Source organism: Tachyglossus aculeatus, chromosome Y4 (genome assembly GCF_015852505.1).
Source record: "Tachyglossus aculeatus isolate mTacAcu1 chromosome Y4, mTacAcu1.pri, whole genome shotgun sequence".
NCBI classification, from domain to species: domain Eukaryota; kingdom Metazoa; phylum Chordata; class Mammalia; order Monotremata; family Tachyglossidae; genus Tachyglossus; species Tachyglossus aculeatus.
Genome location: NC_052096.1, coordinates 7,660,994 through 7,777,689, shown reverse-complemented (window position 1 = coordinate 7,777,689; position 116,696 = coordinate 7,660,994). Strand labels below are relative to the sequence as shown.

At 46.6% G+C, this 116,696-nt stretch overlaps 17 protein-coding genes and 16 non-coding genes across 35 annotated transcripts; 17 read left to right on the top strand and 16 right to left on the bottom strand.

Annotated features, from left to right (window-relative positions):
* The first annotated feature begins 1,279 nt into the window (after window positions 1-1,279).
* TRNAG-CCC lies at window positions 1,280-1,350 on the top strand. Its single transcript has one exon. It is a non-coding gene; the product is annotated as a tRNA-Gly (tRNA).
* Window positions 1,351-3,607: 2,257 nt separating this feature from the next.
* Window positions 3,608-3,690, top strand: TRNAL-CAG. The gene has a single exon. It is a non-coding gene; the product is annotated as a tRNA-Leu (tRNA).
* A 1,631-nt stretch (window positions 3,691-5,321) lies between these two features.
* Window positions 5,322-5,393, top strand: TRNAA-CGC. Its single transcript has one exon. It is a non-coding gene; the product is annotated as a tRNA-Ala (tRNA).
* Window positions 5,394-7,946: 2,553 nt separating this feature from the next.
* TRNAL-AAG lies at window positions 7,947-8,028 on the top strand. The gene has a single exon. It is a non-coding gene; the product is annotated as a tRNA-Leu (tRNA).
* A 961-nt stretch (window positions 8,029-8,989) lies between these two features.
* TRNAV-CAC lies at window positions 8,990-9,062 on the bottom strand. The gene has a single exon. It is a non-coding gene; the product is annotated as a tRNA-Val (tRNA).
* A 3,162-nt stretch (window positions 9,063-12,224) lies between these two features.
* On the bottom strand, window positions 12,225-12,295 carry TRNAG-CCC. The gene has a single exon. It is a non-coding gene; the product is annotated as a tRNA-Gly (tRNA).
* A 2,357-nt stretch (window positions 12,296-14,652) lies between these two features.
* TRNAE-CUC lies at window positions 14,653-14,724 on the top strand. The gene has a single exon. It is a non-coding gene; the product is annotated as a tRNA-Glu (tRNA).
* A 3,988-nt stretch (window positions 14,725-18,712) lies between these two features.
* LOC119946877 (high affinity immunoglobulin gamma Fc receptor I-like) lies at window positions 18,713-26,112 on the bottom strand. Its single transcript, XM_038768356.1, is given in 7 exon segments — window positions 18,713-18,906; window positions 19,852-20,136; window positions 20,632-20,886; window positions 23,003-23,048; window positions 23,050-23,258; window positions 24,262-24,282; window positions 25,684-26,112. Coding segments are annotated over 7 exon segments (1,041 nt in total). The 5' UTR covers window positions 25,715-26,112.
* A 6,769-nt stretch (window positions 26,113-32,881) lies between these two features.
* On the bottom strand, window positions 32,882-37,901 carry LOC119946880 (40S ribosomal protein S3a-like). The gene is made up of 6 exons (XM_038768359.1): window positions 37,811-37,901; window positions 36,696-36,799; window positions 34,756-34,943; window positions 33,955-34,163; window positions 33,613-33,722; window positions 32,882-33,283 (listed from the first exon to the last, which is right to left on the bottom strand). The coding sequence occupies exons 1-6, from the start codon at window positions 37,870-37,872 to the stop codon at window positions 33,162-33,164; spliced, it is 795 nt and encodes a 264-aa protein (XP_038624287.1). The 5' UTR covers window positions 37,873-37,901; the 3' UTR covers window positions 32,882-33,161.
* On the bottom strand, window positions 33,821-33,891 carry LOC119947412. Its single transcript, XR_005456486.1, has one exon. It is a non-coding gene; the product is annotated as a small nucleolar RNA SNORD73 (small nucleolar RNA).
* On the bottom strand, window positions 34,544-34,614 carry LOC119947413. Its single transcript, XR_005456487.1, has one exon. It is a non-coding gene; the product is annotated as a small nucleolar RNA SNORD73 (small nucleolar RNA).
* Window positions 37,902-40,557: 2,656 nt separating the features above from the next.
* On the bottom strand, window positions 40,558-40,640 carry TRNAL-CAG. The gene has a single exon. It is a non-coding gene; the product is annotated as a tRNA-Leu (tRNA).
* Window positions 40,641-40,987: 347 nt separating this feature from the next.
* TRNAD-GUC lies at window positions 40,988-41,059 on the top strand. The gene has a single exon. It is a non-coding gene; the product is annotated as a tRNA-Asp (tRNA).
* Window positions 41,060-44,591: 3,532 nt separating this feature from the next.
* TRNAG-GCC lies at window positions 44,592-44,662 on the bottom strand. Its single transcript has one exon. It is a non-coding gene; the product is annotated as a tRNA-Gly (tRNA).
* A 484-nt stretch (window positions 44,663-45,146) lies between these two features.
* Window positions 45,147-45,220, top strand: TRNAN-GUU. The gene has a single exon. It is a non-coding gene; the product is annotated as a tRNA-Asn (tRNA).
* Window positions 45,221-46,152: 932 nt separating this feature from the next.
* Window positions 46,153-46,224, top strand: TRNAE-CUC. The gene has a single exon. It is a non-coding gene; the product is annotated as a tRNA-Glu (tRNA).
* Window positions 46,225-46,689: 465 nt separating this feature from the next.
* TRNAD-GUC lies at window positions 46,690-46,761 on the top strand. Its single transcript has one exon. It is a non-coding gene; the product is annotated as a tRNA-Asp (tRNA).
* A 787-nt stretch (window positions 46,762-47,548) lies between these two features.
* On the bottom strand, window positions 47,549-47,619 carry TRNAG-GCC. The gene has a single exon. It is a non-coding gene; the product is annotated as a tRNA-Gly (tRNA).
* Window positions 47,620-53,134: 5,515 nt separating this feature from the next.
* Window positions 53,135-53,515, bottom strand: LOC119946925 (histone H2B type 1-O). Its single transcript, XM_038768405.1, has one exon. The coding sequence runs from the start codon at window positions 53,513-53,515 to the stop codon at window positions 53,135-53,137; it is 381 nt and encodes a 126-aa protein (XP_038624333.1).
* Window positions 53,516-53,828: 313 nt separating this feature from the next.
* Window positions 53,829-64,082, top strand: LOC119946955. The gene is made up of 6 exons (XM_038768435.1): window positions 53,829-53,844; window positions 55,793-56,199; window positions 57,749-57,854; window positions 58,043-58,154; window positions 59,415-59,878; window positions 63,639-64,082. Exons 2-6 carry the CDS (start codon window positions 55,795-55,797, stop codon window positions 64,049-64,051), a joined length of 1,500 nt encoding a protein of 499 aa, XP_038624363.1. The 5' UTR covers window positions 53,829-53,844; window positions 55,793-55,794; the 3' UTR covers window positions 64,052-64,082.
* On the top strand, window positions 54,052-54,390 carry LOC119946929 (histone H2A.J-like). Its single transcript, XM_038768407.1, has one exon. The coding sequence runs from the start codon at window positions 54,052-54,054 to the stop codon at window positions 54,388-54,390; it is 339 nt and encodes a 112-aa protein (XP_038624335.1).
* On the top strand, window positions 59,494-59,910 carry LOC119946905 (histone H2A type 1-like). 2 transcript variants are annotated; one of them, XM_038768385.1, is made up of 2 exons: window positions 59,494-59,574; window positions 59,680-59,910. In XM_038768385.1, the coding sequence occupies exons 1-2, from the start codon at window positions 59,494-59,496 to the stop codon at window positions 59,884-59,886; spliced, it is 288 nt and encodes a 95-aa protein (XP_038624313.1). In that variant the 3' UTR covers window positions 59,887-59,910. The 2 variants fall into 2 exon arrangements, with proteins under 2 accessions (XP_038624313.1, XP_038624312.1); XM_038768384.1 differs by having other exon boundaries at window positions 59,494-59,910.
* Window positions 64,083-65,775: 1,693 nt separating the features above from the next.
* LOC119946889 (histone H1.4-like) lies at window positions 65,776-66,444 on the bottom strand. Its single transcript, XM_038768368.1, has one exon. The coding sequence runs from the start codon at window positions 66,442-66,444 to the stop codon at window positions 65,776-65,778; it is 669 nt and encodes a 222-aa protein (XP_038624296.1).
* A 6,555-nt stretch (window positions 66,445-72,999) lies between these two features.
* LOC119946954 (histone H4-like) lies at window positions 73,000-73,311 on the top strand. Its single transcript, XM_038768434.1, has one exon. The coding sequence runs from the start codon at window positions 73,000-73,002 to the stop codon at window positions 73,309-73,311; it is 312 nt and encodes a 103-aa protein (XP_038624362.1).
* A 5,409-nt stretch (window positions 73,312-78,720) lies between these two features.
* LOC119946953 lies at window positions 78,721-95,519 on the top strand. The gene is made up of 7 exons (XM_038768433.1): window positions 78,721-79,024; window positions 80,349-80,464; window positions 80,522-80,572; window positions 80,700-80,794; window positions 82,110-82,194; window positions 82,294-82,397; window positions 95,192-95,519. Exons 1-7 carry the CDS (start codon window positions 78,721-78,723, stop codon window positions 95,502-95,504), a joined length of 1,068 nt encoding a protein of 355 aa, XP_038624361.1. The 3' UTR covers window positions 95,505-95,519.
* Window positions 80,350-80,730, bottom strand: LOC119946922 (histone H2B type 1-P-like). Its single transcript, XM_038768402.1, has one exon. The coding sequence runs from the start codon at window positions 80,728-80,730 to the stop codon at window positions 80,350-80,352; it is 381 nt and encodes a 126-aa protein (XP_038624330.1).
* LOC119946890 (histone H1.4-like) lies at window positions 85,144-85,803 on the bottom strand. The gene has a single exon (XM_038768369.1). It carries the CDS (start codon window positions 85,801-85,803, stop codon window positions 85,144-85,146), a length of 660 nt encoding a protein of 219 aa, XP_038624297.1.
* A 1,674-nt stretch (window positions 95,520-97,193) lies between the features above and the next one.
* LOC119947104 (histone H2B type 1-O-like) lies at window positions 97,194-97,574 on the bottom strand. Its single transcript, XM_038768636.1, has one exon. The coding sequence runs from the start codon at window positions 97,572-97,574 to the stop codon at window positions 97,194-97,196; it is 381 nt and encodes a 126-aa protein (XP_038624564.1).
* A 275-nt stretch (window positions 97,575-97,849) lies between these two features.
* Window positions 97,850-98,281, top strand: LOC119947039 (histone H2A type 1-like). Of its 2 annotated transcripts, XM_038768516.1 has the most exons (2): window positions 97,862-97,942; window positions 98,048-98,281. In XM_038768516.1, the coding sequence occupies exons 1-2, from the start codon at window positions 97,862-97,864 to the stop codon at window positions 98,252-98,254; spliced, it is 288 nt and encodes a 95-aa protein (XP_038624444.1). In that variant the 3' UTR covers window positions 98,255-98,281. The 2 variants fall into 2 exon arrangements, with proteins under 2 accessions (XP_038624445.1, XP_038624444.1); XM_038768517.1 differs by having other exon boundaries at window positions 97,850-98,281.
* A 4,650-nt stretch (window positions 98,282-102,931) lies between these two features.
* Window positions 102,932-103,246, top strand: LOC119947051 (histone H4). The gene has a single exon (XM_038768542.1). The coding sequence runs from the start codon at window positions 102,935-102,937 to the stop codon at window positions 103,244-103,246; it is 312 nt and encodes a 103-aa protein (XP_038624470.1). The 5' UTR covers window positions 102,932-102,934.
* Window positions 103,247-104,164: 918 nt separating this feature from the next.
* LOC119947050 (histone H2B type 2-E) lies at window positions 104,165-104,545 on the bottom strand. Its single transcript, XM_038768541.1, has one exon. It carries the CDS (start codon window positions 104,543-104,545, stop codon window positions 104,165-104,167), a length of 381 nt encoding a protein of 126 aa, XP_038624469.1.
* A 319-nt stretch (window positions 104,546-104,864) lies between these two features.
* Window positions 104,865-105,257, top strand: LOC119947047 (histone H2A type 1). The gene has a single exon (XM_038768537.1). It carries the CDS (start codon window positions 104,865-104,867, stop codon window positions 105,255-105,257), a length of 393 nt encoding a protein of 130 aa, XP_038624465.1.
* A 2,424-nt stretch (window positions 105,258-107,681) lies between these two features.
* On the bottom strand, window positions 107,682-108,366 carry LOC119947045 (histone H1.4-like). Its single transcript, XM_038768534.1, has one exon. The coding sequence runs from the start codon at window positions 108,364-108,366 to the stop codon at window positions 107,692-107,694; it is 675 nt and encodes a 224-aa protein (XP_038624462.1). The 3' UTR covers window positions 107,682-107,691.
* Between the last annotated feature and the right edge of the window lie 8,330 nt (window positions 108,367-116,696).

Genomic DNA, 116,696 nt, shown 5'->3' with positions numbered 1-116,696 from the left:
ACTACTACTAATAATAATAATAATAATAATAATAATGGTATTTGTTAAGCGCTTACTATGTGCCAAGCAGTGTTCTAAACGCTGAGCCGTCCCCATTCTCCGACCTGGGACCGGGGCTCCATCTGGCAGGTATAGTAGATGCTAGGGTGGCCTTAGAACAGAGTATCTGTGGCTCCTTGGAAATAGCATGGGGTTGGGAGTCAGAGGTCATGGGTTCTAACCCCATCTGCACCCTTCATCAGCCGTGTGACTTTGGGCGAATCACTTTACTTCTCTGTGCCTCAGTTACCTCATCCGTAAAATGGGGAAGAAGACTGTGAGCCCTACGTGGGACAACCTGATCACACCTTGTATCCCCCCCATCGCTTAGAACAGTGTTTTGCACATAGTAAGCGCTTAACAAATATCATTATTATTAATGACGATATGATTGCCGGAGAGGCAATATCAGAGAGAAAATGACCCTCTTTCAACGTTTCTCACACTCACCCTCTGTCATATCAGAAGCGGCGAGGCCTTGACCTTGGGCAAGTCATTTAACTTCTCTGTGCCTCAGTTACCTCTTTAAATGGAGATTAAGACTGTGAGCCCCTTGTGCGACAACCTGATTACCTGGTATCTACCACAGTGCTTAGACAGTGTTTGGCACATAGTAAGTTCTTAACAAATACCATAATGATTATTATTAGTGGAGAGAGCTCGGGCCCGGGAGTCAGAGGTCCAGCATTCTAATCCTGACTCTGCCATTTGTTTGCTGTGTGACCTTGGGCAGGTCCCTTAACTTTTCTGTTAAAACAAGGACGCACAAGACCCCCAAATCTCCGGTGTCATTGGCTTATTTCCAGAGAATCGCAAAGGTCACTTCCTTGTGCTTCAGTTACCTCATCTGTAAAATGGGGATTAAGACTGGGGACAGGAACTGTGTCCAACCCGATATGCTCGTATTCACCCCAGGGCTTAGTACAGTGCCTTGCACGCAGTAAGCGCTTAACAAATGCTATTATTATTATCCTGGGGCTTCCAAGAGCTGTGCAATCAGGGGAATGCTGGGAGGAGAGGAAATTGTTGAGGGAATAGAGAAGACGAGGCGAGGGGCGGGGGGAGGGGAAGGGGAGGAGGAATCGGCTGAGTACCTGGGAAAAGAGGAGGAGGGGAGGGAATAGCGGGTAGGAGGGGGAAGAAGAGGCTGAGTAACTGGGGAAAGAGAAGAAGGGAGGAAGAGAAGAGCCAAAATTGCTCAGTTAGGTGATGGAATAAGAAAAACAAAGGGAGACGGGGAGCATTGGTGGTTCAGTGGTAGAATTCTCGCCTCCCACGCGGGAGACCCGGGTTCGATTCCCGGCCAATGCAACTAGGATTTTATTTTTGCACCCAATTCCTCAGGGCTTCTGAGAAACCACCTAAATTCTCCACATTAAAGTAGATTTTGGACCCACTTTTGTGGTTAAGAGTTACTGCGTTCACTCATTCATTCGATCGTATTTATCAAGCGCTTACTGTGTGCAAAGCACTATACTAAACGCTTGGGAGAGCCCACTACAACAACAAAGAGGCACATTTCCTGCGGAATTGAATTGTGGTAAAGGGACTAACCTGAAAAGGAAAGGCATTGGAGGCACTGAGCCATTCTGTTTTGTCCCTCCATTCCCCTTCCCTTACCCCCATCCTAAAGACCCATGCAAATCTTAAAATGTTAATTCCGTCAGATTAATTTCCTGGGGCCAGTGACCTGTCTGCCTCTTTAGCCTCCCAGGCCCTTAAGTACAGTGCTCTACACAGTAGGCCCTCAATGAAGATTGACTCATTCACTCATTTATTGTGTCCAGAACTCTCCTTCGATAGCACCCCCACTTTCTCCTCCTGTTGCTGCTGTAGGACTGGAGCATCCTTGCACTCCCTGTTCTCCCAAGAGCTTAAATTGTACTCTCCCAAGCACTTAGTACAGTGCTTTTCACACAGTAGGTGCTCAATCAATACGATTGATTGATTGCTCCCCGTCACCCACCTTCTTCCCATTAAAGATCTCCTCCATCCCCCCTGCACGGCACCCCTCTCCCTTCGTCATACATTGTCTCGGGCCAGGAGGCAACCTCCCTGGGAGGTGGGGAAGTACAGTGGTCAGAGCCTTGCATTCTCCCCCTTCTCTCTCCAGGCTTCCCCTTTGAGTGGTTTCTCTTCTAGGCCTATTTTGATCCTCTCATCACCACAAAACCAAGTATTGCCGAGTATGCTACTCAAAACATCACACAACCGCCTGCTTTTGTTTATCCCACTGGTCTTATCAGAGAGATTGGCATATTAAAGATCTCAAAGTAGGATGAAACTCTTCCTCCTTTGTCAAGGCAAGAAACCTCTGGCCCATCGATCAGACCAACTTGTACTTCCCAAGTGCTTAGTACAGTGCTCTGCACACAGTAAGCGCTCAATAAATATGATTGATGATGATGATGATGATGATACGATTGATGATGATCAGAAGCCAGAGATATCTGCCTGCTTGGCCTCTATCATAAGAGAACAAAGTAAGGCTGGGCGATTGTCCCAGAGAAAAATTTACTGCTGCCTTTCTTAAAATTTGGATCTTGTGTTATGCTCTCAGCTTGGTTGTCGTTCCAACTGTATATAAATAAACTCTACTGCGTGGAGCTGAGCTGGCCTTGACTAGAAGAAACCCTGCCCATCAACCACCACTCGCTACTAATGTCAGTAGAAGTGCTAGTAGAAATAAACTTGTCTCTGCCATACCCAATTGAACACAACGCAGAGTCTGTGAAGTTTTCTTTGGACGAGGTAATAATAGTAATAATAAAAAATGGCATTTGTTAAGCGCTTACTATGTGCCAAGCTCTGGGGTAGACACAAGATCTGGGGCTCACTGTCTAAGAGGGAAGACAGGTATTAAATCTCCATTTTGCAAATGAGGGAACTGAGGCACAGAGAAGTTAAATGATCTACCCAAGATCACACAGCAGGTAAATGTCATAATAGGGATTAGAACACAGGTCTCTTACCACTAGACCACACTTCCATTTCCTCCTAAGTGCAAGCTGCTCATGGCCATTCCCCAACGCTGATCTTACCCGTCTTAACCTTGATACAGCACTTATGCACATATTCTTATGCACACTACCATTTCCTCCAACTGTAATTTATTTAAATGTCTGTTTCCACCTCTGGATTATAAACTTCCTGTGGGCAGGGAGTTTCCTGCCCACCTTCTATACTTCTAGACTGTGAGCCCGTTTGGGGGTGGGGACCGTCTTTATATGTTGCCGACTTGTACTTCCCAAGTGTTTAGTACAGTGCTCTGCAAACAGTAAGCGCTCAATAAATACGATTGAATGAATGAATTTACCAACTCTGTTGAGCTGTACTCTCCCAAGAGCTTAGTACAGTACCCTGCACGCAGTAAGTTTTCAATAAATACCATTAATTGATTGATCCTTCCTCTGAAAAAGTTTTGATCCGGGGATGTCTGGAGAGGGAAGAGAGGAGAGGGAGGGAGAAACGGAGAAGGCGAGGAGCAGGAACAGAAGGGAAAAGAACTATGGAAAGGACAGGTAGGAAAAGGGTGTGTTGAGAGACGCTGAAAAACCTTAGTGGAAGGGTCAGGATGGCTGAGCGGTTTAAGGCGCTGCGTTCAGGTCGCAGTCTCTCCTGGAGGCGTGGGTTCGAATCCCACTTCTGACAGCTTCGCTTTTTCTCGCAGCACTGGAGATCAGTATCACCAGATTTTTCCGTGGAAGCAGCTGTATTTTCGCGATATTGGATGGGATAAGGTCCTCTCGCTCTCAGCCCATCTCCACCCATTCCCTACCCTCCGGAGAAGACCCTCAACTCTCTCCCCATACCACTTCCCATTTCACTTGGTCTTCCTTCATTCCCACTCTTGACCTCCCACATGGTTCCAGCTGCCAAAACTAGACAGAATTTCTGGAATAGTAGGTAAGGCAGACTAGTACTTGTATTGGCGCACATATGCTAAAATTGGAACGATACAGAGAAGAATCTTACACTGTGAGCACTCATGAGAGAAAAGGACTGTCCGACCTAATTAACTGGTATCTACCCCAGTACTTAGAACAGTGGTTGACACATAGTGAGCACTTAAAAAATACCATAAAAGAGGGAGAGAGCTCAAAGAGATGAGAACCCATTGGACATAGCCAAAAGGAGAGAAAGGGGTGGCAACCACATTGCAGAGAATTGAGAATGTTGGTGGAGGGGAGTGAAGTTTGGTCAGAAATCATTCAATCGATCAATGGTATTTACTAATAATTATGGTCTTATTGCATCCTTACTGTGTACAGAGTCCTACACTAAGCGCTTGGAACAGGACAATACAACGGAATGGAATGGAAGTGATATGGGGTGATATGGGGTGATATAGGGTGATAGCTGGAGGGTGTGGGAGGGTCCAGAGAAGGCTTTTTAGGCCTTAGCACGTTTAAAAGATCCAGAGGAGAGTGAGACATTCAAGAGAGTCAGTGAGGAGAGGAGGGTGGGATAATTTATTCATTTGTTTATTTTAGAAGTTAGAGGGGACCCCAAAGAAGGCTGAAAGCAGGGAAGGAGGAGAAAGTGGAACTGGAGGCAGGAGAGCTTTGAGGAGGTGAGAGTGGCCTTTGGATAGATTCTCACCTAATGGCCACTAGACCTTAAAGAGGACCAAAAGTCAGTAACTGCCTAAAAGTTTCCCTCACAGATGGAATGGAAAGAGCAGGGGCCTGGGAGTCAGAACAAGTCTTCTGTGTGAGCTTGGGCAAGTCACTTCACTTATCTGTGCCTCAGTTACCTCATCAGTAAAAAGGGGATTAAGACTGGGAAGCCCCATGTAGGACATGGGCTCTGCTCATTCCATCGTATTTTTTGAGCGCTCACTATGTTGCAGTGCACTATACTTAGCGCTTGGGAGAGAATAATAATAATAATAATTAACAATGAACAGACACAATCCCTCCTCACAACAAGCTGTGCCCAATGCAATTAGCTTCTATCTACTCCGGCGCTTAGTACAGTGCCTGACACATAGTAAGCGCTTAACAAATACCATTTAAAAAAAAAAGATGGAGAGATCTTCAGGACTCTGACTCTGGAGGGAAATTTCTATATAAATTACTTATTTATTCCTATTAATGTCGGTCTCATTCATTCATTCCCCTCGACTGTAAGCTCGTTAAGGGCAGGGAATGTGTCTGCTAATTCAGCACATAGTAAGGGCTTAAAAAATTACAATTGATTGGAAAAGGTCAACGAAAATCAGCGTAGTATGAGATGTAGTTTAGCACGGGGAGGGCTACGAAAGGGAAAGAAACAGAGTGGGGGATGTAGCTCAGTGGTAGAGCGCATGCTTCGCATGTATGAGGCCCCGGGTTCGATCCCCGGCATCTCCATCTCGTCTTTTTGGATATTTCCCTTTAACCAGCCACGATTGGTTTCCCTGGGATCTCCTGAGCCAGAAACAACTTTCTCCGCGGCGTTATTCCTTCAAATTCCCGGCAAAACCAGACAGCAGAGAGAGCGAGAGACGGATGGGGGAGAAGGGCTTCTATCATGGAATAGGGGCTGGTGGAACGTAGAGCTAAAAGGATGTGTAGGTGTGGGGAGAGGGGAAAAGATAATAACAGTAATAAAAAAAATTATAATTTTTACTGGGGCGCCCTTTGCTTCCTGTAGCCGAGGTCCCGCATTCGCCTTCTCCTATTCATTCTTTCATTCAATCGTATTAATTGAGAGCTTACTGTGTGCAGAGTACTGTACCAAGCGTTTGGAAAGTACAATACAGCAATAGAGACAATCCCTGTCCACAACGGGCTCACAGTCTAGAGGGATAGTCCTATTAGACTATCCGGAGTGTGCGTTGTGTGAAAAAGCTGGGCGCTGTGGGGAATGACCGAGATTTTACCTTTCTCTTCGGGGATCTTAAATACCTTTCAATAATAATGATGGCATTTGTTAAGCGCTTCCTTTGTACAAAGCACTGTTCTAAGCGCTGGGAAGGATATAAGGTGATCAGGTTGCCAACAGTCTTAATCCCCATTTTACAAATGAGGTAACTGAGGCACAGAGAAGTTAAGTGACGTGCTCAAAGTCACACAACTGACAAGCGGCGGAGTCGGAATCAGAACCCATGACCTCTGACTTCCAAGCCCGTGCTCCTTCCACTGAGCCACGCTGCTTCCCTTTTCCCCCTCCTACTTACACAGAGAGGCCCACATGGGAGAGGGACCGTATCCTACCTGATTAACTTGCAACTACCCCAGCACTCAGTACAGTGCTCCTATCATTGTAAGAGCTTAACAAATACCACAGTTATTAGTTTCGTCTTAAATCCCTCGGCACTTATGTACATATCTATATTCATTCCTTCATTCATTCAATCGTATTTATTGGGTGTTTTCTGTGTGCAGAGCACTATACTAAGCGCTTGGGAGAGTAAACTACAACAATAAGCAGACACATTCCCTGTCCACAACGAGCTTACAGTCTAGACTCCCCTTCTAGACTGTAGGCTCGTTTAGGGCAGGGAACATGTCTACCAACTCTGTTATATTTTACTCTCCCAAGATTTTAGTAGAATGTTCTGCACATATTCATTCATTCATTCAATCATATTTATTGAGCGCTTTCTGTGTGCAGAGCACTGTACTAAGCACTTGGGAAGTACTAATCGGCAACATATACAGACGGTACCTACCCAACAACGGGTACTTCTAATCCTATTAAGATATTTGTTCATTTTTCCAAGCACATAGTACAGTGTTCTGCACACAGTGAGAGCTCAATAAATATCGTTGATTAATTCATCAATAGAAGCAGTGTGGCCTAAATGGAAAGAGCATGAGCCTGGGAATAGTCAGAGGACCTGAGTTCTAATTCTAGGTCCACCAATTGTCTGCTATCAGTGGGGTCTGGTGGAAAAAGCAAAGCCCTTGGGTGTCAGAGTATCTAGGTTCTAATCCCAGCTCTGCCCCATGTCTGCTATGTGACCTCGGGCAAGTTCGCCCCGAATCTCAACCCCAACTCATAGCAGCACAAACGGGGCTGGGCCCATGGTACACACTCAACTAATAATCGTATTTATTGAGTGTTTACCGTGTGTAGAGCGCACAGATACTTAATATATATATTAGGTATAAGCTTATGTATAACCCATGCCACAATTCATATCGTAATTCCCCTTATCATTATTATTACTTCCCCTCATCAGTATTCCCAAGAGCTTAGTACAGTGCTCCGCACACGGTAAGGGTTCAGTAAATACGACTGAATGAGTGCATTGTTATTGTTTTGGTCCCTGGCACTCGAGAGGCTGACTATTTAAGGATAAAGCAACGTGGCTCAGTGGAAAGAGCCCAGGCTTGGGAGTCGGAGGTCGTGGGTTCGAATCCCAACTCCACCACTTGTCAGCTGTGTGACCTTGGGCAAGTTACTTAACTTCTCTGTGCCTCAGTTACCTCATCTGGAAAATGGGGATGAAGACAACCTGATCACCTTGTATCCTCTCCAGCGCTCAGAACAGTGCTTTGCACATAGTAAGTGCTTAACAAATACCATTATTATTATTATTATTCTCTGGGCCTCAAGAACCTCATCTATAAAATGGAGATTAAGACTAGGAGCCCTATGTGGGACAAGGGACTGTGTCCATCCTGATTATCTCGTATCCTCCATTAGTGCCTGGCACATAGTAAGCACTTAACAAATGCCACAATTATTATTATCTGTAAAATGGGGATTGAGACTGTGAGTCTCATGTGTGACATGGACTATGTCCAACCTGATTACCTTACATCCACCCCAGCGCCTGCTATAATGCTTGGCATACGGTAAGGGTTTAACAGATGCCAATTTAAAATGAAACAGTTACCATAAAAAAAAAATTTGATTTTCCATAGGAGATTCTGTTAGTATGAATAGTGGCAAGAAGATGGCATTTTCCAGTGGGTAGCGTGGCCGAGCGGTCTAAGGCGCTGGATTAAGGCTCCAGTCTCTTCGGGGGCGTGGGTTCGAATCCCACCGCTGCCATAGCATTTTTGCTCCCCGTGGGCTTTTATTTTTTGGCCATTTCTCGCCGCGCTTGCGGGTAAAGAGCGCCATTTAGGAAGCGAGCACAGGGCACCACATCTAAAATGAAGGATCAGAAATTCTGCCAAGAGAATCTAAGTGACTTATTACTGTACTGTATATGCCGAGAAGAGTGTTTTACTGTGGTCCTGTGTGGTACCGAATGCATAATATTTTCAATCTGACTAATCTGATTATATTACCTATTGCTCCCAAGACATTTATTATATCAGAACACTAGGCCACGCTGCTTCAAGATCTTATTATGTGCCAGCACTATCCTAAACAGTGGTGTAGATACAAATTAAAGAGGTTGGGCATAGTGCCTGTCCAAAGAAGATGCAATCAGGGCAGATTCCCACCTACAGTTTACAGGCAAAGCAGGACGGAGAATAGGTATTGAATCCCCATTTCTACAGTTGCGGAAACTGAGGAACAGAGAAGTTATGTGACTTGCCCGAGGTCACTCAGCATACTCGTGGCAGAGCTGGGAGCGGGAAGGGCTTGGAGATAGCCGACTCCCCTATTTTCCCAGAAGCGGAGGCTGGTCCCGAGAACCGGGGAGGCGGGGATGGAAATTTGATCAGGGTGGTATCAGGTCCGATCAGGCGCTTCCGTGCGAGCTGCGGGCTGCCAATCAATCAAAGGTATTTATTGGGCGCTTACTGCGTACAGTGCACTGTACCAAGCGATTGGGAGCGGACAACAGAACGATAGAATGGGTACATTCCCTGCCCACAAGTACCTAGCCAAGCGCCTCCTTCTAGGCCTGCCCCCAACGAACGACTCCTTCGCCCATAACCCGCCCCTCACCTTTGCTCTCCGCCCTCTGGGCCCCACGGAGCTTCTGAGGACCTGCCGAGAAAATATCATTAAGTCGAGCTGGTTTCCATGAGAATGGGGTGGAAAAAAAAAAACAAACTGTTTCCGCCCGGTTTCGAACCGGGGACCTTTCGCGTGTGAGGCGAACGTGATAACCACTACACTACGGAAACCGCCTACTTGCACCGCCCTTTTTATTGCTTATGTTCCTGTGCTGAAGCCCATTGACTTTCTCCTCTGTTACCAAGACCTGGCTTTTTAGTGCCCCCTTTTTGCCCTCCTTCCTTTTACCCTTTTTTCTCCAGTAACCAGGAACAGAACTCGCCCTCCTCCCCCTCTCCTCTTCATTTATTGGGCAAATAACTTTAGCGGGAAGAAAATGCAAAATAATTCCATTATTTTTTTACAGTGGTCCTGTGTGGTATAGCATGCATAATATTTTAACAATCAGTCAATCAATCAATCGTATTTACTGAGCGCTTACTGTGTGCAGAGCACTGTACTAAGCGCTTGGGAAGTACAAGTTGGCAACACATAGAGACAGTCCCTACCCAACAGTGGGCTCACAGTCTAAAAGACTAACAGGCTCACAGTCTAAAACACAAGCAATCTGACTGATCTGATTATATTACCTATTACTCTCAAGATATTTATTATATCAGGTTACTTTTAACTATGTTTTAATTATAACTCTGGGTAATGATATAATCATGACAAAACCAAGCTATTGGTAAAATAATAATAAATGTGAGAGGACTGTAATAAAAACTCTTGGGAGCAATAGGTAATATAATCAGGTCAGATTGCTTGTTAAAATATTGTGCATTCTATACCACACAGGACCACAGTAAAACCCTCTTCTCGGGACACACAATACGGCAATAGGTCACAAATTCTCTAGGAAGAATTTCACCACAATAGGGCCACTAACTCTGTTTTAATCAATCATATTTATTGGACAGAGCTCTGTACTAAGTGCTTGGGGGAGTACACTATAACAGAGTTGGTAGACACATTCCCTGCTCACAATCAGCTTTACTGACAAGGGGAATGAGACTGTCATTTTCTTCCTGGAGATTTCTCTCTTTTCTGCTATGGGAATTTTCTCCAAAAATTTGGAAAGCCACAACTTTATTAATTTAGTTTTATATTGGACAATTTAAAGGTGTGAGGCCCGTGTGGCTCAGAGACTGTGTCCCGTAATCTTGTCTCTACCCCATACTTAGCATAGTGCCTGGCACACTGGAAGCCCTTAATAAATACCATTATCAATATTAGTAATGTCGCTTATTGAGCACCCACTTGGTGCAGTGCACTGTACTAGATGCTTTGAAATGTAAACAAAGAGGTGACACAAATACGATTGACTGACATTCCCCGCCCACAATAAGTTTCCGTTTTCAGCAGGTCTGTCTCCTCTCCTGGACTAAGGCACTGGATGCCTTTATATTCGTTATACTTATTTTTAGAGTTCCAGAAACTGTAACTTATGAATGACACCAGGAAAGGGCAGAAATACAAACATTAGTCAGTTCCACCAGATAAGTATACACTTTTTTAAAAAAATCAGTGGTATTTTTCATTTCCCCCTCTAGACTGTAAACTCACTGTGGGCAGAGAATGTGTTTGTTATATTGTTATATTGTACTCTCGCAAGCGCTTAGTACGGCCCTCTTTAAATAGTAAGTGCTCAGTAAATACGATTGTCTGACTGACTGATGTATTATTTTAGCCACAGGAGACCAATCAGTCGACCAGTGATATTTATTGAGTGCTGTGTGCAGAGCCCTGTTCTAAGTACTTGGGGAATGAAATAGATCATTCACTTGTATTTATTGAATGCGTACTGTGTGCAGAGTACTGTACTAAATGCTTGCAGAAGTACGATACAATAGTTTCGTACAATAGAGTTACATTATTTGTCAAATGGATATTAAGACAGCAAGCCCCATGTGGGACAGGGACTGTCCAACCCAATTTATTTGTATTGATCCCCGTGCTTAGTACAGTGTCTGGCACATAGTATGTGTTTAACAAATGCCACCATTATTTTTATTATTAGAATTGATAAACAGGATCTCTACCCTCAAAGAGCTTACAATCCAGAATTCTCTAGTGCTGTCAGTGACCACCCTAGCCACAGTTGCTCAGAATTTTTTTTTAATCGAGGAGTTATATCTGAACACTAACAGAGCATACCGCTAGACTGTAAGCTCGTTGTGGACAGGGAATGTGTCTGTTTATTGTTGCACTGTACTCTCCCGAGCACTCAGTACAGTGCTCTGCACACAGTAGGCTTTCAATAAATACGGTTGAATGAATCTCTGCATTCACGGAGAGTGGTCTCGGTCACTGAGGATAGTGCTTGCTTTCACAGTTATCTTTCATTTTCCCTCCATTCATTCATTCATTCAATCAATCGTATTTATCTACCCCTAGATACAACCCCAGCTGAGCCTCATGCCAACCAAAATATTCACACACTTTCGTGTTTCATGTCCTTCCTAGATCTTGTGAGTTGAGAGAAAGTGCTGAATTTGCCTGGGTTAATGCCCTGCTGCTTTCTTTGGGTCTAAGGCCCATTTCACAAGCACAGTGTGCAAGTATCAAAGAGATTCTCTCTCTCAAGAAACTCACATTCATGGGTGCAATCTCACCATTATCTTCACACTGAAGGACGACTCTTCTAGAGGCTCTTAATTTTGTCTCAGGCCTTTAGCTCTTCCAATCTCACTGGTGCTAAATCCCCTTGCTCAACTTTTGTAACAGATTGCTCTCCCAGAGAGTGCACTTTACTAGATGCTTGGGTACCGACAGCGAAAGTTAATAATAATAATAATAATAATAATAATAATAATAATAATAATAATAACTGTGGTATTTGTTAAGGGCTTACTGTGTGCTAGGCACTGTACTAAGCACTGGGGTGGATACATGCAAATCGTCTTGAACAAGACCCTGGCCCACATCGGGCTCACAGTATCATTCCTCATTTTACAGATAATAATAATAATAATAATGATATTTGTTAAGCCCATACTATGTCTGAGGAACTGTTCTAAACGCTGGAATAGATACAAGATACACGGCTTGGACACAATCCCTTTCCCACATAGGGCTCACAGTCTTAATCCCCATTTTACAGATGAGGGAACTGAGGCACAGAGAAGTGAAGCTATTTGCCCCAGGTCATAGAGCAAAGAGTCCCTTCCTTCGAGGATTCTACATTCTCAATGTCCTGAGCCCAAGATTCTCCCCTCTACCTTGCAAGGCCCAAAAGGGCGATTCCCTTTATCCGATTAGGAATTGAAATTCACGCCCCAAAATGCAAATCCTGCATTGGCCGGGAATCGAACCCGGGTCTCCCGCGTGGGAGGCGAGAATTCTACCACTGAACCACCAATGCCCCTTCATTACCCAGGCTGCCCCCTCCCCTAGTGATATCTTAATCATTCATTTTTCTCTTTGTATTTATTATTGTATATATTGTATTATTGTATTGTATTGTATTTGTTGCTTCATTGAGTTCATATATAATGATAGCATTTATTAAGCGCTTACTATGTGCAAAGCACTGTTCTAAGCGCTGGGGCGGTTAACAAGGTGATCAGGTTGTCCCACGGGGGGCTTACAGTCTACATCCCCATTTTACAGATGAGGTAACTGAGGCACACAGTTACCTTGCCCAAAGTCACACAGCTGATAAATGGTGGAGCTGGGATTTGAACCCATAACCTCTGACTCCAAAGCCCGGGCTCTTTCCACTGAGCCACGCTGCTTCTCCATGTATATGTATATGTATATGTACAGCATTATCATTCACTAAGTATAGACACCATCCCTAACACAGAACAGTTTGTCTACCTTCTCCCCCACCCTTTCTTGTCCTGAACGCCCTCCCTCCTCATACCTGACAATGACTCTCCCCGACTTCAAAGCCTTATTGAAGGCACATCTCCTCCAAGAGGCCTTCCCTGACTAAAGCCTCTTTTCCTTTTCTTCCACTCCCTCCTACGTCGCTCTGTAATAAATGCTGGGGTGGATACAAGCAAATCAAGTACTTGGGCTAATGCTGAAATGTTGAGGTGGCAGTTGTGAAATAAATTACAGATATGTATATAAATGTTGTGGGGATGGGAGGGGGGATGAATAAAAGGAGCAAGTCAGAGCAACGTAGAAGGGAGTAGGAGAAGAGAAAAGGAGAGGGCTTAGTCAGGGAAGTCCTCTTGGAGGAGATATGCCTTCTACAGTGCTCTGTATCAATCAGTAATATGTATTGAGCACTCAGTGCTTCGGAGAGTATATCACAGAGTTGGTAGACACCTCTCCAACCTGCAATGAGCTTACAGTCTAGAAGGGGAGGCAGACAATAATCTAACCTAATGTTCTTACTGTGGTATTTGTTACTATGTGCCAGGCACTGTACTAAGCGCTGGGGTGGATACAAACAAGATCATCGGGTTGGACACAGTCCCTGTCCCACATGGAGCTCACAGTGTGAATCCCCGTTTTACAGATGAGGAAACTGAGGCCCAGAGAAGTGAAGTAATTTGCCCAAGATCACACAGCAGACAAGTGATGGAGTCAGGAATAGAACACAGGTCTCTGACTCCCAGGCCTGGGCTCTGTCCACTAGGCCATGCTGCTTCTCACAATAATATACATACATTAATTACAGATATGTACATAAGTGCTGTGGTTCTGAAGGAAGGGTAAATAAAAGGAGCAAATCCAAGTTCAAGGATGACGCAGAAGCGAGTGGAAAGAGAGGAAACAAGGGCTTAGGTCGGGCAAGGCCTCTTGGAGAAGATGTGCCTTCAATAAGGCTTTGAAGGTGGAGAAAGCTATCATCTGTCCGATTGGAAGAGGGAGGAAATGCCGGACCAGTGGCAGGATGTGGGAGAAGGGTTGGTGGTGAGTACATTCATTCATTCAGTCAGTCAGTCATATTTATTAAGCATTTACTGTATGCAGGGCACTGTACTAAGCACTTGGGAAAGTACAATACAGCAATAAAGAGTGACAATCCCTGCCCACAACCAGCTCACAGTCCAGAGGGGAGGTGCAAGGGGAGAACAGACATCAATACAAATAAATAAAATTACAGATATATTACATAAGTGCTATGGGGCTGGGAGACGGGGGAAGAGCTAAGGGAGCCAGTCTGGGTGATGCAGAAGGAAGTGGGAGATGAGGAAAAATGGGGCTTAGTCTGGGAAGGCCTCTTGGAGGAGATGTGCCTTCAGTAAGACTTTGAAGTGGGGGAGAGTAGTTGTCTGGTGGAATTAAAGAGGGAAAGGGTTCCAGGCCAGAGGCAGGACGTGGGCCAAGGGACGGCAGCGGGACAGGTGAGATGGAGGCCCAGTGATAAGGTTAGCACCAGAGGAGCCAATATGCAGGCTGGGTTGGAGAAGGAGAGAAACGAGGTGACGTAGGAGGGGGCAAAGTGATGGAGGAGGTTGGCATTAGAGGAGCAAAGTGTGCGGGCTGGGTTGGAACAGGAAATCTGAGAGGTTAGTTAGGGTTAGGCAGCTGCCTCACACCTCTCCAACTCTTTGCTTTACCTCCTCTAGCTCCACTCTGACTCTTCTCTAGCATGCTGGATGGGATGGATTCCTGGTGTGGCAGCTCCTGGGAATAGCTGCTGCTGATGGGGATGCTGCCCTGGTTTTCCAAAACTCAGGATTCCATTTAAAATCGCCAGATTGGGCCACAAAGCTGACTCGTGTTTGCTTTCTATTTAGGGAGAGGGAGTACGTAGCATCCCTGGTGGTCTAGTGGTTAGGATTCGGCGCTCTCACCGCCGCGGCCCGGGTTCGATTCCCGGTCAGGGAAATTGGTTTTGCTTTTCGGTTCTCTTAAGAACTAGGGTCGTTTGCTCTTTCTTCTGACATTCCCCTTTCAGCTCTATTATAATAATAATGGTATTTGTTAAAAGCTTGTTATGTGCCAAGCACTGTTCTAAACGCTGGGATAGAAACAAAGTAATCGCGTTGTCCCACGTGGGGCTCACAGTTTCAATCCCCGTTTTAAAGATGAGGGAACTGAGGCACACAGAAGTGAAGTGACTTGCCCAAGGTCACACAGCAGACACGTGGTGGAGTAGGGATTAGAACCCACCTCCTCTGACTCCAAAACCCGTGCTCTTTCCTCTAAGCCACGCTGCTTAATATCTTGAGCATTATTACTGACAGGGGGCAGGGGGAGGAATTGAGATTCAGTTTCAATCGTATTTATTGAGCGTTTTCTGTGTGCATAGCATTGACTAAACGCCGGGGAGAGTACAGTGCAACAATAAGCAGACACGTTCCCTGCCCACAAAGAGCTTACAGTCTAGAGGAAAATATCCTGTCGAGCAAAATAGGCTGTTAATTACCTGTGAGGAGATTTCCCCACTGGATAATTTTGACTCCCCACTCCCTCCCGCAAAAAATGGGTGAGAGCCACCACCACAATCAACCTGCAATGCTTCATGAACGGTGATATTTGCCTAGTTGGTTTCGAGATGGCTCAATCCTTGGAATGATGCCCGCCCTCCTCCTTGGAAGTCCAGTCCGGAGCTGGAGTGGACAGGATTGTGTTTCGAGTCCATAGCTTGTCTGAGACGTTCACCTCAAATTATTGCAAATTACCCTTTTTACCCCAACAGGGACCACGTCTCAACGGGCGTCATGGGGTCGTGGATAGAGCACGGGCCTGGTACTCTGCCATTCATCTGCTGTGTAACCTTGGGCAAATCACTTAGCTTCTCTGGGCCTCAGATACCTCATCTGTAAAAGGGGGATTGAGACTGCGAGCCCCACATGGGACAGGGACTGTGTCCACCCCGATTGGCTTGTATTGACCCCAGTGCTAAGTACAGTGCCTTGCACATAGTAAGTGCTTAGTAAATACTATAATTATTATCTCCCCCCCACCCCGCCCAGACTATGAGGTTGTTGTGGGCAGGGATTATCACTCTTTATTGTTGTATCATACTTTCCCAAAGGCCTGGGGGGCAAAGGATTTGGGTCCTAATCCCGGCTCTGCCATAGTCACTCATCCTGTTTCACCTGGATTACTGCAACAGGCTGCTTGCTGACCTCCAGCTTCCCATCTCTCCCCACTCCAGTCCATGCTTCACTTTGCTGCCCGGATCATTTTCCTATAAAAACATCCAGGTTATGTCACCCTGCTCCTCAAAACACTCAGTGGTTACCCATCTACCTACGCATCGAACAAAAACTCCTCACCATTGGCTTCAAAGCAGTCCGCCACATTGCCCTCTCCTATCTCACCTCACTACTCTTCTTCTACAGCCCAGCCCACAGGATGGCGGTGGCGGTTCTGGATGGCTACCAAGGTCACCGGGCGACTAAAGAATTAGTCGAAACGGCATATGACTATTGAAAGTTTTAATGAAGTTTTATTGGTAAGATCGAATAGGGGGTAACACACACGATTATCTCCCTACCTTAAGGGAAAAGGCGCCAAGTGCCCATGTAACGAACTTATATACTGCTGTTGCTCATCACAGTAATTGGTGCAGATTTGGCACAGTGGGGACTGAATTGGTGCAGATTTGGTGAAGAGCTGGACGGAGTCTATATACTTATTTGATTTGGTTGCCGGGACCCAGCCAATGGGCCACAGGGTCTAAGGCCCATACCAAATATGGCAAAAGGACGGCATACGTTCAAACAATGTCTGCAACCTTTCCATGGTGCATGGGGCCCCATCACCACACACTTCCCTCTTCTCACCGGGTCTCCATCTCACCTATCTCGCCACTGACCCCTAGCCCACGTCTGGAATTCCCTCCTTCCTCAAATCTGACAGACAATGGCACTCCCCGCCTTCAGAGCCTTATTGACAGCACATCACCTCCAAGAGGCCTTACCAGACTAATCATCTCCTCATCTCCCACTCCCTTCTGCATCACCTTGCCTTGCTCCCTTTAACTCTTCCCTCTCCCAGCCCCATAGCACTTATGTACATATCTGTAATTTATTTGTATTGATGTCTGTCTTCTCCCACTAGACTGTAAACTCCTAAGGGAATGTGTCTGTTTATTGTTGTACTGTACTCTCTCAAGCGCGTAGTAGTTCTCTGCACACAGTAAGCACTCAATAAATATGAATGAATGAATGAATGAATGAATACTGTGTGACCTTGAGCAAGCCACTTTACTTCTCTGTTCCTCTGTTACCTCATCTGTAAAATGGGGATTCAATCCCCCCCCTCCTACTTAGACTTTACGCACAAGCAGCTAGACATAGCTCCAGACACGTAACAGCGTGGCTCAGTGGAAAGAGCAAAGCTCGGGAGTCGGAGGTCATGGATTCTAATCCCGGATCTGCCACTTGTCTGCTATGTGACCTTGGGCAAGTCACTTAACTTCTCTGAGCATCAGTTACCTCATCTGTAAAATCGGGATTAGGACTGTGAGCCCCACGTGGGACAACCTAACCACCTTGTATCCCCCCTGGCACTTAGAACAATGCTTCGCACATAGTAAGCACTTAACAAATACCATCATTATTATTATGAATGGAAAAGCTCAGAGGGGCAGAGGCTGCATTGCTGTCTTGTTCCAAGAGCTTAGTATAGTGCCCTGCACATAGGAAGCGCTCCATAAATACGATTGAATTAATTAATTAATGGAAGGGCCTGGTTTCCATGCATAGAAGAGATTTTTAAACAGATGTAGTCCTAGGCAGGGAAGCTTTATTGAGCTGCTGACTGCTTTTTTCCATCTCAGTACAATACAGTAGTCACTGCCAAGATAAAAACCCATCCCTAAATGATCAGGATACCCCAAGCCCCTTTCAGTTCTCTCCCTAAACCCCTCATCTGATGTTTCTAGTTCCCCTCCATGAGGAGCAGAGGGCCTAGTGGGAAGAACCTGGGCCTGCTCTGTCATGAAACTTGCTGGATGAATCTGGGTCTGTGCCTCAGTTCCCTCGTCCCCAAAATGGGGGGTTTAATACACTTTCTCCGTCCTACTTAGACCATGAGCCCCATGTAGGACCTGATGATCTTGTATCTAGCCCAGCGTTTAGTGCAGTGATTGGCACATAGTGCAGTGACTGGCACAAATACCGTAGCCAAAAAAAAAAAAAATGTGAGCATCATGATTCCATTAACCTGGTCCAGCCCTAGTCCTCTCCCCTTACCCTACCCCTTCTCCCTGACCCACCCTTCCCACTACTGTGGTGAAAAAGAAAGTTATTCCCGATTCTCTAACCTTGATCCTGAATCTCTTCACCTTGACCCTAACTCCTCTCTTCGTTAAGTGCCGGAAATTCTGGGTCCTGAAGACTGGGGAGGCAAACAGGATTTGGTATTTGGTAAGTACTTACTATGTGCCAAGCACTGTTCTAAGCCCTGGGGTTGATACAAGCTAATCAGGCTAGACACAGTCCCTGTCCCACATGGGGCTCATGGTCTTAATTCCCTTTGAACAGATGAGGGAACTGAGACCCAGAGAAGTGAAGTGACTTGCCATGGTCACACAGCAGATAAGTGGCAGAATTGAGTTTAGAACCCACACCCATCTGACTCCCACGTCTGTGCTCTATCTATTAGGCCACACTGCTTCTTAACCTAGGTTTAATTCACCCGTTTCCACCTGAACAGCCAGAGGGGTGGGGTGAGGGCTAAAACTTTCCCTCCCAAACTCCACATCTCTAAACATTCTCCAGACCTGTCAAGGCCCAACCTGCTGCATTAGTGACTCACTAACAGCCACGGATGAGCTACAGAGAGCTGAGCCGGGGAAGCACACTAAGAAAGGCAGAGGAAAAGTGGGGGGCGGAGGGGGCTGCCGATAACTTGATGGCTCCTACCAATCCTCCTCCTCCCACTGTTCCCCCATGTAGGACTCCACAAAGAACATCTGGTCCATCTTCTTTCTCACGGGGCAGCGCAGCTTTCTTCTCAGTGTGATGTACAGGAATGTGTTCCAAGCCAACAGGATTCCCACCACTGGGTAGAAGAGGGCATGGAACCAGATCGGGGGACAACAGGATGGGGTACCTACAAAGGGGGAGAAAAGAGAGAAGGAAGAGACAGAGAGAAAGACAGAGGGAGGAAAGATAGAGAGATGGACAGAGACTGAGGCTGAAATTCTGCCCTGGAGAGAGGAGGCTGTCCCCTTCCCCGAACTGAGAAACACCAGGCACTCCCAAGCACTTTCCCCCTCCCTACTGATGCTTCACCCTCCTCTCACCCAAATGGTGAGCAAAACAATTGACTAACGGGATTTATTACTATGCGCAGAGCACTGTACTAAGAAGCAGCATGGCTAATGAAGGCCTGGAAGTCAGAAGGAACTAGGTTCTAATCCCAACTCTGCCCCTTGTCTGCTGTGTGACCTTAGGCAAATCACTTCCCTTCTCTGGGACTCAGTTACCTCATCTGGAAAATGGGGGTGAAGACTGTGAGCCCCATGTGGGACAGAAATTGTATCCAACCTGATTTGCTTGTATCCACCCCAGTGCTTAGAACAGAACCTGGCACATAGAAAGCGCTTAACAAATGCCAATACTATTATTATTATTACTAAGCGCTTATCTCCTTGAATAAAGGAGATCATCAGTCTACTTCACCACCCACCCCGCTGCCAGTCAAATTCACGCCCCCTGGCTCAGCACCTCTATACAACTGTGCCACCTTGGGGAAGTAGCAGAAAAGAAGGGGGAGATGGAGCCAGGTCCCATGCTGGGGGATGCCTGAGAGGAGGAGTTCGTCTGTGTCAGAGTGTGGGTGTATGTGATATCTGTTGAGCACTTATGAGGTAAAGTGTTTAACAGTGAAAAATCCATGAGGAAGCCAGGTGTCCCCAAGAGAGCTGGGGACCAATTAGGCTTAGGCCTAGAGTTAGGGTTATGGTTAGGATTAAGCTTAGAGTTGGGTGCAGTCTGACTACTCTTTCCTGCCATCTGTCTCTTCTCCTCCCCACCTAAGCCTCCCCCGACTCACGCTGCACCCAGATCCACATCTCGGGGCTCCGTTTCCAGACGCTCTTGGTGTCCGTGGCCGCCTCACATCTGTAGGAGCCGGAGTCCCCGCTCTGAGCCACTGGGATCCGGTATTCTGGCGAGCCGTCCCAGCCCCTCACCATCCGGTTGTCTCTGTAGAAGGAGAAGCGGAGGCGGGGGTCCGGTCTGCGGGGATTCAACTGCGTGTCACAGGTCAGGTTCAGCGGGCTCCCCTCTCTGGGCTTGGTGGAAGGGGCGGCTCTCAGCATGGGCGGTGGGAACAGCTCTAGAGAGGGGTAGACCGGGGGTTAAGGGGTGCAGAGCCCTAGAGTTGGGAGCAGTGAGGGCAAGGCCCAAAGATGGTGCCCAGCATACCCTCTCCAAACAGCTTCAAGTGCCAAGGACCCCACTTTCCATCCACCCTCCCAACAGGAGGCAATTGCCAGCTTCCCAGGATCTGTTCCCTGCAACCCAAGGATGCCCAGTGTTTGTTTTGAGGGATTTGTTGAGCGCTTACTATATAGGAGACACCGTTCTAAGCACTGGGGTGGATACAAGGTAATCAGGTTGGACGCAGTCCATATCCCACCTGGGGCTCGCAGTTTTCATCCCCATTTTAAAGATGAGGTAACTGAGGCACACGGGTATGATTTGCCCAAGGTCACGCAGCAGACAAGTGGCGGAGCTGGGATTAGAACTCAGGCCCGAGCTCTAGCTACTAGGCCATGCTGCTTCCTGACGGGAGCCCTCATCACCCCAAGCCCGAATCCTGCCTCCTCACCTAGGATGGTGATGCTGAGAGCCGCCGACATATGGAAATGTTTCTTGATGATCCCAGAGCAGTTGTAGGAGCCGCTGTGGCTGCTGTTGGCCCGAGGGATGAAGAAGTCAGTAGAATTCAGGGAATATTTCCTGGCTGTACCATCCTGGTAGAAAGTCACTTTGTAGACCAGTTCGTCCCTCCAGCCCCGACACCTGAGGGTCAGTTGATCACCCTCCAGGAACACCCAGTCGGAGGTCTGCAGGAGCAACCAACCTGGGGGAGACAGGGAGTTGAGCTGAGTCCAAGAAGCCTGGAGAAGCGGCATGGCTTAGTAGATAGAGCATGGGCCTGGGAGTCAGAAGGTCATGGGTTCTAATTCCAGCTCTGCCACCTGTCTGCTGTGTGACCTTAAGCAAGTCACTTCACTTCTCTGGACCTCAGTTCCCTCATCTGTAAAATGGGGATTGAGACTGTGAGCCCCATATGGGACAGGGACTGTGTTCAACCCAATTTGCTTGTAACCACCTCAGCACTTAGTACAGTGCCAGGCATACAGTAAGCTCTTAACAAATACCTCAATTATTACTCCCTGACTAAGCCCTCTTTCCTCTTCTCCCACAGCCTTCTGCGCAGCCCTGATTTGCTCCCCTCATTCAACCCCTGGCCCAGCCCCAAGGCACTTATATATCTACATCCATATCTATATCTATCTATATAGATAGATATGCAATTTCTTCTTTCCTTTACTTTGTTTTTTTCTGTCTTCTTTTCCTTTCCTTCCTTTCCTTTCCTTTCCTTTCCTTTCCTTTCCTTTCCTTTCCTTTCCTTTCTTCACCTATGTATGCATACTAAGGTCTGTCTCCCTCTCTAGAATGTAAGCTTGTTTTGGACAGGGAATGTGTTTATTATTCTATTGTACTCTCTCAGGTGCTTAGTACAGTGTTTTGCACACAGTAAGCACTCCATAAATATGAATGAATGAATGAATGAGTTCCAGGGAAGTAGCAGACTTTCATGCTCTTCTCCTCACTTTCCCACTCCTCCCCTGCCATCCAAAGGAGCAATGCCTTCAACTTGAGGATTGTTCCCTGTTTTTTTTTAAACATTTTTGATGGTATTTGTGAAGTACTTACTGTGTGTCGGGCACTGTACTAAGCACTGAGGTAGATACATGCTAATTAGGTTGGACACAGTTCATGTCCCACATGGGTTCACAGTCTTAATCCGCATTTTGCAGAGGAAGTAACTGGGGCACAGAGAAGTTTAGCGACTTGCCCAAGGTCACACAGCAGACAAGTGGAAGAGACAGGATTAGGGACCAGGTCCTCTGACACCCAAGCCTGTGCTCTTCCCATTAGGACATTCTTCTCCCGTTTCTCCCCTCTTCAATCTTACTTCCACACAGCTGCTTGGATTATCAATTTAAAACACTGAAAACCGCCCCAAGGGACAAGGACCTTGTCTACACCATGTCTAATCCCCACTGTGTATCCTTTCCCAGCACTAAGTATAGTGTTCTGCACACAGTAAACTCTTAATAAATACTATTACTACTATTACTAACAAACCCCACTTTTCCTCTCCTCCAGGGAGCCCTTCCTTATTTACTCCCTTAATTCTAAATTATGCCAGTCACCTCATCGACTCATGGATTTACCAGTTATTCATCGGAGTTTATTATTTCCATCTATTTTCTCATTTCTAACTATGGAATATTAGTCTGTTTAGGTCGGTGTCTTCTCCATCAGAATATAAACTTTTGAAAGGTGTGGTCTCCTCTTTCTATTGTATATGTTCCCAGTACATCCCAAGCAGTTGAATCAGTTAATAAATACTACTATTACAATTATTAATAATAGTAATAATAATAATAATTAAGGTATTTGCTAAGCACTTACTGTGTGCCAAGTACTGCTCTAAGCACTGGGGTATCTACAAGGTTATCAGTTTGGACACAGCCCCTGTCCCACATGGGGCTCACAGTTTAGGTAGGAAAGAGAAGATTTTAATCCCCATTTTTTACAGCTGAGTGAACTGAAGCACAGAGAAGTGAAGTGATTTGCCCAAGGCCACCCAGCAGGCAAGTGGCGGAGCTGGGATTAGAACCCAGGACCTCTGACTGTCAGGCCTGTGCTCTTTCCACTAAGCCATGCTGCTTCTCAAGGTTAATCTTCTTTCTAATTCCTGGTCCTCCTCAGCAGGTGAAGTCAATTTGACAAATTCTCTCCTCAGGACATTCCCAGCATTCATTCATTCATAGTTTTTGAGCGCTTATTGTGTACAGAGGACTGTACTAAGCGCTTAGTACATCCAGGCCACCTGTTACTTCCTGTTTCCTGTGGGCCTTGGGTGGGGCTCTCTGTCACCACACCTTGGCCTCAGCACTCACCGCTGTAGACGACCAGCCTGATGGTGTCACTGAAGGTCGAGCCCCCCCATCCGGCACTGGTAGTCCCCACTGTCGTTGAAGGTGGTGGCCCAGATGCTGTAAGTGGGGGTCCGGGTCTCAGTTTCCATGCCGTTGTGGGACCAGTGGGTGGTGTTCCCCGGGGAGTGGGGGCCGTTACAGCTCAGGGTCACGTGGTCATCCTTAAACACGCTGACCCAACGCGGGTTCAGGGTCAGCGTGGCCTTTGGGGGGTCATCTGAAGGGGTAATTATGGTATTTGTTAAGTGCTTCCTCTGTGCCAGGCACTGTACTAAACGCTGGGGTGGATTCAAGCGAATCGGGTTGGACACGGTCCCTGTACCACATGGGGTTCATGATCTTGATTCCCATTTTCCAGATGAGGGAACTGAGGCCCAGAGAAGTGAAATGACTTGCCCAAGGTCATACACCAGACAAATGGTGGAGTCGAGATTGGAACCCATGACTCTCTGACACCAAGGCCTGTGTTCTATCCATCTGCCATGCTGTTTTACCTTAAGGGTAGAGAGGGATGGGGGTGAATCTCTTGAGGGCAGACGATAGCGGGGTGGGAGGACAGAAGTTTGATCTGACCCAACTGGGTCTCCAAGGAGCACCAGAAGGAGAGGCAGAGGACAATTTGTGGGGATCACAGAGTTGGTTTCTTCAGGGCACTGTGGCCCATGGGACTTTCATTCAATTGTATTTATTGAGCGCTTACTTGTGCAGAGCACTGTACTAACCAACTCCACCTTTCTCACACATTAAGGCCTTATCCCAGGGCCTCTGGGTAGGGAAATGTGAGACTCACCTTGAGCCAAGTATCACTGTGGGCAGGGAATGTGCCTACCTACTCTGTCACAATGTACTCTCCCCAGCGTTTAGTACATGCTCTATGTACAATAAGCGCTGAATAAACATGATTGTTTGGTCGATTATTGCTTTCCCCTGGTCCTGGGCCTCTGAACTTATCACCTCCCCCATTATCCAGTGCTCTGCAGTTCTTCCCCCTCCTCAGGCTCCCTCAGTCACTCAGGAAGAGGAGGGATCAGAGCAGTGGAGGGAGGTGGTCCCTGGCAGGGCATTTCTCAGGCAAGAGACCTGCCTGGGCATGGAAGATCAGTGGGTAGGGGAGGGGGAGTCCAATCCTGTAGACCTAGTTGACCTTCTCACTGGGGAAAAAAGGCAGGGGAGGGAGGAGGGGAACGGGACCAACCGAGGGAGGAGGAGGAGGGACTCACCGGCTCGCCCAAGGCCCAAAGCTGCAAGAGACCAGAGAAAGGAAGTGAGCGCCAAGAGAAGGCTGAGGGATAGGGGTTCTGGTGGGTAGGGGGTGTCCAGATGAACTGAGACCAAGGCTCAGAAGGAGGAGGGTACACGAAATAATAATTATTATTATTTTGCTACCTGTTAAGTGCTTACTATGTTTCAAGCACTGTTCTAAGTGCTGGGGTAGTTAATCAGGTTGGACACTGTCCCTGTCCCATATGGGACTCACAATCTGAATCCCCATTTTACAGATGAGGTAACTGGGGCCCAGAGAAGCAAAGTGACTTATCTAAGGTCACACAGCAGGCATGTGGTGGAGCTGGGATTAGAGCCCAGGTCCTTATCCCAGGGAGATTATTGTACTCAGCTTGGGTGGCTCAGGAGGGCAACAGATCTCAAGGAATAGGATGTGCCAGTCTTCAACCCAGCCCTGTTTTCCTCCTCTACCTTTTAATAATAATTATGGTATTTGTTAAGAGCTTACTATGTATCAAGCACTGTTCTAAGATAATCAGGTCGGACAGAGTCCCTGTTCTAAACGGGGTTCACAGTCTTAATGCCCATTTCACAGATTCACTCATCCAGTCATATTTATTGAGCGCTTACTGTGTGCAGAGCACTGCACTAAATGCTTGAAAAGTACAATTCAGCAGTAGAGACAATCCTTGCCCACACCGGGTTTAGTCTAGAAGGGCAGAGACAGCTATCAAAACAAGTAAGCAGGCATCAATATAAATAAATAGAATTATAGATATATACACATCAAAACAAGTAAACAGGCATCAAAATAAAGTAATAGATATACACATATATACATAAGTGCTTTGGGGCAGGGAGAAGTGGGGAAGGGCAAAGGGAGCAAGTCGAGGTGACGCAGAAGGGAGGAAGAGCTGAGGAAAAGGGGGGCTTAGTCAGGGATGAGGTGACAGATGACAGGTGAGGTGACTGAGGCCCCGAGAAGCAAAGTTACTTGCCCAAGGTCACACGGCAGACAAACGGTGGAGCCAGGATTAAAACCCAGGTCCTCCTGACTCTGAGGCCCTTACTCTATCCACTAAGGCCATGTTGTTCCCGCACTTCCCATGCTGCTTTTAAAAAAGTGATTCCCCAAAACGTCCATCTGGATCCAGCATGGTCATCCAGTCAGGACCCGTGGAGGAGTCAGACCTTCCTCCCTGGCGCAGTGCCAGTTCTTCCTAGCACCCCTTTCCCCCGGGAGCTGAGCCGGGAGAGGAAACCCTACCTGCTCCTGGGTGGGACCGGGGCCTTCCCAGGAGAAGTCAGAGGTCCTGCTGTGAGCTCCAAAAGTGGGCAAAGACTCCCCAGCCTTCTCCCTGTCCACCCCGTGGCTCCGGGCCCATATGAAGTTCAGGTGGAGGCCCGCCCTGACTCACCCAGAACCAGCAGGAAGGACATCACCCACATTTCAGTCGGATGGAGATGCCAAGACCAGTCGGAGGGGGACTGAGATCTAGTGAGGCTGAGGCTTTTGGCTAGATTAAAGAAAAGGGGAAGGAAACGGACTCTTCTCTCCGCATCCTGCTAGCCCTCTAACCGCTCCCAATTCCTGAGAAATGAGGCCCCCCAAGCTGCCGTCTGTGGTCCTCTGAGGCAATACTAAAGTCCACCCAGTCAGATGGGCTGCCTCCCATGATACCAGGGGTGGAGCGTCCCAAAATCTGTCATCATGGTGACTGGGGAAACACACCAAGTGGGGTTGTCACTGGTCGCGTACCCCCCGACTCTCTCAGCAGTAGAATGAGGGCTCTCCACAAGCTGTTAATAATAATAATAATAAAACTGGTATTTGTTAAGCTCTTACTACGAGCCAAACACTGTTCTAAGAGTTGGGGTAGATACAGGGTAATCAGGTTGTCCCACATGGGGCTCACGGTCTTAATCTTAGAACAGAGCTTGGCACATACTAAGTGCTTAACAAATACCATTATTATTATTATTATTATTAATAATAATCTCCATTTTAGGTTGTCCCACCTGGGGCTCACAGTCTTAATCCCATTTTACAGATGAGGTAACTGAGGCACAGAGAAGTTAAGTGGCTTGCCCAAGGTCCCCCTGCAGATAAATGGCAGAGCCGCGATTAGAACCCACATCCTCTGACTCCCAAGCCCAGGCTCTTTCCACTAAGCCACACTGCTTCTCCAGTCTATTGACCACTCGGTGCCATTTGTTGCCCACTTTGGACGTTCAGGTGCCTCTGCTATTGGCAGGAGGAAATTGCGTGATTGGCCATCAAGTGATCAAAGTACTAGTCCCAGCTCTGCTTCCTAGGGTGGTGCCGTTTGCAGTGAAGATATTAGATCAAAGGAAGGGAGAAGGGAAGTTTCGGGAAAAATTGTTTAATTCAGTCCTTGGGTTTATGAAAAGCAACGTGGTCTAATGGAAAAAGTGTAAGCCTGGGAGTCAGACATCCTGGGTCCTGATCCTGGCTCCACCGCCCATCGGCTGGGTGACCTTGGGCAAGTCACCTCACTTCTCTGGGCCTCAGTTTTCTCATCTGCAAAATGGGGATTCACTGCCTGTTCTCCTTCCTGCTTAGAGGGTGAGCTCCATGTGGGACTAGGACTGTGTCCAAACCTCATTAGCTTGTAGCTACCCCAGCACTTAGTACGGCATGTAGTAAGTGCTGAATAAATACCATAATTATTATTATTACATAGTAAGCACTTAAACATCATAATACAGTAAGTGCTTAATAAGTTATATTGTTATTCTAGCTGGCTAATGAGGGCAGAGAAGACTTCAGGGACTAGGTAAGCAACCCCCTGCCACGTCTGGAAGCTCACTGTGGGCAGGGAAAGTGTCTGTTGTATTGTTCTATTGTACTTTCCGAAGTGGTTTGTGCAATGCTCAGCACACGGTAAGTAAATAAATAATAAATCAATAAATCAATAAATATGATTGATACGTCATGGTGCTACAGAATTCATTCATTCATTCAATCGTATTTATTGACTGCTTACTGTGTGCGGAGCACTGTACTAAGCGCTTGGGAGAGTACAATACAACACTAATACACAGAGTCAGCTCTATGCTGCGATCATTTTGGCCATAAGTGGGTCTTGAATATTCATGTTCATTCAGCAATGTGTGGTACCCCTACTTACTTACCCAGTAGGACCACCAATGGCAGTTACCTAAGTGCAAATCACCAGCACTCTAATCAATCCCTTCTCACACATTCTCAGTCGTTAAGACTCGAGAGCCAAACTCACCTATTATAATAGATAATAATAATAATAATGGCATTTATTAAGTGCTTACTACGTGCAAAGCACTGTTCTAAGTGCTGGGGAGGTTACAAGGTGATCAGGTTGTCTCACGGGGGGCTCACAGTCTTAATCCCCATTTTACAGATGAGGTAACTGAGGCACAGAGAAGTTAAGTAACTTGCCTAGTCACACAGCTGACAAGTGGCAGTGCCGGGGTTTGAACTCATGACCTAAGACTCCAAAGCCCGGGCTCTTTCCACTGAGCCACGTTTGGGAGTCTGGTAAGGGGCGTGGCCTAGTGGAAAGAGCACGGGCCTGGGAATCATAGGTCCTGGGTTCTAATCCCAGCAATGCCCCTTGCCTGCCACATAACCTTGGGCAAGTCACATCACTTCTCTGTGCCTCAGTTTCCACATCTGAAAAATGCGGATTCGATACCTGTTCCTCCTCCGACTTAATCACTCAATTGTATTTATTGAGCACTTACTGTGTGTAGAGCACTGTACTAAGCTCTTGGAAGAGGACAATAAAACAATACAACAGAGTTGGCAGACACATTCCCTGCCCAAAATGAGCTTAGTCTGTGGACCCCATCTGGGACAGGGATGGTGTCAAAACTGATTATCTTGTATCTAGTCTAGGGCTTGGCACACGTAAGCACTTGTAAAATACCATAATCATCATCATCATCATCATCACTATGTGCAGAGCACTGTACTAAGCCCTTGGGTGAGGCTACCAGTAAATACCTAATTTATTCTTTGGCTGGTGCGACCATCAAAATCAAGACAAATATTACTCTCTGACAGTGCCAGGAAGCCCCCCACTCCCAGCCCCGCAGAACCTATGTACATATCTATGCTTTATTAATCTATATTGTCCATCTCCCCCTCTAGATTGTAAGCTCGTTGTGGGCAGGGAATGTCAGTGTTTATTGTTTTATTGTACTTTCCCAAGCACTTATACAGTGCTCTGCATGGGTTGGGAGTTAGAGGTCGTGGGTTCTAATCCCAGCTCTGCCGCTGCTCAGCTGTGTGACTTTGGGCAAGTCACTTAACTTAGGTGGGCCTCAGTTACCTCGTCTGTAAAATGGGGGTTAAGACTGTGTGGGACAACCTGATTACCTTGTATCTACCCCGGAGCTTAGAACGGTGCTTGGCACATAGTAAGTGCTTAACAAATACCATCATCATCACAGTAAGCACTCAATAAATACGATTGAATGAATGAATGAACAAATGAAGGAATGAATGAATGAAGTTGGTGGGGGCTGTAGACAAAGTCCTGAGCTTTGGTAGTCAGAGCTTCATCTCCTTGTCAAGTCTGTTATCCTCCTGACAGCTCTATCCAGCTCCATCTCTACTGCCTTGGGGAGGAGATTCAAGGACACTGTAGATTCCTCCTCTTTCTAAACGGTAGCATTTACTGAGGGGCTACTTGGAGTCATAGGAATGACTGTAGGGTGTCCTGGGAGAGATGTGTCTTTGGCGTTGCTATGGGTCAAACACAACTCGACAGCATAAGACAACAACAGCAGTTACCTCATCTGTAAAATGGGATTTAAGGCTGTGAGCCCTACCTGGGACAGGGACTCTGTCCAACCTGATTAGCTTAAACAGCACTTGATACATAGTAAGTGCTTAAATACCACAGTTATTATTTGCACCCTTTATTCACTCCTTCAGCCCCACAGCACTTATGTACAGAGAAGCAGGATGGCTTAGTGGAAAGAGCACAGCCTTGGGAGCCAGAGGTCATGGGTTCTAATCCCAGCTATGCTACTTGTCAGCTATTGGGCAAGTCACATAACTTTAGTTGGCCTCAGTTACCTCATCTGTAAAATGGGGATTAAGACTGTGAGCCCCACATGGGACTAAGAACAGTGCTTAGAACAGTGCTTGGCACATAGTAAGCACTTAACAAATACCATTATTACTATATCCATCTTTCATTTATTATCTCCTTCCTCACACTCCAGCAAGCATTTAATAAATAACATTGATTGTATTTACTAAGCACCGTGGGCAGAGCACTGTCCTAAGCACTTGGGAGTGTTGTACCTCAATCTCATCTGTCTTGCTGCCAACCTCTTCCCAACGTCCAGCCTCTGGCTTGGAACACCCTCCTTCTCCATATCCTGGACAATGACTCCACCTTCAAAGCCTTATTGAAGGCAAATCTTCAAGAAGCCTTCCTCGACTAAGCCTTCCTTTCCTCTTCTCCCACTCCCCTCTGCATCACCCTGACTCGTTCCCTTCCCTTCCACCAGGGTCTGCGATGGCTCTGAGCCAAACCAGACTAACCGGGCCTTCGAGGGCTGAGCCAACAGATGGACAGACCTCATGTGGGAGGCAGAGTGTTCGCTTTGGGAACCAAAGACTGCTTTGCTGAGGCCAAATCTATTTTCCTGTTGCACGAACCTCAGGGTGGGGGAAGTGTTCCAGTTGAGTGCCCCCATGGGAATCGGCCGGGCCCTCCCTGCCTCTAGCTCAGCTGTTCCCCTTTCTCGTGACTGGAATTTCCCAACTCCTACCAGATCTTACTCTGCCTTTAGAATAAGTGTAGACACCTTCTTCTGCTATCCCAACCCCCCTCCATCCCATATGTGATGCTGCCACCTATTTGTATTGTCATTCCCCGGCCCTGCAAACTCACTGTGGTCAAGTGATGTGGCTGCCAACTCTTGTCTGCTGTGACCTTGGGCAAGTCACTTAACTTCTCTGTGCCTGTTACCTCAACTATAAAAAAAAATGGGGATTGAGTATGAGCCCATTCTGGAACAGGGACTGTGTACAACCTGATTAACTTGTAGCTACCCCAGTGCTTACCCCTCTCAGGGTCACACCTGGAGTTTCCAGTACTCTACCAGTTTTGGCTACGCGAAGGCCTACCCATTCCATTCCTAGCTTGGGCAGTGGCCAGTGAGTGGAAGGCAATCTGCTGCAAGTTAAAACTCACCCATGCTGGGCAGCAGCGGCATGGGAGTCAAGGGAGGAGACTCGAGTTTACTGCACGGAAGGCGGCAACGATAAACCACTTCCGGATTTTTACCAAGAAAACTCTATGGATACACTTCGTAATGATTGCAGATGGAGAGCGGGGTGTTCTGGGAGAGATGTGTCCATGGTTGCTATGGGTCAGAAACGACTCAACTGCATAAGACAAGATCCCTGTGCTTAGAACAGTGCTTGGCACATAGTAAGGACTTAAATACATTATTAATTGCAGTACTTGTTAGGCCCTTACTATGTGTCAAGTACTAGGTTTCAGATGATCAGGTCCCCTCATTGAGCTCTCAGTTTTCGTTGAAGGACATGTATTGAATCCCTATTTTGCAGACAAAGGTACTGAGGCACAGGTAGGTGACTTGCCCAAGGTCACACGGCAGGTACGTGGCAGAGCCGGTTTTAGAACCCAAGTCCTCTAGCTCCTGGGCCCATTTTTTCATTCAATCATATTTACTGAGTGCTTACTGTGTGCACAGCACATAGAAGCAGCATGACTTAGTGGGAAGAGCATGGACTTGGGGGTCAGAGTACATAGGTTCTAATCCCGGCTCTGCCACTTGTCTGCTTTGTGACGTTGGGCAAGCCGCTTAACTTCTCTGTGCCCCATTTACCACATCTGTAAAATGGGGTTTAAGACTGGGAGCCCCGCGTGGGACAACCTCATTACCTTGTATCTTCGGGTGCTTAGAGCAGAACAGTGCTTAAGCGCTTAGTACAGTGCTCTGCACACAGTAAGCACTCAATAAATAAATAAATTGAATGAATGAACAGTGCTTGGCACATAGTAAGTGCTTAACAAATGCCATCATCACCACTTGGTAGAGTACAACAATAAGCAGACACATTCCCTGCCGACAACAAACTTACAGTCTAGACTACTTCTCTTCCAAGTGCTTAGGACAGTGCTCTGCACAAAGCAAGTGCTCAATACTACTACTACCATCTTTTCCTACCCACTTACCCGAGGCAGGAGTTTGACCACAAGGAGAGAGAAAATGGGGTCTCCCCTGACTTCCTACCAGAGTCTCTTGACTCCCACACATTCCATCCTGATTATCTCTAGTGACGGGCCAAAGAGATCATCTCCTCTCCCTGCTGTTTCCTGTTCTGACTTCCCCATTTCTGGGCAATGGTCAGTTATCACATGCCAGTAAAGATAAGAGCAAACATGCCCCTGTTGTTTCCTGGTACCAAGAGCTCCTAATAAATACTTGCATTTGTTAAGCCCTTATCTGCCTCGTGCTGATAATCCAGTCAGCCACAGTCCCTGTTCCACACAGGGTGTGGTCTAAAGCAGAGGGAGAACAGGTTTTCCATCACCATTGTACAGATCAGCAAACTGAGGCAGAGAAGTTAAAATGGGGGTTCAGACTGTGAGCCCCATGTGGGACTTTGGTTGTATGCAGCCTGATTAGCTTGTATCTATCTATCCTGGGGCGTAGTACAGTGACTGGCACACAGTAAGCCACCCTACCACTAAAATTTGCCTGTGACCACCCTGTAGAAAAGGGATAGACTTGGATATAGAACCCAGGTCCCGACTCCCAGCCTCTACTCTTTCCACTGGGCCACAATGCATCTCTGGTGGTTTCAAAGGAGTGAGAGGATTGCACTCTAATGTACCCCACAAAAAGGCAATGCCTCCAAAAAGCCCAACACCCATCATTACCACCACCAACTTAACGATGGTCCTTACATCGCTGTGCACGATCTCCCTTCACCCCCAAATTCCAACCCCACAATAGGGATGAAAAAAGCCAGAAGAAGCAGGGAAATGATTGTTAGGGTTGTGCACTCCATGCTGAGAATTTCCGATTAAAAAAACAAAACCCTAAAACTCAGCTCCTGTGGAGGCAGGCTGAAACTGTGGGCTGAGGTGTGCCCTGGTTACTCGGGCCTGCAATGCAAGAGAGCCACTGGCCATGGTCATCAACTCACGGGCTGTCCTCAAGACCCTCGGGGCGGCAGGGAGGGGGGACAGGATGGGACGGGACCGGCAGAAAGGAGACTGGGGACCATGTGAACAGCTCTGCATAAATCACTAGCACTACAATCCCTTCCTCCGCCCAGCTTCCCAGAGTTGTTGGAGTGGACTGATCGCTCTTCACCACTGTTAATCAGTGCCGAAGGGCTCTCCCACTTAATTTCACCTTTGTGCACTTATGCCCTGCCAGCACGAAGATGGGTCACCCCTTTTGCTACCTGTCGGGTAGGGGGCTCCTGACGATGCTGTGCCCAAAACCCCAGGATGACTGTCCAGAGATAGCAGGGCTAAGAGGGGAGAATTCCAACCTCTTGACTTAGAAGGGGAGGAAGCAGGGGAGGGGGGAGAGAGAGAGTGAGACAAGGCCCAACTTTTTTAAAGGCTTGTTTCTTCATAAATATTTTCTGTTCTCCTTGCGGTAAAAGGTCAAGGGCAACTCAAAGGGCAGGGGAAGGGGATCTCCAGTTTGGTTGCCATCTTGGCTATGATGGGAAGTTGGCCGCCAGCTCGGGGAAGACTCCCTGAGCCTAATTCTCAGCCAACTGGGGCTCCACGGAGACCGGCCAGACATGTCGCAGGAATCGGACCAGGCAAGGCAGCCCGGAGCTGTGACACTGTTCCTTCCCTGGCCACTCGAGGTCCCGGCCTCAGACGGACTCCTGGACGGGCGGCTCATAGCCGTCGGCGCGCTCCACCTTGGCTCCCGTCTCGTCCCCAGACGGTTTGCTGGATCCGCTGCCTTCCCCGTGCAACTCCATGAGCTTCCCCACTGGAGAAAGGAGAGATGGGGCAGGGCTCAGGGTTGCCACCATGCCCGGGATAGGCCAACTGGTCACCATGACAGGGAAGGAAACCATGCCAGTAGCCCCCGGCCTAGAGCACCAGTGGTGATACGGTGGCAGTCCAGTGCTCTGCACACAAGTAAGCACTCAATAAATGCCACTGATTGATTGGTAACGTCCCCATACACTGAATGTACAGCAGAAGCACATTTACGGTCTCCACCCAACAAGATCGAGCCCTTTCCACCACCTACAAGACCTGCCCGACACCCACAGGACGTGAATGTTTGTAAGCAGGGACTCCCGCTCCACTCACGCTCGAATTTGGGCTTCTTCAGCATCTTGACTTTGCGCACGAAGACGTCGTGGAGGGGGTAGATGGATTGGCAGGCCTTCTCGATGTCTTTGCCGATGCTGTCCGGGATCCTGCATACCCCAGCCCCCAGTGTTATCTGATGCCCTGGCCCCGCTCGCCTCCCCAGCCCGCCCCCCAGATAGGCGGCACCACAGAGGCCCGCCGTGGGAACGTCAGAAAATCACAACGGTGAAATCACTGGAGGTCATCTGGGACCGAAACATGTTGTCATCACCCATTCCCACACCTTTTCGCCACCCAGCGAGGGTCTGGAGTCCCCCCTCCCTCCGGGCACCCACTCACAGCTTGTTGACGACTTCCTTGAGGTCGTTGGTCTGCACCTCGCGGGTCATGATCTCCGTCATCTTCTTGCGGATCTGGCGTACCTGCTGGTGCTGGGCGTACGACGTCTTGCGGATCTGGTTGTTGCGCTTCTTGGTGAAGCCCACGCAGAAGAGGCGCAGCAGGTAGCCGTCTGTCGTCTTGATGTCCACGTGAGCTTCGATCATTGTCTGTGGGCACGTGAGGTGGGAGATTTCAAATCGGTTACAGCCCATCTAATACCGTCTATCCTACTTAAATTCTCTCCACAATTCGTGAAGACCTCATTGTTTTCTTACCCCGAATGAGGTGTGAATGTATGCACACACACATATACCACACTATTCTTCATCAGCTAGCCCACCTACAGTGACTTCCTCTTTGGATCCTACCTCTGCAATGTCACTCAGTGTTCCACACGCTGTTTGGTCCACGTCAATGAAACCTTCACCTCTACACCCCTTTTCTAGGTCTTGCCCCTGCCCTCTCTCCCATCCACCACTCCACACCCAGCCACCCAACTAATGGATCAAAAGATGGCAGACAAGGACCCTCGGAGGGTCAATACGGGGACATCAGGAAAATGCAGCAGTCATATCACGGAATGTCATTTGGGACCGAAACATTTTGTCATCATGCATCCCTGCCCTTCTCATGCCCTCTTTTGATAACTTGACCTGGTCTGAGGAACACCACGGTCCAGACACCCCACCCCGCATCGCCCCCCAAAACCGGGACGGATTCTCCGGAGGGCTTTCTTTTGCAACCAGGTGCCAGGCCCACCTGCCACTTCTTGACCATGGAGCACATCTTGTCGCGGGTCAGGTCCATCCCGTGGAAGTTGGTCAGGCAGTTCTTGCCCTGGATGTCCTCAGTGATGAGCTTGAACTTGCGGAAGGCCACCTCGTCGTTCTGCAGATCGGCCAGACTCACCTCAAACACCCGGCCCTTGAGGCCGTCGGACGCGATCTCTACAGGGTGGGAGGACAGAGGCAGGGTTACCGCCTTAGCGGGGAAAGCAGCATGGTCTCATGGGTAGTGCCCAGGCCTTGGAGTCAGAAGGACTTGGGGTTTAATCCCGGCTCCAACGTGTCTGCTGAGGGACCTTAGGTAAGTCACTTCACTTCTCTGGGACTCAGTTACCTCAACTATTAAATGTGGATTAAGATTGTGAGCCCCATGCATCCATCGTGATAAATTTGTATCTATCCCACCGCTTAGTACAGTGCCCGGTACATAGTAAACACTTAGCAAATACCATTAAAAAAAAAAAACACGACTTGGGGCAGGCCCCCTGGGGTTCAAGGATTGTCTTGCAATGGTTCTGACAGCTCAGTCGCCAATCACACCTATGCAAGGCTGAACGTTACCCAGGAACACACCTGTCTCTCTGCACCAGAGCAAGGACTAGGTGGCCCAGTAGCTTCCCAACACAACCAGTAGCAAAACCCTCACTCTGGTAGGCAGGCCTACGGCCCGCACTCTCTCTAGCCAGCCATCATCAACTGAACACCTACTGTGTGCCCAGCAATGCATTCACTCCCACTTATATCCACTGTATTTAATGAGCACTTATTAAGTACAGCACTGTACTAAGTACTTGGGGGAGCACACATGAATTTACACTTCTTATTCTTTAAGCATGAACTCACCTACACATCCCTTTCCCTCTTCTTTTCTTCTGTCTGTACACTATGCCTGTCTCCTTTGCTAGACTCCCACCTCTGAAGGCAGAGATCTTATCTAACCATCGTCTCTCCCAAGCTCTTGATACAATACTCTACTCAGAACAAACACTCAATAAATACTACTGACAGAATAACATAGAAAGGAAAGAGATATAAAAGCTATTCAAATTTCCTCCGCTTTGCCAGAACCAAATGAATGTGGTTCACCTTCCCTTCCAATGCTAAAGTGGCTGCATAAGACACTTATACATCACCTATGCACTTAGATCTGTGACCTTTGGGTATTTCCCACTTGCAACCCCACAGAACTTATGTGCATACACGTAAGTTACATATTGTAAATTATTTATTTACAGTCAGGGCTGTCTCCCCCTCTAGACCATAAGCTCCTTGTGGGCAGAAAACGTGTCACCAACTCTGTTGAATTGTACTCTCCCAGGCATTCAGAAAACTCAATAATGCCAAAATCAGAGACTTGGACCAGCATATAAACTTTGCCACGTTTTGGGTCATGAACGTCCAGTCCAAAGCTCTATCCCCCGACCCCTACCCCGCCTCTAAATCCTCCATGATCAAACCAAAGTTGCTGCTTCTCCCCTCTTTCCAGATTATCTTCCAAGTGCACCCGCTGCTGCTGCTGGGGCAGGATAAGAAGCCCACGGGATATCAAAGCGAGACCTCCAGGAGGCCTTCCCAGACTGAGCCCCTTCCTTCCCCTCCCCCTCGTCCCCCCTCCATCCCCATCTTACCTCCTTCCCTTCCCCACAGCACCTGTATATATGTTTGTACATACTTATTACTCTATTTATTTTACTTGTACATATCTATTCTATTTATTTTATTTTGTTAGTACGTTTGGTTTTGTTCTCTGTCTCCCCCTTTTAGACTGTGAGCCCACTGTTGGGTAGGGACTGTCTCTATATGTTGTCAACTTGTACTTCCCAAGCGCTTAGTACAGTGCTCTGCACAAAGTAAGCGCTCAATAAATACGATTGATTGATTGATGGATTGACCTAAATGCGGGAGGGGACTTACTGGTTCCTTGCGTCCTGGTGACCAGGGTCTTCCCGATGTTGCGGATGTTGAACATAGCCGGGGCCTTGACATCGTACCAGTCCTTCTTGGAGAAGGGATCCACCCTGAAGCCACAAGACATTGTTATATGGGGAAACTGTCTCTATATGTTGCCAACTTGTACTTCCCAAGCGCTTAGTACAGTGCTCTGCACACAGTAAGCGCTCAATAAATACGATTGATTGATTGAAACTGAGGACCGTGCCCTGAACTAAGGAGAGCATCGGGGTCGGGATCACCGAACAGGAGATCCAGGAGGAGCTCCCAAGATGATCTGCGCATCAGGCAGAAACTCCTCACCCTGGGCTTCAAGGTTGTCCATCACCTCGCCCCCTCCTACCTCACCTCCCTTTTCTCCTTCTCCAGCCCAGCCCGCACCCTCCGCTCCTCTGCGGCTAACCTCCTCACTGGGCCTCGTTCTCGCCTGTCCCGCCATCGACCCCCGGCCCACGTCCTCCCCCTGGCCTGGAATGCCCTCCCTCTGCCCATCCGCCAAGCTACCTCTCTTCCTCCCTTCAAGGCCCTACTGAGAGCTCACCTCCTCCAGGAGGCCTTCCCAGACTGAGCCCCTTCCTTCCTCTCCCCCTCTCCATCCCCATCTTACCTCCTTCCCTTCCCCACAGCACCTGTATATACGTTTGTACATATTTATTACTCTATTTATTTTACTTGCACATATCTATTCTATTTATTTTATTAGTATGTTTGGTTTTGTTCTCTGTCTCCCCCTTTTAGACTGTGAGCCCACTGTTGGGTAGGGACTGTCTCTATATGTTGCCAATTTGTACTTCCCAAGCGCTTAGTACAGTGCTCTGCACACAGTAAGCGCTCAGTAAATACGATTGATGATGATTTTTGTCCCGGGCTCGGGGACACCCAGTCGTTGCACCCCTAAAGATGTGGTCCCCTGAACTTGGAGGCGCGCGCCAAAGCCCAGACTCCAAGGGAGGTGGGGAGGGGGCGCAGAGCTCCGCCGGGTCCGGGGGCTGCATCCGCCGCCATCCGCAGCCCCCCGTCCCCACCGCGGCAGGGGACCCCCGGGATGGCTGCAGGGGGATCCCCCCGACTCCACTTACACCTTCTTTTTGGCGCCTTTCTTGCCGCCTTTGGTCAGCCGCTTATTTTTGCCCACCGCCATGACGCCGGCCGGGAGCGAAAAGAGAGCGGAAGTGGGGCCCGCGTGGAATTTGACGGGAGGTGAGCAGGGGGGCTGGCGTCATCCCCAACTCTCGCGAGACTTGGAAACGTGACGGATAATCGGGTTCCTCCAGGAATTCATTCATTCATTCAGTCGCATTTATTGAGCGCTTACTGTGTGCAGAGCACTGGACTAAGCGCTTGGGAAGTACAAGTTGGCAACATATAGAGACGGTCATATAGACATGTGTTCCGGAGCGCCCGCTGGGCGTTTTGCGCTGTACTAAGCGCCCGGGAAGCACTGAAGAATAATAATAATAATAAATGATAGCATTTATTAAGCGCTTACCATGTGCAAAGCACTGTTCTAAGCGCTGGGGAGGTTAACAAGGTGATCGGGTTGTCCCAAGGTAGGCTCACAGTCTTCATCCCCATCTTACAGACGAGGGAACTGAGGCCCAGAGAAGTTCAGTGACTTGCTCAAAGTCATCATCATCATCATCAATCGTATTTATTGAGCGCTTACTATGTGCAGAGCACTGTACTAAGCGCTTGGGAAGTACAAATTGGCAACATATAGAGACAGTCCCTACCCAACAGTGGGCTCACAGTCTAAAAGGGGGAGACAGAGAACAAAACCAAACATACTAAATAAAATAAATAGGATAGATATGTACAAGTAAAATAAATAAATAAATAGAGTAATAAATATGTACAACGATATATACATATATACAGGTGCTGTGGGGAAGGGAAGGAGGTAAGATGGGGGATGGAGAGGGGGACGAGGGGGAGAGGAAGGAAGGGGCTCAGTCTGGGAAGGCCTCCTGGAGGAGGTGAGCTCTCAGCAGTGTCGCACAGCTGATAAGTGGTGGACTCCATTTATTTTGTTATTTATTTATTTTACTTGTACATATCAATTCTATTTATTTTATTTTGTTAGTATGTTTGGTTTTGTTCTCTGTCTCCCCCTTTTAGACTGTGAGCCCACTGTTGGGTAGGGACGGTCTCTATATGTTGCCAACTTGTACTTCCCAAGCGCTTAGTACAGTGCTCTGCACACAGTACTAGCTCAATAAATACGATTGATGATGATAGAGCCCCAACAGCGGGCTCACAGTCTAGAAGGGGAATTGGGAAGGGGGGGGTCGTCCTAGGCCACGATTAAGGTCCGTAAATGCCGAATAATAATAACTGTGTCGTTTGTTAAACGCTTGCTTTGCGTCAAGCAGCGTGTCCTAGAGAAAAGAGCACGGGCCCGGAAGTCAGAGGACCTGGGTTCCATTTGTCAGCTGTGTGACTTTGGGCAAGTCACTTAACTTCTCTATGCTTCAGTTACCTCATCTGTAAAATGGGGATTAAGATTGTGAGCCAAGCAGCATGTCCTAGAGAAAAGAGCACGGGCCTAGAAGTCAGAGGACCTGGGTTCCATTTGTCAGCTGTGTGACTTTGGGCAAGTCACTTAACTTCTCTATGCCTCAGTTACCTCATCTGTAAAATGGGGATTAAGACTGTGAGCCCCCCATGGGACAACCTGATTACCTTGTAACCTCCCCAGCGCTTAAAACAGCGTTTTGCACATAGTAAAGCGCTTAATGCCATTATCATTATAGTATATTAATAATAATAATAATAATCACCGCCTCCACCACGTGTCTGCAGTGTGACCTTGGGCAAATCACTTCACTTCTCTGGGCTTCAGTTCCCTCATTTGTCACAGTCTTCTAGACTGGGAGCCCACTGTTGGGTAGGGACTGTCTTTATATATTGCCAACTTGTACTTCCCAAGCGCTTAGTACAGTGCTCTGCACACAATAAGTGCTCAATAAATACGATTGATTGATTGATTTGTAAAGTGGGGATGAAGATTGTGAACCCCACGTGGGACTGATGGGGACCCCATGCACCATGGAAAGGTGATTATCTTGGATCTACCCCAGTGCTTAGAACAGTGCTTGGCACAAAGTGCTTAACAAATACCATCATTATTATTATTATTTGCCCAAGGTCTCACGCCAGGCACCTGGTGGAGCTGGCGTTGGGAACACAGCTCATTTAACTTCCAGGTATGTTCTCTTTCCATTAGGCAATTTCTACCTCTGAGGAAAGTCGTTCCCATCCTTTTCACAACCCCCAGTCAGTGGGCCCAGTGTTGCTCTGCAACGCATTAAACACTGCAAGAGGAAAAGGGGAGGCAAAGTGGGGGTGCCTGCGACTTCAGGAAGCAAGAAATCCTAAAGGGTCTGGGCAGGGCCTTTGTGATTTGGGAGGATGTTCCCCAACTCGATCGTCCATTCCCAGCAGAAGAATCCCAGCAGAAAGTCATGGGCCTTGATGGGTGGCAATAATAAAGTCCTCCTCAGCCCCAGTTCCATCTATAACAAACTCTGCTCCTGCTCTTCTTCCACCTGCCCTCCTACCTCCACTTCCAACATTCTTATTATATGATCTCAAGGAAAATCTGTCTGTTAATTTAAGTGTAACTGAACTCCATCCGCCGCCGGGAGGGGTGAGAGGCAGAAGAATGCTGCCTCAAATTGCATCCTACTAAAGAAAGGCTCCTCCCAACCACACAGTCCAGTCCCGCCTCTATAAATTTTTCTGGGAGCAGAAAGTGCTAGTACAAACGGGGAGCGAAGTGAAAAACAGCCAAAACCGTTCCAGCTAACGCTGGAAAAGGAAGAGCTGTCAGAAGTGGGATTCGAACCCACGCCTCCAGGGGAGACTGCGACCTGAACGCAGCGCCTTAGACCGCTCGGCCATCCTGACTCTCTGGGTTGAAGGTTTTTAAGTTTTTCTCTAATCGCTAATTACATAATAATAGCACCCTTTTATTTTGTTGATGGACCGTTTTGGGGAATTGATATAATCTGCCTCAGTTTCTGTCCAAAAACTACCTCCGCAAGTACACGCAAGACAAAAATCTCCGAATGGCATGCCTTCAAAACATTTTTGTGTGTTTTTAATGGGAGAAACAGCTATCGTGATAACGATTTCCAGGAATAACTTTGGAGATTTTAGGTATTCTTGATCCCGCTAATAACTGATAAAATATCAGCCAATCATCCGGAGCTACGTTCCTGACAAAGTGTTGCTTCAAAAAACTGTTATCGTTTTCCTCGTTAGTATAGTGGTGAGTATCCCCGCCTGTCACGCGGGAGACCGGGGTTCGATTCCCCGACAGGGAGATGGTAATATATTGCTGAAGATTTCTTTATTTCGGGAAATGATTGATCAAGCACTGTACTAAACGCTTGGGAGACCACACTACGACAGAGTTAGCGGACGTAATGTAATGTATGTATTGTAATGTTTGTCGAGAGGGGGAGATATTATAATGTAGAGATTTTACTTTTCAAACCCCCAAAATGTTTTCCAGGGATGTATTTTTCTGTTTTTATTTTCTTTTCTCTGCCCTTCCAGATGGTGTACAACATTTGTTGTTCTCTTGAGTAGTAGTTGGAGTAGTACTAGTAGTAGTAGTAGTGGTAAAAAAAGAATGGTATTTAAGTGCTTACTATGTGCCATGCACTGTTCTAAGCACTGGGGTAGATTCAAGGTCATCAGCTAGTCCCATGTGGGACGCACAGTCTTCACCCCCATTTTACAGATGAGGTAAGTGAGGCTTAAAGAAGTTAATCAATCAATCGTATTTACTGAGCGCTTACTGTGTGCAGAGCACTGTACTAAGCGCTTGGGAAGTACAAGTTGGCAACGTATAGAGCCCCTACCCAACAGTAGGCTCACAGTCTAGACGGGGGAAATAATAATAATTATGATGGCATTTATTAAGCGCTTACTATCCGCAAAGCACTGTTCTAAGCGCTGGGGAGGTTACAAGGTGATCAGGTTGTCCCTCAGGGGGCTCACAGTCTTAATCCCCATTTTACAGATGAGGTAAGTGAAGCACAGAGAAGTGAAGTGACTTGCCGAAAGTCACACAGCTGACAATTGGCAGAGCTGGGGTTTGAACCCATGACCTCTGACTCCAAAGCCCGTGGTCTTTTCACTGAGCTATGCTGCTCAGAGGTTAAGTGAAGTGAAGTTAAATAAATCTATTTGTTCTGACTATCTTGACACCTGTCTACATGTTTTGTTTTGTTATCTGTCTCCTACTTCTAGACTGTGAGCCCGTTGTTGGGTAGGGACCATTTCTATATGTTGCCGACTTGTACTTCCCAAGCGCTTAGTACTGTGCTGTGCACACAGTAAGCGCTCAATAAATACGATTGAATGAATGAAAGTAACTTGCCCAAGGTCACACAGCAGACATGTGGCGGAGCTGGGATTAGAACCCATGACCTCTGACTCCCAAGCCTGTGCTCTTTCCAATAGTAATAATAGTGTTTGTTAAGCACTTAACTATGTGCCAAGAGCTGGAGTTGATTATATTCAAGACAAGCAGAGCAGACACAGTCCCTACCCCGTAAAAGGCTCACAGTCACAGGAAGGGAGGACAGGTATTGAAGCCTCACTTTACCCATAAGGAAACTGGTGCACCCAAAGTTAAGTGACTCGTACAAGGTCACACAACAGGCAAGTGGCAGAGCCAGGATGAGTACCCCTGTCCTCTGACTCCCAAGCCCATGTTCTTTCCCCTCTGCCATGCTGACTCTAATAGTAGTTCTGGGGATGGTATGTAAGCACTTACTATGTGCCAAGTATTCATTCATTCAATCATATTTATTGAGCGCTTACTCTATGCAGAGCACTGTACTAAGCACTTGGAAAGTACAATTCTGCAACAGATAGTGTATTAAGCCTTGGGGAAAAAATACGTGGATGAGAATTAGAGGCTCCTAGAGGCCCTCAATTGAAGAATAAAGGTGTATGGGGGGAGGAAGTGGTGTCCTCTCTACTAGACTGTAAACTCCTTGAGGCAGGGATCACAAATTGATGCCAATTTGTACTTCCCAAGCGCTTAGTACAGTGCTCTGCACATAGTAAGCGCTCAATAAATACGATTGATTGATTGATTGATTGATCACATCCACCAACTGTATTGTATCGTACTCTCCCAAACGCTTATTGTACAATGATCTGCACATTATAATCTCTCAATAAATACAATTAAGAAACAATAAAAATCCAAAAACAATATCTGAGGCGAGGACACGATAAATACAAAAGTAGGGCATTGTGACAGAGTTCCTCAATCACTCAAATACAACTGATTGATTAAGAAACAATAAAAACCCAAAAACAATATCTGAGGCAAGGACACGATAAATACAACAACAGTAGGGCATTGTGACAGAGCTCCTCACAGCTAAATTCAACAGTCCCGGTCTATCAAGAAATCAATCAATGATATTTATTGAGTGCTTACTGTGGGCAGAACCCAGTACTCTTGGAGAGAATCTTCCAAGTACTTGGGAAAGTACAATACAGCACTGCTGGTTGATGTATTCCCTGACCACGAGGAGTTTACAGTCCCAGAAGACATAGCCGCATCCTTCCCAACATTCCAAAAGTTCAGAAGGCTTTGACACAGCAAGAGTTTCCTTTTTCTTCCCAGGCTGGAGGTGAGAGCAGATAGGATGCCTCGTGTTAGGAAACTGAGCAGCCTCTCTGCCATTTAGCAGGCCTCGGTGGTGGTCTGGGGGCTTTGGACTGGTTGTGGACTCTAGCTACAAAAGTTTCCACTCCCTTTCCAGTCTGGTACCCAGGTCTTTTGACTGCCATAAGAACAATAATAGTAACAGTGGCATTTGTTAAGCACTATTGTTATCGACGAACAAGGGTTAACACATGGGTTCGTTTAGTCAATGAAGAGATGAGTGACTCGGAGAGAACGAGTCATAGATCAGAGCAGTAGGAAACTGGCGAGCCCGTTCACCCCGATGGGGTACGACTGATTGCAGCACCTGAACCACCAGTGTAAGTCGGCGGCAGGGTTCAAGAACCCAAGGTGGTGACACAGATAGGAAAAATGACTCCGAGACATGAGTTCAGATAGAGCAGTAAAGGAGGAAGGTGGCTATCTGCCTGTTCACCTCCCAAGAGAGGTACCAGTGACACGCAGCCCCAATCCCATTCTCACTGTTTCTTTTATTGAGTTACAGCAACATGGGCGCGAAGCAATGGGAATTTAAGGGAACCAATTAGGACCAACAGGATGGTTGTAAATTCTCATTAGTCTCTGTTCTCACAGCCTTGTACAGATGGGAGTAACTTGTTATCTACCCTACAACCTTGCATAGACAGGTGTTACTTGTTACTGGCCTGAAGACATTCTGTTGTTGAGCCTTGCATAAAATACAAAAAGAGTTGTTCTCTCGGCCTGCACAAAATGGAGGGTTACTGTCGGTATGCGCAAAATGGAGTCAGTCATGCCAAGTCCGCTAGTGGACAACACTATGCGTCAAGCACAAGGTCCATATAAGCTTAAAGTTTAAAGAGGGAGATAGACATTAAATTGAATTACAGGTAGGGAAAATAGTATGATATAAAGATATGTACATAAATGTTGTGGGTCGTTACATTTATGCATTATGTATGTAATATGAAATGCATTAAATGAATTTATAACTTTTCTCATCTGTTCTATTATACTGTTTGCTCTGTATCATAGGCACCGTGTCAGCTTTCTTTTAATAGTGAAACCCTTGTGTAAAGCTAAGCAATTTGGGGTGGGTCAAAAAAGAAACATTGGTTTTTGAAGGTAAAGAAAAAAAACTGATGGGCCAGAAATCGGATAGTTAACTGCAAAACATCTTTTGCATTGGCCGGGAATCGAACCCGGGCCTCCCGCGTGGCAGGCGAGAATTCTACCACTGAACCACCAATGCTCACGTAGTTGATATTTTCTACAGAATATTCTTGAACGTAGAGAGGAAGGTAAAAGGGTTTTTGTTGCCGTTATATTTCTAGAATCTGGAAGACCAATAAATGAATAATAGAGCACGTTCATAGATAAGTTCAGAAATGCTAAAGATTCCTTAAATCGTATTTACCGAGCTCCTACTGTGTGCACAGCACTGGACAAAACGCTTGGGAGACTACAACAATAAACAGACCCATTCCCTGACCACAGTGACCTTACGGTCTAGCAGGTAGGGGTCTACAAATGTAAGTTTTGGGGAGGAGAGGGGGCGTGCATTGAGAGGGGGTCTTTCCCCAGAGGGGGTGTTTCTCTAAATCTGCAAACGGGCCCAAAGGAATGAACATCGGAATCCCACTCTCGGGCTTGTATAAACTTTCCCGTTAGAATTACTTATTTCTACAAAACGTCCTTCAGCAGGAGGAGGGCCCGAGGAAAGATTTTTCCTGTCTGTCTCTGTGGCGCAATCGGTTAGCGCGTTCGGCTGTTAACCGAAAGGTTGGTGGTTCGAGCCCACCCAGGGACGGCTTTCATTTTTTTGCGAGGAACCAAAAGATTTTTTAATAGTATTTGTTAAGCGCTTACTACGTGACCAACACTGTTCTGAGCCCTCAGGTACGTAATCAGGCCAGATCTTCAAACCGGTCCCTTCCTACGGCCCCCCTCTAGACTGAGCTCGTGGTGGGCAGGGGTTGTCCCTCTTTATTGCTGCATGGTAGTTCCCCAAGCGCTTAGTACAGTATTCTGCACACAGTAAGCGCTCAATAAATACGATTGAGTGAATGAATGACCCTCCAACTGATTCTTCTTTTCATTATCCCTTATTTTTCAGCGGCTATGGGCCTCCAGCAATTTTTATTTCGACTCCAGTTCCTCTACACAGGTCGCAAGCGGCCAATTCAGCATCTAATCCTTACCAGCAGACTCTGTTTTTCCCCATTATCTGCCCCCGGCTCGCTCCCAATCTTTCCTTTCTACTTCTCCTCCCCCTTTTTCTCCTTCCCCATCCTGATCTCGGGTCTCCGAGCACCGCAACCAAGCGCTAAATCCGGCCGGTCTCCCTATGAAGTTAGCGACGGTCGAGCCTCTTTTCCTGGGCCCTGTTGACGGCTTGTCTAATAAGAAAGGCAATCTCATATTTTCTATTAAAATCCCCAATGCAGTTTTCCTCAGTGGAAAACTTGCCCTTTAATGTTTCTGAAGAAACATGGAAGAGAGTAGATTATTCCTCCATAAATGTTTGGAGGTTCGGGGCAGGGAATGCTCATGCTGTTAGGCATTGACAAAGACCCTCCTGGGGCGCGGCTGATGGGTTGCTTCAGACTGTAATCCCAATTTCCCTTCCATTTCAATCATTTTCTAAATAGAAGCTGCACCTTCAGCTTCAAAATTAAAATCTAGAATAGAACTAGCCGTCATACTTCCTCAGAAGATCTTTTGGAGGCAAAAGTCACCAGTTCCCTGGTGGTCTAGTGGTTAGGATTCGGCGCTCTCACCGCCGCGGCCCGGGTTCGATTCCCGGTCAGGGAAATAACCTTTTCACTTCCATTCCTCTAAACTAGTAATTAACCATTCCGACAAACTTCTGTTTTATTCCACTACCCTTCCGACAAACTTCTGTTTTATCCCACGACCCTGCCATCGATTAACTTTCCATTCCCCTCTCTTCTCTTTGGGAAACCTGGAACTCCTCGGGACTAACAGCGTTCATAGGGTATTCTTAAACAGTACCCAGGCCGTTTATCATCGCTTTACACTCTGTGTCCAATGCTAATTCGCTTGTCCATACCGCCCTCCTCCAGCTAGATTGCAATTTTCCCATCATGAAACCCTCATAAAATCCCACCTTCATCAAAGCACGGACTCAATAAATTATTATTGACGATGATTATTTTTGAGTAGCAGAAAGGACCACGAATTTTACTTTGACCACATAAGTAAACATAATTAACATTTCCAACAAGAATGTACGACTAAAAGATGCTCTTATCGCTTTCCTCGTTAGTATAGTGGTAAGTATCCCCGCCTGTCACGCGGGAGACCGGGGTTCGATTCCCCGACGGGGAGAAGTGTTGATTTTTGCTGAAAGCTACTCTTAGCTCTCAAATATATATTTAATCCATCAAACAATCGTATTTATTCAATCAATCATATTTATTGAGCAATTACTATGTGCAGAGCACTGTACTAAGCGCTGAGCGTTTACTATGTGCAGATCACTAACTGGGAGAGTGCAAATTGAGCTATATATCAGGCTTGGTAGACACATTCCGCGGCCACAACGAGCTTACAGTCTAGAGGGAATATTGATATTAGATATTTATTTTAAAGTCTTTCGACATTTTCCCAAATATCCAAGGCTATTAATGTCTATACAGGCCCCCAAACCTTGTCACCTGCTCTACAATTGCAATTCTGGTAAGGGAAGTTGGGGTAGATCAGGCAGCTTGGGCTGGTGCGGTTAACACAGAATGAAATATTACCTTTTAAGGCTGCTGTTTCTGCTTTTGTATCATTTTTACCTGTTAACTTTTTCCCTTGAACACCTGTATTTCTTCTTCAAGATTTTGGCCCCCGCTTGGGACCACGCTTCAATTTATTCATTCATTCAGTCGTATTTATTGAGCGCTTACTGTGTGCAGAGAACTGTACTAAGCGCTTGGGAAGTACAAGTCGGCAACATATAGAAACGGTCCCTACCCAACAACGGGCTCACATTTATCTCTTCCCACCCTCTCCCGTGCTTACAGTAGCGTTTCGTACGTAGTCAGCACCTAAAGAATGGTAGTGTTGAGTGCTTAGGTCTCCATTTGACCAAGAAAGTGTACATCAGGGGCTTCCCTGAAATAAAAGTTGCATTGGCCGGGAATCGAACCCGGGCCTCCCGCGTGGCAGGCGAGAATTCTACCACTGAACCACCAATGCTTCGTATTGGAGAGTTTTATTAAAACCTTAGTTGTCTTTGAACCACCATTGTTTATTAGTGTTAAAAGGTAAGGGAATATTGTTGAGGTAACTGAGGCACAGAAAAGTGAAGTGACTTACACAAGGTCACACAAGAGATAAGTGGCGGATTACAAACCAGCTCCTTCTGACTCACAGGCCTGTGCTTTATCCACTAGGCCACACTACTTATAAATCATTTATAATATATAATTTAAAGATATGGACGCAAATGATGTGGGGTTGGAGGTGGGGCAAATATCAAAAGTCACAGAGCCAAGTGCACAAGAAGACTGAAGGGAGGGTGAGCCAGGGAAAAGAGGGCTTCATCGGGGAAGTCCTCGTGGAGGAGATGTGACCTTAATAATGCTTTGAAAGTGGAGAGAGTGGTGGTTTGGCATATATGGAGGGGAAGGGAGTTCCAGGATAGGGGAAAGATGTAGGAAAGGGGTCGGAGAAGAGATGAACAAGATCAGGGCACAGTGAGTGAATAACCTGACGCTAGAGGTACGGAGAGTGCGGGCTGGGCTGTAATAGGAAATCAGTGAGGTGAGGTAGAATGGGACGAGCTGAGTGAATGTTTCAAAGCCGATGGTAAGGAGTTTCTGTTTGATGCAAAAGCTGCCACTGAAGGTTCGTGAGGAGTGGGGAGACATGGACTGAACGCTTTCGTTGAAAAATGATCCTTGCACAAGAGTGAAGTGTGTGTGGATTGGAGTGGGGAGAGACAGGAGGCTGGGAGGCTTCAAAGGAAGGGAAAGAGGGATAGGAAAGATGGGTTGGCACGAAAGCGTCTTTGGGGAGCGAGAAGGGATGAGTCCTCCCCCATTCCCAGTGAGTGTGAAGGAGTGGGAAGAGATGAGAGCCCCTCGAGAGAAAGCGGCATCAATCTAAACCCCCGTTTTCTTCTGCTCCTCCTCCCCTCCCCATCGCCCCGACTCGCTCCCTCTGCTCTAACCCCCTCGCCACCCAACAGAACTTGTGTATATATGTACATATTTATTATTCCTATTATTTTATTAATGATGTGCATATTTCTGTAATTCTATTTATTACAGCCCACCTTTTCCCTCTCCCCCTTCCCATCGCCCACCCGCCCAACCTCCTTCCCCTCCCCACAGCACTTGTATATATTTGTACATATTTATTACTCTATTTATTTTACTTGCACATATTTACTACTCTATTTTATTAATGATGTGTATATAGCTATAATTCTATTTATTCTAACGGTTTTGACACGGTTAACTGTTTTGGAGGCCTTCCCAGACTGAGCCCCTTCCTTCCTCTCCCCCTCGTCCCCCTCTCCATTCCCCCATCTTACCGCCTTCCCTTCCCCACTGCACCTGCATATATGTATATATGTTTGTACATATTTGTTACTCTATTTATTTATTTATTTATTTTACTTGTACATATCTGTTCTATTTATTTTATTTTGTTAGTATGTTTGGTTTTGTTCTCTGTCTCCCCCTTTTAGACTGTGAGCCCACTGTTGGGTAGGGACTGTCTCTATATGTTGCCAACTTGTACTTCCCAAGCGCTTAGTACAGTGCTCTGCAAACAGTAAGCGCTCAATAAATACGATTGATGATGATGATGATGACACCTGTCTACATGTTTTGTGTTATTGTCTGTCTCCCCCTTCTAGACTGTGAGCCCGTTGTTGGGTAGGGACCGTCTCTATTGTACTTCCCAAGCGCTTAGTACAGTGCTATGCACACAATAAGCTCTCAATAAATACGATTGAACGACTATAGATGCTATTGATACCTGTTTACTTGTTTTGATGTCTGTTTTCCCCCTTCTAGACTGTGAGCCCGTTGTTGGGCGGGGATTGTATATATGTATATATGTTTGTACGTATTTATTACTCTATTTATTTATTTTATTTGTACACACTTATTCTATTTATTTTATTTTGTTAATATGTTCTGTTTTGTTGTCTGTCTCCCCCTTCTAGACTGTGAGCCCGCTGTTGGGTAGGGACCGTCTCTGTGTGTTGCCGACTTGTACTTCCCAAGCGCTTAGTATAGTGCTCTGCACACAGTAAGCGCTCAATAAATACGATTGAATGAATGAATGAATTCTCTATTTGTTGTTGAATTGTACTTTCCAAGCTTAGTATAGTGCTCTGCGCACAGTAAGCTCTCAATAAATACGATTGAGTGAATGAATCTGGGGAGAGCCAGGTTTCAGTGATGGCAGTAATTGGGTCAGGAAGAGATCTAGGGTAAAGGGAAGCTTTCCCATGTTGGAGTGCGGGCTTGGCTGAGGATGCATGGAGGATGCTTGGGGTCGGGACGGTAGGAAGGGGTTGGATGGGTGTAAACTGGCGGGGGCCAGTACGGCGGAAGGGGGATGAGGGGCGGCTCTGGGACAGGGTGATAAGGATGGGACAAGGAAGGGGGCGGTGCAAAGGGTGGGGTGGCGTTGGATGGGAGTAAACTGAGGGGGAGGGCTGGCCTGTGGGGAGGGAGATAAGAATAATAATAATTATTATAGTATTTGTTGATCGGTTACTAAGCGTCAGGCACTGCACTAAGCACTGAATAGATACAAGCAAATCGGGTTGGACGCAGTTCCCTGTCCCACGTGGGACTCACAGTCTCAATCCCCATTTTACAGATGAGGTAACTGAGGCACAGGGAAATGAAGAGTACTGGGTGCGAGGGACAGGGGTGAGGGGATTGGAGGGAGGGGACTGAGGTCACATGGTGGGGCGGCTATGGTGTAAGAGAAAGAAAGTCTGGAGCTGCCGCAGTTGATCTATAAACTCTCTAGACTGTAAACTAGTTGTGGGCAGGGATTGTCACCATTTAATAATAATAATAATAATAATGGCATTTATTAAGCGCTTACTATGTGCAAAGCACTGTTCTAAACGCTGGGGAGGTTACAAGGTGATCAGGTTGCCCCACGGGGGGCTCACAATCTTAATCCCAATTTTACCGATGAGGTAACTGAGGCCCAGAGAAGTGAAGTGATTTGCCCAAAGTCACACAGCTGACAAGTGGCGGAGTCGGGAGTTGAATCCACGACCTCTAACTCCAAAGTCCGTGCTCTTTCCACTGAACCACACTGCTGAGCCACACTGTTTAAGGTTGCATTGTACTTTCCCAAGCCCTTAGTACAGGGCTCTGCATACAATGAACGCTCAATAAATACGAATGAATGAATGAATCTGTAGCCCCCGTGGCCAACACAGGCTCCTCTAGTAGGTGGCGACTCAGCAGCTCCCAGCTGAGAGAAATCTACAAATCCACGGTGATTAGAGAGTCATTAAAAGCTCAAGTCGGGAGTAAATGGGCGAGCCGTTAGCTGTTGATGGGTTGACACGTTGTTATCTCCTTGGTGAGTCGCTGTCCTATTTCTTTGACGGGTCATGGGTCCTGGCGTGCGAGGGGGTGGTGGGGGGGGATTAGCAATTCCTTCCTCATGCAGTCCCAAATCATCATTGCACGGGTGGTGGGAGGAGAGAATAATAATAATAACTGTGGTATTTGTTAAGTGCTTACTATGTGTCAAGCACTGTACTCAGCGCTGGGGTAGATACAAACAAATAGGGTTGGACACAGTTCCTTGTCCCACATGGGGCTCACAGTCTCAATCCCCATTTAACAGATAAGGGAATTGAGGCCCAGAGAAGTGGATTTGCCCAAGGTCAAAAAGCAGACAAGCAGACAAGCGGCCTAATCAGGATTAGGCCCATGACCCATGAGCTTCTGACTCCCATGTCCTTGCTCTAGGCCCTGCTGCTTCTCAGCCTGAGAGTGCCGATGTCCCCTCCCGCTGGGCAGTCCCAGATCTCCGGTGGAGGAACTGGGAGGACTACCCTCCCCTTTGTTCAGTCCTGAAATGTGAGGGGGAGGGACCGGAGAGTTCACACGGATTTGAGAGTCAGAGGGTATGGGTTCTAATCCCGGCTCTGCCACTTGTCCGCTGTGTGACCTTGGGCAAGCCACTTAACTTTTCTGTGCCTCAGTTACCTCTTGTGTAAAATGGGGAATAATAATAATAGTAATAATTATGGTATTTGTTAAGCGCTTACTATGTGCCAAGCATTGTTCTAAACTTTGGGGTATATACGAGGTAATCAGGTTGTCCCATGTGGGCCTTACAGTCTCAATCCCCATTTTACAGATGAGGTAGCTGAGGCACAGAAAAGTTAAGTGACTTCCCAAAGTCACACAGCAGACAGTGGCAGAATCGGGATTAGAACCCACAACCTCTGACTCCCAAACCCATGCTCTTTCCACTAAACCACACTGAAGCCATTAAGACTGTGAGCCCCACGTGGGACAACCTGATTACCTTGTATCTACCCCAGCGTTTAGAACAGTGCTTGGCACATAGTAAGTGCTTAACAAATACCATTACTATGGTTATGATTATTACTCCCAGTTCCTCCGCTGTGGGGAAGGGGTGGAGGCCCTCCCTATTGTTTGAGTTCATAGCCCTTTCCTTGCCAAGTGGGAGCTGCGGTGGTATGTAAACTGTTAATTCCTCAAGGGCAGAGAACGTGTCTACTAACTCTGGCATTGTTCTCTCCCAAACGCTTAGTACAGTGCTCTGCACACAGTAAGCGCTCAATAAATACGATTGAATGAATGATATCTGGATTCCTCTTAGCAGCTCCCCGCCACAGAAAGACCTAAGTGTACTGTGAGCACGGGCTTGGGAGTTGGAGGTTCTAATCCCGACTCCGGCAATTGTCAGTTGTGTGATTTTGGGCAAGTCACTTAACTTCTCTGTACCTCAGTTACCTCATCTGTAAAATGGGGATTAAGACTGTGAGCCCCACCTGGGACAACCTGATAACCTTGTATTCCCCCCAGCGTTTAGAACAGTACTTGGGACATAGTAAGCGCTTAATACCATCATTACTATTACGATTAGAAACCAATCAATGGTATGTGAGCACTTGCTATGCGACAGTACTGTTCTAAGCGTTTGGGGGAGTACAATACAACATACTTAGCTGACACATCCCTTGCCCAGTCTGAGGCAGACATTAATACAAGTATTTTGTAATAATTTAAAAGTGTCTATGTAAGTGCTGTACGGTTGGGGCGAATATCACTTGACCACGCAAGGATTAGTACCATGGTTTCAGGTTACACCCTTGTTAAATGAGTAAAAATAACACATCTTAAGCTATTGACAAAAAGGGAACCTTCTAGGTAATCGAAACATCCAAGTTTTCAGTGCTCTTGATGCATAGCACCCCATAAACCCGTTCTGATCCTCATGGAAAAATAGCCCTTGTGGTTACAGAGACTTTTCCGGACATGGTGGGTGGCTCTGAAAAAAGCCTTTGGTTTTAGGATGCGAGGAGTTGGATATACTTCCCTCTTTAACCTGCCCAAGTCTGTTTTATCCAAAAGTACCGGAGAGATGCCCAACCAATTCTAAGTGATTACAGCTCCTTTCAGAAAATTTGGGTGGCTCTGAAAAGAGCCTTTGGTTTCAGAGTGCCAGAAGTCTGACGATCAGTTTACTTGGAACTGGTGTACTTGGTGACGGCCTTGGTGCCCTCGGACACGGCGTGCTTGGCCAGCTCCCCGGGCAGCAGCAGGCGCACGGCCGTCTGGATCTCCCGGGAAGTGATGGTGGAGCGCTTGTTGTAGTGCGCCAAGCGGGAAGCCTCGCCGGCGATGCGCTCGAAGATGTCGTTGACGAACGAATTCATGATACCCATGGCCTTGGACGAGATACCCGTGTCGGGGTGGACCTGCTTCAGCACCTTGTACACGTAGATGGAATAGCTCTCCTTGCGGCTCCGCTTGCGCTTCTTCCCGTCCTTCTTCTGCGCCTTGGTCACCGCCTTCTTCGAACCCTTCTTGGGAGCGGGAGCGGATTTCGCTGGATCAGGCATGTTGAAGGCCGAATGAAGACAATGCCCTCGTCAGCCTCAGCAGGCTGTATTTATAGAACTTGTATGCAAATGAGGACTCGCGTTCTCATGATCTGATTGGCCCTTTTCAGAGGTTATATGCAAATAATCGGATTAAAAACCCGCTTTTCTACTGGTCAAGTGCACCACGGCGATTCATCATCATCAATCGTATTTATTGAGCGCTTACTATGTGCAGAGCACTGTACTAAGCGCTTGGGAGTACAAATTGGCAACATATAGAGACAGTCCCTTCCCAACAGTGGACTCACAGTCTAAAAGGGGGAGACAGAGAACAAAACCAAACATACTAACAAAATAAAATAAATAGGATAGATATGTACAAGTAAAATAAATAAATAGAGTAATAAATATGTACAAACATATATACATTCGTGCCCATCAAGTAGTTTTGTGAGTCTGCCACCCTGAACAAGCTCTAAAGGGCAGCAGCTGGAGGTATCCTTTCAAATTTTCCTTTTTCCTTTGAAGTTAGTCACGCGCGTGTACTTCTTGCGATGCCTGGGCGTAGGAAACAAAGGGGCAAAGTTCATGTGAAAGCCAAGCTTCGGTCTTCCCGGGCCCGTTTACAATTTCCCGTAGGCCTTGTATGTCGTCTTCTTGGCAAGGGCAACTCTGCTGAGCGAGTCGGGGCTGGTGCGTCCGTCTACCTGGCTGCCGTGCTCCAATACTTGACGCCCAATATCTCAGAATTGAAGGGCAATGAGGCCCGTGACAATAAGAAAACTCGAATTATCCCCCACCACCTGCAGCTGGCCATCCGCAACGATGAAGGGCTCAACAAACTGTTGGGCAAAGTGACCATCACTCAGGGAAGTGTTCCATTTAATATCTAGGCCATGCTGTTGGCCAAGGAAACAGAGAGGCACCACAAGGTTAAAGGCAAGTAAGGCCAAGATAGAATAACCGGCCTCCCTGTGCTACTGTAAAAATGAAACAAGGTTTTTTTCAGAGCTGTCCATCTTCTCAGCAAAAGAAAACTGTTGCTCTTGTGCGCACAAAAGCACTTAGTTCGTAGAAACAGCAGAGTATCATAGAGAGGCAGTGTGGCCTATCGTGGCCTGGGAGTCAGAGGATGTGGCTTCTAGTCCCGGATCTGCCATAGGTCTGCTGTGTGACTCTTGGGTAAGTCATTTAACTTCTCTGTACCTCAGTCACCATGTCTGTTAAAAGGGGATTAAGAGTGAGCCCCATGTAGGATAGGGACTGTATCTAACCGATCATCTTGTATCTACCCCTGCGTTCAACAGTGCTTGGCACATAGAAAGTGCTTAAATACCACTATTATTATCATCATGATTATTATCATAAACTGAATTTCAGAGATAGCTTTCCATATAAGCAATTTTTGCATCCTCTTAGCGACAGCTTTACTTATCTCCAGTAGACTCACTTAAGGAGCAAGAGTCACGTACACTGATATATCCCAAACCCTTGACAGTCACACAGTAGCTGCTCAATAAATCATGATTAAAGACCCGTTTTTCTAATCTCATGCTAGTGCCCCTAAAGTTAGCAGAATGACACCCAACTCACTCTCTCACCATGTGTATGGTGGAATGTAAAGTCATTGCCTTCTTGACCAATCCGGCTGGAGTGTGGGCTTTCTAAAATATACAAAAGAAAAACCCAAGGGAATTGAGATAGATGAGGGATGGCTATGGATTTAGGAGACTAGATTAAAGTACAAAGCTTTCCCCCTTCTAGATTGTGAGCCCGTTGTTGGGTAGGGACCATCTCTATGTGTTGCCAACTTGTACTTCCCAAGCGCTTAGTACAGTGTTCTGCACAGAGCAAGCGCTCAATAAATACGATTGAATGAATGAAAGACGTGTTTCTTCAGCATCGTTAAAACCTGCCTACGTCAGAAATTCAGGGAACTTCTTGCCCGGCATGAAGTGACCAATGATCTGTTGTCCAGGAGGTGAGCATATGTGTACAATGTGAAAACCCGATGAAATACATCGGAGGAAAAGAAAAACAGCGTGGATGTTACTGGGATAGGCGATAGAAAGGACAATTCACTATCCATCCGACTACAGTGCAAAGGCTTGAAATGCTGGCCAATCAAAATGCAGGGAGGGATTAGCCAATCAGAAAGCAGGGAGGGATTTAGCCAATCAGGAAACAGGGAGGGATTTAGCCAATCAACGTAGTTAACATACTATATAATGACAGATTGAACTATCTTTTTCGCTTTCAGTGTACAGAGGGTTTAGGTAGTATTTTTGTGCTCTAGTATGGCTCGTACCAAGCAGACCGCTCGCAAGTCCACCGGCGGCAAGGCGCCCCGCAAGCAGCTGGCCACCAAAGCCGCCCGCAAGAGCGCCCCGGCCACCGGCGGCGTGAAGAAGCCTCACCGCTACCGGCCCGGCACCGTGGCGCTGCGGGAGATCCGCCGCTACCAGAAGTCCACCGAGCTGCTGATCCGCAAACTGCCCTTCCAGCGGCTGGTGCGGGAGATCGCCCAGGACTTCAAGACGGACCTGCGCTTCCAGAGCTCGGCCGTCATGGCCCTGCAAGAGGCGAGCGAGGCCTACCTGGTGGGGCTGTTCGAGGACACCAACCTGTGCGCCATCCACGCCAAAAGGGTCACTATCATGCCCAAAGATATCCAGCTAGCCCGCCGCATCCGTGGCGAGAGAGCTTAGGTTTTTTGCTTTTAACTTTTAAACACCCAAAGGCTCTTTTAAGAGCCACCCACTTTCTCATTAGAGAACTGTAATACTGCCGTTTCCTCTTCCCAAAGCATACTCTGTTGCCGTGGCACATAGTAAACACTAAATAAGTCCAATTAAATGAAGGTAACAGTATTTGTGATTGTCTATTCATTCATTTAATCGTGTTTATTGAGCGCTTATTGTGCAGAGCACTGTACTAAGAGCTTGAAATGTAAAATTCGACAACAGACAATCCCTACCCAACAACAGGCTCAGAAAGGAGAGATGAGACAAAGAAACCAGTAGACAGACATCAATATATAATCCTATATACATATTAATAAAATCAGTTGAACAATAAGTATGTACATATATATACAAGTGTTGTGGGGCGGAGGGAGTAGGGGAGATGGGGAGGAGCAGAGAAAAGGCGGGGGGCTCAGTCTAGGAAGGCCTCTTGGAGGATGTGAGCTTTCAGTAGGGCTTTGAAGGGGGAAGTGTGTTTGGAAGATGTGGGGAGGGAGGGCATTCCAGGCCAGAGGTAGAATGTGTATTCAGTGTCATGTGCTGTATTAACACCTTGGAAAATACAGCAGAGTAATCAGAGTTGAGTATTAACAATCCGGGGAGTTGGAAGGAATGTTCCCTGGCCAGACAATAAAGTAGCTGAATTATTCCTCGTGCTGGGGCCAAAAACCACAGAAAGAGTCCCAGAAACACACCGAAGACTAGGCTCCCTGGTGTTAGTTCGATTCAGGACGGCAGCTTTCTAGACTGTGAGCTTGTTGCGGGCTGGAATGTGTCTGTTGTTAAATTGTACTCTCCCAAGTGCTTACTACAGTGCTTTGCACACAGTAAGTGCTCAATTAACATAATGAATGAATGAATGGAAATGTTTCACCCCGTAGGCTCAGTGGAAAGAGTATGGGCTTGGGAGTCTGAGGTCATGGGTTTGAATCCCGACTCTGCCATTTGTCTGCTGTGTGACTTTGGGCAAGTCACTTAACTTCTCAGTGCCTCAGTGACCTCATCTGTAAAATGGGGAGTAAGACTGTGAGCCCCACGTGGGACAACCTAATCACCTTCTATCCCCCAGTGCTTAGAACAGTGCTTTGCACATAGTAAGCGCTTAACAAATACCATTATTACTATTATTATTAAAACCGGGTATAAGCATACAGATGGGAAAAAACATTTTTCACGCCATTTCGCTTGCCAACAATAGAACAGAGACGAAACAGGGGAAGCTCGCCAGAGCGTGTTCAGTTTTCAAACACATCCACACTATATAAAGTTAGGCGAGCTGGAGTTTTGCAGTATTTATCTCTTCTTTAGCGTTAGGTGTGTTGCAGCTATGTTTGGGCGTGGTAAGGGAAGTAAAGGGCTAGGCGAAGGAGGTGCTAAAAGGCATAGGAAAGTGCTAAGGTTTAATATCCAGGGTATCACTAAGCCTGCTATCCATCCTCTAGCACACCGAGGTGGAGTTAAGCGCATCTCTGGTCTCATTTACGAAGAGACCCGCAGGGTGCTCTAGGTTTTCCTGGAGAATGTGATCCGGGACACCGTCACCTACACTGAACATGCTAAGAGGAAGACAGTCACTGTAATAGACGTGGTCTATGCACTCAAACATCAGGGATGTACCCTTTACAGCTTTGGCGGCTGAGGGCTTTAGCATCTAAAGCAACTTAAAAGTACTTAAGGCCCTTTCCAGGTCCACCTACTTTGTCATAAAAGAGACCACTTTTTTGTATTCCAAATCTACAGTGCGTTGTAGGACAAAGTATTAGGCCTCCCTTGCAAGTTGCATATGTTTCATTTGAAACAGCTTTTAACTGTTTCCATCAGGAAGTGTCTGAGTTGAAACTTTCTGATAGCTGGGGTTTGCCCAAGGGAACTGAGAAGCCGGGTCTGGTTTTAAAGTTCAATGAAAGCTACCAGTTCGGTCACTTACTGTGTGCAGATCATTGTACTAAGCATGTGGGGAAGTAGAATTCAGCAACAGAGTGACAATCCCTACCCACAACGAGCTCAGAGTCTAGAGGGAGGCAAACATCAATACACATATACATCTATATAAATAAATGGAATTAAAGATATATACATAAGTGCCGTGAGGTGGGGAGATGGGGAGCAAGTCAGGGTGATGCAGAAGTGAGAGATAGGAAAAGTGGGGCTAAGTCAGAGAAGGCCTCTTGGACAAGATATACCTTCAGTAAGGCTTTGAAAGTTGGGAGAGTTATCTGGTGAATTTGAGGGAGGTTTGCCAGTCTTGAATTACAAAAAAATGGTTCCTGTAGAGAGTGGCAGGCCTGAAAATGAATGAGGAGGAACTTGGGTGCTAAGACACGCAGGTTGGCTAACAACAGAAACTCTTTTTAAGAATGGGTTCTCTCTTTTTTGTTAAGGTTTTAAGTGCTTACCAGGTGCCAGACACTGTACTAAACACTGGGGTAGATACAAACTAAGCAAGTTAGACACAGATACTGTCCCACATGGGCTCACAGTCTTAATCCCCACTTTGCAGATAAGCAAACTGAAGCAAAGAAATGATTTGCCCAAGGTCACATAGACATGTCACACAGTCGGAATTAGAATCCAGGTCCTTCTGACTCTCAGACCTGTGCTCTCTCCACTAGGTCTCACTACTTTTCTAGACTGTGAGCCCACTGTTGGGTAGGGACCATCTCTATATGTTGCCAACTTGCACTTCCCAAGCGCTTAGTACAGTGCTCTGCACACAGTAAGTGCTTATTAAGTACAATTGATTTATTTTCCAAGGTGGACTTGCTTGAAAATAATTAACACATTATAGTTATATCTGTCTCTATATGTTGCCAACTTGTACTTCCCAAGCGCTTAGTACAGTGCTCTGCACACAGTAAGCGCTCAATAAATACGATTGATTGATTGATTGATTGATTATATCAGTTGTGGTGGGTGACTCTGAAGAGCATTTGGTCTCAAAGTGGACGAGACCTCCAAGGCGACTAAAATTTGGTATGAAGCATTACAATCGCAGAATTCCCGACCCTGGCAATTTCCTAATGCAAATGAGGGTGTTCTAATGCGCCCATGTGATTGGGCTCGGAAGGACTGATGACGTATATGCAAATAAGAGGATTCTATTTCCTGCCGTCTATTGGTCAGAAAGTAAGAGGGCAATGCTGACCAATAGGAAGGCGTCGTTTGGATCCCAGGAGAAACTATAAAAGGTGGTGGCCCGTGGCAGTGGGCGGTTGTATTTGCTTTTTGGGCTTGAGAGTGAGAGCTGCAATCATGTCTGGACGTGGAAAGCAAGGGGGTAAGGTTCGCGCCAAGGCTAAGACTCGCTCGTCCCGAGCCGGTCTGCAGTTCCCGGTGGGGCGCGTGCACCGTCTGCTCCGCAAAGGTAACTACGCCGAGCGGGTTGGAGCCGGCGCTCCCGTGTATTTGGCCGCCGTGCTCGAGTACCTGACGGCCGAGATCCTGGAACTGGCGGGCAACGCGGCCCGCGACAACAAGAAGACCCGCATCATCCCCCGCCACTTGCAGCTGGCCATCCGCAACGACGAGGAGCTCAACAAGCTGCTGGGCAAGGTGACCATCGCCCAGGGCGGCGTCCTGCCCAACATCCAGGCCGTGCTGCTGCCCAAGAAGACCGAGAGCCACCACAAAGCCAAGGGCAAATAAGCCTCACACGGAGTAGCCGAGAAACAATCTAGAAACCCAAAGGCTCTTTTCAGAGCCACCCACACTGTCAAAAACGCGGCTGCTACACACTTTGTATTCTGCTTGTGACTGGCTTCAGGCACGATACCAAATTCTGCCTTTTATAAATAAGCCCTGGATGGTAATGGTGGCAGCTATGATCCTGGAACAACTCTGTCCTGAGCGACAATGGAGGGGGTATTTTGCCACAGTAAAAATTGTAGTTTTTGACCCATGGAGGGGTGGGATTTAATCCCCATTTTACAGCTTAAGAGGCACAGAAAGGTAGTTTCCCCAAGGTCACTCATCGGACTCGTGGCAGAACAGGATTTGCAAAGAATGAAAAAATGGCAAGGGTACCCAGTAGGTACTACTGGGTGCTCCTTCCCCTCCCCACAGCACCTGTATATATGTTTGTATGTATTTATTACTCTATTTTATTTGTACATATTTATTCTATTTATTTTATTTTGTTAATGTTTTGTTCTCTGTCTTCCCCTTCTAGACTGTGAGCCCACTATTGGGTAGGGACCATCTCTATATGTTGCCAACTTGTACTTCCCAAGTGCTTAGTACAGTGCTCTGCGCACAATAAGTGCTCAATCAATACGATTGAATGAATGAATACAGACAAGTATTAGCTCACCAAGATAGCCTCTAAAATACTGCAGGGACTTGCCTTTTCAGCCTCCCATATGCTAGGGTGATTAGCTAAATTGAGAGAGAACGTCAGACGCGATGGAGGGTTATGAAGCACAACTCTTTCTGAACTCCCCTGAAAAGCAGCTGAGTTTTTCTTTTTGCACAAGCCTGTGTGGGTTCATTCACAATACTGAAAACCACACAAATCAGATATAAAATGGCAATTCAGAAGCCGTCCAGTTTTCGCAGCAAGGCTTCTCTGAAACCGTTTTTAGGATGGCTCAATGACGTCACAGCGCGGGCTTTTCGAAAAGAAAAACAATGGAGAGTTCCAACTAGAAGTCCCGCCTTCTAGAAACAGGAAAAGGGGGCTACGTGTACTGAGAGGTTAATTCTATTAAAACTCTTCAAATGACATAATGCTTGACAGACCAGTTTCCTAAATCATTTCGTGAACAAACAATTCCACCTTCACTATACGGAATCGATGTTATTCGTTCAATTGTATTTATTGAGAGCTTGCTGTGTGCAGAGCACTGTACTAAGCGCCTGGAAAGTACAATTCAACAATAACGAGACACAATCCCTGCCCACAACGGGCTCACAGTCTAGAAGGGGGGAGACTTCTAGAGACATCAAAACAAGTAAACAGGCATCAGTAGCATCAATATGAATGCATGGAATTATAGATGTATACTCATCAAAACAAGTAAACAGGTATTAATATAAACGAATAGAATTATAGGTATGTACATATATACACACAAGTGCTGTGGGGCGGGGTGGGGGTAGAGCAAAGGGAGTGTGTCGGGGCAATGGGGGGGAATTGAGGAAAAGTGGGGTTAGTCTGGGAAGGCCTCTTGGAGGAGGTGAACCTTATTCATCAGTAGAGAAAGCAAGTCAAATAGGAACCACAAGTGTTAAAATCCCAACATTCAAAACTCTGCACACCCGTTTCAATATGGAAATTAGGTAAAATGTAGTTTTTCATGAATACTTTACACATAATAATAATGTTGGTATTTGTTAAGCACTTACTATGTGCAAAGCACTGTTCTAAGCGCTGGGGGAAGTACAGGGAGATGAGGTTGTCCCATGTGGGGTTCACAGTCTTAATCCCCATTTTCCAGATGAGAGAGCTGAGGCCCAGAGAAGTGAAGTGACTTACCAAAGGTCACACAGCAGACATGTGGGGGAGGTGGGATTCGAACCTGTGACCTCTGACTCCCAAGCCCGTGCTCTACACATATGTGCTATGTTTGCTGCCAGGACTTCCAACCAAAAGGAAGAGTTCACTCCACACATCCAATCCATCACCAAAACGTGCCGGTCTCACCTCCATAACATCGCCGAGATCCACCCTTTCCTCTCCATCCAAACCGCTACCTTGCTGGTTCAGTCTCTCATCCCATCCTGACTGGATTACTGCATCAGCCTCCTCTCTGATCTCCCATCCTCCTGTCTCTCCCCATGTCAATCTATACTTCATGCCGCTGCCCGGATCATCTTTGTGTAGAACCGCTCTGGGCATGTCACTCCACTCCTCAAAAATCTCCAGTGGCTGCCAGTCAACCTATGCATCAAGCAAAAACTCCTCACTTTCGGCTTCAAGGCTGTCCATCACCTCGCCCCCTCCTACCTCACCTCCCTTCTCTCCTTCTCCAGCCCAGCCCACACCCTCCGCTTCTCTGCCACTAACCTCCTCACTGTACCTCGTTCTCTCATGTCTCGCCGTCGACCCCGGGCCCACATCCTCACCCTGGCCTGAAATGCCCTTCCTCCCCACATCCACCAAGCTAGCTCTCTTCTCCCTTCAAAGTCCTACTGAGAGCTCACCTCCTCCAAGAGGCCTTCCCAGACTGAGCCCCTTTTTTCCTCTCCTCCTCCCCATCTCCCTGCCCTACCTCCTTCCCCTCCCCACAGCACCTGTTTATATATTTGTACAGATTTATTACTCTATTCATTTTACTTGAACATATTTACTATTCTATTTATTTTGCTAATGATGTGCATCTAGCTTTAATTCTATTTGTTCTGTCGACTTGACACCTGTCCACATGTTTGGTTTTATTGACTGTCTCCCCCTTTTTAGACTGTGAGCCCACTGCTGGGTAGGGACCGTCTCTATATGTTGCCAACTTTTACTTCCCAAACGCTTAGTACAGTGCTCTGCACACAGTAAGTGCTCAATAAATACGATTGAAAGAGTATTGTCTCAGATGTAACGGATGTGTCTGGGCACAAAACAGAAACAGTACGGCTCAATCCAGACTGGAATTTCAAAATTACCTACTAAAGAAAACCCCGCGGATTGAGAGGAACAGGGAGAAAATGGCATGCTAATTTCTTAACTGAGGATGAAAGCTCGCTATTCAGAATAATTAGTTTTCACGGCCAAACAGGAGAATCTGAAAATCCCTGCTCTGGGAAAATCAAAAACTGAGAAACGTGCAGACAAGAGAAATTTTGAGTCTTCGGTGCTGGGGCGCCTGGTGTTGGTACATTAAGCAGGAATCTTTCCCCTCTGATCCCCCCTTTTAGACTGTGAGCCCACTGTTGGGTAGGGACTGTCTCTACATGTTGCCAATTTGTACTTCCCAAGCGCTTAGTACAGTGTTCTGCACATAGTAAGCGCTCAATAAATACGATTGATGATGATGATGATCTCGACAAACCAAGATACTTTATTCAAATACGGGAAAATGAAAACTCAGTAGCCCGATCCGAATATGTGGGGAAAACTAAAATACATACTTCTAGACTGTGAGCCCACTGTTGGGTAGGGACTGTCTCTATATGTTTCCAACTTGTACTTCCCAAGCGCTTAGTACAGTGCTCTGCACCCAGTAAGCGCTCAATAAATACGATTGAATGAATGAATACTGAAAAATCAACAATTAGGAAGGAGGGAAGCACAGGAGGGGGAATTCATTACTGAATCAAACTAAACGGGTTGCGGATTGAACGAGTAACCAATCAGAAAAGAGGCGGGGCCAGACAGTGTTTTCCCCTCCAATGAACGTGAGGCATTGCCTATATAAAGCGTTAACAGCTACCGTTTTCTCAATTGTTCTAGTGAAGTACTTGGGTAGGAATGGCTCGTACTAAGCAGACCGCTCGTAAGTCCACCGGCGGCAAGGCGCCCCGCAAGCAGCTGGCCACCAAAGCCGCCCGCAAGAGCGCCCCGGCCACCGGCGGCGTGAAGAAGCCTCACCGCTACCGGCCCGGCACCGTGGCGCTACGGGAGATCCGCCGCTACCAGAAGTCCACCGAGCTGCTGATCCGCAAACTGCCCTTCCAGCGGCTGGTGCGGGAGATCGCCCAGGACTTCAAGACAGACCTGCGCTTCCAGAGCTCGGCCGTCATGGCCCTGCAAGAGGCGAGTGAGGCCTACCTGGTGGGGCTGTTCGAGGACACCAACCTGTGTGCCATCCACGCCAAGAGAGTGACCATTATGCCCAAAGACATCCAGCTAGCCCGCCGCATCCGTGGGGAGAGGGCTTAAACCTGTTAATCGACATCGCTTATTGCTAGCACCACCCAAAGGCTCTTTTAAGAGCCACCCACACTGTCAATACAGAGCTGTATAGCTGATGTGTGTGTGCAATGTACTTATCTATTAGTTACATTTTGGCCTTATGGATATCCCTTATGTTTGGAAGAGACTTCGCAGGTCTCAGACCTCTATCCCTTTAATGATGCTGAAAGCTTAGAGTATTCCTTGTATTGCACTAAACGTTGAGATGGATATAGTCCCAATCTAAAAGGAGTAGCGTGGCTCAATGGGAAGAGCACGGGCTTGGGAGTCAGAGGTCATAGGTTCAAATCCCAACTCCAATTGTCAGCGGTGTCACCTTGGCCAAGTCACTTAAGTTCTCTGTGCCTGTTACCTCATCGGTAAAATGGGGATTAAGGCTGAGCCCCACATGGGACAACCTGGTCACCTTGTTAACCCCCCCCCCCCCCCCACACACACACACAAAGTGATTAGAACAGTGCTTTGCACGTACTGGCACTTATTATTAATCCCCCACAGGATTCATAACCAACTATTAAAGGTGCACTTTTCTGAAGCACAGAAAAGTGAAGTTTAGGTCACGCAGCAGATGTGGGACTAGGAAAACTAGGCTCTATCTCCTGGGCTTTTAAGCTCTTATTGGGTGAAGGGTGCTATACTAAGCACTTGCAAGAGTACAACACAACAACATAAGGGATGTTAGAGACATCGAGTTAATAGTCTAGAGGGAGAGACAGACTTTGATATAAATAAATTACCGATATAAGTGCTGTAGGCCCGGGAGGAGGGGGTGAGTAAAGGGAGCAAGTTAGGGAGATGAAGAAGGGAGTGGGAAAAGAGGAAATGAGGCTTTAATCAGGGAAGGCCTCTTGGAGCCTTCAATAAGGCTTGAAGTGTGGGGGGGAGAGTAATTATGGGATATGAAAAAGGATGAAGTATGGAACATTTTCATCAGGTATCTCAGGCCTTTCCATAGATTACAAAAGCCCCCTACTATAATCAAAGGTACTTATTGAGTGTTGATTGGGTGCAGAGCACTGTATAATGATGGTATTTGTTAAGCACTTACTATATGCAAAGCACTGTTCTAAGCACTGTACTGTGCTTAGAGTATAATACAAGTTGGTAGGTATCTTCTCTGTCCGTTAAGGAGCTTGCAGTATAGGAGAAAAGTATTAATATAAATTACGGATATGTGGGTACATGCTGTAATGGAGTTGAATATATATAAAAATGATTCCTTGGGCTAAAACCTTGCTTTCACTTAATAGCCTCACATGTATTCCCAGCTGATACCTAGTTCAAAATCCAGAAACTGAGTCGCTGTGGAACAGGGACTGAGTCCAACTTTTCTTCAACAGACCACAATGCTTAAAGCAATACTTAGCACATAAGTGCAGCATCAATCAATGGTATTTACTGAGCGTTTGTACCGAGCAGTGTACTAAGCGTTTGGGAGAATAGAATTAGCAGACATTCACAGCCAATGGCGAGTTTACAGTCTGGTGTATATAATGGAATTCATTTACAAGGACATCTTTAGACCATTTGCAGGGGTGACTGCGCCGAAAGCCCCTTGGGATTTACTTTGTAACTCAAGTAGATTGCCCTGAACATCCCTTTGCTAAAGTGCGTTTAGCTCTTTCTGTGATTTATATGGGTGGCTCTGAAAAGAGCCGTTGGGGTATAAAGAAAAGTCAGAGAGGAAATTCTTATTTCTTCTTGGGGGCCGCGGCCTTCTTGGGTTTGGACGCTTTGGGTTTTGCAGCCTTGGGCTTGGCAGCTTTGGGCTTCGCAGCTTTCGGCTTGGCCGGACTCTTGGCTGCTTTCTTGGGCTTCACCGCCTTGGCCTTTTTTGGACTCTTGGCCGATTTTTTCGCTGCCACCGCCGCCGGCTTCTTGGCTTTCTTCGGGGTCTTTTTCACGCTCCTTTTAGCCCCGGAAGCCGCAGGCTTCTTGGGTTTCTTGGCAGCGCTGGCAGGTTTCTTGGGCCTAGTCGCAGCAGCCGGTTTCTTGGCTTTCGGCTTGGCCTTGCTTTCGGAGCCGGCCGCTTTCTTGTTGATCTTGAAAGAGCCCGAGGCGCCGGTGCCTTTGGTCTGCACCAAGGTGCCTTTGGCGACCAGGCTCTTCAGGCCCAGCTTGATGCGGCTGTTGTTCTTCTCCACGTCGTAGCCGGCGGCGGCCAGAGCTTTTTTCAGGGCGGCCAGGGACACCCCATTGCGCTCCTTAGACGCCGACACGGCCTGGGTGATCAGCTCGGACACCGAGGGCCCCGCAGCCTTGCGCCGCGCCCCGCCCGCAGGCTTCTTCGCCTTCTTCTTGGCGGGGGACTTCTCCACTGGAGCCGGGGCGGCGAGAGCGGCGGGGGCCGTTTCGGACATGACGGACGAATCGAGTCGTAGAGAACGACGGAAAACCTGAAAAACAAAGTAACAACTACGAATATGGAGCCTCGGCTGCCGCTGCGGGGTGTATTTATAGGGCGGAGCTGCGCTGTGATTGGTGCGCTGTCCAGCCCGCCTCGCTGCCACAGAGGACTCTCCTCTTGCCTCCCGAGTTGTGTTTGTTACAGCTCGAAAACGGTAAAAAATATAAATTCCTCCCGAATGAATTCCCGCCACCTCGATCGGGAAACGACGAGTGGACTTTCGGGAACCGGGTACTTACTTTTGGTTCATCAGGCACAAAGTCTGAGGCTAAAAATCTTTCCAACTCCCTCCACCTGACGACAAAACTCAGTCGGTAGGAATAAAACTTTCGGATTTCTTCCCCTATAAGAAATTCCTCTTTTTTCTCCAAGGTCCGTGAACTCTATCTCAGAATTCCCAAGGCTCCCGGCTTCTAATCGGCCCGTAAGGTGAAGTCCTCGTCCCTATATTTTCAAGCTAAACCTCCTTCTCCTCGAGTGAAGTAACACAGGCTCCTCGATCGCTTTGCCTTTGGAGGTATTTACTCCTGGATCCATCCAACCCATTTAGTTTCACCCTGAACGGGTCTCAGACCGAATTGAGTTTGATTACAGTCCCTGAACGTACCAGAATAAAGACAAAAATCTCCCTATCCTTTGCTTGTGTTTGCTTTTTTAACCAGCTGCATATATAATTTGTCTCGTCTTCCTATTTGATGTGCCCAATGTGTTTATGTCTCCCACATTAGATTGTAAATTCCTCAAGGGTAGGGATCATATCTTCAAATTTTGGTATATTCTCCTAATTGTCCAGTATAGTGCTCTGCATGTAATAGGGTAATGCTAAATATACTGAAAATAATGATGATGACAATAATAAAGATGATAATGAAGCTCCAGGTTATATCCCAGTACTGTGCTCATTGCTACAAGAAAGATGTCAGCAGGGATCCAGTGTTTCCTGCCTTCCTGGAGTAAATATGCAATCAAGCCTAGATAAGAGAGATTTAAAACAGTAAATTATCCGATAAACTTCTGATACTTCTCTTTTATCCCTACAAGTACTCAGTCATTTTTCCCAGTGTGGCGTAGTGGAAAGAGCACAGGTTTGGAAGTCAGAGGACCTCGATTCTAATTCTGGGTCCCCCAATTGCCTGTTATGACTTTGGGCAAGTTGCTTCACTTTTCTGTGCTTCTTTTGTTTCTTTACCTGTAAAATGCGCATCCAATGCTGTTCTCCCTCCGGCTTAGACTGTGAGCCCTATGAGGAACAGGAACTTTTCTGCCCCGATTAGCTTATATTTAATAATATGAGCTTAAATTATTTATCATATTGTAATATATTTCTTTATATGAATGTCTCTCTCACCCTCTAGACTGTAAGCTCATTATGTTGTTGTATTGTACTCTTGTGAGTGCTTAGTACAGTGCTCTGCACATGGTAACTGCTCAATAAACACGAGTAAATGAATGAATGAATTATACCCACCCCATTGCTTAGCTCAGTGTTAGGCACATATTAAGCTCTTAACAAATATCAATTATTATTAGGACTATTATCATTATCAGTCCCAGCTACCTCTTCAGGAGAAGCTACTCTTGACTTCAGATTCAATGCTCTCACACCCTCTAAATATACTTTTTTCTTCCCTAACTGCCATCCAGCACTCAGTACAGTGCATGGCACATAGTAAGTGCTTAACAAATACCATTATTATTATTATTATCTTCAACCTCTAAATTCCTGATGGCTCTTTCCCCTTGCTGACTTCCTATAATTAAAACAGTCCTTCCCTGAATCTCCCAGCCCACTCCTGTGATTTCCCCATCTCCTCTCTCCCATTCCTTTGTAACTCAAGTGAGCAGCCACTACTTCCACATCTCCCCCAATGCCCTTTTTGACCCACTGATATCTAGTTTCTGCCCTCTTCATTCTACTAAGACTGCACCCTCTTCTTTGCAAATTCTAATGTGCTCTACTATGTCTTATTCAACACTAAAGACTACCTCTTCTGTAAATTCTGCACAAGTTTGGTTTAAGAACAGAGTTCTTCCACTTCTTCTATCTCCTTGATGACTCTTTCTCAGTCTCTTCCTTTCTCTGGTCTACATTGCTTTACCCTGATTCCCTTGGAGAACCGGCCTGAACTACCAGCTGGTCTCAATTTCCTCAGTCCTCAACTACCAGCTCTAGACAGATAATAGTAATAATAATAATGGTATTTGTTAAGTGCCTAACCATGTGTCAGGCACTGTACTAAGCGCTGGGGTGGATACAAGCAAATCGGGCTGGACACAGTCCCTGTCCCATGTGGAGCTCACAGTCTCAATCCTCATTTTACAAATGAGGTAACTGAAGCTCAGAAGTGAAGTGACTTGCCCAAGGTCACACAGCAGACAAGTGACCAAGTCAGGATTAGAACCCATGACCTTCCCAGGCCCGTGCTCTATCCACTATGCCATGCTGCTTCTCAGCAGATACATGGTAGATACAAGCTAGTCGTGTTGTCCCCCCTGGGGCTCAGTCTTAATTCCCATTTTCCAGATGAGGGAACTGAGGCCCCGAGGAGTGAAGTGACTTGCCCAAGGTATCACTCAGCTGACAAGTGGAGGTGCCAGAGTTAGATAGAACACGTTCCTGGGAGTGCAGGGACCCCAATCTTCCATGGCCCCCCCCTCCAACTCACTAACTTCTATCTTGATAGATTTAGCCTCTCATAACCCTGCAATCTCCCATTTCCTGATCCTCCCAGGATCACAAAGATGTCCCCCTGATGCCTCAAGGTGTTTTAAATGAAACACCTTTCACTCTTTTTCAACTCTCACATTCAGTCAGTCCTTCACAAAATACTGCTTGTTTTTCCCAGCAACCTTTCCTTTAATCTTAATCTTTCCATTTCTCTCCATTCGAACAAACTCGGACCACGCGCTTGTCATATCCCAACGTCGTTATTGCATCAGCCTCCTAAAATAACCTATCTTTCTGTTTCATGCCTCTCCCCTGTCTTATCAATTGTTCGTAAACCCACAGAAAAGCTGGCTGGAGGGAATTACAATAGAGAAGCAGCGTGGCTCAGTGGAAAGAGCCCGGGATTGGGAGTCAGAGGTCATGGGTTCGAATCCCGGCTCAGCCACATGTCTGCTGTGTGACCTTGGGCAAGTCACTTAACTTCTCTGAGCCTCAGTTCCCTCATCTGTAAAAAAAAATGGGGATGAAGACTGTGAGCCCCCAGTGGGACAACCTGATCACCTTGTATCCCCCCCAGCGCTTAGAACAGTGCTTTGCACATAGTAAGCGCTTAACAAATGCCATTATTACATTACAATACCACAAGCTGGAGAGATGAGAAAGATGGGATTGGCCAGCCGTTATTACAGTATCAGGCCACACGGTGGCGGCAGAGGCCCATACAATAAGGTTTAGTTTGCTTCTAACCCTCCACCGCCTCGTATTTTTATTTATTTTGGTATTTGTTAGGCGCTTACAGGGAGTATGTAGTAGTTACAAGTTGAACAAGGTTGAACAAACACTCTGTCCCAAATTAGGCTTATAGCCTAAATAGGAGGGAGAACAAATGTTGAATTCCCAATTTACAGTTGAGGAAACTGAGATGTCCGCCCGCCACCTAAAGCTCAACATGTCGAAGACTGAGCTCCTTGTCTTCCCTCCCAAACCTTGTCCTCTCCCTGACTTTCCCATCTCTGTTGACGGCACTACCATCCTTCCCGTCTCACAAGCCCGCAACCTTGGTGTCATCCTCGACTCCGCTCTCTCATTCACCCCTCACATCCAAGCCGTCACCAAAACCTGCCGGTCTCAGCTCCGCAACATTGCCAAGATCCGCCCTTTCCTCTCCATCCAAACCGCTACCCTGCTAATTCAAGCTCTCATCCTATCCCGTCTGGACTACTGCACTAGCCTTCTCTCTGATCTCCCATCCTCGTGTCTCTCTCCACTTCAATCCATACTTCATGCTGCTGCCCGGATTATCTTTGTCCAGAAACGCTCTGGACATATTACTCCCCTCCTCAAAAACCTCCAATGGCTACCGATCAATCTGCACATCAGGCAGAAACTCCTCACCCTGGGCTTCAAGGCTGTCCATCACCTCGCCCCCTCCTACCTCACCTCCCTTCTCTCCTTCTACTGCCCAGCCCGCACCCTCCGCTCCTCCACCACTAATCTCCTCACTGTACCTCGCTCTCGCCTGTCCCGCCATCGACCCCCGGCCCACGTCATCCCCCGGGCCTGGAATGCCCTCCCTCTGCCCATCCGCCAAGCTAGCTCTCTTCCTCCCTTCAAGGCCCTGCTGAGAGCTCACCTCCTCCAGGAGGCCTTCCCAGACTGAGCCCCTTCTTTCCTCTCCCCCTCGTCCCCGTCTCCATCCCCCCGTCTTACCTCCTTCCCTTCCCCACAGCACCTGTATATATGTATATATGGTTGTACATATTTATTACTCTATTTATTTATTTTACTTGTACATTTCTATCCTACTTATTTTATTTTGTTGGTATGTTTGGTTCTGTTCTCTGTCTCCCCCTTTTAGACTGTGAGCCCACTGTTGGGTAGGGACTGTCTCTATGTGATGCCAATTTGTACTTCCCAAGCGCTTAGTACAGTGCTCTGCACATAGTAAGCGCTCAATAAATACGATTGATTGATTGATTGATTGATTGAGACACAAAGTGAAGTGACTTCCCTAAAATCACACAGCGGACAACTGGAAGAGTGGGATTAGAATCCAGGACCTCTGACTCCCAGGCCCGTGCGTGCTTTTTCTAATAGACTTTGTTGCTTTGTATTTCACCTTCTCTTTCTCTGTTCCCCATGGGCCGCTCGACTGTTTCTAAAACTCACTGCAGGCCGGAAAGGATAACTGTAGTTCTTCTCAACTGTTAATCCTCAGATCTGCTTCCTATTCCTTCCACCATAATACATTAGCTTGTATTTTAATACAAGAGGATGAACGGAATGGAAAACGTGAATCGGCTCATCCAGGCTAAGCCTTCCCTAAACCCTCCTCTCCTCTTCTCCCACTCAATCAATCAATCGTATTTATTGAGCGCCTACTGTGTGCAGAGCACTGTACTAAGCGCTTGGGAAGTACAAGTTGACAACATATAGAGACAGTCCATACCCAACAGTGGGCTCACAGTCTAGAAGACTCCCTTCCCTTCTAGAAGACACACTCCCTTCTGCGCCGCTCTTACTTGCTTTTCCATTCATCCTCCCTCCCATCTCCACAGCACATATGTATATATCTGTCATTTATTTATTTGGGGCAGACATGTGTCTGTTGTTATATGGTAAATAAATAAATGATGGTATTTGTTAAGAGCTTAGTATGTGCCGAACACTGTTCTAAGCTCTGGGGTAGAGACAAGGTAATCAGGATGTCCCACGTGGGGCTCAAAGTCTTAATTCCCATTTTACAGATGAGGAAACTGAGGCCCAGAGAAGTTAAGTGGTTTGCCCAAGGTTACATAGCATACAAGTGGCAGAGGAGGGATTAGAACCCACCCCCGCTGCTCCCGGAAGGCTCCTCTCCTCCGAGCGCCGCTATAGACGCCCCCTGCTTCCACCCCCCAACTTAAGCGACCTTCCTTATAGTGCCCCCCAACCCCCCTTCCCGGTCCGGTCCTGACTGACTCTCCCCCCGCCCCCCACCCCGGGAAACAGGCCCTTGTTATCACCAAGTTACATTAAGGACAACCTCATTCGCACCTACTCAGCCCTCCTGTCCCGCCATCGACCCCCGGCCCACGTCCTCCCCCGGGCCTGGATTGCCCTCCCTCTGCCCATCCGCCAAGCTCGCTCTCTTCCTCCCTTCAAGGCCCTACTGAGAGCTCACCTCCTCCAGGAGGCCTTCCCAGACTGAGCCCCTTCCTTCCTCTCCCCCTCGTCCCCCTCTCCATCCCTCGCATCTTTCCTCCCTTCCCCACAGCACCTGTATATATGTATATATGTTTGTACATATTTATTACTCTATTTATTTTACTTGTACCTATCTATTCTATTTATTTTATTTTGTTAGCATGTTTGGTTTTGTTCTCTGTCTCCCCCTTCTAGACTGTGAGCCCACTGTTGGGTAGGGACTGTCTCTATATGTTGCCAGCTTGTACTTCCCAAGAGCTTAGTACAGTGCTCTGCACACAGTAAGCGCTCAATAAATACGATTGATTGATTGATTGATCCTCTGACTCTGAAGCCCGTGCTCTTTCCACTAAGCCATGCTGCTTCTCTCCCAAGCGCTTAGTGCAGTGCTTTGCACACGGTAAGTGCTCAATAAACACAATTGAATGAATGAATGAGTGAATCCCGGATGAGAAAAGAAAGTAAATTCAGGGTTGAGAACGCGAGGAGAAGGAGGATAGAACAGGCAACAATTCTGGAGCATGTTATGTCAGAATAAGGGGAGGAGTTTCTTAGCCTGCGGTTCGGGGTTCTCAATCAGATCAGAAGAAGCTTATAAAGACAGTCGGGCCGGACACTGTGGAGCTTTAGATTTGTTCTGATCTGCTGGCAGTCATGTCTGGTCGCGGGAAGGGTGGCAAAGGTTTGGGCAAAGGTGCTGCTAAGCGTCACAGGAAAGTTCTGCGTGACGACATTCAGGGAATCACCAAGCCTGCAATTCGCCGTTTGGCTCGGCGTGGCGGGGTCAAGCGGATCTCTGGGCTCATTTACGAGGAGACCCGTGAGGTGCTCAAGGTTTTCCTGGAAAACGTTATCCGGGACGCCGTCACCTATACAGAACACGCCAAAAGGAAGACCGTTACCGCCATGGACGTGGTCTTTGCGCTCAAACGTCAGGGCCGCACTCTCTACGGCTTCGGGAGCTAATATATTCACCTGACAATCTAAAGTAACAAAAGGCCCTTTTAAGGGCCCCCAAAGTATCTAAGGAGGGCTGTCACTGCCGATTTAAAAATGTATCCTAAATTGTGAGCGGTAACGATTGAGGGAGGTTGAGAGAAGAGCTAAGAGGTATAGATTTGGGAAGCATCTGCATAGTGAGGGTAATCATAATGATAGCATTTGTTAATAATAATAATGATAATGGCATTTGTTAAGCGCTTACTATGTGCAAAGCACTGTTCTAAGCGCTGAGGAGGATACAAGGTGATCGGGTTGTCCCACGTGGGGCTCAAAGTCTTAATCCCCATTTTCCAGATGAGGCTCAGAGAAGTGAAGTGACTTGCCCAAGGTCACACAGCAGACATGTGGTGGAGTCAGGATTCGAACCCATGACCTCTTACTCCAAAGCCTGGGCTCTTTCCGCTGAGCCACGTTAAGTGCTTACTCTGTGCAAAGCACTGTTCTAAGCGCTGGGGGGGGGGTCATCAGGTTGTCCCACGTGGTTCCCACAGTCTTAATCCCCATTTTACAGATGAGGTAACAGGCACAGAGAGGTTAAGTGACTTGCCTACGGTCACGCAGCTGACAAGTGGCAGAGCAGGGATAAGAACCCATGACCTCTGACTCCCAAGCCAGGGTTCTTTCCACTGAACCATGCTGCTTCTCATGGTTTAAAAGTAATAATGGTAGTTTAAAAGCAATAATTGTGGTATTTGTTAAGCACTTACTAAGAGGCAGGCGCTGTACAAAGCACTGGGGACAAAGCACTGGGGTAAACACAGTCCATGTCCCTTGTGTGGTGCACAGCTTCAAACTCCATTTTTTAAATGATATAACAGACACAGAAATGAAGTGACTTGCCAAGGTCACAGAGCAGACAAGTGGCAGAGCTAGGATTAGAACCCATGGCCTCCTGACTCATAGGCCTGTGGCGTATCCATTCTGCCATGCTGCTTCTCGAAGCAGTTGAAGATACTGGAGTGAAAATTATCCGAGTCAGTGTAAATGGAGAATAGAATAATAATAATAATGGTATTTGTTAAGCACTTACTATGTGCAAAGCACTGTTCTAAGCACGGGGGAGGTTACAGGGTGATCAGGTTGTCCCACAGGGGGCTCACAGTCTTCATCCTCATTTTACAGGTGAGGTAACTGGGGCACAGAGAAGTTAAGTGCCTTGCCCAAAGTCACACAGCTGACAGTTGGCAGAGCTGGGATTTGAACCCATGACCTCTGACTCCAAAGCCCGGGCTCTTTCCACTGAGCCACGCTGGTTCCGTGGGGACACAGAAGGGGACACAGAACATTGGGTGGGAGGTAGAGGAGGAGCCCGTGAAAGAGACTGAAAATGTGAGGTCAGAAAAGAGACCTAGAAGAAGACAGTCATTGGATAGGAGGTTGGGTAATGTTTCCAGGAGAAGGGGGTGGTCAATAATATTGAAGGCAGCTGAGAGGTTGAGGAGGATTAGGTTGGAATAGAAGCCATTGGATTTGGCAAGGAGATAATTTGTGACCTTTGAAAGGCTGATTTATATGGAGTGAAGGGGACAGAAGCCAAATTGGAGGGGATCACAGAGAGAAATAAAGGAGAAAAACTTGAAACAGCTGGTATAGACGACTCATTCAAGGAGTTTGGAGATGAATGGTAGGAGGGAGATTTGGTGATAAGTGGAGGGAGGGAGGGTTTTTTTTAGAATAAGGGAGGCAGGAGCAAGTTTGAAAGCAGTGGGGAAGAAACTATTGGAGACTGAAAAGTTGAAGATCGTGGTCAGGAAAATGCAGGCCAAGAGAGGAGGGGCTGGCCCTTCATCAAGGTATTTAAGTACTTATTATGTGTCAAGCAATTTTGTAAACCCTGGAATAAATATAAATTAATCAGATAAGCGAGATGATCTGGACTTTTGTTCTGTTGAGATTTGTAATGGGAGCCCTATGTGGGATAGGGACTGTGTCCCCCCTGATTATCTGGTATCTCTCCCCTATCCAAGCACAGCATATAGCAAATACTAGAAACAGCGTGGCATTAGTGGAAAGAGCACGGGCTTGGGAGTTAGAGGTAGTGGATTCTAATCCCTGCTCCTCCACTTGTCAGCTGTGGGCAAACTTGTCAGTGATTTGACTTTGGGCAAATCACTGAGCTTCTCTGTGCCTCAGTTACCTCATCTGTAAAATGGGGATTAAGACTGTGAGCCCCAAGTGGGACAGCCTGATTACTTTGTATCTACCCAGGGCTTAGAACAGTGTTTGGCACATAGTAGCACTTAACAAATATTATTATTATTATAATTAGCAGCATGGCTTAGTGGAGGCCACTGGCCTGGGAGTCAGAAAGACCTGAGTTCTAACCCAGCTTCACCACATGTGTGCTATGTGACCTTGGGCAAGTCACTTCATTGCTCTATGCTTCAGCTACCCCTTCTCTAAAATGGGGATTAAGAGTCTGAGCCCAATATGGGACAAAGGCTGTGTACAACTTAACTTTTATTTACCCCAGTGATTAACATAGTGTTTGGCACACAGTAAGTGCTTAACAAGTACCATAATAATGATGATAATAAAAATTATTGTACTACTCAAGTGCTGACTATATGTTAACCACTTCTTAGGGTAAGGCGGATACAGTATACACAATAATAATAGTATTTGTTAAGTGCTTCCTATGTGTCAAGCGCTGTTCTATGTGCTGTGGTAGATACACACTAGTCAGGTTGTTCACAGTCCCTGTACCACATGGGGCTCCCTGTCGTAATCTTCATTTTACAGATGAGGTACCTGAGGCCAGAAAAGTCAAGTGACTTGTCCAAGGTCACACAGCAGACAACTGGTGGAATCGGGATTAGAAACCAGGTCCTTCTCACTCCCAGGCCCATTCTCTGTCCACTGTAACAAATTCAGTCCCTTTCCCTTATGCAGTTCAGAGTCTAAGGAGTAATTAGATGTATCTTATCCTCATATCTCCAGATAACCTCCATATCACCTCACCTTCTAGTTATCGTCCCATATCCCTCCTACCATTCCTTTCCAAACTCCTTGAACGAGTTGTCTACACGCGCTGCCTAGAATTCCTCAACAACAACTCTCTCCTCGACCCCCTCCAGTCTGGCTTCCGTCCCCTTCATTCCACGGAAACTGCGCTCTCAAAGGTCACCAATGACCTCCTGCTTGCCAAATCCAACGGCTCATACTCTGTCCTAATCCTCCTCGACCTCTCAGCTGCCTTTGACACTGTGGACCACCCCCTTCTCCTCCACACGTTATCTGACCTTGGCTTCACAGACTCCGTCCTCTCCTGGTTCTCCTCTTATCTCTCCGGTCGTTCTTTCTCAGTCTCTTTTGCAGGCTCCTCCTCCCCCTCCCATCCTCTTACGGTGGGGGTTCCCCAAGGTTCAGTGCTTGGTCCCCTTCTGTTCTCAATATACACTCACTCCCTTGGTGACCTCATTCGCTCCCACGGCTTCAACTATCATCTCTATGCTGATGACACCCAGATCTACATCTCTGCCCCTGCTCTCTCCCCCTCCCTCCAGGCTCGCATCTCCTCCTGCCTTCAGGACATCTCCATCTGGATGTCCGCCCGCCACCTAAAGCTCAACATGTCGAAGACTGAGCTCCTTGTCTTCCCTCCCAAACCTTGTCCTCTCCCTGACTTTCCCATCTCTGTTGACGGCACTACCATCCTTCCCGTCTCACAAGCCCGCAACCTTGGTGTCATCCTCGACTCTGCTCTCTCATTCACCCCTCACATCCAAGCCGTCACCAAAACCTGCCGGTCTCAGCTCCGCAACATTGCCAAGATCCGCCCTTTCCTCTCCATCCAAACTGCTACCCTGCTCATTCAAGCTCTCATCCTATCCCGTCTGGACTACTGCACTAGCCTTCTCTCTGATCTCCCATCCTCGTGTCTCTCTCCACTTCAATCCATACTTCATGCTGCTGCCCGGATTATCTTTGTCCAGAAACGCTCTGGACATATTACTCCCCTCCTCAAAAACCTCCAATGGCTACCGATCAATCTGCGCATCAGGCAGAAACTCCTCACCCTGGGCTTCAAGGCTGTCCATCACCTCGCCCCCTCCTACCTCACCTCCCTTCTCTCCTTCTACTGCCCAGCCCGCACCCTCCGCTCCTCCACCACTAATCTCCTCACTGTACCTCGCTCTCGCCTGTCCCGCCATCGACCCCCGGCCCACGTCATCCCCCGGGCCTGGAATGCCCTCCCTCTGCCCATCCGCCAAGCTAGCTCTCTTCCTCCCTTCAAGGCCCTGCTGAGAGCTCACCTCCTCCAGGAGGCCTTCCCAGACTGAGCCCCTTCTTTCCTCTCCCCCTCGTCCCCCTCTCCATCCCCCCGTCTTACCTCCTTCCCTTCCCCACAGCACCTGTATATATGTATATATGGTTGTACATATTTATTACTCTATTTATTTATTTATTTATTTATTTTACTTGTACATTTCTATCCTACTTACTTTATTTTGTTGGTATGTTTGGTTCTGTTCTCTGTCTCCCCCTTTTAGACTGTGAGCCCACTGTTGGGTAGGGACTGTCTCTATGTGATGCCAATTTGTACTTCCCAAGCGCTTAGTACAGTGCTCTGCACATAGTAAGCGCTCAATAAATACGATTGATTGATTGATTGATAAGGAAACTGAAGCAAATAGAGGTGACTTGCCCAACGTCACACAGCAGACAAGGGCAGAAAAGATTGCATCCAACTTGAATAACTTGTATCTACCCCTGCGATTAGAACAGTGAACTGTTAGAACTGTCTCCCCCTTCTAGACTGTGAGCGCACTGTTGGGTAGGGACCGTCTCTATATGTTGCCGACTTGTACTTCCCAAGCGCTCAGTACAGTGCTCTGCACACAGTAAGCGCTCAATAAATACGATTGAATGAATTATTGCCACATACCACAATTATTACTATTATTATAACAAGTCTCCTAACACCCAGCCCAGGGTCTTTCGTCTAAACCGTGCTGCTTCTAGAGCCGTGTTGTCTCGATGGTTAAGTGCCAGATTTCCTTTCCCTTTGATTATTTCGTGGAAACAAGCGGCCCATATTCCGCAGAACCGACGGGCTTTGATCCGCAAGCGCTTAGTACAGTGCTCTGCGCACAGTAAGCGCTCAATAAATACGATGGATGATGATGATGATCCAAAAAGACCCTGAGGCTTCATGAAAAGGGCCGCCACAGGGACGAACTGCTAATGTCCCACCCCGCCCGATTTCGACGTCAGGTTTTAGCCAATGAGCGAGAAGGGGCAGGGTTTACAATTAGGTCACGTGATCTCACTTTCGGGTTTGGTTTCCAATCAGGTCGGCACATGCCCTATATAAGGGAGTAGGGCGGCCTGTGAGCTTTATTAAGTGGTTTGGGTTTAAGTGGTGCGAAGATGTCGGGACGTGGTAAGGGTGGGAAAGGACTTGGTAAAGGAGGTGCTAAGAGGCACAGGAAGGTTTTGCGGGATAATATCCAGGGCATCACTAAGCCCGCTATTCGTCGCTTGGCCCGTCGTGGTGGCGTCAAGCGCATCTCCGGGCTGATCTACGAGGAGACCCGCGGGGTGCTTAAGGTTTTCCTGGAGAATGTGATTCGCGATGCCGTCACCTACACGGAGCATGCCAAGAGGAAGACCGTTACTGCCATGGATGTGGTTTATGCCCTCAAGCGCCAGGGTCGTACTCTGTATGGCTTTGGTGGTTAAAACTAATCGTGTTTTCATCTGCTGATAACGAAAAAAAGGCCCTTTTAAGGGCCAACCACATTCTCAGTTGAAGAGCATGCACTCGGGGAAAACGGCAAGGGGGAAAACAGCATATAATCTATGAAACACAATTGGCACTTTTTTTCAGTTGAGAATGATAATGATATTTATTAAGCGCTTACTATGTGCAAAGCACTGTTCTAAGCGCTGGGGAGGTTACAAGGTGATCAGGTTGTCCCAAAGGGGGCTCACAGTCTTCATCCTCATTTTACAGATGAGGTAACTGAGGCACAGAGAAGTTAAGTGACTTGCCCAAAGTCACACAGCTGACAATTGGCAGGGGTGGGATTTGAACCCATGGCCTCTGATTCCAAAGCCCGGGCTCTTTCCACTGAGCCACGCTGCTTCAAATCCCGGCTCTGTCACCTGTCAGAGAAGCCGTGTGGCTCAGTGGAAAAAGCTCGGGCTTGGGAGTCAGAGGTCATGGGTTCAAGTCTTAACTGCCACTTGTCAGTTGTGTGACTGGGCAAGTTACTTAACTTCTCTTAGTCTGTTACCTTATCTGTAAAATGGGGATGAAGACTGAACCCCACATGTAACAACCTGATAACCTTGTATCCTCCCCAGCGCTTAGAACAGTGCTTTGCACATAGTAAGCGCTTAACAAATGCCATCATCAAAAACCGAGAGGTTGAAGAGCCTTAGAGCTGTTTTTGGGAGACGAATTCATTGTCGTATTTCTTGAGCGCTTACTGTATGCAGAGCACTGTACTAAGCGCTTGGGAAGTAAAAGTTGGCAACACAGAGATGGTTCCTACCCAACAACCGGCTCACAGTCTAGAAGATGAATCCCCATTTGTAAAATGAGAGCTAGTATTGTTAGTAAGGAGGGAGGTATAATCCTGATCCCTTTTATACAGGTGGGGTAACAGGCCCAGAGAAATGGGTCAGTGACTAGCACAATGTCACACAGGCATTCTGGCTCCCAGGAATGCTTTTTCCACTGTGCCTTGGTCTCCACTTGGGATATTTTCCAAACACTATTAAGCGCGAGTAGATTAAAGAAGAGTAGGCTTTTGGATTTTCTATTTTTTGCAGCGATCTAAGGCAGCTAATGACAAAGCAAGGAAGGCGCGTATTTTTTTCTTCTTCAATGGTACTCCTCGAGCATCTCAAGAGCATACTAGGTGCTACGCATGATGGTAGATGTAAGCTAATACTGGGGGTAAAAATAGTGGTGCATTATAGCCCTATCTGAGAAAGTGTGGATGGCTCTGAAAAGAGCCGTTGGATTGAGTGAGAAGCCTCACTGCCAGTTTACTTGGAGCTGGTGTACTTGGTGACGGCCTTGGTGCCCTCGGACACGGCGTGCTTGGCCAGCTCCCCGGGCAGCAGCAGGCACACGGCCGTCTGGACCTCCCGGGACGTGATGGTGGAGCGCTTGTTGTAGTGCGCCAGGCGGGAAGCCTCGCCGGCGATGCGCTCGAAGATGTCGTTGACGAACGAGTTCATGATGCCCATGGCCTTGGACGAGATGCCCGTGTCGGGGTGGACCTGCTTCAGCACCTTGTACACGTAGATGGAATAGCTCTCCTTGCGGCTCTGCTTGCGCTTCTTGCCGTCCTTTTTCTGCGCTTTGGTCACCGCTTTCTTTGTGCCTTTCTTAGGCGGAGGAACGGATTTCAATGGTTCAGGCATCGTTACACTTAAGCTTGGTCAGGGAAGAATGTGTAACTCTTCGACCGCTCGATATTTATAGCGCGTGAATGCAAATATAGGGTTTCTCTCTTCGTCCTTTTGATTGGAGAATGTTCAGTTGCCGATATGCAAATTAGGGGATTGTGATTCCCACTTTCTATTGGCCAACATTCCTCCTTCTGATTGGTCAGTCAGTCAGTCAATGGAATTTGGTGAGCGTTTACTTATGTTGAGTATTGTACTAAGCCCTGGGGAGAGTGCAATGCAACAATAAACAAATACATTCCCTGCCCACAACGAGTTTACAGTCAAACGGTAACTCAATTAATAAATAAAGAGCGCTAGTGTATAAAATCCTAACGTCGTATTTAATAATAATAATGGCATTTATTAAGCTCGATGTGCAAAGCATTGTTCTAAGCGCTGGAGAGGTTACAAAGTGATCAGGTTGTCCCACGGGGGGCTCACAGTCTTCATCCCCATTTTGCAGATGAGGTAACTGAGGCCCAGAGAAGCGAAGTGACTTGCCCAAAGTCACACAGCTGACAATTGGCGGAGCCGGGATTTGAACCCATGAACTCCAAAGCCCTTGCTCTATCCACTGAGCCACGCTGCTTCTCCGTGGCTCCGTATTTCTGATAGTTAGATCGCTACATTGTCTGCCAATCACAGATTTTCATTTTGTGTCTCGATAGGAATTAATTCATTAGACTGAATGAACATAGGCTCGCGTTTTCTTTTTTTCTCATATAAAACATCCAGTAAGTCAGTCAATCATATTTATTGAATGCTTGGTGTGTGCTGGGAGAATGCAACATAACAATATAATAGACACATTCCGAAAATCCCCAGCAAAATCCCCAGAAAGTTTAAGGTGGCACAGGACAAAGCATTTATCCAGCCAACACAACAGTAGCCGTACTGACCCAGTGTGGACTTCACAAAACTACAGATAGAAGAGAAACCGGAGAATAATAAATGGAAATTGGGTGGACTTCTTTGAGACTTGCAAACCCGAGGCAGCCACACCTGGGTTCCTGGGCAGAGATGATGAATGGACGAAAAATGTGCCTCATAAAGAGAGCCTAAGGAGGACGTTAAGGTACTACAGGGATAACATTTTATAAACAATAGTAATGTTATTATTGAAACAGTAACCAATCACTTCACTAGATGGAAATTTCGAATAGCCTCATGTCCATTAGACAAGATCCTTTCCCTATGTAAAAACGCAGCAACGAAATAGTTTAATTGTTAAAGCCTGTATGATTCTTGTACGGCCCACAGCGAGGAAACCGCATGTAATTCCACAGGGGGAAAAGATAGCTGGAGGAGTGAAAAAGCCTTAGTGTTACTCCCCACCCACCCCCACCGGGCAGTGACTCTGAGGGAGGTCCAGCGAAGTCCACCAAGCTGCTGATCTGCAAACTGCCCTTGCAGCAGCTGCTGCGGGAGATCACCCAGGCCTTCAATCAATCAATCATATTTATTGAGCTCTTACTGTGTGCAGAGCACTGTACTAAGCGCTTGGGAAATACAAGTTGGCAACATAAGGTCTTCAAGACAGACCTGTACTTCCAGAGCTCGGTCGTCATGACCCTGCAGGAGGTGAGCAAGGCCTACCTGGTGAGACTGTTCAGGGACACCAACCTGTGCACCATCCACGCCAAGAGGTTCACCATCATGCCCAAGGACATCCAGTTTTCCCGTTAAATTCAAGGAGAGAGGACTTGAGTCTCTCCGAGGGCAAATCCTCTGATTGCACAACTCAAAGGCTCTTTTAAGAACCCTCCTATCCTTATTCTCCCTGCAGAGCTGTATACCTAATTAATCAGTTAATCTATGGTATTTACTGAATCAATCAATCAATCAATCAATCGTATTTATTGAGCGCTTACTATGTGCAGAGCACTGTACTAAGCGCTTGGGAAGTACGAATTGGCATCACGTAGAGACAGTCCCTACCCAACGGTGGGCTCACAGTTTAAAAGGGGGAGACAGAGAACAGAACCAAACATACCAACAAAATAAAATAAGTAGGATAGAAATGTACAAGTAAAATAAATAAATAAATAAATAAATAGAGTAATAAATATGTACAACCATATATACATATATACAGGTGCTGTGGGGAAGGGAAGGAGGTAATATTTACCATGTGCAGAGAACTCCATTAAGTACTTGGGAGATTATGATACAGCAGAGTTGGGAGACATGTTCCCTACCCATAAGGACCTTAAAGTCTAGTTGGGGATATGGACCTTAAAATTCATTATGGATCTGTACTTAAGTGCTGGTAGGGAGAAGGTGGAGTGAAAGTATCAAGTGCTTAAAGATACAGATAATAATAATAATGGTACCTTTCAAGTGCTTACTATGTGCCACACACTGTTCTAAGCACTAGGATAGATAATGATAATAATGATGGCATTTAATAAGCGTTTACTATGTGCAAAGCACTGTTCTAAGCGCTGGGGAAGTTACAAGGTAATAAGGTTGTCTCACGGTGGGCTCACAGTCTTAATCCCCATTTTACAGATGAGGTAGCTGAGGCACAGAGAAGTTAAGTGATTTGCCCAAAGTCACACAGCTGACAATTGCCAGAGCCAGAATTTGAACCCTTGACCTCTGACTCCAAAGCCCGTGCTCTTTCCACTGAGCCACGGATAGATGTAAGTTAATCAGGTTGGACACAGTCCCTGGGGCTCACCACTCAATCCCCATTTTACAGATGAGGTAACCGAGGCACAGAGAAGAGAAGTGACTTGCCCCAGGTCGCACAGCAGACGTGGGGTGGAGCCAGGCTTCAAACTCAGGTCCTTCTGACTCCCAGGGCCTTGGTCTATCTACTAAGCCTTGCAGTTTCTCAATTAAAGTGCATAAGCATCACAGAAGGGAGACAGAGTAGAAGTGATGAGAGCCTAGCGGGAGAAGCACTCTTGAGGGAGATGCGATTTTAATCAGGCTTTGAAGGAGGGGAGAGTGGGGGTCTGCTGAATATGAATATGAAGGGGGAGGGAGTTTCAGACCAGTTTCATGAACAAGGGATTGGCGACCAGATAGTCGAGATCGAGGTACAGTAAAGCAGTTTGGCGTTAGTGTGATGGCTGCGTTATGGTAGAAAATCAACGAGGCAAGGAAGGAGGGGGCGAGCTGATTGAATGTTTTAAAGCCAATAGTAAGAAGTTCTGTTTGATATGTAGGTGAAGATACTAGTCTCTAAACTCCTCCCTCTAGTCTGTAAACTCCATGTGGGTAAGGGCCATGTCTACCAACTTGGCTATATTGTAACAATAATGGTATTTGTTAAGCGTTTACTGTATGTCAGGCACTGCATATGCACTCTCCCAATCTCCTAGTTCAATGCCCTGCACATAGTAAGCCCTCGAAAAAAGTATGATTGATTGATTTTCAACGACTTGAGGTTCTTGAGAAATAGGGAGACACGGACTGAACTCCTCGTAAAAAAATGATCCTGGTAGCTCAGTGAAGTAAGGGCTTGTGTGGGGAGAGAGACAGGAGGCAGGGAGATCATTTTGACGTGTCTTTCTATTTGTTTCTGAGGATGGTTGAGAGTGATTCTGATATGATTTAGGGTATGAACAAACAACCTTTGCTGTTTTGTGGGCATCCTATTTTGGTGATGCAGGGGAGAAAGAGTTTCCTCAATCAATGAATTATAATAATTGTTAACTGTGGTATCTGTTAAACGCTATTGGCCATTCAGTTAAAGACTGGATAAAGTAGGTCAATAAATCATTAGTATTTATTGAGCACTTACTGTATGCAAACACTGTACTATACTCCCCCAGCCCCACAGCACTTATGATTTCTATACTCTGCTATTTCCCCTATCTTAAAGTTAGTTTAATATAATAATAATGGCATTTATTAAGCACTTACTATATGCAAAGCACTGTTCTAAGAGCTGGGGAGGTTACAAGGTGATCAGGTTGTCCCACGTGGGACTTAATCCCCATTTTACAGATGAAGTAACTGAGGCCCAGAGAAGTTAAGTTACTTGCCCAAATTCACACAGCTGACAAGTGGGAGAGCCGGGATCAGAACCCATGACCTCTGGCTCCCAAGCCCGTGCTCTTTCCACTGAGCCACACTGGTTCTCTACTCTTTGTATCTGCCTTTCATGTGGGATGGGGAATTCCTGCATTTCTACTCCTCACGAAGCCACAGAGCGTTATAACTACCCATCATTTCCCATCCCCAAAACCCATCTTACTCCTGTTACACCCTGCTAAATTCTCTATTCGCGGGCCCTATTCCCCAAATTTGAATTGTTCGGCGCTACCGAAGCTGATTGGCAATGGATCAGTATCATCGGCTCCTTTTCCGAGATTTTTGGGTGGCTCTGAAAAGAGCCTTTGGTGTTCAAGAGAAAGTTCTTGATGGACCTTTCTACTTCTTCTTGGAAGCCGTCGCCTTCTTGGGTTTGGCAGATTTGGATCTCGCGGCCTTGGGCTTGGCCGCTTTGGGCTTCACCGCCTTCGCTTTGGCGGGGCTCTTGGTTGCCTTCTTGGGCTTCACAGTTTGGGTTTTTCTCGGACTTTTAGTCGCCTTCTTGGCGGCCGCTGCCGCAGGTTTCTTGGCTTTCTTCGGGGTCTTCTTCACGCTCTTTTTAGCCCCTGAAGCCACCGGCTTCTTGGGCTTCCTGGCGGCGCTGGCCGATTTCTGGGGCTTGGTGGCGGCAGCCGATTTCTTGGCTTTCGGCTTGGCCTTGCCTTCGGAGCCGGCCGCCTTCTTGTTGATCTTAAAAGAGCCCGAGGCTCCGGTGCCTTTGGTCTGCACCAAGGTGCCTTTGGCGACCAGACTCTTGAGCCCCAGCTTGATGCGGCTGTTGTTCTTCTCCACGTCGTAGCCGGCTGCGGCTAGAGCTTTTTTCAGGGCGGCCAAAGACACCCCATTGCGCTCCTTAGACACCGCCACGGCCTGGGTGATCAGCTCGGACACCGAGGGCCCCGCAGCCTTGCGCCGCGCCCCGCCCGCAGGCTTCTTCGCCTTCTTCTTGGTCGGAGTCTTCTCAGCGGGGGCCGGGGCGGTGGGAGCCGTTTCGGCCATGGCGGGAAAGTCTAATGCTGGAAGACTAAGTAAATCCGAAAAAAACAAAGAAGCAATCCCAAATGCGCAGCCGACCCCTCTGCGGGGTGTATTTATAGGGCGGAGCCGCGCTGTGATTGGTGCGCTGTCCAGCCCGCCTCGCTGCCGGCCGAGGATAACCCGCTCGAATCTCCATCTGTGTTTGTTAGAGCTCAAAAACGAGAAAATATAGAAAAATCCACCGAAGAGATTCCACCTTTTAATATGTAGCAGCTAAGGTAGAGCCCTTTGGTTTCAGGCCTCCTCTTGGTGATTCACAAAACAACCAACAATCGGTCGAAAACTCCTAAGAATCCCCTCTCCGAATGACGATCTTCAGGCGAGAGGACCAAATCTTTCCGTTTTTCATGTAAATTGCTAATTAACCTTTAGACCCGCGGCCTTCTGATCCTTTGGGGCTGTTTCTCTGGGTCCTTGGCTTCTGCTCTGAACAGAAAACCAGATCTGGCCCTCGAGATTTTCGGGGCAAACTTGTGTTTCCATGGGGTAAATAACACAGGCTCCTGGATCGCTTCAGCTGCGGAGAGGAAAGCTGTGCTGTTGCTTAAACTCTTATAATTTAGAGATATGGGGTCACTGGGGGGTTTAGACTCCAGTCTGGATCCCCAAGCTTGGCCCCAGAAGAATCCCGGGATGATAGGAATATTATTGAGTCTGCTCAGTTCCTGGTAATGGGGGAAGGTCAGTCCTTTTAATCAATGTAACCTTGTTATTGCCAGGGAATGTATCTGTTTATTGTTATATTGTACCCTCCCAAGCGCTTAGAACAGTGCTCTGCACACAGTGAGCCCTTAATAAGTAAGATTGAATGAATCAATCATGTGTGCAGAGCACTAACTAAGGGCTTGGGAGAGTGCAATATTATAGAGTCGGTGGACAGATTTTCCCTGGCCACAACCAGCTTACAGCCCAGTCAGTTCAGCCAGTCAGTCAGTTCAGTCAGTCAGTCAATCATATTTATTGAGCGTTTACTGTGTGCACAGCATTGTACTGAGCGCTTGGGTGAGTGCATTATAGCAATAGACAGTCACATTTCCTGCCCACAGCGAGCTTACAGTCTAGAGGAGGAACTGAACTAGGTCTTTGAATCCATGTTGGAGAAATGACACCATCCCCAATCAACCAATTATCCAGCCAATCGATCAATAGTATTTCCTGAGAGCCTACAGTGTGAAGAGTAGTGTAGTAAACATTTGGAGGTAGAAGGCAACCTCTCTGTCCTCAAGGAGTTGACTATCTGATGGGGAAATAGAAACACAATTATTTAGAACGAGGAGGAGGAAGAGATGGGAAGGTGACTATATGAATTAATTAAAGCTTTTTAGTATAATACTGAGTATGTACCGTAGACTATATAAAACGATGCATACAATTTTGCCACCAGTAGTTGTGAGGGCTTACTGCCTGAGGAAATAAAAAAGATACTAACATGTGACTGGGGAGAAGTAACTTTGATTGGGGAAAACTTTCTGGAGGAGATGAAATTAGTCAAACTTTGATTATTTGAGATTTGTGGTCTGCACTTAGATTTGTACCCTATTATCACTTCTCCCTCAGCCCCACAGTACTAATGTACACAACCATAATTTATTTATTTATATTAATATCTATCTCCTACTCTAGACTGTAAGTTTCTTGTGTCCAGGGAACACATCTACCAAGTCTGTTGTATTATAATAAAAATATAATAATAATAATAATAGTGGTATTTGTTCAGTACTTACTATGTGCCAAGCACTGTTCTAAACGCTTGGGTAGGTGCAAGGTTATCAGGTCGTCCCATGTGGGGCTCGCACTCTTAATCCCCATTTTACAGATGAGGTAACTGAGGCATAGTGAAGCTCAGTGACTTGCCCAAAGTCACACAGTTGACAAGTGGAGGAGTGAGATTAGAACTCACAACCTCTGACTCTTTCCACTAAGCCACTGTATTGTACCAAGCTCTTAGTAGAGTGCTCTGCATACAGTAAGTGTTCAATAAGCATGATAGATAAGTGGATTAATTGGTCTGACAGATTTGAAAGATGAGGGATTTCCAGGAAGGGGGAAGAGGAATGTCAAAAAGTGGAAGAATAAAAAATGAGGCCCAGTAAGAAGTTTAGCTTGGGAAGAATGAAGAGTGGGAGCTGTATAATTGTAATAGTAGTAGTAGTACTAGTAGTTTTCGTAGTAACAGTACTACTAGTAGTAATGATAGTAGTAATAAAAGGAGGAAGAGGAGGAAAAAGAGGAAAAACTAAGAGGAAGAAAAGGATGATTTATTGTGCAACCACTGGATGCAATGTATATGTTATATGGGGAAGTTCGAAATTATATACTAGAGAAGCAGTGTGGCTTAGCGGAAAGAGCCCGGGCTTGGGAGTCCGAGGTCGTGGGTTCAAATCCCTGCTCTGCCACTTGTCTGCTGTGTGACTTTGGGCAAGTCACAACTTCTCTGGGCCTCAGTTACCTCATCTGTCAAATGGGGATGAAGACTGTGAGCCCCACGTGGGACAACCTGATAACTTTGTATCTATCCCAGCTCTTAGAACAGTGTTCGGCACATAGTAAGCACTTAACAAATACCATCATTATTATTATTACATACAAAATAAAGAATGATCTTTCACTCTAAGGGGGTAAAGTGAATGAATAAATAAGAGGGAGAAAGCCGGTGGAGTGCCCTTCAAGACAACAGTTTCAGCTTGATGTGTGGAGTAATAGTCAAGCCTTGAAGATTTTTTAAGAGAGGAGAGATGTGCAGAAAACAATATTTTAGAGCATTTATCTAGTCATCACTGTAAAATAATCTTGGGAAGGAGAGACTGGAGACTATCAAACCTTTGCACTCTCCAAAGTATTTAGAACAGTGACATGCACAAAATAAACGCTATTGCTTGCTTCACTGAAAAGGATGTTTCTTGATGCTTATAGCCAGCAAAGACATGGAAACCGGTCAAAAACATCCAGAAAAGCCCATGTACTACAGTTAGTGCTCAATAAATACCATTGATTGATTTATTGATTGATTGGAGCCCTCCATGTGCCAGCCTAGAGTGGAAAGAGCACTAGGCAGGAAGAGTGGTGTTAGTGAAAACCACCTTGGCCTAGTGGAAAAAATACAGGCCTGAAAGTCAAGAGAGCTGCATTCTCATTCCGGCTCTGGCACTGGGCTGCTATGAGATTTAATCAGGTCACTTTAAGTCTAGATTATAAACTCGTTATTAGCAGAGAACCTGGCTGCTAATTCTGTTGTATTGTATTCTCCCAAGTGCTTAGTACGGTGCTCTGCATAAAGTAAATGCTCAACAAATACCATTGATTGATTGACTGATTGATTGATTTACTTTTCTGTCTCAGATTCTTCATCTGTAAAAACCTTCTTTCCCTCTCAGACTATGAGCCCCATGTGGGGGATGGACTTTGTCTGACCTGATTATCCTGTTTATTTCCTAGGTTTTGATTCAGAGTTTGCCATATAGTAAGTGCTTAACAAATGCCCCAGTTATTATATTACCTTAGTGCTGGACATACAGTATGTGCTTAACAAATACCACAATTATTAATGGGAGGTGGAAACCGATGACTCCATCATCCCTAAAAGAATGAGAAGTAGCATGGTTTAGTGGCAAGCACGGGTTTGGGAGTCAGAGGACGCGGCTTCTAATCCCGACTCCACCACTTGTGTGTTTTGTGTCCTTGGGCAAGTCACTTAACTTCTCTGTACCTCAATTACCTCATCTGTAAAATCTGTAAAAGACTGTGAGCCCCTCGTGGGGCAACTCAATCATCTTGTGTCTATCCCAGCGCTTAGAACAGTGGTTGGCACATAGTAAGCACTTAACAAATACCGCAATTATTATTATAGTTATTATAATATGTGAAAATAGTAAGAAACCCTCCCCAACATAAGATTCTGGCCCTTGGAAGAAGGCCTACGATTTAAGAGACCTTCCCTTTCTTCTTCTCCCACTCCCTTCTGCGTCGCCATAACTTGCTCCCTTTTTTCCCCCCTGCTCCCAACCCCACAGCATGTATGTACACATCTGGAGTTGATTTATTTGCGTGGGTGTCTGACTCCCCACTCTAAACTGTAAGCGCGTTTTGGACCAGGAATGTGTCTGCTTATTGTATTGTACTTTCCCAAGCGCTAAGTACAGTGCTCTGCATACGGTAGGCGCTCAATAAATACGACTGAATGAATGAATCTCCATAAGAGGACATTCAGGTTGTGAAAGAGAGGTGTAAATGGCTACGTGGGAAGAAACAAGGCAAGAAAGGGAAAGAAGCAAGGTGTGAATGCCGGAGGGAAGGGAAAAGAGGGGAAGCTCATCAACACCTATTCTGCAAGAGAAAGCCCAGGACAAACCTTAGCGCTAAATTGTGGATTGAAGCAGTCGGTTTCCACTTGTGTAATGAACGTCTGGCAGGGTGAAGGGAAAAGTTGGGACAACTTTGAAAAGCAGCATGACCCGGTGGAAATAAACTGGGCCTGGAAGTCAGAAGACCCGAGTTCTAATCCTTGTACATGTTTACTATTCTATTAATTTTGTCAATGATGTGCATCTAGCTTTATTTCTATTTATTCTGATGACTTGACACCTGTCAACATGCTTTTTGTTGTTTGTCTCCCCCTTCTAGACTGTGAGCCTGTTGTTGGGTAGGGACCGTCTCTATATATTGCCAACTTGTACTTCCCAAGCGCTTAGTACAGTGCTCTGCACATAGTAAGCGCTCAATAAATACGATTGAATGAATGAATGAATCCTAGCTCCACCACTTGTCTGGTGGGTGACCTCGACCAAGCCACTTAAGTTCTCTACGCTGCTGTTCCCTCAACTGTAAAATGGGGATTCAATACCTAGTCTCCCTCTTATTTAGATTGTGAGCCCCAGTTGGGATCTGATCATCTAGTATCTATCGCAGCACTTAGCATCAGTGATGATGATGACGATATTTGTTAAGCACATACTAAGTGCAAAGCACTGTTCTAAGCGCTGGGATAGATAAAAGGTAATCAGCTTGTCCCACGTGGGGCAAATGTTAAGTGCTTAATCCCCATTTAATAGATGAGGTAACTGAGGCCCAGAGAAGTAAAGTGACTTGCTCAAAGTCACACAGCTGACAAGTGGCAGAGCCGGGATTAGAACCTATGCCCTCTGACTCCCAAGCCAGTGCTCTTTCCATTAAGCCACGCTGCTTCATTGGTACTTATTGAGAGTTTACTATGTGCACTCCTTGACAAACACCATAAAAAGTATCTGGAAAACTCAAGCCACCGTCATGCTGCGGGAACGGTAGTGCTAGTTTGAAAAGGATAGGGCAGAGAAACATCTTCAGTGAATTTATTACAGCTGCTTCCCGAATTTCCATCGCATTTAAGACAATCCACTGCCTCCAGTCCGACGTGGAAAGTGTGTGTGTGTGTGTGTTTGTGTGTATGTTTGTGTGTGTGTGTAGGGATTTGGGTGAGTTGATACCTCGGGGAGCGCCGAGATGGATACAGAAAAACTGTTTCCAAAATGCCCTTTGAACCGATCTAAAACTGCAAGCCACTGCCTCCAGTCTGACGTGGAAAGTTTCCAAAATGCCCTTTGAACAGATCTAAAACTGCGACGTATAGCTATGGTATGGATAAACGAAATTTGTTAGGGTGCAATCAGTATCAGAGTGGATTTTTGAGACGACACGTTGGGAAAATAATATCACCCTCTCCAAGATGATGATGATGATGGTATTTGTTAAGCACTTACTATGTGCCAAGCACTGTTCTCAGCGTTGGGGAAAATATAAGGTAATCAGGTTGACCCACGTGGGGCTCACAGTCTTCAATCAATCAATCAATCAATCGTATTTATTGAGCCCTTACTGTGTGCAGAGCACTATACTAAGTGCTTGGGAAGTACGTCTTCATCCCCCTTTTACAGATGAGGTAACTGAGGCTCAGAGAAGTTAAGTGACTTGCCCAAGGTCACACAGCAGACATGTGGCACAAGCTCTTAGTACAGCGCCCTGTGCACAGCATGCGCTCAATAAATACTATGGATTGATTAGTTGCATACGAGAGACCTAGATTTTATTCCCAGTTCCACAATTTACTGCTAGGTTACGTTGGGCAATTCACTTGACTTCTCTGTGCCTCAGATGCCTCATCCATAAAATGGGGATTAATGTTACGAGTTCCAAGTTGGACAGGGACTTTGTCCAACCTGATGATCTTGTATGTTATAATAATAATGGTATTTGTTAAGCACTTACTATGTGCAAAGCACCGTTCTAAGCGCTGGGGAGGATACAAGGTGATCAGGTTGTCCCCTGTGGGGCTCATAGTCTTAATCCCCAGTTTACAGATGAGGTAATTGAGACACAGAGAAGTTAAGTGACTTGCCCAAAATCACACAACTAATAAGGGGTGGAGCCGGGATTAGAACCCATGACCTCTGACTCCCAAACCCGGGCTCTTTCCACTGAGCCACGCTGCTTCCCCAATCAAAAGGGCTTTTTGATGATGGCATTTGTTAAGCACTTACTATGTGCAAAGCACTGTTCTAAACGCTGGGGGGATAAAGGTGATTAGGTTGTCCCACGTGAGGCTCACAGTAGTAATCCGCATTTTACAGATGAGGTAACAGGCTCAGAGAAGTTAAGTCACTTACCCAAGGTCACACAGCAGAGCCGGGATTCGAACCCATGACCTCTGACTCCAAAGCCCATGCTCTTTCCACTGAGCCACGCTGCTTTTACAGTGCCTGGCACATAGTCAGTGCTTAATAAATACCAGAACAAGTCACTTAATTTCTCTTTGCCTCGATTCGTTATCTGTAAAAGCAGGGTACGTGTCCCTTGAATGGCCAGAGACTATAATATTGGATTTAGAGAAGCAGCATGGCTTACTGGAAAGAGTAGGGGCTTGGGAGTCAGAGGAGATGGATTCTAATCCCAGCTCCGCCACTTCTCTGCTGTGTGACCTTGGGCAGGTCACTTAACTTCTCTGTGCCTCAGTTCCCTCATCAGTAAAATGGGGATTAAGACTGAGCCCCACGTGGGACAGCCTGATTACCTTGTATCCCTCCCAGCACTTAGAACAGGGCTTGGCACATAGTAAGAGCTTAATAAATACCATTATTATCATTATTATTATTATTATTATAGTAAGCGCTTAACAAATACAATTGTCATTATTATTATTATTTTCATGGGCAATCAGCAACTGCATAAAATAATCCCAATGTGAAACTCGAACCAGATGTTACGATCTCCTCGTCAGTAGCAAATCTATAGACTGTGCGCTATTTGAAGGCAGAGAACGTGCAATTCCCTTGCATTCAGTAGGCGCTCAGTAAATATCAATGATTAAGTGATTAATTGTTTAAGAATATTGCTGGATAATGCTTGGAGTGCTCAGTATAGTGCCTGGCACATAGTAAACGCTTACCAAATACCGTTATAGTTAATAGCTGGCGGCAGTGACTGCTCCTTTTATTCTGGGGAATGGCTCCCTCTACTGGATATTAATTGCAAAGCAGGACAATGATTGAGAATTGTTAAAGGTTTGATGATGGTCTGAAAGTCAGTCAATTGTATTTACTGAGTGCTTACTCTGTGCAAAGCACCGTACTAAGCGCTTACATGACTTGCTTGAAAGGCAAGCAGAACGTGGCTTTCTTTCTATTACTGATGAAAAGAAAGTGGCTGCTGCACTGACAATAATAATAACTGTGGTAATAATAATAATAATGATCGCATTTGTTAAGCGCTTACAATGTGCAAAGCACTGTTCTAAGCGGTGGGGAGGATACAAGGTGATCAAGTTGTCCCACGTGGGGCTTACAATCTTAATCCCCATTTTACTGATGAGGGAACTGAGGCACAGAGAAGTTAAGTGGGTATTAGTGAGAAACAGAATGGCCTAGTGGATAGAGCCCATGCTTGGCCACGCTTGGGTGTCAGGGGAATCTAGGTTCTCATCCTAGCTCCTCCACTTGCCTGATGAGTGACCTTGGGCTGATCGCATCACTTCTCTATGCCTCAATTCCCTCATCTGTAAAATTGAGATTAAGATTGTGAGCTCTATGCAGACAGGGACTATGTCCAACCTGATTAACGTCAATCTACCTGGCACTTAGTATAGTGCCTAGAACATAGTACATGCTTAAAACATGCCATTAAAGAAAGTGTTTACCATGTCCCAAACACTGCACTAGGTGCTGAGATAAATACAATATAAGCAGATCAGATACAGGCCCTGTCCCACAGTCTGGAACAGGGAGAATCAATTAATCATTTGAAGGCATTTACTGATCACTTACTTTGTGCAGTAAGCTGTATATAATAAGCGCTTGGAGAATACAGCATTAAATAATTGGCAGACATGTTTCTTGTCCTCTGGGAGTATACAATTTAGTGGGAGAAAAGGTACCATATTCCCATTTTTAAAGGTAGGGAAAGCTAAGCACGGAGAAGTTATGTGACTTGCCCAAGGTTACATTGCAGGCAAATGGAAGAACATGGACACTGCCTTCCAGTTCCTGGAATCTGGAAGAGAAAAGAGGGGTAAACAGATGAATACTTTCTGGCAAGGGGCAGCTTGGAAATAAAGCCAGCATTAAGCATTGTCCAGTGGTTAAAGCTTAGGCCTGAGAGTCAAGAGGACCTGGGTTCTAATTCCAGCTCTACCATTTGTCTGCTGAGACCTTGGGCAAGTCACTTCACTCTCTGGGCCTGTTTCTACATCAATCAATCAGTCATATTTATTGAGTGCTTACTGTGTGCAGAGCACTGTACTAAGCGCTTGGGAAGTACAAGTTGGCAACATATAGAGACAGTCCTTACCCAACAGTGGGCTCACTATACATCTGTAATATGGGAATTAAAATTGTGAGCCCCAAGTGGGATATGGACTATGTCCAACTTGGTCACCTTGTATTTACCCCAGGGCTTAGAACAGTGCCTAGCACATAATAAGTGCTTAACAAAAACCAAACTATCCACCCAACTGACTTCCAGTCCCGTGCATTTTCCAACAGGCCACATTGCTGGGGCTGTTTTATTAGTTTTCTCAGAAATATCTACAAATTAAGTAGGAAAGGGACTATTTCTTCTTTGAGGGAGCTGTGAAATATAATGGCAAGAGTAATCTGTCGGGGGGGTTCCTGTACACTTCAACTGGACTCATTTTCCCTCCTCCCTTTGGTCGAACTCCTTTTCTGGCCCTCTCTCCAGCACAATTCAATCCCACGTGACCACGGGAGCATAAATTAGAAACCCGCCCGCGCCCTTTCAGTTTTCAATCCGGTCCGACTCAGGGCTATATAAACCCGTGCTGCCGGTGAGGGTGTATGACTGTTTCGTGGTCTCATCGTCTCGCAAATATGTCTGGTCGCGGCAAGGGAGGTAAGGGCTTGGGCAAAGGAGGTGCCAAACGCCACCGTAAGGTGCTAAGAGACAACATCCAGGGCATTACCAAGCCCGCTATTCGCCGCTTGGCTCGGCGCGGCGGCGTGAAGCGCATCTCCGGCTTGATCTACGAAGAGACTCGAGGGGTGCTCAAGGTATTCTTGGAGAACGTGATCCGGGACGCCGTCACTTACACAGAGCACGCCAAGCGCAAGACTGTTACCGCCATGGATGTCGTCTACGCTCTCAAACGCCAGGGCCGTACTCTCTACGGCTTCGGTGGTTAAAGCGCCACACTTACTTCTCCCCACCAAAAGGCCCTTTTCAGGGCCAACCACATTCTCATTTAAAGAGCGTACGCTGTCCTCTTAATAGAGAAAAATAGTAAGTAGAGAAAGTGCAATGGTAGCACTCCCGGTAAATTTCTGAGGTCAACATAACTATTAGATCTATGCGTTCCGCAATGGCTTAGTTTAGCTTTGGAGTCAGGTCATGGGTTCAAATCCCGACTCCACCAATTGTCAGTTGTGTGACTGGGCAGGCAATTTGGTTTGACAAATACCATCGTTGTTATAGTAGGCTATAACGAAGACCGTAATGGTCATTAATAGACAATTATAAGAGAAGTAGCGTGGCTCAGTGGAAAAGAGCCTGGGCTTTGGAGTCAGGTCATGGGTTCAAATCCCGGCTCTGCCGCTTATCAGCTGTGTGACTTTGGGCAAGTCACTTCTGTGCCTGTTACCTCATCTGTAAAATGGGGATTAAGACAGCCCCACATGGGACACCTGATCACCTTGTAGCCTCCCCAGCGCTTAGAACAGTGCTTTGTACATAGTAAGCGCTTAATAAATGCTATTATTATTCTCTGGGCCTCAGTTATCGCATCTGTAAAATGGGGATTAAGGCTGTGAGCCACCCCCCCAAGGGACAACCTGATCACCTTGTAACCTCCCCAGCTCTTAGTGCAGTGCTTTGCACATAGTAAGCGCTTAGTAAACGCCATCGTTATTAACGTTAGAGGTGACAACGACAACTGTGGGGTCGAGGGCCATCTTTTGGTGGGACGTTAATGCAATGTCTGGAAACTATGGGAGACGTCTTTACAAGTCAGAACGATAATTGTACTAGTTAAGCATTTCACTACGGGCACTGTTCTTGCTGAGTGGTAACGTTAGATACAAGACAACCAAGTTGGGCAGCCTATAATAATCATGGTATTAAGCGCTGACTATGTGCCAAGTACTGGGGAAAATACAAGGTTATCAGGTTGTCCCACGTGGGGCTCATGGTCCTAATCTCCATTTTCCAGATGAGGTAACTGAGGCAGAGAAGTTGAAGTGACTTGCCCAAAGTCACACAGCTGACAAGTGGTGGACTCGGGATTAGAACCCACGACCTGACTCCCAAGTCCGTGCTTTTCCCACTAAGCCATGCCTATCTCACATGGGGCTCAGTCTAAGTAGGAGGGAGTAGGATTTAATTCCTCTATTACAGATGGGTTAACAGGCAGAGAAGTTAGGTGACTTATCCAAGGTCACACAGACATTTGGTGGAGCAGAATTAGAACCCAGGTCTTCTGACCCAGAATTGTGGTTTTTTCCACTCTGCTTCTGGAAGTGTTCGGAGAGTACAATACAAAACAGTTAGCAGAAACCTTCCCTGTTTACTAGGAGCTGTCTTTAGGATGGTTCTTGTATTCGTATTCGGGTAGGGAAGGCGGGAACGCTAGCATAACAAAGCCGTTGATACCTTCCAAACGCTGTATTAAGCGTTGGAATAGATTCTGGGAGAGCAGGTATCGCTAAGGCGCCTGGTGGCATGAGCAAAGCATGTTCATTTATTTAAAAAGGGTACTTTTTAAACGCATACTAGGTGTCATGCAGGATGGAGGGTGTGCATTATAGCCCTTTTGAGAAGATGTGGGTGGCTCTGAAAAGAGCCTTTGGTTTTAAGGTGCCAGAAGTCTGACGATCAATTTACTTGGAACTGGTGTACTTGGTGACGGCCTTGGTGCCCTCGGACACGGCGTGCTTGGCCAGCTCCCCGGGCAGCAGCAGGCGCACGGCCGTCTGGATCTCCCGGGAAGTGATGGTGGAGCGCTTGTTGTAGTGCGCCAGGCGGGAAGCCTCGCCGGCGATGCGCTCGAAGATGTCGTTGACGAACGAGTTCATGATACCCATGGCCTTGGACGAGATGCCCGTGTCGGGGTGGACCTGCTTCAGCACCTTGTACACGTAGATGGAGTAGCTCTCCTTGCGGCTCCGCTTGCGCTTCTTACCATCTTTCTTCTGCGACTTAGTCACAGCCTTCTTCGAGCCCTTCTTGGGCGCAGGGGCGGACTTGGCTGGATCAGGCATGGCGAACGACGAGCTCCTCAACCAAAGAAATTGTGCCGCTTCGCGGCCTGCTAAAGCTACTTATAGGGGGGCATATGCAAAACAGGTTTTCTATCTCCTCGATCTGATTGGAGAAAATGCGGTTACGTCAATGCAAGTAAGGGTTTCCCAATCCTTTAATCCTATTGGCTTGTAGGGCACAGACCATCCTGAACAACCAACTGGCTTCTTACTTAATCGCTGCAAAGTGTATAAATACTCTCCAGTTCGTATCGTTTCGTTTAAACGTTAGTTTACCTTCTTCGGTCATGTCGGGTCGTGGAAAGCAGGGAGGCAAAGTTCGCGCCAAGGCTAAGTCCCGCTCGTCCCGAGCAGGTCTGCAGTTCCCAGTGGGGCGCGTGCACCGTCTGCTCCGCAAGGGCAACTATGCCGAGAGGGTCGGGGCCGGTGCCCCCGTCTACCTGGCCGCCGTGCTCGAATACCTGACGGCCGAGATCCTGGAGCTGGCGGGCAACGCGGCCCGCGACAACAAGAAGACCCGCATCATCCCCCGCCACCTGCAGCTGGCCATCCGTAACGACGAGGAGCTCAACAAGCTGCTGGGCAAGGTGACCATCGCTCAGGGCGGCGTCCTGCCCAACATCCAGGCCGTGCTGCTGCCCAAGAAGACCGAGAGCCACCACAAGGCCAAGGGCAAATAAGCCTCACCCGGAGTGGCAGAGAAACAATCTGAAAACAAAGGCTCTTTTAAGAGCCACCCACACTTTCAGTTAAAAGAGTTGGTGACATATTGGCTATTTGCATTCCCTTCTAAATTCAGAAAGGTAAAGAAAAACACTAAAAGACTTTATAATAATAATAGTGATAGCATTAAGCACATGTGCAAAGCACTGTTCTAAGCGCTGGGGAGGTTACATGATGATCAGGTTGTCCCACGGGGGGCTCACAGTCTTAATCCCCATTTTCCAGATGAGGGAACTGAGGCCCAGAGAAGTGACTTCCCAAATTCACACAGCTGGCAATTGGCAGAGCTGAGATTTGAACCCATGACCTGTGACTCCAAAGCCCGGGCTCTTTCCACCGAGCCACGCTGAAAGTCGAGTTAATAGGCTCCTTGCCAGTGAGCATCTCAACACCTGAAATGTTTCATAGTCGAGGGGGATCTCAAAATGGAAGAGAAGTTTGTAAAAAGAGAAGCAGTGTGGCTCAGTGGAAAGAGCACGGGCTTTGGAGTCAGGCCGTGGGTTCGAATCCTGCTCTGCCAATTGTCAGCTGTGTGACTTTGGGCAAGTCACTTCTCTGTGCCTCAGTTCCCTCAACTGTAAAATGAGGATTAAGATTGTGAGCCCCCTGTGGGACAACTTTATCACCTTGTAACTTCCCCAGTGCTTAGAACAGTGCTTTGCACATAGTGCTTAATAAATGTCATTATTATTATTAAAAAAGTGAGGGTAAAAGCCCCAACAGCTTTTGATTTAGGGACAACATCATTATAACCAATGTAAAATGAGCTTTCAGAAGGCAAATCCTGAAGGTTCAGCCAAATCTCAGTCCTCGGCATTATTTGGCAAAAGGGCAGTCATTTTATTTTAACGTGCGATAATAGCAACCGTGAGGACTGATGTAAAGAGCTTGGGCCTAGAAGACAGAAGACTTGGGTTCTAATCCTAGCTCTAAATGTTGCTTTCTTTGTGATCTTGAGCAAGTCCCAACTTCCATGCTTGTTTCCAGTTCTGTAAAATGGGGATTTGATGCCTGTTCTGTCCTAGGCCAAAAGTGTGAGGCCCTTGAGGGGCAGGGACTGTATTCTACTTGCTTAATTGGTATCTCACCCATGATTAAAATTGTGTTTGATACAGTGGAAAGAGCACAGACCTGGGAGCCTGAGGTCCTGAATTCTAATCCCAGCTCCACCATATACCTGGGGATTGACCATGGACAAGTCACTTTGCTCACTGTGCCTCAGTTTCCTCATCTGTAAAATGGGGATATGATATCTGTCTCCACTCCTCTTAGATTGGGAACATGGGATAGGGGCTGTTTCTGCCAAAATTACCCTACATCAAGCAGAGTTCTTGGTACTTAAAAATGGTAATAATAATTATGTTATTTGTTAATTGCTTACTATGTGCCATGCACTGTTCTATATCATCATTATCATTCAGGGGAGTTTCTCTTCCTATTATACTTTTACCAACTTTTAGCACAATGTACTACACACAGGAAGTACACTATAAAAAAAACCACAGTGAAGTCACAAGGATTTGTGGAAAAATGAAGAGACTGGGAGTCAAAAGAACTGGGATAAAAATATCAGCCCAGGCTGCTGTGTGACACGGTAAATCACTTAATCTTTCTCATTTGCTGCATGCATAAAATGGGGACACTAGAGCTGGGTATCTCTTAGGACCTACTGAACACACCAAATTCCACTAAAATATGACACTCACACCTATTCAAAACCACTCATGTGACCAGTTCAATGATTTAATTTAAACTGCAGTTAAAAGGTTCATCAGCTGTATGTGGAACTAACATGACTACTTAATACCCTATTGAACATCCATCAATCAATCAAACCATCTTTAATACTTCCATTTATTCCTTCTGCTTCCACTCTTCATAAATAATTTCTGTGTGTTCTGCTCCCATGTTAGATTGAAAACTTTTGAAATCAAGGAACTTATGACTTGCTTCTTAAAATACCCCCTCCTTAGGCAGTGATCACCATGGGGACAGGGAGTGTACGTCAACTGATTGTTTTCTATTCCTCCCCCTCCCCAACCGAGCACTTAGCACAGTGTTTGCTGCATAATTAAGCTGTGTTTGCTTAATAAATAAATGATCATCGCCTGCTTCTATTGAACTTTCACACTTTAGTGCTAATGCTTTACATTCACTTGGTGTTTAATATGTGTCAAGAATCAACTTATCTCCCTGAAAAGGAAACAGAACACACGCATAGAAATCATTTAAAATGACAGTGACAGAAAGAATAACCGTGCTCACTCAGGAGGGTGGTACAGATGTGTCAACAAAGTGACAACGTTCTGTGTTAGTTCCTTATTAACAAATTAATTAATTAAATTAAATTTACAATCAGAAGGAAACTTTACTCAGGAAATTTGCATATATTCAATCCCCCTCAATCTCCAGACCATTGTGCTCAATTTGAGATCGGGTTATCAGTTGTGGCCGAGAGAACACACTCAATAAATAGGTTTAAATGAATGAATAAATGCTCAACACTGGCGTTTGATCTTGTGTCTACCCCAGCTCTTAGTGCAGTGCCTGGAATATATTAAGCGTTTAACACATACCATTTAATACATAAAAAAGAGCAGAGGTAAGAGTTCTTACACGATATTTGGGTTAGAGAAAGTGTGTCCAACCTGATGATGTTGTTTCTACCCCGGCTATGAAGCACATCGACACAGGGTGGCAAAAGAGTATTTAAAATCAGGCCCCTATTGAAGGCCTCGCTTTCATCTTTTCACCTCTTTACTTCTTTCCTCTGCTTGCCACACTAAAAGCACAGCTTTTTTCCAACAGGGTCGCAGAGGTACAGTTCCTAATGAAAATTGTTAGTTTGAACCTCTACCTTTCTCTCCATCTCACCTTTCTTTCTCACAGCGGTCTTCACCCATTACCGAATTCAAACTCCTTATGAGCAGTCTACCAACTCTATTATATTGTACTCTCCCAAGTGCTTGGAACAGTGCTCTGCACACAATAAGCGTTCAACAAATATGATTGATCAAGGCTCAGGATTGTATCTGTAAGGGGGAAGTTAAGAACTGGAAATTTCTGGCTGCTTTCAAACATGCTTCTCTTCCCTATTTTAAAAAATCCTCCCTTGATCCCACAGCTCCTTCCATTTTTTGCCCCATCTCTTCCAAATGCCATTTCTTTCCTAACTCTTTAAGTGAATCCTTCTGATTCCCAGACCTGTGCTCTCTCCACTAGGTCATACACCTTCTCGATATGTACTTAATATCTTTTTCTCCATCTAGATAGTAAATTCACTGTAGGCAGGGAACATGTCTACCAACTCTGCTATAGTGTACTTTCCCAAGTTCTTAGTACAGTGCTCTGCACACAGTAAGCACTTGCTAAATACCATTGATTGATTGGAAATTGGCTTCCTTGGTTCTCGGGCATAATAGCAACTGCAGGCTTTTTATATATACTATGTATATATAGTATTTTTAGGCACTTATTATATGCCAGGCACAGTACTAAGAACTGGGGTAAATACAAGACCATCAGGGGCTCAGATGATGCTCACAATGGGCTCACAGCTTTAATCCCCACATTACAGATGAGGTATCTGAGGCCCAGGGAAGTTAAGTGATTTTCCCAAGTTCACAAGGCAGACATATAGCATAGCTGGGATTAGAACTCAGGCCCTTGTTCTCTCCTCCAGGCAACGCTGCTTCTCCATGGGGCTTCCATCTCTGGAGTTTAGGGTTACGGAAGGAAAAGAACCTGTGGGGATTCTGTGGTACGGGGAAAATAACCTGTAGCAGAGGGTCAGACACATGGGGCTGAAGAGGTGTCATACGTTTCCCATCTCCTGGAGGTTTTACCATTTAGCCATTGAGGACCCATTATTGTTTGGGTCCTCGGGAACGTGTTTCAATTCATCCTTCAGCCTCACGTCCTCTGCCCTCCCTCTGCCCATCCGCCAAGCTCGCTCTCTTCCTCCCTTCAAGGCCCTACTGAGAGCTCACCTCCTCCAGGAGGCCTTCCCAGCCTGAGCCCCTTCCTTCCTCTCCCCCTCGTCCCCCTCTCCATCCCCCCATCTTACCTCCTTCCCTTCCCCACAGCACCTGCATATATGCATATATGTTTGTACATATTTATTACTCTATTTATTGATTGATTTATTTTACTTGTACATATCTATTCTATTTATTTTACTTTGTTAGTATGTTTGGTTTTGTCTCCCCCTTTTAGACTGTGAGCCCACTGTTGGGTAGGGACTGTCTCTATATGTTGCCAATTTGTACTTCCCAAGCGCTTAGTACAGTGCTCTGCACACAGTAAGCGCTCAATAAATACGATTGATGATGGTGACGTCCATTTTCGAAAAGATCAGAGAAATAACAACGTGCAATTATAAAAATGAAGAAGAAATAAAAATGCCATTCTCCGTCGTCTTTTTCTCCCCTTACCACATTTTCTTTTTCCCTTGTCCCCCTCCATCCCTCATCAACCTCAGATCTTGAGAGCAACCTTCCTCCCTGGGGGAGGAGACTCGAGAGCATCAGGTTTCCCGCCTCTTTCTATAAGTTTTCAGTCAGGTCGGGTGAGGGCTAATATAAGTGAATGTTTAGGGAAGGGACTTCATCCTTTGAGGTTGCAGTTAGTGGGTTACGATGTCTGGTCGCGGTAAGGGTGGCAAGGGCCTTGGTAAGGGAGGTGCCAAACGGCACAGGAAGGTGTTGCGTGATAACATCCAGGGCATTACCAAGCCCGCTATTCGCCGCCTAGCTCGGCGTGGCGGTGTCAAGCGCATCTCCGGGCTGATCTACGAGGAGACCCGCGGGGTGCTCAAAGTTTTCTTGGAGAACGTGATCCGGGACGCTGTCACTTACACGGAGCACGCCAAGAGAAAGACCGTCACCGCTATGGATGTGGTCTACGCCCTAAAGCGCCAGGGCAGGACCCTCTATGGTTTTGGCGGCTAGACTGTTCTGGTTGCCCCCAGTACCAAAAGGCCCTTTTCAGGGCCGCCCACAATGTCACTTAAAGAGCTGAAACTTTTAAAAGATTTCTAAAGCAGGTGCAAGGGGGTGCATGAGGTTAACGGAAATGCTTATAAACCTAAGTCGTTTTTAAGAACTTAGCTTTACTATAGGTACATTGGAAAAATCGGCTACCCCGTAACCAAGAATGATGGCATTAAGGGCTTACTATGTGCTAAGCACCGGGGGAGCTACAAGGTGGGGCTCAATTACCATTTTCCAAATGAGGCACAGATAAGTGATTTGCCCAAGGTCACACAGCAGGCAAGTAGCGGAGGTGGAATTAAAACCCATGACCAGACTCCCAAGCTCGTACTCTTTCCAGTAAGCCACACTGCTTCTCCCGCCTTCCCTTTTCGGGAATGGAAAACAGATCCATTCCCTGCCCATAACGAGCTTCCAGTGTAGAGTGGTTAACATTGATTGATAATTGGTTATTGAGCGCTTACCATGTATAGAGAACGAAGTGGCAAAATGCAATACAACATAAGTGGCAAAGTTTAGAGGATGGTACTTGTATCCGTATTCAGGCAGGGAGGGTTGAGGCTAGCACGCAACAAAGCTTTTAACTTAAAAAGGCATTTTCTGTCTTCCAAACGCCGTTCTAAGCGATGCTGCAAATTCAGAGAGCTAGTATTGAATTTCCTTTTGAGGAATAAGACTGAGGCAGAGAAGCTGTGCATTTGGAGGCATAAGCGAGCAAGGTAGGCAGTCTTTTAAATGGTATGTAGCAAGCACGATGGTAGATACAAGCTAATAGAAAGGGAAGAAAGTGGAAGTGCACAATAGCCCTTTCGGGAATATGTGGGTGGCTCTGAAAAGAGCCTTTGGTTTCAGGGTGCCAGAAGTCTGACGATCAGTTTACTTGGAGCTGGTGTACTTGGTGACGGCCTTGGTGCCCTCGGACACGGCGTGCTTGGCCAGCTCCCCGGGCAGCAGCAGGCGCACGGCCGTCTGGATCTCCCGGGAGGTGATGGTGGAGCGCTTGTTGTAGTGCGCCAGGCGGGAAGCCTCGCCGGCGATGCGCTCGAAGATGTCGTTGACGAACGAGTTCATGATGCCCATGGCCTTGGACGAGATGCCCGTGTCGGGGTGGACTTGCTTCAGCACCTTGTACACGTAGATGGAGTAGCTCTCCTTGCGGCTCCGCTTGCGCTTCTTGCCGTCCTTCTTTTGGGCTTTGGTGACGGCCTTCTTGGAGCCCTTCTTGGGGGCCGGAGCGGATTTGGCAGGCTCAGGCATTGTTAGAGTAAAATCTCTCTTGCGCCCCAGCAGAGAAATGTTGACTGGTTGTCGGTACCGTTATACTTATGAGGGGAATATGCAAATGAAGGCTCGAATTCTGCTAATCTGTAATTGGATAGAATTTGAGGTTTCGTCACTCCAATATGCAAATACTAGGATTCTAATTCCGCTCTCCTATTGGTCTGTGTGGGGCGATGTCTAGGCCAATCAGAAGGTTTTTCTTTGAATCCTGCTTGGGCTATAAAATGGTAAGAGTAGACTAACTGGATCTACTTTTTTTTTTTTCCATATCAGAGTGTGTGCTGAGCTTGTAATTATGTCAGGCCGCGGAAAGCAGGGTGGAAAGGCTCGCGCCAAGGCCAAGTCCCGCTCGTCCCGGGCCGGTCTGCAGTTCCCAGTGGGCCGCGTGCACCGTCTGCTCCGCAAGGGCAACTACGCCGAGAGGGTCGGGGCCGGTGCCCCCGTCTACCTGGCCGCCGTGCTCGAGTACCTGACGGCCGAGATCCTGGAGCTGGCGGGCAACGCGGCCCGCGACAACAAGAAGACCCGCATCATCCCCCGCCACTTGCAGCTGGCCATCCGCAACGACGAGGAGCTTAACAAGCTGCTGGGTAAAGTGACCATCGCCCAGGGCGGCGTCCTGCCCAACATCCAGGCTGTGCTGCTGCCCAAGAAGACTGAGAGCCACCATAAGGCCAAGGGCAAGTAAATCTGACGAGGAATAGCCAAGAGGAACAACCTGCAACCAAAGGCTCTTTTCAGAGCCACCAACAGTTTCAAAAAAAGAACTGAATACTTTGTTACTCCCCAAAGCAGCTCAGTAAATAGTTTTTTGTATACCAGGAACAGTTCCTGCTTAGCAGGATTTTCCTATAAAGAAGTCAGCCTGGACACTCGGTACACGTTAAAAACATCATGACCCTCCTTAATGATACCCACATAGACTCATCTAGCTAGAAACAACAATGATTAACAATGATATTAAATATGGGACTTGTCAGGCGAATACTTATGTGCCAGGCACTTTACTAAGCGCTGGGGTGGACACAAGTATATCGGTTGAACTCAGTCCCTGTCCCACTTGGGTCTCACAGTCTCAATTCCCATTTTACTGATGAGGTAACTGAGGCCCAGAGAAGTAAAGTGATTGCCAAAGGTCCCACAGCAAAAAAGTGACAGAGCCAGGGAATTAGAACCCATGTTTATGTTCGAGATGAACTTGTTTACATCAAACTAGATGACCTATAAAATTATTTTGGAGAGACAAGCATTGTTACATTGCTGTAGTTCACTTTATTCGCTTTTGTTGCTTTGTGCACAAGAAAAATTGTCCTGATTTTCCTCTAGGCAAGGAACAGAAAAATTCGTTCAGGGTATATAGTTGGCGTGGTGAGTGGAAAGATAATCCGCTGCTATCCAATCCAGACAAAACGCGGGCTTTTCAAAATAAAGCAAATGAAGGCGCATCTAATAGCGCCACTCCGAGGAAATAGCCCCGGTGGAGTCGCATCCTATATGTAAGAGATGGTGTGGCAGAGCTAAGCAGTATACGAAAGAAATAGAGGAGGCGGGGAATGCGTTGCCGAATCACGGAAAAGCGCGGGATTTTCAAATACATTTCCATCCAATCAAGGAAGACAACTGGCTTTATAAAGAGATAACAGGAGGCTACTGCTTACTGTTCTTACCGTAAAGCAGTGGTGCAGGATGGCTCGTACCAAGCAGACCGCTCGCAAATCCACCGGTGGCAAGGCGCCCCGCAAGCAGCTGGCTACCAAGGCCGCCCGCAAAAGCGCCCCGGCCACCGGCGGCGTGAAGAAGCCTCACCGCTACCGGCCCGGCACCGTGGCGCTGCGGGAGATCCGCCGCTACCAAAAGTCCACCGAGCTGCTGATCCGCAAACTGCCCTTCCAGCGGCTGGTGCGGGAGATCGCCCAGGACTTCAAGACGGACCTGCGCTTCCAGAGCTCGGCCGTCATGGCCCTACAAGAGGCGAGCGAGGCCTACCTGGTGGGGCTGTTCGAGGACACCAACCTGTGCGCCATCCACGCCAAGAGGGTCACCATCATGCCCAAAGACATCCAGCTGGCCCGACGCATCCGTGGCGAGAGGGCTTAAATTTTTTCCGAATAGGTACCCTTTTGATTGTATCCACCCAAAGGCTCTTTTAAGAGCCACCCATATAGTCTTTGAAGAGCTGTGTCACCCTCATACGTGATATATGTTCAGTATCTCTCTGTTACTGCTGCCCAATTGAACTTTCCAAGCGCTCTGCACACAGTAGTAACTAAGCACTCAATGAATACGATTGAATGAATGAATAATCACTGGGTTAGCTGCTGGCTAACGGGGTGGAACACAGTCCATGTCCCACATGGGGCTCAGTCTTATCCGTGACTGTATTTTTCCTAAAGGGAAGAAACCTGTTGGTTTCCTGGTTCTATTTGCCCAATTTCTGCCTTTGGCCTGTAACGCCTTCCTCACGTTCGGCAGATGATCCTCTCCACTCCCTTTTGAATTGCCCTGACTTGCTTTCCTCCTTCATTACTCATTATTTATTACTCTTTATTTATTTTACTTGTACATATCTATTCTATTTATTTTATTTTGTTAATGTTTTGTTTTGTTCCTTCTAGACTCTGAGCCCGCTGTTGGGTAGAGACGGTTGGAGGGACTGTCTCTATATGTTGTTAACTTGTACTTCCCAAGCGCTTAGTACAATGCTCTGCACACAGTAAGCACTCAATAAATACGATTGATTGATTGATTCGCTTCGATAGCCCCACAGCTATATCTCTCCCCATCCAGACTAAGCTCGTTGTTGGGTAGGGAGTGTGCCTGGCATTTTACTCTCCCAAGTGCAAAGCTATATCTCTCCCCACCTAGACTAAGCTTTGTTGGGTAGGGAGTGTGCCCGGTATTTTACTCTCTCAAGTGCTCAGTACAGTGCTCCGCACACCATAAGCGCTCATTCCCCTTCAGGACCAGTGATCCAATCACTCAGCCCAATCAGGACAGTGAGATAAACGGGCCAGTACACCTCTACCCGGTTCATAAGACAATGTATTTAGCTCTTTTCGTGAGATCTGTGGGTGGCTCTGAAAAGAGCCGTTTGGGTGTAGAATTAGAGGAGCAGTCATTTCCTACTTCTTCTTAGACGCCGCCGCCTTTTTGGGTTTGGCCGCCTTGGGTTTCGCAGCCTTAGGCTTGGCCGCTTTGGGCTTCACGGGCTTCGGTTTGGCCGGACTCTTGGCTGCTCTCTTGGGCTTAGCCGCTTTGGCCTTTTTCGGACTCTTGGCCGCCTTCTTGGCCCCCGCCGCCGCTGCGGGTCTCTTGGCTTTCTTCGGGGTCCTTTTCACGCTCTTCTTGGCCCCGGTGGCCGCCGGCTTCTTGGGCTTCTTGGCGGCCCCGGCCGCTTTCCTGGGCTTGGCGGCGGCCGCGGACTTCTTAGCCTTAGGCTTGGCCTTGCCTTCGGAGCCGGCGGCCTTCTTGTTGATTTTGAAGGAGCCCGAGGCGCCGGTGCCTTTGGTTTGCACCAAAGTGCCTTTGGCGACCAGGCTCTTGAGCCCCAGCTTGATGCGGCTGTTGTTCTTCTCCACGTCGTAGCCGGCGGCGGCCAGAGCTTTTTTCAGGGCGGCCAAAGACACCCCATTGCGCTCCTTGGACGCCGACACCGCTTGGACGATCAGCTCGGACACCGAGGGCCCCGCAGCTTTGCGCCGCGCTCCGCCCGCCGCCGGCTTCTTCGCCCTCTTCTTGGCCGGAACCTTCTCCGCGGGGGCCGGGGCCGCGGGCGCGACAGGGGCCGTTTCGGACATCTCGAGAAAGTCCGGTCCTACGAGAACGGGGAAAAAAGTAGAAATAGAAAGTGACAGCAGCTGGTGTGGCCCTCCCCTCGGCGCTCACTCTATTTATAGGGCGGAGCTGCGCTGTGATTGGTGCGCTGTCCAGCCCGCCGCGCAGCCACTGAGGACTCTGCGCTCACCTTCCGAGTTGTGTTTGTTAAGCATCAAAAAAAGTCAAAAATATCAATATTGGACGAATAAATGTATCCGCTTTCTTTCTCTAACTCTCTAGCGAACTCCTAGGTCCCCCCCAGCCTTCTTGGGATTTCGTAAACGTACCGTTTTATGCCCCAAATCTCTAAGGATCCGTGCAGTTCTGGACAAAATTCAGTCGAGAGAAACAAAACTTTTCGTTTTCCTTATAAATTCCTAATTAATTTTAATACCTGCGGTTGCCCAACCCCCTGGGGGTGATTGCCTAGGTTCTTAGCCTTCTGCGAGTCAAGAAAGCCAGCTGTTACTCCCGAGATTTTTGGTACAAACTCGAGTCTCCGTGGGGGAAGTAACACAGGCTCTTCTGTAGCTTGGCCATTGTAGGTGAATGCTCCCTTATGCTTTAACTCCTTTAGTTTAGGGAAATTGGGGTCATTAGGGTTTTGACTTTTGACTTGGTCTATGTGCAGCTATGCCAGGCTGTTTCCCGGGACTGGAGTTCATAAAATAATCAATTTTGAAAAGTCAGAGGGCCCATTCCAGTCAGTCATATTTCTGTACTAAGCACTTAGGATAGGACAGTATGTTGCCAACTTGTACTTCCCAAGCGCTTAGCACAGTGCTCTGCACACAGTAAGCACTCAATAAATACGATTGAATGAATGAATGAATAACAATAAACAGGCACGTTCCCTGCCCACAGCGAGCTTACAGTGTGGAAGGGGAGGGAGACATTAATATGAACAAATAAATTACAGATGTATATTATTAATTACAGAGAAGTATTGTGGGGCTGGGAGGGGGGAATGAATAAATGGAGCAATTCAGGTTGATGCAGATGGGAGTGGGAGAAGAGGAAAGGAGGGTTTAGTCAGGAAAGGCCTCTTGGAGGAGATGTGCCTTCGATAAGCCTTTGAAATGTGAGGGAGAGTAATTGTCATGCATTCAATCCTATTTATTGAGCGCTTATTGTGTGCAGAGCACTGTACTAAGTGCTTAGGAGAGTATAATATAACAATAAACAGACACATTCCCTGCCCACACCGAGCTTACAGTCTAGAGGAATGTATCTACAGGCAAGGAACGTGCCTATCAATTCGTTGTATTGATATATTGTAGTCCACCAGGCACCTAGTACAGTGGTCTGCACATGGTAAGGGCTTGGTAAATACGATTAATTAATTGATGTTGGCTTCACAATAGACTGAAATAGTCAGCCACTGTGCTTCTGGAATTAACTAATTATGGAATTAGCTGGAATTAACAAGAGAATGTGGTGGTAAGTGGGTGGGAAAGGATTTGTGGAAGAGTTCAGGAGAATCAACAATCAACAATGACAATAAACTTGTGAACCACAAGGTGCCAGGCACAAATCGAGAGTAGGACACAAGTAAATGCATAAATAAATCCTCGAGAGTTGAGGTTAATCGGGGTGGCCTTCTAAAGAAAATGATATTTGCCCCCCTTGACATCATACCAAATGGTAAGGATATAATGTCTAACTCCCTAATTTTCCCTATATTTGGTCATCCATCCTTGGCCATCTTTATGGATATTCATCACTCCAGACCGGCTTCAACCTACTGATCAATTCAGGAGATTTAAGAGTGAGTGGGTCATTGTCTATCACACTGCCACACACCTCTACCTCTTCTCACTTTACCTACCCCCTCCACATCCACTATCCTCCAACTATTCTCTCTCTTTCTCCCCCCCCCCCCGCCCCCGCCAAACACACACCTACTCTGAGTATAAGCTAACCTACTAGACCAGTATTTTTCAAAGAAAAATTCTCACCCTCATGATAATTTGGGTATCAGACACTGGACGTGGGTGCCTTTGGGCAAGTCACTTAACCTCTCTATGCCTCAGTTTCTACATCTGTAAAATAAAAATGTTCTCCCTCCTAGAATGTAAGATCACTATAGACCGTAAGCTCACTGAGGGCAGGAAATGTGTCTGTTTATTGTTGTATTGTACCCTTCCCAGGGCTTAGTATAGTGCTCTGCCCACAGTAAATGCTCAATAAACTTGATTGACTGACTCCCTACTACTTAGTGAACCCCATCTGGGTCAGGGACTGTGTCCAACCTGGTTTACTGGTATCTACCCTACTGGTATCTACCCTAGCATTTTACCCTAGCATCCTTGACATAGAGCAAGCACTTAACAAATACCATTGTAAAAAACTAGAAACAAATTCTAGTAGTAGTTATTTTCCTTTCGGGCATGTCTGCCCCCTCCCCACACTATTTTGGTAGAGGGGCTTCAATGGGTCGCTTATGTATGGAGACTAGCTTTTGCAAACCTAAATCACAATTGATTTCAATTGCTATACTTAGACTGTGAGCCTCCTATGGAACTGGAACTATGTCTGACCTAATTAATTGTACCTACCCCAACACTCAGAACAGTGCTTGACCCACGGTACGTGCTTAAAAAATATAACGATGATAATAACAGTATACTTCCTTCCTAGCATAAACCTAGCCCACGCACTTTGCTCCTCTAATGCTAACCTTCTCAATGTAACTCAGTCTAACCCCTGCTCCACCACATATCTGCTGTGTGGCCTTGGGTAAGTCACTTCACTTCTCTGTGCTTCAGTTACCTCATCTGTAAAATGGGGATTGAGATTGTGAGCCCACGTGGGACAGGGACTTTGTGCAGCCCGATTTGCTTGTCTCCATCCCAGTGCTTAGTATATTATTATTATTATTATTATTATGGTTTTTGTTAAGTGCTTACTATGTGCCAAGCACTATTCTAAGCTCTGGGGTAGATACAATAATAATAATAATAATGGCATTTATTAAGCGCTTACTATGTGCAAAGCACTGTTCTAGGTAATCAGGTTGTCAGTTTAGTACCTGATGGTAATTTCAATAGTGCAGGCCAGCGATCAGTTTGCATGTCAGGAAGGGGGTAAGGATAGGGAAGGGAAAGAACTGAGAAGTACTCATCAGTATTCATCAGAAAGAATGTGTTACTGAAAATGGGAATAAATCAAAGCCATCATTAACTGAAACATTCACGGTGAATTATGGAACTGAGAGAAACCAATCAATCAATCAATTGTATTTAATATGTGTTTACTGTGTGCAGAGCACTATACTAAGCTCTTTGGAGAGTACATGACTTAGTTACAAGAGCCCAGGTTTGGGAGTCAGGAGTCGTGGGTTCAAATCCCAGCTCCACCACTTGTCAGCTGTGTGACTTTGGGCAAGTCACTTAACTTCTCTGGCTCTCAGTTCTCTTATCTGGAAAATGGGGATTAAGACTGTGAGCCCCACACAGAACAACCTATTAACCTTGTATCTACCCCAGCGCTTAGAACAGTGCTCTGCACATAGTAAGTGCTTAAAAATACCATCATTACAATATAACAGAGTTGATAGATTCTGGTTGGTAGTCTCAAGGAGTTGTGATCTCACTGTGATCCCCGCAGGGTAATAGCAGGGACAGACTCTGAAAATAAAATTCAAGAGGGGAAAAAGAAAAGGACAAAATATTTAAAAAATGGAGTTGGGGCGGGGGGACGACCGGCGTAAAGGGAGCATAAGCAGGTTCATTATCCAATCAAATAACATCTGCGGTAATGTAGGAATTGAAACAGTAACCAATCAGCTAAGGAGGAGGGATTGTCTTCTCTTTGTGTGACCAGTGAGTGTGGGGTTTGGGAACTATAAAATGACAAATAGGCAGAGCTTAATAGATATCGTTAAAAACAAAACAAAACATGGGGCTGACAGCCTAAGTAAGCGGGAGAACAGATATTTAATTCCCATTTTACAGAAGAGGTTATAGAGGCATGTTCACATAGCGGGGAAATTCATTCATTCATTCATTCAATCGTATTTATTGAGCGCTTACTGTGTGCAGAGCACTGTACTATGCGCTTGGGAAGTACAAGTTGGCAACATATAGAGACAGTCCCTACCCAACAGTGGGCTCACAGTCTAGAAGGGGGAGACAGAATAAAACAAAACACATTAACAAAATAAAATAAATAAAATAAATATGTACAAACAAAATAAATAAATAAATAAATAGATAGAGTAATAAATACATACAAACGTATATACATATATACAAGTGCTGTGGGGAGGGGAAGAAGGTAAGGTGTGGGGGATGGGGAGGGGGAGGAGAGGGAGAGGAAGTAGGGGGCTCAGTCTGGGAAGGCCTCCTGGAGGAGGTGAGCTCTCAGTATATACAAATATGTACAAGAAGCCACACAGTCAGTAAGTTGTACAAATATTCTATAGTCATAGCCCCCGCATGGGTGATGAATCACACTTCCCCACAGAACGCAGTATTTTCCAGGGTCACTTGTTTATGTTCCTGAGGTAAATTATCTCAGTGACAGAGCGCTTCCCCCTTCCATCTTTTTATAACTCTCCCAAGTGCTTAGTACAGTGCTCTGCATGCAGTAAATGCTCAATAAATACCAGTGAACGAACAATAGGTTGATTTTTGGTTTGGCATCGAGGGTTGGGAACGAAGAAGAAAAAGAAGTGGAATTTTAAAAGATCCCATGGGAAAAAGCAGTCAATTTATTTGGAAATAAATCGGTCCTCCGTTAAGCGGGGGTTGGTTTCTTTCAGAAACTCGTGTGAGTCCCCAATGTGACAAGCAGCATGGCCTAGTGGATACAACATGGAGCTGGGAGTCCGAAGGACCTGAGTTCTAATCCCGGCTGTGCCATTTATTTGCTGGGTGACCTTGGATAAGTCACTTAATTTCTCTGTGCCTCGGTTACCTCAACTGTAAAATGGGGATTAAGACTGTGAGCCCTAAGTGGGACATGGACTATGTCCAATCAGATTTCCTTGAATCTACCCCAGCACTCAGTACAGTACCTGGCACATAGTAAGTGCTTAAGAAAAACTGTTAAAAAAAGTGGCAGAGTTATAATTAGAACCCAGATCCAGTGCTGAGTACAGTCCCTGGCACATAGTAAGCACTTAACAAATACCATAAAAACAAAAACAAATAAAAGGTCCTTGAACTGCCAAACCAGTAGACTACACAGTAGGTTAAGCTGTGTCTCTAAGGCAGCAGGGTTCACTGTGGAGCGGGCTTGAAAGGGAGCAGAGGAAGTGGTTCATTTACTGGTGGTAATTTCACAATTGCAGGCCAGAGATCAGTTAGCATGTCAGGAAGGGAGTGAGGATATGGAAGGATAGGGAGGGGAAAGAACTGAGAACTATTCATCAGTATTCATCAGAAAGAATGTATTACTGAAAATGGGAATAAATCAAAGCCATCATTAACTGAAGAATTCATGGTGAATTGTGGAACTGAGAGAAATCAACTAATCAATAAATTGTATTTAATGTGTGTTTACTGTATGCAGAGCACTATAATACGCTCTTTGGAGAGTACAATATAACACAGTTGATAGATACAGTACCTGGCATATAGTAAGTGCTTAAGAAAAACTATAAAAAAATGTGGCAGAGTTATTACTAGAACCCAGATCCAGTGTTAAGTACAGTCCCTGGCACATAGTAAGCGCTGTGGAGGATAGGGATTGTCTCTATCTGTTGCCGAATTGTACTTTCCAAGTGTTTAGTGCAGTGCTCTATAAATACGATTGAATGAATGGATGGATGAATGAAAGTAAGATGCCAGATAACAAATAAAAACAAAAACAAATAAAAGGTCCTTGAATTGCCAGACCAGTAGACTTCCCAGTAGGTTAACCTATGTCTTTAAGGCATCAGGGGTCACTGTGGAGGGGGCTTGAAAAGGAGCAGAGGAAGTGGTTGATTCACTAATTCCTGCAGGATCATAGGAGAGACGTGAAATGAGCTGTGTGACTTAAGTGAGATTGTTGTGGAAGTTTGAGAAGCAGCGCTGCTGAAGGGATAGAGCAGAGGCCTGTGAGTGAGAAGGACCTGGGTTCATTCATTCATTCAATTGTATTCACTGAGTGCTTACTGTGTGTTTGTACCTTCCCCAGTGGTTAGTAGAGTCCCTGGCACATAGTAAGTGCCATTAAGAAAAAGAGGCAGAGTTATGATTAGAACCCAGATCCAGCGCCTGGCACATAGGAGGGCTTAACAAACACCATAAAATCCTCAAACTGCCAGACCCGTGTTCTTTCCAGTAGGTCACACTGCATCTTCTTAGAAGGCAGAGGTCACTGTGGAAGGGGGATGAGAGGGAGAAGAGGAAATAGTTCCCTCACTAATTCCCGTAGGATCATGGGAGAGATGTAGCGAAATGTGCTCCATGACCTAAGGGAAACTGACCTGTCTACTTGTTTTGTTTTGCTGTTTGTCTCTCCCTTCTAGACTATGAGCCCATTGTTGGGTAGGGACTGTCTCTATATGCTGCCGAATTGTACTTTCCAAGAGCTTAGTATAGTGCTCTGCACACAGTAGGTGCTCAATAAACACGATTGAATGAATGAATAAATGAATGAATGAATGTTGTGGGGATTCCCTGAGAGATCAGCTAAGTTGGAAGTAATTTCTCTGATCTCTCTGATCTTTCTGATCTTCCAACCTCCTGTCTTTCCCCACTTCAGTCTATACTTCACTTTCTGATCTCTGATCTCTCAACCTCCTGTCTCTCCCCATTTCAGTCTATACTTCACTCTGCTATTTGGATTATCTTTCTACGGATAATTCTCTCCTTCCACAGCCCAACCCACACACTCCACTCCTCTGCTGCTAGCCTCCTCACTGTGCCTTGTTCTCACCTGTCCTGCCATCGACCCCTGGCCCACGTCCTACAACTGGCCTGGAATGCTCTCCCTCCTCACATCCGCCAAACTAGCTCAATTCCCCCCTTCAAAGCCCTACTGAAAGCTCACCTCCTCCAGGAGGCCTTCCCAGACTGAGCCCCCCATTTCCTCTGCTCCTCCTCCCCTCCCCATCACCCCTACTCCTTCCCTCTGCTCTACCCTCTCCCTGCCCCACAGCGCTTGTGTATATATGTACATATTTATTATTCTATTCATTTTATTAATGATGTGTATACATCTATAATTCCATGTACCTATTATGATGCTATTGATGCCTGTCTACTTGTTTTGTTTTATTGTCTGTCTTCCCCCCTTCTAGGCTGCGAGCCCATTGTTGGGTAGGGATTGTCTCTAGTTACCGAATTGTACTTTCCAAGTGTTTAGTGCAGTGCTTTATAAATACAATTGAATGAATGGATGGATGAATGAAAGAAGATGCCAGAAGCTCTGTCCTGTGCTTCGAATCGGGAAAGGGAAATGTTTCATTAGTCATCTGGTTCCTGGAGACTGAACGCTGCAAGAGTTTACTTAGTAATAATGGCATTTATTAAATGCCTACTATGTGCAAAGCACTGTTCTAAGCGCTGGGGAGGTTACAAGGTGATCAGGTTATCCCATGTGGGGCTCACAGTCTTAATCCCCATTTTACAGATGAGGTAACTGAGGCACAGAGAAGTTAAGTGACTTGCCCAAAGTCACACAGATGACAAGTGGCGGAGCCGGGATTTGAACCCATGATCTCTGACTCCAAAGCCCTTGCTTCCCTGCATGGAATAGGCACCGAGATGATAATAATAATGATAATAATGATTGTGGTATTTATGAAGTCTCTAGACTGTAAGCTCGTTGTGGGCAGGGAATGTGTCCATTTATTGTTATATTGTACTCTCCCAAGCAATTAGTACAGTTCTCTGCACGCAGTAACTACTCAGTAAATACGATTGAATGAATGAATAATAGGAAATGGCATCTCGATAAATAAATGAATTAAGAATGAAAGCGCATGGCCTAGTGGATAGAGCACAGGCCTGTAAATCAGAAGCACCTGGGTTCTCATTCTGGCTCTGCTATTTGTTTGCTGTGTGACCTTGGGCAAGTCACTTCGCTTCTCTTTGTCTCAGTTACCTCATCTGTAAAATGGAGATTAATCAATCAATCAATCGTATTTATTGAGCACTTACTGTGTGCAGAGCACTGTACTAAGCACTCGGGAAGTACAAGTTGGCAACATATAGAGACAGTCCCGACCCAGCAGTGGGCTCACAGTCTAAAAGGGGGAGACAAAGAACAAAACCAAACATACTAACAAAATAAAATAAATAGAATAGATATGAGCCCCACATGAAACAGGGACTGTGCCCAATCTGATGAATTTGCATCTACCCATGATTAAAAG

Excerpts from the sequence above, each read along its gene's own strand:
- LOC119947050 (XM_038768541.1), bottom strand. The coding sequence starts at position 104,545 with ATGCCTGAGCCTGCCAAATCCGCTCCGGCCCCCAAGAAGGGCTCCAAG.
- LOC119946905 (XM_038768384.1), top strand. The coding sequence starts at position 59,494 with ATGTCTGGACGTGGAAAGCAAGGGGGTAAGGTTCGCGCCAAGGCTAAG.
- LOC119946889 (XM_038768368.1), bottom strand. The coding sequence starts at position 66,444 with ATGTCCGAAACGGCCCCCGCCGCTCTCGCCGCCCCGGCTCCAGTGGAG.
- LOC119946880 (XM_038768359.1), bottom strand. The coding sequence starts at position 37,872 with ATGGCGGTGGGCAAAAATAAGCGGCTGACCAAAGGCGGCAAGAAAGGC. Across the intron at positions 34,164-34,755 it reads CCATGGTCAAGAAGTGGCAG|ACAATGATCGAAGCTCACGT; the intron begins GTGGGCCTGGCA and ends ACGTGCCCACAG. Across the intron at positions 33,284-33,612 it reads GAAGAAGCCCAAATTCGAGC|TGGGGAAGCTCATGGAGTTG; the intron begins GTGAGTGGAGCG and ends TCCTTTCTCCAG.
- LOC119947045 (XM_038768534.1), bottom strand. The coding sequence starts at position 108,366 with ATGTCCGAAACGGCCCCTGTCGCGCCCGCGGCCCCGGCCCCCGCGGAG.
- LOC119946922 (XM_038768402.1), bottom strand. The coding sequence starts at position 80,730 with ATGCCTGAACCATTGAAATCCGTTCCTCCGCCTAAGAAAGGCACAAAG.
- LOC119947051 (XM_038768542.1), top strand. The coding sequence starts at position 102,935 with ATGTCTGGTCGCGGTAAGGGTGGCAAGGGCCTTGGTAAGGGAGGTGCC.
- LOC119946890 (XM_038768369.1), bottom strand. The coding sequence starts at position 85,803 with ATGGCCGAAACGGCTCCCACCGCCCCGGCCCCCGCTGAGAAGACTCCG.
- LOC119946925 (XM_038768405.1), bottom strand. The coding sequence starts at position 53,515 with ATGCCTGATCCAGCGAAATCCGCTCCCGCTCCCAAGAAGGGTTCGAAG.
- LOC119947047 (XM_038768537.1), top strand. The coding sequence starts at position 104,865 with ATGTCAGGCCGCGGAAAGCAGGGTGGAAAGGCTCGCGCCAAGGCCAAG.
- LOC119947104 (XM_038768636.1), bottom strand. The coding sequence starts at position 97,574 with ATGCCTGATCCAGCCAAGTCCGCCCCTGCGCCCAAGAAGGGCTCGAAG.
- LOC119947039 (XM_038768517.1), top strand. The coding sequence starts at position 97,862 with ATGTCGGGTCGTGGAAAGCAGGGAGGCAAAGTTCGCGCCAAGGCTAAG.
- LOC119946954 (XM_038768434.1), top strand. The coding sequence starts at position 73,000 with ATGTCTGGTCGCGGGAAGGGTGGCAAAGGTTTGGGCAAAGGTGCTGCT.
- LOC119946955 (XM_038768435.1), top strand. The coding sequence starts at position 55,795 with ATGGCTCGTACCAAGCAGACCGCTCGCAAGTCCACCGGCGGCAAGGCG. Across the intron at positions 57,855-58,042 it reads TGCACTCAAACATCAGGGAT|CTTTTAACTGTTTCCATCAG; the intron begins GTACCCTTTACA and ends CATTTGAAACAG. Across the intron at positions 59,879-63,638 it reads GAGCCACCACAAAGCCAAGG|GAATGGCTCGTACTAAGCAG; the intron begins GCAAATAAGCCT and ends GTACTTGGGTAG.
- LOC119946929 (XM_038768407.1), top strand. The coding sequence starts at position 54,052 with ATGCCTGGGCGTAGGAAACAAAGGGGCAAAGTTCATGTGAAAGCCAAG.
- LOC119946953 (XM_038768433.1), top strand. The coding sequence starts at position 78,721 with ATGTCGGGACGTGGTAAGGGTGGGAAAGGACTTGGTAAAGGAGGTGCT. Across the intron at positions 80,573-80,699 it reads TGGCCTTGGACGAGATGCCC|GCGGAGGAACGGATTTCAAT; the intron begins GTGTCGGGGTGG and ends TGCCTTTCTTAG. Across the intron at positions 80,795-82,109 it reads CCGCTCGATATTTATAGCGC|TGACTCTGAGGGAGGTCCAG; the intron begins GTGAATGCAAAT and ends CCCACCGGGCAG.